The sequence below is a fragment of the Xenopus laevis genome, chromosome 4L (assembly GCF_017654675.1).
Source record: "Xenopus laevis strain J_2021 chromosome 4L, Xenopus_laevis_v10.1, whole genome shotgun sequence".
Classification (NCBI taxonomy): Eukaryota; Metazoa; Chordata; class Amphibia; order Anura; family Pipidae; genus Xenopus; species Xenopus laevis.
Window position 1 is genome coordinate 68,169,846 of NC_054377.1, and position 144,179 is coordinate 68,314,024.

Sequence of the window (144,179 nt, forward strand, 5' to 3'; positions counted from 1 at the left end):
TATTTATCAGAGGTCGGGTTTTTTATACCTCAAATGAACTCACAACTCGAATGGTTTCTAATTTAAGAAAAAACTTGAATGGAAAAAACTCGAATCAGCAAGTTCCAGGTTAACAACCTGAAAACTCGAACTGATCGAGTTTTTGGTGAAAAAAATGCATGAAACATCATGAATGCTATTAACATCTTCAGATGGTTCAAGGGACCTCTGCCATTGACTCCTACATGACCTCTACAGGTTTTAGCTTGAGTATTTTCAGATTCAAGCTATTTCCAGGGTTGGGGTGTAATAAATCTCAAAAAAAAAAAATAGATTTTTGACCAAAAAAAAAAAACCTCAAAAACTCAAATTTTCGTGAAAAACACAACACTTTCCTTAATAAATCTATGTATGAGAGAACACAATTCACTTTCTTTGGCTTCCTCACATTGCACAAAATTCCTTTTGGGTTTCTGAGGCTACAGCGGTTGAGTTGCAGGCCTTCCTGGTAGCTCTGAGGTTCATCTGCAGCATTATAACCTTTGACATCTGGAAGTAAAATGTTCGTTTAGCTATTTTTAGAGTGCCAGCTTGGATTGGGTGAAGATCTACACATTGTAAGTCCATAGTGATACAGTTCTTCGAAAGGAAGAAGAGAAAGAAGGAGAGGTCTTGTGTATGCTATCGGCACTTGATCACCTTGTCCTTATGCTCATCTTCTTCAATGATGGGAAGCAGCTTTGTAAGGTCACCTAGAGGGATACAGATTGCAACAGCTACAGAACAAATCTACAACGCAAATAGATAATATATGTATGCTCATGTTCCTGCACTAGTTATTCCAAAGAAGTAATTAATTACACATTCATTTTTCTTTTCTTCTGAATATTTTCAGTGAATTTGTAAATAGTATTACTATTGAAAGCAGTATATGGCCATTTCTATTCTCTGCAGGGCTTATCTTGACTGCTAAAACAATGTAGCAAAATCAGCTCTCCTCCAACCAAGTTATAATGCCTATATATATAAATATTGAGATTTTATGTACATACAGTACCTGTATGTGGAGGGGTTCACTTCTGCACTAAATGCACATGAGCAAGATAATGGACATAATCCTGAGGCAAAAGCAGGAAGAAGAAGAGGCAACTGTAAATATTTGGGGATAGACAAGGCCATGAGGAAATGGGTGGGTAAGGTAAGGAGGAGCTGGACAGGTAAGGCATACGGAATGCATTTTAAGACATTCTGCAGCGACATACATGTCCTTCATGCGATCTCCTATGCCTTCGGAATGGCGCATCGGTTGCTTTTACTCATCATCCAAATCTACAATCACAGCTCCGTCCTCCACCCTCCCTTCTGAGCCGTCAGTCATACGAACTCCGCCCTCAGCCTTCTACCCTCAGTCTTCCTCCCTCCATCCTCCACCCTCAGTCCTCTTCCTTTCATTCCTCTTCCTTCCGCCCTCTTCCCTCCACCCTTCCTGCTTAGCCACCAACCCTCTTTCTTCAGCACTCCCCCCTCAGATTTCTCTTTCAGCCGACAGTCTTGTCCCTAAGTTTCTAAAGTGGTGAGCGAGGGCGGAGGGGGGGGAACTGAAGGAAGAGGACTGAGGGCAGAAGGCAGAGGACTGAGGGCAGAGGATGGAGGGCTGAGGGAGGAGGATGGAGGACTGAGGGCAGAAGACTGAGGGCGGAAGGCTGAGGGCAGAAGGCTGAGGACAGAGTTTATATGACTGACAGTTGAGAAGGGAGGGTAGAGGACAGAGGTGTGACTGCAGATTTGGACGATGAGTGATGGTAAAAGCAAACGATGCGGTATTCCGAAGGCATAGGACATCACATGAAGGACAGGTATTTCGCTGCAGGATGGCGTAAAATGCATTCGGTAAAGGCAGGGAGGAGTTGGATGGATGGTCAGCCTATACACAGCAGACATATTCCTCACTTAACTCTACCCTGCACTGCAATGTAACCTTTTGGACTATAAACTGGGGACTACACTTGTGTCTGCCATGAAATGCTTGGGAGGGGCACACTGTGTTTGTCTAAAAATGCGGGGGGGGGGGGGGGTTCACAATGTGCATCATGAAAAGCTGGGCAAGGAAGGGGTTGCATACTGTGTCTGTTATGAAATGTTGTGGGAGGGGGGGTGCACAGTTCTTTTCATGAAAACATTACTAGCAACAGTAGTGCTAATTGGACAGTTATGTATGCAAAGGGACTATTATATACTATATATTTATGGTATATATATATATATATATATATATATATATATATATATATATATATATATAGATATATATATATATATATAATTTCATATATCAAAGCTATCAAACAAGCAGAATCCATGATTGCCCAACGGGCACTGTATTTGCTAGTGTTATATTAATTCAGAGGTGATCAGGTGTGTTCTCTGTATAATTAATTAGTAACCTGAAGCTGTTCCAGATTTTATGAACCATAAAACCCCACTTTTCATAAATCAAATCCTTTCACAAACCTCAGTGCATTTAAACCTGCTTTCTAATGATTTTCAAAGGGTATGTTGGCAAAGTTGTCACCTGTGCTAACTGCATAGTATCCTATCGAGGAGATCTCTCCCTATTGATATAATCTTCGCTATATACTTTATGCCTAATATAATCAAATCATTTCACAATTAACAGTGCAGTATTTTGTAATTAGGCCAACCCTAACCAAACCTTTCCAATAAACATAAAATATTTTTTACAATTCATATCTTGATTACTGCAATTAATCCCTCTCTAAATGACAACACTCTGACCTTAACAAAGCTCCACATTCACAACCAAATCCCATTCCTGTTGCACATTCATAATCAAGATTAAATTCCTGAGCATCACGTTCAAAAACTCTCACCAGTGTGTCTCCAGGATATCGAGATGACAGCTTCCCTTGTACCAATTTTCCAAGCACAATGAGTACATATCCTGTTGAGATTACAATCTAAGTTCAATGCCTGAGGCCAAGGGACATTTTTGGAAGAACAAAAACTTGTTATGTTATATTGTATGTTAGACTGTTATTAATATATTTTTTTAGTCTTAACATTTCACATTTCTGGTGGTAGGTGTGTTTCAGCACCAAATATCTTCTGCATTACGGATTTTTTATATACAATGTACGTTGGTATAATCTATTAATGGTGCAGTATTTTTCTCTGCTGACAGAAAAATAAAGTTAATAAATACTTTCCCAAAATGTTGCAATTTTTTTGTGTTCAAAACGTATACTAGATACTTATGCTTATACTAGATTCCACCATAAGTGTCTACAGCAAGGCATGAAGAATGACAGGAGTTCCCACAAGAACAGAAGCATGACTAAGGCCACGCAGTCACTCCCAACCTAGATTTTTTCTACATGTGTAAACAAAAGTGTTCGTTTATTGTGGGGGGACAGTGCTTGTAATCCCATGTTTTGTGCTTTGAGGTTTAAGTCTGTTCACTTCACTCGGCATGTAGAGCTGCCTGTGGTCAGAACAGAGGGAGCAACACATTGGCATCCCCTGAAACACTCCTATTTTTTGTGTCATTCACAGCATCCAAGCTGTGATGTGCCTAAAGAAACAAGAGAGAGACCTGTAAATCTGACCCACATCTCTATAACAGAAGCTCAGTCATACCCTAACTGGGTTAGCTTTATCTCTTAAAATATCTGTTCTGTACTTTGATTCTTACCACCAACACGTTCCTGTTTTTCTCAGCCTCTACTCTTCCCCTTATTTTCATCCCCCCATATCTTCCTTCCTTCCTTCCCTGCTTCATCAGTAATATCAGTGTCAAAGTAATATTTCCCCATGAGACCCAATAGACTTACTGAAGCATGCAGTGGTTAAATATATCAATATTTACTGGGGATGGAATATAATTAGCAAGGTATTTAAAGACATGACAGTGCTAAGACTAAGCATATTATGAATGTTGACTCATATTATAACTGCCATGTTCATACATACAATGTATGTCTTAGGGATTCATATGTCTGTAGCATCTTGTTATCTGTCTGCTGCCAACAGTAAAATGAGGAATAATGGGGAGTTCAAAGTTTATATTAGGTGCTCCTTATACAGGTATCAATTATCTGGAAACGTGTTATCCAGAAAGCTCTGAAATACAGAAAGGCCATCTTCCATAGACTCCATTATAATGAAATCATTCACATTTTTAAAACTGATTTCCTTTTTCACTGCAGGATAAGTAAATATGCAATTAGGCTACAAACTTTGTGTTCAAAAATTAATATAAAACATGATTCTGTTTAAGCTTAAATTTGGCTTGAACTCAGGTTATAAAATGTTATTTATAGCATATGTGACAAACTGAAGGTACACCAAAAGTCATTATAGTGGTATAATGTATGGCAACTTCTCCATTGCTCGATCGGGGGATGGGGGGTAGTTTGATTTCAACCTGGGCACTAGCCTCTTAAGTTTGTATTGGTTCTGCATGGATTTCCTCCTATGCTTCAAAATGGGCAAGTTAACTGCTTCGGATTAAATTGACATTAGCAATTATTCATGGTAGAATCCTTACCTCCATATGTAATAAAAAACACCTATTTTTTCCAAGGTGCAGTAACCCATAGCAACCAATACGCTTTTTATGCTTAAACAAGTAAATGCTACCTACTTATTGTTTGCTATGGGTTACTGGGCAAAAGGGTGTCTTTTATTAAATAACCAGATTAAAAGGTAAGCTTCGCAAGGACAGAGACCTGAATAAAGTTTTGATTAACATGTTGGCACTATCTATTATATTTTGTAATAAAAATCTTGTCCCACTCCAGTGCTGAATGCAGTGAATGTGTTTATTCTCTAATATCACATGTAACCACGGCAGACATGAGTTCAGCCACTAGCTTTACTTATTAGGAAATCTGGTTCGGTTGGGCACAGAAGAGAGGTTACTCTCCATTGTACCCTGACACCTTAAAAAATATGGAAAGCTGCATGATTGCTGGCATTCACCACTGCCATATTGGGTCCTCATGCTGTCTGTCTTTAGGTGAGTAGACAGCATAGGTAACCAGAAGCATGGTGAGACAAAAACTATGTAGAGAATAGATTTATTATGTGGTGTAAAAAAAGCAGGATAATATGCCACACATCACCAGGCTTCGCTGTTTAAAAAATGGCATTAGAAAACGGTGTAATAATGTGTGTTTCTTAGAGTGACTTACTCTAAACTTACTTACAAAAGTCTGAAGCAATATAAAACAAAGGTGGCAAATCTGGTGTTCGCATGGTGTAAAATAAAACACACCTTGATAAATTCCCCATTTATTTTACACAGTTTTTTAGAACATTTACACCATTTTTATGGCAAATGTAATTTTACACAGCATAATAAATATGCCCCTTGATGTACATGTACCATTAGGAGGACATGGCTGGTTCTTTGCATACAGGTATTATTCAGTAACAGAACTATCAAGCAGGCAGAGCAGCAGGTCCCCCAACCCCCCCCCCAGATGCGTGTGCAGCGGTGTTAGTGTCCTGGGGGCACGCACCCCTGTTAGTTCGCCCCTGGCATTGTTCTGATACTCACTTCTACTGATAAGTCCCTTGGCACACAGAGTAACCTGAAAAAAGATTAGAATATATTACAATCACATAATCAAAAGTTGACACACAAAATATAGAAAGGTTGGTCTTTATTTATCCCAATATTGCTAGTGTATAAACCCCATAATTCTTCCTGGCGCAACAGTATTCAAAGAATTAGAAAAGAGGGACATATCTCTTTCCACATAAGCGTAATATTGATCTGTAACTTGAAATGTCCGCTTACTTACTGGGGGAAGTGCTGAGTGAAAAGGTAAAGGCACTAAGAGAACCATTCCTTTCGCAGCAGGAGCCATCATGCCACACAGTGTGACAGTATTGTATACTGCTGAAATACAACATTTAGCTTATACACTGTGGAATTGAACCAGATATTCAAAAAAATACATTGCATGGCCTCAAATATATTGACAAGTACTGGGTTTCTGTAGACAGTACCATTACCATATTCAAAAAATACATTGCATGGCCTCAAATATATTGACAAGTACTGGGTTTCTGTAGACAGTACCATTAGATGTGTATTATAACTTCATGTCTTGGAGGGCAGTCCCCACACAGGGCCATACGTGTAGTGTACCTGCAGATGGAATCATGCTGGAAAAGTATTCTATTGCAAACAATGGGCAGCTAGCAAAAGCTTTTCCTGATACAAAAAAAATCTGTGACTGATAACATATTAAATATTAATAGATGACTTAATATTATCCCTTAGCCACAACGTATTCCATTATTGTCATTGCCATTTTTTGAACATATTCCATAGCGCTTTACAGATATAGATTGCTATGCGGAAGGAAAAATCAATAAAGGTCCCTACCATATTCACACAATAGGCTCAAAATTTGATTTGTTGGAGGAAACCCACAAAAACATGAAGAGAACATACAAACACTTTGTGCATAGTTCCCAGATGCCCATGGATTAAAATCAGTACTACAAGACACCATGCTGCCCAATGAACACATTTATGAATAATCTCCCAGTATATAATAAAGGAAATGCAAAAAGAAATCTCTAAAATGCATTAGAGGACACAATAATATCAATTGACCACTATGTGAGCAGATTTAACAAAGTTAGATTATGGCATACTAGTAGCTAGTCTGAAAAACTCTGAAAGCACCAAATGGAATTGTGTTTTGGGGTGAAAAAGCTCCACTGCTGTCTCTATCAAGAGAGTAGGCATTTTTCTGATGACTGCCAACAGCCTAAACTGAGGAATGGTTAACACCATAGCTATGTCTATTATTTGTTTGCTTCTAGTAAGCGTGCAAGCAGAATAAAATCAGAAAATACCTGCACATAACTAGTGCAGTAAGGCCTTATCAACAAGGTCATCGTGACAGCAAAGCAGAGTGGCAGATCCAAGGTTGGTAAATGACACAAATATTTATGAAAAGTCATGTAATTTTCCTGTTGCTAAAAGGCTAGATTTTTAACAGCATGTTGTTAAACGGAATCTCTTTGTATTCAGCTATGATTCATTTTATATCAAAATACAGATAACAATCATCATGCATGTAAAATCTGTATTTTATGATTAGACAAAGAAAGAGGTGAAGTAATTACTGGCTTCAGGCCTATAGCCAATAGGGAATTTTAACTGTCACGGTTCTCTGCAGCTAAAACTCCTAGTCAAGCTGGGTTATTTTAAATACTTTCATAGAATATGCTGAAACGCCTAATAAATCCCATTTACCTCCTGGTTGCCACTGCCATGGCCCTCCTTTCCTAAGCTTCCAAGGTGCACCACTCCAGAGCAGGTGTACATGTAAACCAAGTACCCAGGGCTCCCAGGAGTTGAGGGGTTACTTTGCAGTCATGCTTTTTTAAAATAATTTATACTGTCAGTATTAACAGTTATCAGAATATATATATATATATATATATATATATATATATATATATATATATATATATATATATATATATATATATATATATATATATATATATATATAATTAATGTATATAAATAGTAGAGACCTATAAAAAACAGTAAAAGTGAAGCTGTACAGTCAATCTTTTTTTTGTTTCTGGGGTCAAAGGTTATGGATAGCTATTATTAAACAGGTCAGGTTCATTATATAAAGCAGTGGTCCCCAACAGTAGCTTGTGAGCAACATGTTGCTCTCCAACCCATTGGGTGTTGCTACCAGTGGCCTCAAAGCAGGAGCTTATTTTTGAATTCCAGGCAAGTTTTGGTTGTATGAAAACCAGGTGCATTGCCAAACAGAGCCTCAATCTAGGTTGACTATTCACATAGGGGCTACCGAATGGGCAATCACAGCACTTATTTGGCACCACAAGAACATTTTTCATGCTAGTGTTGCTCCCCAACTCTTTTTACTTCTGAATGCTGCTCAGGGGTTCAAAAGGTTGGGGATCCCTGATATAAAGGATGTGGAAGTTGGTTTGCAGGTGCTACACAGGCTATGGGTGTTTGCATACCTCACTGGTTGTACAGGAATTACAATGACTTGAGTGATTAACTTGGAGCTTAAGCACCCAGCCCATATGGATACACAGTTGAGTTTGACTGTGTAAATAAGCCTATACTCAAAAGACTATTAAATCTGAAGCACAGTTTAGGGTATATTAACACCACGTCTCTAGTATTTATACAGCAAGTTTATATTTACCTTCATTTATGCTGAGCAGCATCATTGTTTTCTGGCACGGTCAGTTACTCTGACAACCAAATAGGCAGTCTATAAATAGTAGGAAGGATAATGCAAACTAAATAATGAAGATCATTGGACATGTTGCTTAGAATAGGTCCTTCCATAAGATAACATTTTATGGAAAGATGAATTTTCCCTTTAATTGACAGCTAAAACATACTATTATTAATATAATTGTATTATAAATCTGCTATACAATCCTGCAGGTAGATATACCCCAGGAAAAGTTATGCTGACTACCAGTTTTATATACAGGTATGGAATCCGTTATTCAGAAAGCTCCAAATTACAGGATGGTTGTCTCCCATAGCCTCCATTTTATCAAAATAATCCAAATTTTTAAAAATGATTTCCTTTTTTTCTGTAATAATAGAACAGTACCTTGTACTTGATCCAGACTAAGGCTATAATTAGTCCTTATTGGAAGTTAAACCAGCCTATTGGGTTTATTTAATGTTTAAATCATTTACATGTACTTGACTGAACCCATCACAAAAACACTGTCACTGAGCCCAAAAATATGGAGCTTTTACACTATCACTATTTACCACTAAATGTTTATTGCAAATTGGATGGTTTAGTATATTTTTTTTAGATTTTCTTAGCAGGAAAATGGTCTCAGAACCCCTACATGTTGGAGGTAACATCAGTCATCACTTCCTCGCAACTAAATGGAGAGTGCTGAGGTTTGTATGATTACTAGAAGCCAAAGACTGTTGCTTATAGTGCACTTGTATCTAGTTCCCTTGCTCCCTTCTGCAACAGAACTGTTTAAAGAGAAAAGAATGCAGTATAGACAGAAAGAAGATTGGCACTTAATTAGTCCTCACTGTATAAATCATGCACCCTTACTAAGAACTAGTATGTTACCCATTATTCATATTTCAAAATATGTCCAGTACAATTACTGTCCTATCCAATGTCTTCCGCAAGGTGTCCTTTCCTGCAACCAGTCCTTTCCTACAACTCCTGACAACTTTTGTATTTGTAAGTTATTTAGCCTCTATAGCAATCCTCCCTAAAGTCTGCCCATTGTCAGCAATGCCTCACAGAATGAGAACAACAAGGACACACTATATAAAAAAGTCTTTAAACATACAGACAGCACAAAATAAGGGTGGGGTGCCTTCATTATAAAGTGGAGCAGCACAAGTAGATGAATAAAAAATAAAAACAAGATACAGAAAGATGTCATCTGCAAATATGGAACTGTAATGGAAAATTATCTTAGAAAAGAAAATATTTCCAAGTAGAGGCAATTACAATACTACATTGGGTGTGTAAAGGGGAGGGATTGGTGTTAGTGAGTGCAAGTATGTTCGATGGGTTTCATTTGAAGGGGTTGAATTGATGGACTTTAGTCTTTTTTTCTACCCAACGTAACTATGTAACTATGTTATCAGAAGTGGCACGGCAGCACAAATATATAAGTAAGTAACAGCAGGAGGATGAATAGGGATGTGACCTGCCTAACCCAATAATTTCCTAGAGTTCCCCCAAACAACACAAACAACACTAGCACAAGAGTTGCTTGAAAGTGAAAGTTTTTTTTTAAATAATAATGAAAAATAATGTAATAACATAATAGGTTTTATTCCATATAATCATTACTGGAACAAACTACAATAAATAATTCCTGTTAGTGGATAAAGTGCTACAGGTTCATAAACAAATGATTAAACTTGCTCCAAGAAAAAATGATAATGCAGAGGAAAGCATTTGTGCATTCTGCATATTTTACATTTTTACATTTCACCCAATAGAATGTAATGTCTACTTCCAGAACTAAACATTGTCATTTTTATTGAATATATTTCTACAGAAAGAAAAACCTGAATGCATCTACCATACCACTATTTCCAGACAAAAACTTGCTTAATTTTGACAGAAGTAATGAGCCTATGAGAGAAAAACAAAGCTTAAGGAAAACAATCACACAGCCAGCCATCAGAAATCTCTGTAAGCTTTGATAGATGAGGAACACAGTGGGTCACGGGCCCCTTTGTTAAAGTTTGCAAGATTGAAAGAAAATGGAGCACGTTGATGATCTTTTCTACAGGAATAAACATTCAACATCAGACTTAATAATGTCTGAACCAGTATGAAAAGCTCAGCTCTCAAGATGCGGGTATGAGGCTAGGCTACAGATTTAACACTCTATATATGAATTAACTGCACCTTTTATAGAAAATAGATGATATAGGATATATGCATATAATATATTGTAAATATTTTGACCCTCTCTTTATTTCTTTTTCTATGTGTCTTAGTAAGGTTAAAATCTCCATAAGAACCAAATACAGAGCGCCACCCAAGAAATAACAGATAAGAACATGGAAGTCCTTTTCCCATGCACAGACTTTACCCCCACCCTCTAATCATCATCATCATCATTTATTTATATAGCGCTGTCAAGATACGCAGTGCTTTACTGCAGTTATAGCAAACAGGGAATAAATGGTGGATAACAAACAAGGATTACAGAGTACAATAGGGTTAGAAGGACCTAGAGATTAGCGTTTACAAACTAAAGGTTAGGGTACAATTGAGACATTAGAATTATAGAAACACTTTGTCATTTTTGATACAGCAATGATTAATTAAGGTACATCGAATAAGCCTCTTTAAACAGGAGTGAGTTAAATGTGGCAAACAGCTGCTGTGGTTTGGAGGACATAGTAGATATTAAAGAAGAGAAGTATTGTTCTTTAGCTAATGATAGAGCTCGGTTATAGCAGGAGAGCATGAATTCATATGAAACTAATTCATGCAATAGCTCTCGACTCCACTGATCCAACCAACATGTTCTCAAGAGACTGTACTATTTCATTTTTATGTTGTGCCTCAGGACTGGTTTGTGAGTCTCTGGACATCTATTTTATCTTGACCTACCTGGGAACTAGGAGCCCTGTTCATTGTGAGCCCTGAGGCCTCCTCTCAGCACGGAGCCACAGTCTTCTGCAGAGTAATGCAGCATGTGGTATTATTCCCAAATAATTACATCTTAGATCATATGTATTGTATGGTGCAGTAAGCTTTGTATATTTTCAATCAAAATGTAAATAAGCAGAAGTTGGTAAAATAGGGGAAATACTGTGCTATTGTATAGATACACATTCATGTATGCATTAAAATATACCCAGGGCTTCCATATTGCAGTGAAAAGCTGAAGAATGTACTGCATTTATTATTAGCTTGCCTTTCATTTTTATGCGTGGTATAATATGAGAAAAATGAGGAAACCAGAATGATGATGAACACGTTATAATTAAAAAAAATAGACTCTTACCGATTTCAGCTTATTTGTGAAAAAAATCAGAGATGAGGTGAAGGCAATCAATGCATGAATCAAATGTGAAATTATGTAACAATCCTTATGTCATTTTGAAATTTGGAATTTGTTCAATAGCTACAAAATTAGACCCTTACAGTTATTTACAACTCTACCTTTAAAAGGCTTTTCAGAGCTAAATTATCTATGGTTTAGTACACTGGTGTCAAGTGTTAGTAACAGAAACAAGAAAAGTTTAAGTTTTTTTTTAACCTGAAAATTCATGTTTTTATTGAAAATTACCCTCACGAACTTGAATTTTTCAGGGAAAAAACAACTCAGCCTTTGATATATAACCCCCTGTACTATTCTGGGTTCATTTAGCCATCTTTGCAAAATCCCAGGATCTATACTGTCTATGTTTCTTTTCTTTCTTTTTTTTTGTTACTTGTCAACATACACACTAAATTTTATAGATCCATCCAAAAATACATATACATCACGAGTCATTTGAGTTAAAGCCACATCTGCGTGAGAAAGGGACATTTCTGTCTTCCTCCTACATGACTCTAATTTGATTAATTAAATTATGGCTAACATAACTGTCCATAGCATGGATTTCAGTGCACTTACCTTTTGTATTAATCTGCTACTCTCCTTTTAATTTTCATCCATCTTGATGTCAGCAGAATAGGGGGATCTGTGTTTTCTGTTTCATTTTTCTGCCCTGTTGTGTATTCTGATTTTAGAAATCATGGCCCTCAGTTTCACATGGGATTTTCAGACTCAAGTGTATTGTTCTGCAGTAAATTACCTGTTTTTTTATTAGATATGATAATTACATATTTTCATATTATATGCAATACTAGTTAGCTTGACGTGCTTCCTGGCAGATAAACATTAGAAGGGGTTGTACAACTTGAGGCACAGGGATGAAAGACGTCATGAAGCTGCCATCAGATAAGAAGGTAGGATCAGGTTTTTGGCTATGCTTTTAGAAGGGAGAATAAAAGCTGATTTCGCTCATTATTGCTTCTAAGTATATTGACACCCAATACTTGTTTTGAGGCATTCCTGCCATAATCAAAATGTATTTTTCATCTCTTTAACAAAATACTACACCTTCCATTGTGCAGTAAAAGAGAATGAAGAGCCCACATTAAACAGAATTATAATACATACTTCACCCTGCAGTCACATTCTAGGGCCTTACACATACCAGCTGTTTATAAGGTGAATCACCTGCAAATTGCAGAAATAATACTGTACCTACATTTGTATGTGATTTGTTTGGCACAAGTCAACTGGGCTTGGTGTCACAACCTGTAGTGAGACACTGAAACCTAGACTAATGCTTTGGTGCTTCTCGCAAGTACTTGTAAGTGCACAGAGTATGTATAGGCACAAGCCTTATATGAATGTCCACTTTAGCACTTTATAAATAAGACTTTATGGGCGACTGAAATCTTATCAAGTATAAGCATTTCACTGTCAGTGGGACGCAAAGACCACAGTTGTTTTATGACTCACTACCTTCTGGCAATAAATTGCAGTTCCATAGATACTGCTAACAATACTAAACAGTCTGGCATGACTTGGTAAAGTGGAAAGATAAACAACTGAATACAAAAAGCTAGTGTTGCTAGTAAAAGGTGGGATGGGAAGGCTAAGTATAATGGAATGGGGAATAAAGAGACAGTAAAGAAAGGGTGTGGGTGAAGAATGGTTACAGCAGACTGCAGAAATTACAATGAAGTGAGAAAAGAGCAGAAGGGAAATGAAAATTAAACAGAGTGAGAAAAGGCAAAATCAAAGGATTCAGCTGTGATAGGAAAAAAGGGGAAAGATGAAGAAAATAAAGGAAAGTGGAGAAGAAAAAGTGACAGGATAATAGAATATGGAGGACATAAAAATAAAAGCTTATAGAGGGAAAAAACAAAGGGTAGAATAAACAGGGCCGTGGGGTATGTGGGTATGTGAAAGGATAGGGGGGACCAGAGAATGTCAGCGGGTACTTTTTGGGTACTTTGCAGGGTGGGTGGTATAATTTTGTCTGGCACCACACAAGGAAGCATATTCATTAAGATGTGTAAACTGAAATTTGCCAAGAAAATGGTGTAAAAAGCTGTGTAAAATAAATGGCAAATTTATCAAAGTGTGCTTTATTTTACGCCATGTAAACACCAGATTTGCTGCTGTTATTTTACATTGCTTCAAACTTCTGTAAATAAATTCCAGCCAAAGTCACTGTAAGAAAAAACTCGTAAAAAATTCAAGAGTTTTTTTTACACAGCTAAGCCTGGTGATGTGTGGTGAATTATCCCACCATTTTTTACACCACATAATAAAATTGCCCCAAGGTGTTATTTACATGGTTAAGCATTCTAATCCCATATAAGTGGGGACATGGATGTCATACTGTATGATACATATGTCATATATTTATGCCCCAGAGTACAAGAGTGATATGTTGCACCTTTTTTTTCATTGGAACTGTTCTGCCCTAAATTGTATGGTGGTTTGTGGAGACAGCATCTCATTTAATTACTTCACAATGCTTTGAGGAACAGTATTCCAGCATTCGTTGTCTCATTGATTCTGTCATGCCGTGCAACTGGCACACACAAAGACACATGAAGGCAAACACAAACATATATAAATATAAACATAAAAACACAAATACACATAAATATAGTATACACAATCACTGAAACACAAGTATGTCAGACCCTAGTAGATGACGCATAGAGTGGTGCTCACAAGCATCTCACATTAACACAATGTCTTGCAGACTGCAGTAGAGCGTTTACATTATTATGCCTCATTGACTTTAATGGTTTATACCAGGACTGAGGTGGTGTAAAATAATGGGGGAAAGTATATATCCTGATTGTCACGGACGGCACCCTAAATTCAGAACCAATGTTAAGCAATCTGTTCTCGGCTCTTGCTTCCACCTTTAACGGCCGCCTTTCACCTTGGGAGGAGCCCTCGGCTAATCGGATGCCACCAGGTCTTATTAATAGAGGTGCCAAGCGAAAGGTTCTGAACAAGCAAAGGGGCACAATGCTAACGCAAAGTCTTTTGGGCAGAGGTCACGGTACAAGGCGTAGGCAGAAAACGTAGTCAAATCAGGCCGGGTCAGGGCAGGCAGAGTACAAATGGAGTCAGGCAGGCAAGGGTCAAACTAGGAGATCATTCAGAAGGGATACAGAGTCGGTTACCAGGCAAGGGTCAGGATACAGAAGTCAGAATCATCCAAAAATAGGCTGCGGTCACAACAAGAATCAGATCACAGAAGCAATAAAGCACAGAGGCACCAGGAAACTCACGAGGAACAAATCCTATAATGAGCAAGGATTACACACACTGATTCCCCTTTTAAGGTGTTTGAATTTCGCGCCAATGTGTGCTGGTGTCATCCGCCAGCGCGACTGTGCCTTTAATTCTAGCAGAGGCGCGCCGCGCGCGCACTAGGGAACGGCGAATGAGAGGAGGAAGACCGGCATGGTGGGCGTCCCCGCCGGACCACTAGACCGCCAGGGTGAGTAGCCCTCAAAATATTTCAATTAGTTGTTTCTAATGGATCATCTCCAAGATAATGAAATACCAGTCCAATATGGTCACACCCAGTTTTATTTGAACCCTGATCTGCTACAAATCTCATTCACTTCCCAGTAGAACTAAGCTAGTACAGCTTGAGGGCTGAGATAGGTTGGATGGCAAAAACACACCTACTCACCTCTCATAGCCTTCCCTTTGTGTTGAGAATGAGGCATTGGGCAATATATATCACTTTATTTGCACACCAACAAAAATACAGCTTACTAAACCACACACATATACATGTAATTTATTACCAAGTAACTATCTTTAATGATTACTAAAATTTTCCATAGAATGATAATTTGGCGCTTACATTTTGTATTTTGGAACCAATGTAAATAGGCCTTATAATAAGGCTGCAGCAAGTAAATGGAACTGTGGAAATAAGTATTTACCTTGCCTTTATCTAAACATTGTAGGTTATTATGTGTAATTTAATTTTATATATATATATATATATATATATATATATAAATATAAATATATATATAAATATATAGATAGATAGATAGATAGATAGATAGATAGATAGATAGATAGATAGATAGATAGGTAGATAGATAGATAATACACAAAAGCCATGAATATCGTGTATATCCTTATAAACGGTGAGTTCCTATGTCATCAGTTATGAACGGTAAGTTCTTATGTCATCAGTTATAAACGGTGAGTTCTGATGTCATTTCTGTCACATGACTCACTGAAACTTGTGTATTATAATAAATAAAGGACCCCTAGTTGCAAAATATGAAGATATTAGAAGTTACCTCGGAGTTCCATGACCTTCGGCCTCAGGTTTTTATATGGTCATGAAGTAACTTATAATATCCTTATATTTTGCAAGAGGGGGTACTTTATTTACTATATATATATATATATATATATATATATATATATATATATATATATATATATATATATATATATATATATATATATATATATATATATATATATATATATATATATATGGAAAATACAAAGTTTATCTACCACCCTTGGTTTAATAATCCTAATGTTAATGTCACTTCTCCACAAATGTCATCTCTGCTAGAGTTGAGCTAATCAATTCATATGCACTTTGATTCATGCGATTTGTGATTCATGATCTCCCAATCAGTGTTGATAGGTTCTTTTCCACCACTTTACATTTAGTTTGTAACTGCTTTCATGCTTATTCTTTTCTTTTCAGCTAAATCATCTCCCGATCATGACCAAATCTAAGTAGATCTGAGCTAAATTACCCTAATTTTATAGGTGAAAATGTACAGATCTAATCAATTTAATCTCTGGCTGCAGTTATCTAATGCAGTGCTGTGCTCTCAGGTTGAAGTCTTTTATTGCTGACAAGGGATTAAAAACCTACAAATCTTGTCATGAGCCATGAGATATTTACGTGAGTGCAACAGCAGAGGATAAAACAGGTAGTGGGTTCTCGTGCTAAATACCATTGTATCACTCAGAATATTCAACTACCCCATTTGTAATCACAAAGTACTGGATTCTTAGAAAAGCTACAAGACTAGAATAATCACAATACAGCAATAGGATCCATTATCCAGAAACCTCTTATCCAGAACAATTCGAACTATGGAAAGACCGTCTCCCATAGACTCCATTTTAATCAAATAATTAAAATTTTTAGAATGATTTTGTTTTTCTCTGTGATAATTAAACAGAACCTTGGACATGATCCCAAATAAACTATAGTTAATCTTACTAAAGGCAAACCAATCTTATTGGGTTCATTTAATGTTGAAAATAATTTTTAGCAGCCTTAAGGCACAGTGATCCAAATTACGGAAATCCCTTATATCTTATCTGGAAAACACCAGCCTTCCCTCCCCCTCTTTCAAGCATTAGTGAGGATAAGCACTGATCACACCTGGGTCACAGTTAATATTTAAATGCAACTTACTGTTAAGTTGCATTAAAGTGAGGGCTCTGTGCTGGCCAGTCAGATTCTTCTACTCCCATCTTTGGGCAGATACAGGAAAGAGACTTCATGAAATGTTTGCCACAAAGTAGGAAGCACAGAATTTTAAGTGTATGATGTAGTAGAACAATGTCAGCTAAAAGTAACTTTGGTACTAAAATATTGGTTCAACCTGTTCCATTTCTGTCATGAGAGCTTCTTGTTATAAAATGCCATCCTTGGTAACTTTACCAATGATTATTCAGCTCTGGTCAGAATGGCACATGCCCATAGTGATGCACATGAGCACCCCAAGGAGACTTCCCAGCACACTGCTCTGAAGACAGATTGCAGTAGTTGGAGATGAAAATTTGGGTAACCAGTTAGTTCTAGTAAATGGTAATAAATAAGCACCATTTGAAAATCTGCTCTTGGCTGAGTTTTGGGTTGGACCTACATGTGATGTCTATGCAACAGGGCATTTTTAAGCTATTGCTGCTCCCACTTTATCATTGAAAATGATATGGCCTAGTTGTATTATTTCTGTGTTAGCCTATGCAGAAAGACTTCAAATCCCATGGGTCTGTTTTGCTGTTCACATTGCATCAATCCTAATCCTACAAATGTCATGAAGAATCGTTGGGTCTTCACTGAAAAGATGGAACAGGCAGACAAACATGGCATTTTAGCTCTTTCTTTCTGTCATCATGTCACTCAAAAAGCTTTAATCTCATATGGTTGTCTTCTAGTTCTGGTATCTTAGCAAAGATAATGCGCAGGATGCAAAAAAAAGGAATTCATTGAAAAAGCGGGCAGCAATAGCAGCCCTGGCCAGGGCTGGAACTAGGGGTAGGCAGAAGAGGAACGTGCCTAGGGCGCAAAGCTTGGGGGCGCCAGACACGTACCTCACATGCAGCCTACCCCTAGTCCGGGAATTTTTACCTCAGTGAAAAGTGGGTGCGATCTCTGAGGTCAAAGTACTTAGATTACAACCGCACTCGGCTGCGTGCGTTGTGCACTTGCGACACCTGTTGCGTGAGGTTGCGCAGTTACGCACGCGCATCCCCGGTTGCACAAGGGTTATGCACGCGCGTCCCCGGTTGCGCACAGTTACGCACGCGTGTACCTGTTTGCGCACTGCTGAGGTGGGGGCTGGAGTGGCCTGCCGAGTTACCTACAGCGCCCGCCTGGCCCCCTGGCATATGCTTGCATACACATAATGCACTGTATTATCTGCACCCCTATTAAAAGTAAATAGCTATCACTACTACTGCTTCTTGATGCTTAGCAAAATGTTCACAGATAGCACTGTCAGAAGATATACCGCAGAGGACAGGTAAGGTGTCATAATACTTTATGGTTGGCTGGAGGGTAAAGACAAGACAATTTGGTGCCATAAACTACAAAATGTCACGTGCACATCCTTGGTCTTTTGGTTAAAGTACACCTGGTGCTGGTAGATCTCAATCCCCCTAAACCCTAGCAACAAAGAAACTGAAAAAGATGACAAAATAATAATCATTTCGGGGTTTACCTAAGAGCCAGCTAGTTAGAGTAGGGTGTATCACATAAATGGATGACCTCTATAAATAGGAATCGCTAAAGATGGTGGATAAGTTTGGCCAGGGTTTTCATAGGATGGAGTTAATGAAAACCAATTTACCAAAAGGCCAAAGAAAACAATTCTCTAGTGAAAAAGCTGTGCGCTAGAAAAGTTTTGCGATGTTTCGACATGCGAATTTTCCCTCAGGTGAACGATCAATAATTTGCAAATTTATGCATTTTCTAATCAGTTACCCATTTCATCAAAGTCTATCTGGCGAATTGATAATATGATCCTCAACATTATTATGTCAGTGACATCATATGCTGTATTCCAAAAAAGTCATAAAAAAAGACAAAATGCTGGTGTTTTGTCATATTTTAACGTGGGATTACATTTAATAGTTGTAACTATTAAATATATATTATTAACACTTGTTTAAACCATTTGACGCTCATGCCACATTTGTTTTAGGGTGGGCTCATGTCTAGAACAATAAAGGATCTCTGTCTATATTTTGCTTCCTTGGACATTTTTAATAAGAGGAGGCCACTTCAAACAATTTCACCAACATCACTAATAATGACATAACCTGTATGTACCCGTCATATTTAAATTGACGTAAGCGTATCTATGTTAACAAAGTTTTGCTAGGAATAAAGAAACTTTCACCCTGGCGAATTTTTTCTGGCGAGAGTACGCCAGAGTTAGTTTGCCAAGACAAACTTTTGCAATTTAATAATTATGTATATTTGCTACAAAATAACGTCTAATGTAGTTGCACGTAGTTTCCGAAGTGAAAATTCGCACACAACTAAATTTGCCCCATTTCAGTGAACAGTTTGGGTGACATGATATAGTGAATAAAGTACCCCCTCTTGGAAATTATAAGGATATTATAAGTTACTGTGGAGTTTCATGACCATATAAAAACACGAGGCCGAAGGCCGAGTGTTTTTATAAAGGTCATGAAACTCCGAGGTAACTTCTAATATCCTCATATTTTGCAACTGGGGGTACTTTATTTATTATAATATATAAATTTCAGCGAGTCATGTGACAGAAATGACATTAGAACTCACCTTTTATAACTGATGACATCAGAACTCACCGTTTATAAGGATATAATTTACAAGATATTCATGGCTTTTGTGTATTATATAGATATACATACATTGTTCAAGTAAATCTTAACGCAGTCAGCAATGATATGAATTATAAAGAGTATGTGGATGAAGGTTTACTAACATATCAGGTCTTAATTAATGTTATGTACATTGTGTTAATGTTGCCACCAGGGTCACTCCTGCCAAAAGACAAGGTGAGAACATTGCCTCAGGTGGCATAGAGCCGCCAACTCTCTGCACTAGCAATGTGCAACCCCCTTGACCCACTCAGACACTAAAGCTTAAGCACATAGCAGGTGGGGGGTTGACATCGGAGCCGTTGCCTATACTTTGTCTACTAAAAAATAATTTAAAAATTAAATAAATCTAATAGGCTAGTTTTGCTTACAATAAGGATTCATTATTTTTTTTGTGGATCAAGTACAAGGTTCTGTTTTATTATTACAGAGAAAAGGGAAGTTATTTTTAAAAATACATTATCTTATTAAAATGGAGTTTATGGGAGATGGGTGGCCTTCCCTAAATTCAAAGTTTTAATAATGGTTTTCCAATTTCCAGATATGAGATGCCATACCTGTAGAGGTATATGCAAAGGTATACAACACACTGGGCTAGGAAGAAAAGAAATGTAGGCATAAAAGGTCTAGTTAGTAGAACACACTATGGCACGTGGGGTGGGGTTTAGGAAGGAACTGTAGTTTGGTGGTCTCTCCAATTGTCAATCTGCTTATCACTCCAGTTTCCCAAATTAGATCCACTGGCTGGCTGATTCAGCGGGGACTACAACCTCAAGTAACAGCATCCTTAGTGCACAAAACTGGTGAAAAATGAGGGAAGAAATAGTGGAAAAATAAAAAATATTTTATTTGGACACAGGAAACCATTTTTCTTGGCACGTTGAGGGACACAATGCTCAGTGTAAGCGGGAGTGGCATTGTGGTTGCTGGCACTAACAGCTGCAACCTCTGTATCACCCCTGACAATATAGAATACCAAGTAGGGGTGCCAACTGTTCTGAAAAAAATACCGGCATTTATATCTGTTTACCTTTATTCCCTATTATTATTAATAATAATAATTATAATGAGAGCAAGCTTAATATTTACCAACCAAGTGACAACCCTCATACCAAGATATGGCTGCTCAAGGGTCAGGTCCAGATTGTTTCTAAATAGACCAACCCCCCCCCCACCACACACACACACACAGGCCCAATAAATTCCAACTGTCTATGGCAATTACAGCAGCCCCACTGTCCTTTGCCAGAATCTACAGATTGCCAGTCTGGGAAAAGTGAACTGAATACACAGAGCATGTCATGATGAAAATAATTTTCAGAATTCCACACTTGGCATTATTGATTATCAAGTTGCTGGGAGTTGTAGTTCACAGCAAGACTAACAACGTTTAGAAACTGATACACATAAAAGGTTTACATGCATTTATATGCTGCATCCAAATGAAAAGGCCATACACAACTGCACATTTCATCTGTGAGTTCCTGTACATTGTTCTAGTTCCCAGTGCCAACACTTTTTAAGCATATAAACCAACTGTCACACTGAGGAAGATCAAAGGCATTTCAGCAAGAACATTCACAGAGGTTCCTGTCCTGGGCTTTACAATGTGTATTGAGAGACTAAACTCACTGGGGGGGGGCATCTAGTGGTGGCCTATTCACTGTAGCTTTTGTTAACTAAGTGAGTTATTGTGGGAGATCACAACTGTTTGCAACCAGGGACCTTATGGGATAGCCGGAGTTTCATCTTACTTTTGATATGAACAAAACACATGATTTCAATCATCATTTCAACACATGGTCCAAAGTCTGATCATTTATTTGTATTTCACATCCTGTAGCTTCATGTAGGAAGGTAAAGAGCATCAAAGTGCTTATTTAGGGGCACATTTACCTAGGGTCAAATATCGAGGGTAAATTAACCCTTGATATTCGACTGTCAAAGTAAAATCCTTCGACATCGAAGTCGAAGGATTTACCGCTATTCCTAAAATCGAAGGATCGAAGGAATAACGATTTTAATCCATCGATCGAAGGATATTCCTTCGATCAGAATATTGTTAGGAAGCCTATGGGGACCTTCCATAGCATTGGCCTCGGTAGGTTTTAGGTGGCGAACTAGGGGGTCGAAGAATTTTTTTAAAGAGACAGTACTTCGACTATCAAATGGTCGAATAGTCGAACGATTTTTAGTTCGAATCATTCGATTCGAAGTCGAAAGGTCGTAGTCGAAGGTCGAAGTAGCCCATTCGATGGTCGAAGTAGCCATATTCGACCATTCGAAATTTGAAACAATTTTTCCTCTATTCCTTCACTCGAGCTAAGTAAATGGGCCCCTAAATCTAAGCCTTGTCACACCTGTGGCCATTGTAGTGGTAAAGTTCCAGCTAATTGTGTGGTACACATCTGCATATCCTATTAGGGACCATCATATCTGTGACATAAAGTTAATGAAGCATTTAACATGTCATGTTTCTTACAAGGGTTATTTTATGTAAACTGTATATCACTTGTTACAATTGTTCTTCTTATTATGTATATATGTTGTTATATGTAACTTCCCTCATTCACAACGTACTTTTATTGATATTGTTTTCACTGATAAGCATTTGCATTTTTTTTGCCTGTGCTTGAGTTGGACATTCACTCTTTGGGGGGGAGGGTATTTACTAAAACTCGACCTTACTCCAATCCACAAATTTAACTCATTTATTAATAATTCTTCTCAAAAAAAGTCTAAGCAAAAAAACATTGCGACAAAGTGGAGCATCAATTCGAATCGTGCAACTTTTTAGAATTGACTCCCCGAAAACTTGACTTAATCGAATTGTCGCTACAACAACTCAAATTTATCGGATGAAAACCAGTGCAGATCCCGATGTCAGGAAACATCTTCAGGGACATCTGCCATTGACATCTACATGACCTGGACAGGTTTTAGATGGAGTATTTTTGGATTCTGGTTTTTAGTAGCTTTGGGGTATAATAAATCTCAAAAAAATTGAGCTTTTTTTCCTCTAAAAATGTGAGTTTTCCCCTTTGCAAACTCAACCAGAAAAATGTGATGTTTAATAAATAGGCCCCTTTGAGTTGTGGAGTTGTGTTTAGACCTGAAGGGGTTCAATTGTGTAATTGGTTTCAATAATTGATGAAATGGCATGCAGCATACTCAAGGTTTGCAGATTTTATCCTCAATTTTGCCCTGTATACCAGTTTCTTTGCTGCCATTTATATCATGCCATAAGGGAACAATTGCAGTCTTATACATTATATAAATGAATCAATATAAAATTGGTACCTGTACATCACCCATATTTATAGGCTGCTTCTCCTTTATTTCATTCATCTTTTGCAAGGTAAATCACCTACAGATTCCTAGATTATGAAAAAAATTATATTCATGAATGTTTGTTCACACTTCTCTGATGTAGCCCAGCAAACCCAAATTCTGTTGCTGAAAACAATCTGTAATTCTTCTCTTAAGTTCCTGCCTGACTGAGGAACAAACATCTGGATAGCCAGAGGCAAGATATACCTAATGTAGACACTGCATTTCCAATTGAGTGGGTTTTCTGCAATTGTCAGAACACCCTTTAAATGTGTTTTCCATCTGTAGTTCCCCTTGGTGGCATTTAGATTCATTTTGTCCCTCCCTCAGACAAAGCCATTATCACCTGCAAGCAGTGTGCCACAGTCTTTATATTGAATTCTCTTTACAAAGGGTCCCTACATGCTTGCATAGCCATGAGGCATTCCTGTGGTTTGGTACTGCGTTCAAGTTGCTGTAGAAATAAACTAGCTAGAAATCACAGGAACCAGCCTCATACCAATATGATCTTCAGCTCGTGAAAATGAAGAAAAAGAAAAACTGAGATGGACTCTTTCTCCACAATAGATTCTATTTAAGATGTGTTTGATAAGAGGGAGGCGTTATATATGCTGACAAGACCAGTCTTGCTTGCACAGATAAGAACATTTTGTATACCAGTTGTAATTCTTTCCTTTATATTCATCCCATTCTCTCTTTCTCCACTGTCTGCTCTATCTCTCTCTCTTTCATTCTGCCCTCCCCAATGTTGTGTGGGTCCCTCCTGACGCTGCCTGCTTTCAGGAGGGGGCAGACTTACTGGAAACTTAAAGGCAGCAGGTCCCCTCCCAGCGAGAGCCTGCTTGGATGTGCCCACTCGCAGAGCTGCTCCTTGGGAAGCAGAGCTGCATAACTCATAATGAAGCTCTGCAGTGCATGCACGGGCAATGGGACTCAACATAGTATCCATAAAAGGACAGTCATTTGAGATAGTGATGTGAAATTAGACATACTCTATTTCCCTGTACATATCAGTGCATGACATATCATAACTCAAGAGAATATAATGTGAAATCCAAAAATGAATAGATTAACACGTCGTACCCATACAGAGGAATAGCAAGCCTGTTCCATCTGGCTGCATCAGTAGGGGGGAGATACTGACTAATGTCCTGACTGGTAATATAACTTTGCAGAAGAGAAAAGGAAACCGTGTCTGGACAATGTATTCTCCTAGAATTTTAGAACACAGCAGCAGGTTTGTGAGCTATCTACACCTGATATAATGGTATTCCTTGCTACTCTCTTCCCCTGCATCTCTTGGATTTTCTCTGTCAGACACCAGTGCTGTGCTGCCTGTATTTTCTCTCACACTGCATGGCAGAACAGAGAGGTGAGCAATCTATGCTATCTGCTGCTGGAATATTTTGGGGGTATTGTCTCATTGTGTGATTGCTGGCATTATCACCATGATCCTGACCCATTTTTTTTTTTACCTGACTTTTAGTCATTTTTCACATCGCATCTTGCTAGATTGCTATTGCTTTATTATATTTGCTAATTACGTTGTATGCAAGAGATTCATTGCGATACACGAAGAAAGCTCATAGAAACTCAATATCTTGCTGTTGCAGGGCATGGACTTAGTCACTGTCTCTGTTAATCTTACAGGTAGGTTGAACTCTGTTTTCTATCCAGGGAAATTACAGCCTGTGGCTTGAATTTTTTATTTTTCTTATAACAGATTATAGGTAGTAAGGGAGCTGTTCAATAAGGATACTGCTGAACTGATGCATTGTAAAGTAATGTCAGATCCCAGCAGAGAGAAGCCCACTGAGAAGAGCAGATGTCTTTGCAATGGGAAGAAGTGGGATCAGGATTATTGTGAGCTGGCAACACAATATACAGTGGAATTAGGCAACCCAATAAGCTGCCCTATCCCTCTAGTGAATGGAGCTTTCCAAGAAGCACATTTAACTGTAACGACCATGCACAGTCCTGTGGCGTTACATTTGGAGAGCTGCTGCTGCCAGCCTGCAGTAAACAGTTAACTAGATGCAGTCTGGGAATGGAAAATACATAATTATTTTAATTACGTCTCATTTCCTAAAGTGCATCAACCCCTGAATAAAATGCATTCGGGTTGAGTTCATCAGCTGACTGGCATCCTGTATGGTTTTCTTTGTTTCTCCCTCACAGAGTAATTTTCTAGGTTCACTTGGCTTGAATAAGGCATTTTAATACCCCTATTGTTGCGACAAGTGCATTCTCCCCCTGCATTGATTTATCACCCCTTAAAGCCTTCCTCCTTCCTGTAAACACAACAGTCTATCCATTTTGCCTATGAAGCCACAGCAGAGAGCTTTGCTTTCAAGCCTGTCAACCCCTGGGGTGGGAGATGGAGGGTATTGTTGAACAGTGAGTGTCAATGAAGCATCTCCCTTTCGGTATGGCATGGGTTAAACCGACGTATCCTCTTACCTCCCCCCTCTGCTTTCAGTGGAGTGGAGAGAGAGAGCGAGGACATGAATTGCTGCATTGATGAGCATTTTTGGCTAAAGTGGTCGCTGTTTTAAACGTCATCTCTTATTAGATGGCACTAAAATGGTCTAAATGTTTCTAGCATCTACATGTTTTGGAAGCTGGTCACCAGATAACCGTGTGCATTGATAAGTGTCCATAATTAAGTTTGACAATGGGCTGTTGACATTTGTTCTTGCTGAATGATCGTTCGTATGGATTGTGAGGTAAAACGAAATGTCCTTGGTCTAGTTTCAGATCGGTCCTTCTTAGCGACACTACACACAGGAGAAGGGTTAGAAGGCAGAGCCGATTGAGTCAAACCACCTCCTGGTTAAACTCATATCCAATGTAAGAAGAAAAATCCAGGTCACAAACAGCAACAATCGATTGCTTCAGTGATCTGGAGTGACAGGAAGACTCCTCTTTGACTCAGTAAGTCTTCTGTACCACCAGGCTTATTCTTGGGATGGGGTTTGGAAGGAACACCTTGGTCTGCTTGCTTCTGGACAGCAAGAATTCCTACCCTACGAGAGGAAGTTGAATACTGTCGCTGTCTTGTCTGGAGACCACTGGGTGAAATTATATCCGATCCAGGAGCTGTCCAGCCTCTATGTGGATGTTATAAGTGCTTTCCGAAGGGGGTCATCTGGAGTGGTCTCTGTATTTTACGGGGAGATTATATATTTGACATTGGACTTTTTTTTTCTTTTTCCACTAAATTTCTGTATCATCTGCGGAAAAGTCATGGAATTGGAAATCTCTTAGTTTTGTGCCTGTAACCTAGTACTTTTTTAATATCCATATTTTCCCTTCGCCCAGATCATATTAATATGTATGAGATGGAAAAGCAAGGATTGTTTAGTGCCCTGTGTTACCTGATGCTGAACACTCCGCTGTTATTTAGTGTTAATGGTGAGTAACATTTTTTTATTTTTGGTTTGTGAAATATATAGGATGGGGCATTGTCTAGATAGCTAATATATTTAACTGAACAGACGGAGCTAAGGGCCCCCTGTGAATCACTGCTTAACAGTGACTTGGGTCTGGGAACTCATCCTTTCACCGTTTGATGGTCAAGGTTAGTGTGCAGGTGCAGGATAGTGGTCATTTGCATTTAAAACAATAGTTTGGAGCAATAATCCAACTGGCAACAATGCAATATCTGCAGAGTAGGTTTTAAATGATTACTAGGCATGCTGTAATCACAATAGGAAAGAGATGGGTCTTTTGGTCCGTGTGACTTGTAATATTGTGTGAAGTCTATAGCTATACAATGTATACGCAGCTACAGTCGTAAAGTCAGACATGTAACAGAGATGTTCTGTGAATGTTTTTAAAATGTATCGCTATACTGATGGCTCCCTTAGTCTGCTAGATAGCACTGCCATAATAGGTTAGCCCAGGTAGAAAATGCTTTCTATGGACAAAAGGAGGCAGTGGTGATGAAACACACTTTATTGCTTCACTTTCTAAACCACTGGAGTCTCATTTAACAAACTGCTCCAATGCCCATGAGTAAAACCGGATCAGATTACACTGGAGCAGTCTGCTCTTGTCTATTAATCTCTCCTGTTAACCACCCCCTGTAATTCTATCTTTGCTCTCAGCCACATTCACTGAAGTCCCCAAAGATGTGACTATAAGGGAGGGTGAGGATATTGAGATGCCTTGTGCTTTTCGGGCCAGAGGATCAACATCTTTCTCATTGGAAATCCAGTGGTGGTACCTTAAGGAGGCAACCAGGGAAATGGCCCAAGAAGTAGCCATCAGTGCCCCTGGGAACAGGAATAAGGTAATGTCTCTTTTCCACTCACTTGGCATGTACTGTGTGCAGCAAAAACAAAAATCTGATGGCTCCCGCACTAGCCCCCACCAGAGCACACACCTCCTCATATATTCTCCTCCCCACCATCACCCCCACCACCATCTCAACCCATTACAACAAATCAAATCTAGATGAACAGCAATATAGACTGGATCCCACAACACACTAAAATGAAAAATCCAGTGCTCAAGGGACACCCCGACACAAAACAAAATCTCTAAAAACACACCCCCTAAACACTATAACCCCTGCGGTGCTGTCATTTAGAAGAAATATATTGGCTGGTAGGCTACACTGCACTTGCCCAAAATTCTCTGCCCCCTCATCTCCATCTCTCTGTCTGCCAGCAGCATGTTAGGGATTGTGGCAGTGAATTGCCCCTTTGTAATAAGGAGGTTATACTTCGATATTTCAATAATTCCTGTTAGTACAATTCAGAAAACAAATTGAACAATATCATCTTTTTAGGCATATTGGCAACTTGCCACATAACCTCTAACTGGAATATAACTTCTATTTGTTAGAGCTCCATTAAACTAAAGGCATATACCTAAGGCTAATTTCATTTAATAAAGCTTCTCTCACATGTGCAAACTCTGTTCATCTCTCTCTTTCTTTGTTTCTTTGATTTCCCTCTTTAATACACACACTTCTCCTTACCCACTATCTCACTCTAACATCTATTGATCTCCCCCTCACACACTAGCCTTCCAATTATCGTCTCCCAAACGCAAGTCTCTTTCACACCTTTGTCTCCCCAAAACCCTGCTGTCTTTCACCCCTTGTCTTTCTATTTCTTTGATCACATTTACTTCTCTCTATCCCATTTCAAAAAAACAAAACGCACATTAACCCTGTCTGTCATTTACTTTCTTCCTTAACTCATCTCTCTGAGAGACATTTATCAAAATTCTCTCCCTTTCTGTTTTTTCTGCTCTTGTGTCTTTCGTCATCTCCCTTTCACACCATTTCTCCCTCTTTCTCTCTAGAATATATTCCTTCCACTTTGCTCTCATTGTTTACCTCTTTTTCTCAATCTACACTTCTCTCTCAGAGACACGCAGTACAATTCATTTTCTCCTGCTCTCTTCCCTATCCTTTTGTGTGTCTTTCCTTAAATCTCTAAGCTCACTGCCCCCCTCTTCTCCCAACCTCCATCCTCTCACCCCCTCCCCTGTCTTCTCTTTCCGTTTCTCTCTTATTGTCAAACAAATTCCTTTTAGTGGCTCCAACCTTTATATTTACACGATTTGCTACCCTTGGCACAGAGAAAACAGCACTAGTTGATATTATTAATGATGTGCTCTTGTAGTGGGGATCTGAAGATTATGCCAGAATGTAAAGAGAGGAGAAAACAAATTACATTGTGTGGGAGGAAAGACCATAAAATATACAGCATGGCCACAGAATGTAGGAAAGCTCTTGTCACACCGGCCCTGATATTCTAGCATTCTGGGACCCAGCACTATTTTCTTTAGTATTGTTGCAATTATAATAATGAATTATTAGTAGTTAGCCCCCTATTATTGTGTAAACCCCATTATTTCTCCAAAAAGCCTGATCACACCCCCCCTGATCCACTGAACATCAAATAAATATACTATATACCAACAAGCATTGGCAGTTATGTGTTTATTGACAGCTTCAAAACGTGACAGCTCTTGTGTGTTGCTTTACAGGTCACATCGAGTAAGGATGCCACTAAAATCAGTGTAAGTACTTCTGTTTAACAAAAATGTTCTTGTTGGGGGAGTGGGGCCTGAATGAGAGAATTGCATGTGTGTGTTAATACTGTTACCCAATAATACTAGATTATGGCTGTGTTAAACAAATCACCAGTATTTCTTTATTTATCCCTCTTGTAAACTTTTCACTTAACCAGCCATCATCGACAACTGGTGTCCCTCCTGTCATAGCCTCCTCTTGTTACGTTTTAACTACAACTCCCAACATCTCTGGATAACCAAACTACTGCAGTCCAAGAACAGCATTTGAACAGAAGGCCTGCAATACTTCATAATAGAAAGTCTCATACAATAATACATCACACAAATTGTTATTGGCATTATGTTAGTTATGGAAAATAATGTGCAAATTAAAAATAGAGCCATTTCCTGCTACAGGTTCATTTGCCTCATTAAATGCAATTCATTTTCCTAAATTTAGAATGTATTAAAATGTCACTGCAGCAGCCTATTGAAAATATATATATTAAGGTAAATAGGTTGCAGATATACAAAATTAGATGTGTATGATGGTAACTGGCCTTAAATATAGTAGTAGAGTGTGGATATGCAATAAAAATACATATATATATATATATATATATATATATATATATATATATATATATATATTAATATATATGCTGAGGTGGAGTGACTGAGCAATCACTTTACAAAAGAATGAGTGCATGTTTGTTTTTATATAGATTTATAATCTTTGGTACACGAGGTGACGATTTTGATTTACAGATGAATGCAAAATAAATATAGATGTCTTCTTAATGTGTCTAGATAAATTCACTCCAGTTTACAAAGTGTCAATCCCCACCCAACTATACAAATATATATCATTTATTTTTCCCAAACACAAAAACCAGTGGTGGGGTTTGGCAGATGATGTACAGTATGTCTCCTATTCTATTAAGTGCAAGTGATGAAGAATTAGGGGGAGAGAACTCTTTCTGGTACATACAGGATTATTCCCACATATATTGGTGCATTGTAGAGTACTGCTGGCAGCTGTAGGGAGGAAGACCTGGAGGATGGGGTGATAAAACATGAAGTTTTAACATCATTCTATCAGTGGATTTCCCTCATGTGTGAAATGAGAGATCCATACAGGCCTGCCAGAGATTTATGGCAATGAAAATCAGGCAAACGTTAGCGCAGCACATGTTGGATGAGGGGCGTGAGACAGGTCCTCATTAATAAGAAGGGGAGACAGGGAACAAGCCCTGTGATCTTTGCACCTTGTACAAATCTCATGATCGCTCCAGCGTCTCATCCTCAGATCGATGGGAAATAGATGGAGCATAGCAAAATCTATGGTTTATTAGAGTATTTGCTGGGCAGGCAAAATGAGCATTGGCTGTATGTGTATATTATAGGGGCTTATACACAATAAAACAAAAAAAGACACATTATGTTATATTGGAGGTGACCTGCAAATCCTACACATGCTGCTAGCTTGTGCCCACTTAGATGCCAGGTTGCCTTTGAGATCAGGCTTCTATTGGTGCCAATCTCAAAGATAGTTAGTTGGGTCTGAGTTGCTTGTTGATGTTGAAAATAGATCATAGAATAACCATGTCTCAGAAGGCACTGAACATACTGTACATACTAGTGCCAGGTTCACTCCTCTCATCACCAGCACTGCTAGTCACCAGCACACACGCATAGCTGCCAACATAAACCCCCATTGTGCTCTAGAGATAGTGGTTCCCAGGCTTGTGTGGCTACCCCCCCCCCCCAAGTCGGATGCATGGGGTCCTGCCTGAAGGCTAGTTAGGTTTACATTTAAGCATGATGGTGTATATCATATCTTCAGTACCCCTGGAATGAATTACAGGACAAGAGACTTCACCAGTATTTACTCTGATACCTGTAAACTTGTTAATAGCTAGGGGGTATTGAGATGTCTGACTGCAAAAACCCCAAAAAATCTGTTGTTTTTCCTACAGTTATGCCCACTGTATCACCCTCTAATTGTTGCCTCATGCACCCCACCAAGGGGTGGAACAAGTCCAGTCTATTGTGTGACAGCTCTGGTGGAGCTGGGCCACTGTACACATAAGGGAACCCCTGAATGAGAGTCCCAGCACTGGTGTATGTGAAGTGGATGTAATAAGTACATCAATGAAGGCTCAGCTATGCCCAGGGGATGTAATAACCATGACCCTTCAGCTGTGGTATAAAGCAGTTACCCAGGGATACCAGGAAAAGGGATGTACTTGGACAATAGCTGGACTATATTTACTAAATAGTAAATAAATTTCCCCTGATACATATCCTGATTATTAGGGACAATTCTCATTATCCAGTATCCCAGCAGCAGGGATCAGATTGCTGTAGAAAAGGAACAATAGAATCGGCAGCTCAAACTGATAGGAACTGGTCTTATAACCATATGAGGCATAACTGGAGCTACGTTCCTTACCCTGTATTTATGGCTTCGGAAAGGGTTACTGCTTATTCGATTTGCTGTGAATACTCATAACGATCAGGCCTTGAAAGATGACCTGTTTAATTACTTCAGTGGGGAACAATAAGGAATAGATTAAGGAATTTAATTATTATTATTATTAGGGCTAATCATCCCTATAATCAGCATACCGATCATCGTTGTGGTTTCTAAGTTATGAAAGCTCAATGTGTGTTCAATCAAATAAACAATAAAAAAACAGACAGCTTAAATTTTAGCCTGAAGGTCATGTTGAGAATCGAATGCACAATATAGTGAGTGTCCATCAGATCTCAGCGCAAGGATGGGACATGAGGGAGATCATGAAAAAATATTTTAAATACAGATCTATATATTCAGGAGGATTCAATCGATCAGGTTATAAAGCAGGGGGGTCCAAAAGGTAAATTGGGATCTACCAGTAGACCTTGACTAATTTAGCCTGTTTCAGATATTTATTCTTTTAAGGCTACATAAGAAATAGTTGTTTTTTAAATATTGTAATATAAATTCTCTTATAAATCAATATAATATTTAAGTAATATTTTCAATGGAACAGGGAACCAAACTGGTGTATGTGTGGGCCTCATGCTGAGAATAGAGTGCTGTGGGTGTTTCTGTTTGAGAGAGAGACACACACAGAAAGAGACAATGCTATCTGTCAGTTCTGCTGTGAAACTCCAAGTGACCGTTAGACAAGTGCCCTTATTGGTGGCCTCTCCAGCTGCCATGTATGTGACACCTCAAATCTAGAAAGACATCCCAACATCTAGCTGCAGCTGATTAAAAACTTCACTCCATAACAGCAGATTGTAAGAGCTCTCCTTTAATTTTATAACCCTTGGAGAAGCCTTTTGCAGGGCAGCGAGAGGAAGGAAAGTGGAGGGGTTTATTGAATTCTCTGTGTTATTTCAGACTGTACGAGTACAAGGCAATGACATTTCCCACCGACTGAGGCTGTCCAACGTCAAGAAGCTGGACGAGGGGGTGTACGAGTGCCGGGTGTCAGATTTTGGGGATGATGAGACTCAGGAATACAAAGCCCAGGCCATGCTCCGGGTCATTTCTCGCTTCTCACCGCCAGATATACAGGCCGCCGAGGCAGTATCGCATATTCAGAGCAGCGGGCCCCGTAGGAACAACCCCAGCAGCAGAGCCACCCCAGAACCCGGCAACAAACGCCCCGTGCCCCCGGGAGATCATTTGGCCCCATCTCCCTCCACTGCAGCAGCAGCAGCCTCCTCCTCAGCTTCCCCCGCTCCTGGAAAAGCAGCCATCCTGCGGCAGCAGCACGGGTCAGGTGAGTCATTTGCTGTTCTGCAGCGCCACCTAGTGGCCAATTCTGGGATTTACTGCCATTGCAAATTCTTCCAATGTATCCAGATCTTTGATATTGCTGTTTAAGGGGTGGTTCAGGCCTGGACTGGGAGTCAAAATAGGCCCTGCCATTCCAAGAACACAGAGGCCCAAACAGCCCTCTACCAGCCCACTATATGGTAACTTTCTATTGAACCATACAGCAGCCCCTCTGGCATTTGCCAGAACCCACAGATTGCCAGTCCGGGCCTGGGGTGGTTCACCTTTAAGGTAACTTTTAGTATGCTATAGAATGGCCAATTCTAAGCAACTTTGTAATTGGTCTTTATTATTTATTTATTTTCAGTTATTTGCCTTTTTCTTTGGATTCTTCTCAGCTTTCAAATGCGGGTCACTGACCCCACTCTGTAAGGCTACACATTTATTATTATTGCTACTTTTTATTACTCATCTTTCTATTCAGGCCCTCTCCTATTCATATTCCAGTCTCTTGTTCAAATCAGACTATGGTTGTTAGGCTAATTTGGACCCTAGCAACCCAATTGCTGAAACTGCAAACTAGAGAGTTCCTGAATAAAAAGCTAAACAACTCAAAAACCACAAATAATAAAAAATGAAAACCTATTGCAATTGTCTCAGAATCATGCTAAAAGTTAATTTGAAGGTGAACAACCCCTTTAATCATTAGCAGTTCTTTGTGACAATAATAACAATAATGTAATATTATTCCATAAGATCACATGACCTATACATCACATGACCTATTCTTGAACTGGAATTTAAATAGTGGCGTTCATTCCAATAGGACTCTGAGTTTGGTACAGTTAGTAACATTCTGCATAATATCCCATTTGAAAACTTCCTGCTCAGAATAATTCTTTCCTTAAAGGATAAGTAAACCTTAAAAATAAGCGAATGTAAAATTGACGAGGATGCTATTCCAAGCACTTTTGCTGTGTACATTCATTATTTATTTTCTTTTAATTCCAACATAATAGAGGATACATGTACTGTTAACATGAAGACATTTTTTTTACAACACACCACCTGCCGGTCATTTTCAGACCAATCTGACCACCAAGTAATCAAGGAAGTTGTCAGGAGAAAGAAAGAGGCTGATGTTCTTCTGCTAAGGAAAAAAAGTAGAAACCTTTCTAAAATCTTTTCTAAGAAGAACATCAGATCAGTATCTTTCTTTATCCTGACAACTTCCTTGACTACTTGGTGGTCAGACTGGTCGGAAAATGGTCAGCAGGTGGCGCTGTTGTAACAAAATTCATTCATGTTAACAGCACATGTATCCTTTAATATCTTGGAATTAAATTAAAAAAATGAATGGATATTGCTTAGAAAAGCACCCTCATTAATTTTACATTCACTCATTTTTAAGTTTTACTTACCCTTTAACAACATGGATTAAAATAATTGCAGTTTAGTTTGGGGCAGTTAGTACCAGGACTGCATGCATAATTTATAAGGACCAATATTTCTAAACAGTGGTGCAACAAGATTATACTGGGCCCCACTGCAAAATAATTTTAGGGCCCCCAAAATATCCAGAGGTTGTCCTGTTTTACCAGTATGTATTAAGATTACTCATAATGGGCCACCTATATCTCCTTGGCCCCCCTGCAGCCGCAGGGTCTGCCCTCTGTAGTTATGCCCATTGATGATTGTTTTGGAAGTGAGACATTGCCCTACAATTGTCAGCATTATTGTCACAAGGGATAAATGTTTAATATATGTAAGGTAGAAAGTGCAATGCAGGGCACCAGGTCCTAATAGGATATTATTGCAATCACACACTGAAACTCGTACAGGAGCAGGCAACCAAATTAATAACTGAAGACCTATTTTCATCTTAGGAAATGTAGAGTTCATCACCGTGTGAGCTGTAAAGGAATGGAATTTGAAATGGTAGATCATCTCATGTCTTTAAAAATGCTTACATTGCTTTATGGTTGAAGGAAGCAATAGAATCAATCATAATAACACCAAAGAGCTGCATGATGAGAGCTTGCCTTCGTTTTACTAGCAGAGTGCCTAAAGCATGCTACATCAATGTAACTTCATGGCACTGGGTGCATATTAGTTTATTTCAAACTATATAACATTTATGTGACAGTTAAAGGGATGTGATGAATGTCTAACGGATCTGTATGAATCACAGCTGTCATTTTGTTCTTTTAACCTTTGCCTAACCATTGTGTTTCAAAAGAGTGTAAATCATTTTCCCAGTGATAATATGATTCTAACTCCAGCTCCACTCTGGATGCAGTCAGAAACAGCTGGTGTGTGGTCAGCTGGTATCTTGGGGTGCAACTGTTAGCATGAGGGTGCAGTTGATAACATAGGGGTGCAGGATGGGACTTAAAGAAAGTTCTATTTAATGGGGTTGTTCACTTTTAGTAATGTAGAGAGGGATATTTGTATAAATTACAATTGGTTTCTATTTTTGTATTATTTGTGGTTTTTGAGTTATTTAGCTTTTTATTCAGCAGCTCTCCACCTTGCAATTTCAGCAATCTGGTTGCTAGGGTCCAAATTACCCTAGCAACCATGCATTGATTGAATAAGAGACTGAAATATGAATAGGAGAGGGCCTGAAAAGAAAGAGAAATAATAAAAAAGTAGCAATTACAATAAATTAGTAGCCTTACTGAGCATTTGTTTTTTAGATGGGGTCAGTGACCCCCATTTGAAAGCTGGAATGGGTCAGAAGAAGAAGGCAAATAATTAAAACAACTATAAAAACATACTAAAAGCTAACTGAAAGGCGAATCACCTCTATAATTGGGGATCAGTCAATTCACAGTCTTGGTGGTTTAATTTCATTATAGAATTGAAGCTTTTTCCACAGCAAATTATGTCAGAAATGCATATCCTCAAAACAGTAGAGCAGGATAAACAGAGAGCAGGGTAGGTGATAGTCACACAAAACTGCTTTTACAGCCTTAATAGAATCTGACAGCATTTTTCATAGAAGATCATTTATTTTGTGATCCGAAATCTGTTTGATAAATATTGATTGAATGTTTTGTTCTTAGGCCAAAACAGCAAGTGTAGCTTGCACAACACTGGTGTTAAATAGGCGGTTTACCTTTTATAGAATGGCCAACTTTTCAATTGGCCTTCATTATTTATTTTTTTTATTGATTTTTAATTGTTTGCCATCTTCTTTTTACTCTTTCCAGTTTCCAATTCTATTTCTATTTAGGTGCTCTCCTATTCATATCCCAGTCTCTTATTCAAATCAATGCATGGTTGCTAGGGTAATTTGGACCTTAGCAACCAGATTGCTGAAACTGCAAACCGGAGAGCTGCTGAATAAAAAGCTAAATAACTCAAAACCAGCAAATACTAAAAAATTAAATCCAATTGCAAATTGTCTCTGAATATCACTCTGTACATCATACTAAAAATTAACTTGAAGGTGCAAAACCTGTTTAAAAAGAATGTAACACGAGTCAGGCCTCTATGTAATTTAGTTACATTTTATCAGCTGGCTTGCAACATTGTTTCAGGAGTCAGAGACAGGAGTGCACAGAATTGTAACTGGACAAGCAAATACTGCTTCCAATAGTAAATTACTTCAGAACCATTAAAATTGTGGAACAAATATATAATGGAAGGGTGCTTAGAATTACAATTTCTTTCTAATGTGCAGAAATAGTTTTTGGGCGGATGTATGAATTTATTATGGCGATCATGCTTTATCTACATATTTCCATACTAGGAGAGGGTTGCATAGAAATATAAAATGTACAATATCATAATAACAATAACAATCTAGCCTTCACTATAGTCAGTTTCCTAGTTCTTATAAACCAATGTAATCAGGGAGCATTTTAGTCTATATAAAGAGGGCTTTTTACTAAAATCCGAATTGATCTCATTTTTAAAATAAAAAAAACCAAACTCCCATATCTGATTTTACCATATTTATTACAAAAAAAAAGCTTGATTTAATCGGTTCAGGTAAAAACTCAATAAAATTGAGCGAAAACCCAAATCATCACTTAATTTTTTCGGGCTTTTTCCCAAAATCCCAGATTTTGGGGATTTTTGCCTGAAAAGCCCAAAATGGTTGGATTTTCAAGCTAATTCCAGTGCAGACCACGGAAATGTCAAAATAGGATAGGGACCTCTGCCATTGAGTTATACACAACCTCGACAGGTCTCAGATGGCGGATTTTTGGATTCTGGCTTTTTGCTGCATCGGACATATATTTTAAACAAATTTGTTTTTTTTAAAAAAATTTTTGACCCAAAAAGCCTGACCAGAGTTTAGTAAATAACCCCCAGAGTGGGGGTTTCCTCTGTAGCTCTCTAGCTCAGTGACTGGGCTGTCAGAGTAAAGCCCAGCTAGGGGGGAAATGGGAGAGAGTGGGCATTTAGGGTGAAATTTGGGGAGGATATGTATCTGCTGTCTGAGCACTTGCATCCAAATATTCTCCATGCAGGAAAACATGGCGGTAATTCCAAGATTCCCACAACAGCTTCAGCATATAGACTTGCACCTAGGGTTGCCACCTTTTCTGTAAAAAAATACCGACCTTCCTATATATTTGTCTTTTTTCCCTATTAATAACATTGGGATTAGCCATCATTTGCACCCAAAGAATCACACACAAACACAACTATAATCCTAGTACCAAAAACAACACAACCCCACTTTTGACAATATTGATCTAAAAACATCTGACAACCACTGCTTGTTGTGTAGGAGTGTTTCATTCATCCTCTTTGCACACACACAGACATACAGCAATTTCCTACTATAAACTTTCCTGCATCCCCTGACTCCAGATACACAAAGAGCTTTAGTGGAAACTGAAGCCTCTGCAGTGAGCCAATCTTCTGTCTAAGATGAGTGCTTGAGACAAGGTCAAAAAAAGAGTCATTTTTAATCTCTATTTAAATTTTAAGTACACATTGATGTGATTGAAATTCTTGGCCCCCAGGGTTTCCCGCTAGAGAACAAAGTGCGGTCGGACAGTATTTAAAATTAAAAATTAATATTACAAACAGTAGAACTTGACTCACTGCTCTCCTTGGGAGTCCCACCAGCCAGGTGAGAAGAGAACGAGTCATTGACACAACAAACGCCTCAGTAAGATGAACCTGCTGGGTTTTTCCTGTCGCGCGTATGAGTTCTGTTTATTTATGTATGACTCCTTGCAGGGTTTGGGAAAACTGTGCCTCATGATATCCTATTTATAACGAGCATTTGGAATTTAAATATTTATTTTGGAAAGTCTTATTAGCAGAATATTCATCCCTGACTGAGAGATGAAAAACTGTGTTGATCACTTTAAGTGCCTTTAACATGATAATAGAGGATGTCAGAGGCTACACAATGTGGCATATATCAAGGGTCTCCAGAGATCCCACATTCGTAATCATTACAATAACATGTGCACATATGCCCTGTATTGACATTCAAGCAACACTAATAATTTAACCAGCCCTTGGGCATTGGAGAGGCCTGAAATTCAGCTTCATGTCACAAACATAATGTGGAGTCATTTATTAATATGACACAGCTCTGACATCAGTACAAATAGCATGAGTTTTACCATCAGTGACTTATTCCCAAGATTCAGTGCTGTTTGTATGCATGCACTTTTCTACGTACAGCCATGTCACAAGTATACTAGGATTTGTGTCAGAAATATGTTTAAATAATTCATTTCTTTAAAGGAGTGTTTCACCCTTAAGGTAATTTTTAGCATATTATAGAATGGCAAATTCTATGCGCCTTTGTAAAGGCCCTTGATTATTTATTTATTTTTTTACGTTTTTGAATTATTTGCCTTCTTCTTCTGACCCTTTCCAGCTTTCTAACCCCTTCTAAAAACAAATGCTCTGCAAGGCTATACATTTACTGTTATTGCTACTTTTTATTACTCATCATCCTATGCAGGCCTTTCCTATTCATATTCCCGTGTCTTATTCAAATCAATGTATGGTTGCTAGGGTAATTTGAACCCTAGCAATCAGATTGCTAAAATTACAAACTGGAGAGCTGCTGAATAAAAAGCTAAATAACTAAAAAAAACACAAGTAACCAATTGCAAATTGCCTGATAATATCACTCTCTACATCTCACTAAAACGTAACTTTAAGGTGAACAACCACTTTAAACATTAATTAAAAGGTGAACAACTAGAGACTAATGTCATTGCTGATATATTATGGCATACGTGTAATAGGGTCAAGAGCAAAAAGGAGCTGAAGAATTCAATGCTTTTGGCAATGATTTGTACAGAGTAGTGAGCAATGGCCATAATATAATGCAAACCAGCAAGGTGCAGCCCTTATGTAGGGCAAATCGGGAGCAGAGAAAGTCAAATAAATATATATGTTAATGCCTGTGTGACACATTGTCATGATTTGTAACAAATAAAAATAAAGATATAGATACATTAGTATCATATCTGTGTAAGAAATAGCCACGCTGGATCAATACTTCTGTCTTTCACCTAATCGGACTCTGTGTCACTCTACCATACACCAGAGACTAAATAATGTACCTTAACCCTTACAAGAGTAACATTCATTTAACACGGGACATTTAAAAGACAAATTCCCAATGGCACATTCAGAGCTTAGGTTAGTTAAAGGAGAATGAATGGTTAAAACTACCTAAATATACCAGTAAAACCTCAAAGTAATGCTGCACTGAGTCCCCTGTCAAAGGAAACACTGCATTTCTTTCCTTCTATTGTGTACTCATGGGCTTCTGTATCAGACTTCCTGTGTTCAGTTTAAACCTCCTTACCTCGTGCGTGAGCATGCTCAGTTTGCGCCTCTTCTCCCCTCCCTTCTCTTCTGTAATTTGAGCCCATAGCTATAAGTGAGCAGGGAGAGACTCCGGCAAGAAGTGATGTCACACCAAGCTAATACTGCAGCAGCTATCCTAAACAAACAGAGAGCTTCTATAGCATTTTACTCAGGTATGGTAAAACATTCTACAGAATAAATATCGCATTCTAGCTTGCACTATTGCAGCTAATCTATTGGCAATAAAATGCCTCAGTAGCTTTCCTTCTCCTTTAAGAGATATAATTCATTTTCAGATGGTTGGATTATGAGTTGAAAAACTGCTACAGCAGAAAAAGGTATATTTATGATACAGGTATGAGATCTATTATCAAGAATTCCCAGGATCTAGGATTTTACAGATAACAGATCTTTACTTAATTTAGATCTTCATACCTTAAGTCTACTAAAAAATCATGTAAATATTAAACAAACCCAATAGGCTGGATTTGCTTCCAGTAAGGATTAATTATATCTTAGTTTGCATTAAATATAAGGTACTGTTTTATTATTACAGAGAAAAAGAAAATAATTTAAACATTTGGATTATTTGGATAAAATGGAGTCTATGAGAGGTGACTTTTCTGTAATTTGGAGCTGTTTAGATAATGGGTTTTTACCATGGTGGCCCAATAGTTGTATTGGCTGTAATATGAGACCACTACTATCTGGATTAAGAGTGGTTTATTTTACATTATGTTATTAGTTACTGTATTTGTGACAGAATTATAGCAGGTCTGTTAGAGGTCCTGGCTGATGCACAGCTTTAGTATCTAAGGAATCCTTTTCTGTGAAATGTTGGGGTTAAAAAATGATGTTGCTTTGATCAATCTTAGGAATCCTCTTGAAGGTGGGATTCCTGTAGGAAGCCCAGAATCTTAAAAGTATTGGCGCAGAGCATTAGACACATATAGACATTTGGATTTCCCTCAGATGCAAAGTACTTTTGGAGAGGCAGATTTTCCAAACAGGTTGAAATTTGATTGATTGATTGATAAGAAGAAGAGAATCTGGACATTCCAAGAGCAGGGTCGGACTGGGCAGGGCCAGGAAAAAAATAGATGGGCCCCGGCCATCGTGGGCCCCACAGGCCCAGATCCGCTCCCTCCTGCCTGACCTACCTGGTGATTTCATCCCGACTAAAGAATGTATGCGGTGGTCTGGGTGGAGGCACGTTGTGGGCGGCTGCAGAGGGAGTACTGAAGTTGACGGAGGGGGCCCGGAGCAGGTGCATGCAGGCCCCTGATGGGCCCGGACCCCCAGTCCGACACTGACCAAAAAGCATTATAGGATATCATGGAGAAAAGTATAAGCACAGGGCCTAGGCAGTCCTAAAATATTTATTTAACAATACTTAGGAATACATATGACCTAACCTAAAGTTAGAGTTGGCACAGCATTTCTGAGACACAATCATGCTCCCAGAACAATATCTGTAAGATAAAATGGATGATGGTAATCTCTCAGTGAGAGATAACAGGAGGACATTCTGAGAAAGACCTGGCTGTCAGTTTTTTCAATGAAGAAACCTTTACATATCATAAAAAAAACCCTTTATTTGAACTACTTCAACTATATTTAACATCCTAATGGCATCCTAATTCATAACAGTGAACACTGAAAAAAAAAACCCAAAAAGGACAAGTTCATACATGGCTAAAGAGATACAGTCTAGTTAACAAGAATGACAAAGATTGTACAGATGACAAAAATAATATCAGCCACAAATTTGACATATTTATCCCCCACGGGTCTTCTGTGCACAGCTACCCTTGGGCAGTGCTGCAAGTCATTACTATTTGTAATCTTTTTCTCTCGAGAGACAATCTGTATACATCATTTTACATATTGTCAGCAAATACATGCACGCCATTCCGAACAAGGTGCGAATAAGCATAAATCTCATCATATTATATTACTGTTTTAATCCCATTTAGCTTTTATCAAGGGCTTAAATCATGTTTGGCAGCATTTGAGTAATTCCAGTTTGCATAAAAATATTCTTTAGAGGTAATGGAGCTTGCTTTGCATTTGTTGACCTTTCTTATCTTTTACAAGCTTAATTCTATTAAGGCTATAAGAAGTTACAGGATAAAAACTCGGTACTGTATCTGTAATATAAATCCATCATAATAATTTGTGGTGCCTCTGCAGTCTACATTGGTCTTAAAGATCTACAAAAATGAAACATAATCAGTTGTTTGTTTTTTTAAGTCAAATACTACAGCATGGATTTTGCTGCATGGGGAAGTTGCAGATATGCACTGATCTGCAGGGGCCTAACAATCAATACATTACAATAGATATTATTATAAACTAACCCATCATGAACAATCATTAAAATTCATTCAAATCATAAAATAATCTAGTACAATATCAAAACAATAAATTAAGCTTTTGACCAACTTCCCAGGATGCAACTGTATGAACTCAAAGTTTGAGAAAACACTGTATACACAACAGTCTAGCTGACCCGCTGTGCACCCATGTGTATGCATACATGTTATAACATCAGTGCACACAAACAATTGTGGAGTGCACAGAAAATGTTGTTTGCACACATATGCAATTCCTGTTTAGATCCACCTACTACCCTGCATATAAAGCTTTTAAAGGATAATCACAACTGCACATTTTGTTTACTGCGACCCAGAAAGTAGATGGAGCATTGGCTTCATGTATCGTTGTAGAGAACTGTATTTAATGATTTATAAATCACTTTATCTGTCATCAGACATACCTAAACGGTCATATGTATAGACAAAAGATGTAAATATACAGAATTCTGTTTTTCAGTTCTTTAGAAAAACTCATTTTAATTGAGCAAATTAGCACTTTGGAACACATTTGCTTCTACTAGGCACACAAGGGGACCTTGGACAACGAGCCCTTAAAGGGTTTCCCTTGCATTTTGATCCTAGACAGGCACCTGATTGCCTGTTCAATAATTCAGTGTAATGCACTGAATTATTATAATGACTCCATGAACACAGGTATGGAATCTGTTATCCAGAAACCCATTATCCAGAAAGATCAGAATTACAGGTATGCTGTCTCCCATAGACTCTGTTTAATCCAAATAATGCAATCTTAAAAATTATTTCCTTTTTTGTGTAATAATAAAACAATACCTTGTATTTGATCCAAACTAAAATAAAATTAATCCTTACTGGAAGCAAAAACAGCCTATTGGGTATATTAAATGTTTAATTGATTTTTTATTAGACTTAAGGTATGAAGATCAAAATTACCAAAAAGGTCCCTTATCCGGAAAACCCCAGGTCCCAAGCATTCTGGATTACAGGTCCCATACCTATACAGCCTTGCCAAATGTGAAAAGCAAATGTTTAAATTGGAGTGGAAGGACACGTGCCTTGGCGCAAAGTACTAAAAAGATGGTGGCTTGTGTGCTAAATTATGCTTACAAACTTGTTCTTGTCCAAGAGAAATATACAATGCAATATAAGTGTTTTAAAGATGCTGTTTTTTTTCGGCATATGTTCTCACCTTTCTTCTCATAGCATTCGTAAGGATGTAAAATTTGTAATTCTTAGGCTTTTAATGAACCACAAATTGTAGATGATGGTTGTCAGAGGAAACTAGGAACTACAATTAAGCAACAGAATGTACACTGCAGGATTAACACGTTTCTATATCTTGCATTTTATTTTAGCTGGGATTACTGCTTAAAGTACAAGAGATGTCCCAGTTGTATTATAACACTGTTATAATCATATTTCTCCGACACAGTTGACAGTAGCAAACTGTTTGTAAACATTTCTCAACAAAACAACCTCATTATTCACTTGCTCTGACATCACTAGTCATTTACAGCATCTCACTTCAAAGATACCGTTCCCTGACTGGCATAGTCGTGCTTGTTTAGTGAGGCAGGACTGTGGATGTCAAGGTCAGAATTTCACAGTTAAACCACTTAAAACAGGCATAGGACTCAAAGGATCACAGAAATGCTTCTTCCGAATTGTTTTCAATAAAAAAAAAAACACTTTGTGTTTTATTTATATGTTTTACTTTTAGCACAGAAAATTGAAAGAGATTTTCCAAACCAGTCTTGAATATGTGTATTATTTATTATAGCTTTATGATAAGAAACCTATCCCTTACTGGCCTCTGGCCTTTACTTTCTCAATATCTTAACTTAGGGGTTGGGAACCAAAATAGGATCCCTTGCTGGTTATGGTGGGTTTCAATTATACCTTTCATATACATGGATTGCTGCAATGGCAGTTACAATGAAAATAAGTTGCCTGGTGAATTGTAAACCAAGTCTGGCATTTTGAAGATGACTGCCAGACTAAGGCTGCATCCCAGAGGAAAAGGTTACGAAACCTTGCTTTAAACTGTGCAGCAATGAAAATGATTCAATGTAATTGTACAGCTGAACTAAAGAAAGGGACACCAAATTATCAATTATTATTGAAGAAAGAAAGACCATAAACAGAGAAGTGTGAACCATTGGTCTATTTTGCTAAAACATGTTTTATCCATTACAGATTTCATAGAAACATTAGTAGGTACATCATTAGTACAGTACAGTGCATCACCTCTTATTAACACAATGCATGTGGCCTACAACTTTTACCAGTGCTGAGAAAAGTTGATAGAAATTTGTAGTAGGTAAGCTGACTCTAGCAGTCCCAAAACTTCCCACTATCACATCAATATTCAAAAATCCCCCCCCCCCCATTTTTGTAATTTCTATCAGAGAACTCCTGGTTCATTTCCAAAAGTTGCAGACCAGAAATGTATTTAAAGGAGGATTTATGACTCATAGTATAGTATCTATATGCTCATGAGCCTAAGTTAACCTAAGAGTCCACATAAATGACCATTTTTGATATTGATCAGTCATTTTACATCCTAAATAGACATTTTTCACTTACACCAGTACTATAAGACCGTACCAAGTCCCAACACTGCTGTTTCAGCACTGACACCCCCTAAGAAAAACAGTTCCACTTCCAGATGCAGATCACATACTTCCTTAATATTGCCAATACTAGCCTCTTCTATACTAATCTAGAACTGCTCCTGTCCAATTAACTAACGTACAGTAAGTTACTTTTGTGCATGTATTTAAAATGATAAAGATCTGTTTGGTCCTCTCACAGAGCTATATCATACATCTATGAATCTGACATAGGGCCAGATTCAATTTAGTGAGAAAAAGTCATGTCATGGTTTATCATGTGAAAACTCATGGACAAGATCCAATTCGTGGAGAAAAATCTTTTCTCCTATTTGAGTTCCAGTTTTTTTCCCACAGAATTAAATAGAGTTTTTATGTGATAAACAGATAAGGTTTTCGAATCGAATTGAATCTCAAATTAAATTTCATCCATGAGTTTTCATGTGATAAAATTTTTCTCTCTGAATTGAATCTGGCCCATAATATGTAATATAAAGTAAATCTGTCTAGGCATTGTACAAAATCTATTATTTCTGTTATTTCTTGATATTTGACCACGGTATGAACCATTTTAACAAATATTTAACCAAACCAGCCTGTTTGGTTGAAACTGTCAGCACAGCCATATTTGTTGACCTCTTCACTGCTTCATTGACTTTTATATTTGGGGATGTTTTAAAACTGTTTAGTTGATAAGCACCTTACATTGCTTTAATCCTTAATCCACAAAGGCAGAAATATTACTAAACCCAGTTTAGTGGCAGTAAAATCCTTTGGATGTTTATTGGAAATTGATATTCTCAGTTTGAATGGTGAGTGGCAGCCAAAAAAGTTGTCTTAGCTGACATTTAGTTGATTAAGATTAATTTAGTATAGAATATCTTCCAGAGATATGATTTATGGAATTGCATTATGGTACTGAAATTATTGAAGGCTTGGAAAGAGTTTCAGAACAGGAAGTCGATAACTAAAAATATCCACTTCTCAAAGACTGCTTGTTTCTGGGAACAAAGTTTACATTAACCGAAAACATCACCAATTTCAGTATATAATAATATACAGTAACTATATAAGTGGGCATAGTATGTAAGCCTTGCTGATATTAAAAAGAAAATGATGAAGTCATGGGATTTATCTCGCTAATGATCTTGTCTATTAACAGACTGTTTGATTTTCTATAGCTCTGTCCCAGAGAATATTCAGCCTGAAACTTCTTTTCTATGAGACAGTCACTGTCTTACATTGCTTCATAAAGCACTTTTTATTGGCTGATTTGTATGATATCCCTTATCCAGAATCCCATTATCCAGAAAGTTCCAAATTATGGGAAGGCCATCTCCCATAAAGTTCAATTAAGCAAATAAATATACTTTTTAATATTAGTAAATGATGCCTGTCTCACCTTACTGTCTCTCATAAAAGGGTGTAAAAATCAATGATAGACTATATTAGCATTTCCAGATTTAAGAAAAAATTTATGTAAAAATCGACAGCATTTCTACTGCTTTTTACACAGCTCACCTTAGAAATTCTTCTTTACCGGACCATGTTCTATGTTGACTTCAGTGTGTTAGGCTAGGTCTGATGTATAATAACGACATAACTGTCAGCATTAGTAGTTAATGAATTTTATAGATAGATGTATAGTAAATTGCTTGGTGTAAATAACAGGTTTGAACAATTCATTTTCTTGACTCAGTTTTTCCCCTCAAAATAATTTGCTCATTAAAATGGTCATTGTTTATAATAATCAGATACGAATCAGTCACCATGGCACTATTTTGCAAAAAACATTCCCTTGACAATTAAAGAATCAAATGTAAACACAGCAAGAATAATAATATGAAATATTACACTATACAGCCCAAATGATGTAAACGCCTAACTGAAAAGGATTTAGTAGACTTGTAGAACTAAACTTTAATTTGATAAATTTAAAATGTTTCTTTTCAGGCTGAGGAATACCCTCGCCAATGATGTAGTTAAGGAACATACTATTAATGCCTTTAAGAGGGGCTTAAATTAATTTTTGAACAAGTATAATGCCCGTGGCTATAGTGATCAGTCAGTTTAGTATAGGCATGTATATTAGTGATGTGTCGGGTTCTTACCGACCCGCACCGATATCCGCCCCTCTTCCACCCGCACTCGCCTGAGCCCAACTTCTGGGTTTCTTTTATAGACTCTGCCCCGCCGATTTATATATATATAAAGCCATTGGTTGCCGGCAGTCACCTCCGTCATTCGATCATTTCGCCGGGTGCTAATCCAATTCAATATAAAGTCCAGAAATAAAGGGAAGCACTCACGGCATAAAGGTTGTTAGAAGTCCTTTACTGAATCATATAAACATCTACCCGCTTCAGTACCTCAAGGGACCAACATCCTGATGACGGTCCCTTGAGGTACCAAAATGCGTAGATGTTTATATGATGCAGCAAAGGACTTCTAACAACCTTTATGCCGTGAGTGCTTCCTTTTATTTCTGGACTTTATATATATATATATATATATATATATATATATATATATATATAAAAACTCGTAGGAATTCCGCACACCATTACTGGACACAATTGACCCGAGTGCTACTCACAAATTATAATTAGATACGAGTCTTGGATACGTGGGTGCACATCAGGAGCCTTTAGACAAAAAGAAATTGGATTAAAAATATAAACTTTTATTAGAACATTTTAAAAATTGGCCAACGTTTCGGTCTCCACCTAAGACCTTTGTCAAGACCATAGCAAATGTTAAAATGAACATAATTAAATAGAGAAAGTGTTATATATATATATATATATATATATATATATATATATATTTTATATCAATACACTCACATATATATTTATATATGTGAGTGTATTGATAGGTCTATATAAGTACATGTATATACTGGAGGTCATTTGGAGAGGTTGAACTTGATGGACTATTGTGCTTTTCTCAACCCAACCAGATGAACTATGTATGGAAAGGCTTTCTACTATAATTTGCTTCCATGCATACATAGGGCTTCCATTTATAGGTTGGGTACTGATGTTGACTAATCAGGCCTGGAGTTTCAGTTCATCACACAGGTGCTCAGTTAGGTTAAGTCAAAGTTTTGTGATGGCCAGTCAAGTTCTTTTACGCCTATCTTTGAAAAAAATTCTATGCTTACTTTACCTTCCACAAGGAGTTATTATCCTGCTGGCACGGAAAAAGGGCCTTTCTTAAACTGTTGCCCTAAAGTAGAAATAGAATTGTCAAGAATGCCATTGTATGATATACTGGCAAAAGTATGGTTAAAACAGCGAACCCAGTAATAAAAAGGTGTGTCCTTATAAATTTGGTCATAACATAATCTTGTGTTTCCCATAAACCCATTCCTTGCAGGCAGGATTCTTTTGCTGGTGTGTACACATATTTCTTGTGATACAGCACTCTGTTTAGCTTGTATAATAAATAAAACATTACTCTTAATAAGGTGAAATTATAAACATGCATTGTGTTCAGCCCCTCAGGAAGACAGACTAGCATAGGTCACTGTGATTTGTTTTCCTTTAAGTTTAGGAATGAAAATCATGGCTTGTGTTCAAGAGGTTCAGAAAAATATAATCATTGCCACATTCCCATTAAATGCTGGGGTGCATTGTTTATTGCACGTTGCTTCCAACATTACATATAAACTGATGAAAATGAAATGCACGGATTTACTCATATTATTTTATGTCGCTGAGAGACAAATCAGTTTCACTAAGCATATGTTCATAAACTTTGGATAAGTAGGATTTAAGATTTTCTTTTCTCTATAGAGTATCAAGGATGGCACCATTAGGGAATTCATTACTTCTGCTAAATAACTCATTTGCCCATTGTACTGATTCCTGTGGTAGCTATGCTCTATCTCTGAGTGCTATCATCACAAAACATATTTGCTCCATTATAACAGGACCTTTTATGATTTGTCACTGCTAATAGAATTACGGCAGAAGAAATGTTGGGCAGCAGAACCCATTAAACTGGTAATTTCTTTTCACAAGACTTATCAATTTGAAATACTAAACCACATAAAATGACTTTTTTAATTGCCCTCTATTTTTTATTATTTTTATGTTTAAAAATGAAATATTAGTGAGGCCACTAATGTAGCTGCAGCTAAGCTCTGGTGGCTACATGGTGCATTCATGATGCTGATGACAAATTTACAGCTATAAATACTTATAATTTTAACATTGGCTGCATCTGAAGTTGCTGGGAGTCACATAGGAGAATCCGTTATTATAAGAGTCAGGGTGAGGCTTGCTGAGCTGCTTCATCATTGCTAATCAATGGCAGAGGGATAGTTGTAGACAACAAATTCATTTTAAAATTTTAAATGTAAAATTTCTGAAAATAAAAAAATAGAAAGCAACTGAAATACAAATAGTGAACAATGCATTTTGTGAAGGTAAGCCCTTTTAAAAGAACCTAAAGTGGCAAGTGATTCAATTATAACTAGGAGTCAACATGTTATTTTTAGAACTAGCTCTATTGTGAAGGAGGCTGTCATTATTCTAGCTGAGCTGTCACTCACTTCCCTGCTGGTCTTTGCCCCAACAAGGCTATTAATGGCATATCACTGGGTTTCAACAGCCAAGTGGAAAATATATACAATCAATCTTGAACTATTTTCTGTAGAGATAAAATTATATTTAATTGTACCTGAGCAGAGCAAGCATTATGGCAATAAATACAAATTTGCAGATAAATAAAGGACTCGTTTTTGCAAAAGTATTTATAGTTCAGTTACGGAAGAGGAAAGCCTTATTGTATACATTTTTAAAGGGTGTAATTAGGCTTTAAAAAACAAGGGTACATACATTACATAACCGTCCTATTGCCTTAGATCCAGTGATGGGTGAATTTTTTTCTCTTCATCACAAAACTTGCGAATTTCGCGAAACTGTGAAAAATCTGAGAAACACATTGTAGTCAAAGCATTAAAGTCAATGGGCGTCTGAATAATTTTGATGTGCGACAATTTTTATGCGTGCGGCTGTCTTGATGCTCGCCAAAAAATTTTCGACGCAGCAGATTTTTTGGCAGGTGAATTTTTTCCCCATCGCTACTTAAATCTCATTAACCACATGAAACAGAGATTATTATTTTTAACTATTTTGTGACTGTTGAATACAGTATTGGCTTTTCAGCTGTTTGTCTTTATTTCCAGATTAGTCCCTATGCGGAAATTCATTAGAAATTCAATTTATGACCAGTATAGATTCCATTTTAGTTTCTTGAGCAAGTTAAAGTAATAAAAAGTATTAAAGTGCACATATTTCTGTTGTTAATTTGTCAATTAGCTATTTGCCAGCTATGAACCATATTCTCATAATATATATATATATATATATATATATATATATATATATATATATATATATATATATATATATATATATATACTGTAAGAATATGCTAATAATAATATATAAGTAATACATAGCTGATTACTAGATTTAATATGCATGCACTCTGCCTTTGATCTTAAAGTCTGCAATGGCCTTGGGTTGCAGCATTCCCAGCCAGACATTTTTTGCTTGCATTGCTCGATAGAACAGTATCGGTTGATCTTGTGAATAAATAAATAGGGATTTAATATAATGGATATTGCTTGGAAAATGATCAATACTTTTAGCCAAATGCCTTACTTAGCTATGAGCTACTGGAAACCTTTAATGCAGACAAATGTACTGTACTGAACTCTTGTCTAAGGTCAAAATAAGCATTTGGCATTTAAACAAATGTAGCCATGTACCCACTTTCTGAAAGCATTAGTAAAACTAGTGTTGCTGAAATCAAGCAAAGGCAAAAATAACAGAATGTTCCCATGAAACATTGATGGTATCACTTATGTGCTGCTCTGAACTGAATTGGAAGCAGAAAACTATTGAGCAGGTGCAGATTTCCTGTTAAATGTATTTGCTACCGTATATTTCCATTGGTTTTAAATACATCCTTTCTCCCTAATTATAATCACAGAAAACATTACAGTAGCGTTTATCTTATAACCTTGGGTGTGGAATTTCTGTGTATATTTTTGTGTATTCTTATGCTGAGTAGAAGTTTGCAACTTGGATTTTAATTTCAATGTTAATGCCAGCATACAGGTCAAGGCAAAACTGCAGCAAGTGCTTTCATTTGTCTCAAAGCTTGTGGGCCAATACAGATACATATCTCACTCTGTTGTTGGCTTCTAGTCCCCTGGACTAGTAGGATATATATCAAATATGTGAGATCCTGTAGTTACCAAGAAATAACTGCATTGTTTTAACCTGTCCCCTTCTGATCACGGAAATGGGTTCATAAAATCAAATGTAATTTATGTAATTTTAAGCAACTTTCTATAATCTATTTTAAATGTTTTTGCTATTTAAAAGGGATATCTGTCCTTTCTTTGCATTTTCTTCATGTACCATTGAAACTATATTGCAGAATGAAGGTCCCCTACAGCCAAAAGCTTCCATAATGTCTTACATGTACTATGTTTAACAGACCTGAAAGAAGGAGAATAATAGATGTTTGCAATTCATTGTAAATATCATGGCCAGAGGAGAACTGATGATTGCTACATTTTTTCAGTGGGTGTAATCGGGATTAGCAATATACAGAATACAAGGAAAAGAATTACATTTTATTAACATCATGCAAAATATTCAGAATTCCATGCCTCCAAATAAACCTTCTCTTTGGGCTGCTCACTCATTTGTACTCTATGGTCAAAAGAGGCCAAATGACCATCCTTACATGAAATGCTTTAAACAATTTTTATGTAGCTGATGAATGCTGCAATTTGGACACACAGCTATAATAGTTTTAATATAAAAAAAACTGTAGTTATAGTTTATGGGAATAGAAGTTTCAATCTGAATGCAGAAGTGGCTTCTTTAAGACTGATTATTCATTTCATTTACACTTATTATGTTGTTACAGATTTTCATTTATGTAAAAGAAATGTTGATGACTGCGAGTACCAGGCGGTGCCATTATGTGAACTTCTGTTTGATGCTTATTCTATTTTTGCAAAGGGGTGTTTAAACCTATGAGAGCAGACCTAAAGGTTTCTCTTTGCAGAACATTGATATTCTGTGCTTCGAAGTTTAAGAATTCTTCTTTCAGAATACAGATCAGCCTGTGATATGTTCTCTCAGCACTGTGTAATGTATCGGCTTCTTTCTGTAAAAAACATTTGATGCCATGGGAACAATAAATCAAGTCTGGGATGACAATGACATTTTAAAACTTAAACTAGGCAAATTATACAGATCACGTCCATGAGTAAAGTTGTTTTTATTTTTTTCTGCTTTACTTTCCCACACAATTAAAATGTTACATTTGCTGTGACCTTGAGCATGTAAGTTACATGAAGGTAATCACTTTTCGACTGCAGGAAAAAGTCACCTCTGAACTCAAACAATTGTGATCATGTGTATTTTCCACAATCACTAGCATATTTAAGTAAATTGAATGGATTAATTGCTTTATGGGAGGAAACACATCAAACACAAAAACAAATTGCAGCAACTATGAGGAAGTGCATGAAAAAAATATATAGTGTTGTATATTTGACTAATTGTATCACCACAAAGTGTAAAGGGCTGCAAATTTACACTGTATATGGAGCCATTCCAAATAAAGCAAACCATGTAAAAGAATATGTGAATCCTCCACCAATCATATGGTAAGCATGCCTACTGCCCTGACACACAGAGATAAATGACAAATATTGTCCAAAGAGGGAACACAGAGACTTCACGATGAACACCAAGGGGGTTATTTATTAAAGTCTAAATGCCAAAAACTCAAAAGAATTTAGTTGTTTTAGCTATTTTTAGTGGAAAAACAACTCCTTTTTTTAGATTTATTATACCCCAAGGATGGAAAAAAAATCTGAAAATCCGGCATCTCAGACCTACAGAGGTTGTATATAAGTCAGTGGGAGATGTTCCTATCCTATTTGGAAGTTTCTGTGGTCTGCGCTGGAATTAGCCCAAAAATCTGGCTATTTCAAAATTCTGGCTTTTTTGTGAAAAAGTCGAAAAAAATTGAGCGATTCAGAAAAAAAAAATTCTAGATTTTTTCATGTATGTGCCTGATCCGATTAAATCGTGATTTTAAATAATAAATAATGTCCAATCGTGGATTCTAGTTTGGCCTGACTTTTTTCATTAAAATAATCAGAAAAATTCAGACTTTGATAATTATGGCCCCAAATCTTCATTTGGTGTGGTACATAAATTAAAGAAGATTCACCAATAGCGTGATGAAGCTTTATTAAAATAAAATAAAAGCCCCTGCTGAATGTAGGCTACTTGGAAGCATCTAAAGTATCACAAAACATATAATAATTCTAGTAGGTAATTCAATCCAGATATGTAGCTCTATGCATTTTGCTACTTCGACCATCGAATGGGCTACTTCGACCTTCGACTCTACGACTTCGAATCGAAGGATTCGAACTAAAAATCGTTCGAATATTCGACCATTCGATAGTCGAAGTACTGCCTCTTTAAAAAAAACTTCGACCCCCTACTTCGGCAGCTAAAAGCTACCGAAGTCAATGTTAGCCTATGGGGAAGGTCCCCATAGGCTTGCCTAAGTTTTTTTGATCGAAGGATATTCCTTCGATCGTTGAATTAAAATCGTTCGATCCTTTTAATCGTTCGATCGAAGGAATAATCCTTCGATCGTTCGATCGCAGCATTTGCGCTAAATCCTTCGACTTCGATATTCGAAGTCGAAGGATTTTAGTTCCTAGTCGAATATCGAGGGTTAATTAACCCTCGATATTGGACCCTTAATACATCTGCCCCTAAATGTGGGTGGTTCAGGCAAAGGTTGGAGCTCAATTTTCCAGGGTTGTTTTCCTTGCTGTCCATCTTCCACTGCTATGATTACACATTGACTGACACTTTGCATTTGATGGTCCTAATAATATGCAAAACAAAATAATAAATACAGTAAAATAAATATCCAAAGTAGAAAAAAATGTTCTAACAAAGTTTAAGTAGAAAGTTAGATTGTGATTAAAAAAAAATTTCCAAGCATTGTCTTGGAACACAGGGCAGGCAAAAACCTTTAATTTATTCTTCTTTGAGTTACAGGTTTGCTTTTAAGTACAGAGTTAATGAATATTCTAGATGAACGTAGGCACGGTTTTAATGTTTTTGATAGGCATTAACAATTTATACTGTCTGCCCTCTAATTACCTGTTGTCTGTCACCTCTGTTCTTTTCTGAGCTCTGATCTGAAAGTGCTGCCTGGCATCTGTGACCTTGCAGAAGGGTCTAATTTACTTATAGTTAAACACCTTGGATGCTGACAGATGGGAATGTGTAGAGGCAGCCAAGAGAACATGTAAAAAGTGTTTATCAGATGTGTTTGTTCAGGCAGGATTCCCGTTTGTAACAGTATTCACATTGCTATTTGCCCTGCATGACCAGTCTATGCAAATATATTCTGATTCTGGATTTTCTTTTGGAAACAAAAATCGGAACATTGTGGTATAAAAGACATTGAAACAAAAGATCCTAAAGGAAATCATATTTTTTTAAGTATAAGTATTTTGTGATAAGATTTGTTTGTTTAGACATTGCAAAGTCAGATGTTTTGTTTTATGAAATAGTGCATTTTTTAGCTTACAAATCTAGCCTTTCCTTTTTTATGCCCATAAAAATGATCTGGTAAAATTATGCAGATATAATGCTGGTTGATTTCATCGGCCACCACCCTGTGGCACAAAATGTCACTGTTGGCATATGTTCTTAGGGTCCTCTTCCATTTTAATGGGCCATTGAGAGCCTGGGAAGCCAAAATAACTGGCAGGCTATACTTACTTGTTGTCCTAAAGGGGGTATTTATCAAAATGTTTCTGATTTTTTAAAAATAAAAGTCAGACCAATCTAGAATCCAAGATTTGACCTTATTTGTTATGAAAAAAGCTTGATTTTATCACTTTGGGTAAAAACTCGATAAAATTTGAATTGCTCAAAAATCTAAAAAATTCGGGCATTTCAGGAAAAAGCACAAATTTTTTTGGATTTTTGCCTGAAATTCCTGAAAAGGTCAGATTTTCAGGCTAATTCCACGGCAGACCACAGACACTTCAAAACAGGATAGGGACCTCTGGCATTGATATACACAGCCTCGGCAGGTCTGAGATGGCAGATTTTCAGATTCTTTTTTTAACAAAAAAAATGTAGTTTTGTCCCAAAAAGCCTGACCGTAGTTTAGTAAATAACCCCCTTAAAGTCAACAACATGATTTGAAAAAATTATATATTTTTTAATATGAATACATTTGAGGAAAATATGTACATATTATCCTATTGATAATTACTCTCCCTGGTATTTAAAGTAACTGTCTGCTTAAGAATTGGTAATCATCTTATACCGAATATAATGAAAAACATTTTCTACCCCCCCCCCCCCAAACCTATGCAACTTTCTTTGAATCAGATGACCAGTGAATATTTCCCACTGGTTTGTTATTCTGGATTACTACATATAGAGCACCTTTCAATGAATAACCCTAACCCAGTCTTTAAGCATTGACTCACCCCTCACATTCACAGTATGATTACTTGAACGTTTTGCCATTTTCTTACAACATTAAAAAAAAACCCTGCCGATGCAAAACCAAAATCCTTATTTAAGTCTTATCTTCTCGACTGCACTACAGCAATTTCATAGATTTTCATCTTTATCCACCACTGAGGGGCATATATTTTCATGTGAAAGTCGCTTAAAAAAGATTAGAAGTGGCTGCAAAGCTGCAAATAAAAACTTTTAGAAATGATACACCAAGAGCTATTACATACTGATTTTTTTTGTCCATGGAGAAGTTCAGCGTGGGTTTACACACCACAGATTTATACTAAACTCTTTGTTAGCATACAATAATTATACAAATAAATATGCACCTGCATCTCCTTCTATTCTACACTGTTCTAGCCAGCTCTCCTCTTCCCTTTACTACTTATGCCTTTTAATATTACCCACATTTCAAAACTTTACATTGCTCTGATCTCCTTATTCATCCCCTTCTCTCATTATCTCAGGATAATCAATCACCCACACTTTAGATAATTCACTAATTAAAATGATTGAAAAAACCTTTGCTTAATCAAACATTGCATACATTTTGGTGGTCTGCAAATTCTTTTATCTGACCTATTCAAGTAGTAAATACAATAAACTGGTACTTTTTCCTTTGTGTATTAATTCTGGTATCGCAACACCTTGCTTCCATCCAAAGCCAATACTTGGTTCCAAAGTGTAGGTGTGGATACAAAGGGGCACATTTACTATTGGTCCAATATCAAGGGTTAATTAACCATCGATATTCGACCCTCGAAGTAAAATCCTTCGACTTCGACCACTTCTGTATGACCTGACTGTAGTCCAGTAACACTAGGGTTGCATTCTTAAAGCAACAATATGCAATAAAAATTGACTCCAGGGTGAGTGTCCCCATGAATTCAAGAGAATTTCCCAGTTAACACTCTTACTTGATCACTGTAAATCTGGCTCCATGTTTTTTTGTTTCTGTAATTGAAACTGGAAGCATTACATTCATATTTTGTAGCTCAGATTGCAGCAGTGTGTCCACCTTTTTGATGTTTGAATGTAGTGTAATATTGGAAAGCTAACATTGTATAGTTATCTGTATATATTAGATAACATGACTAACATAGTGCTGTTATGCAGGATTTTCATTGGTGAATCATAAGCATTTGTCATTACGCTGCATATTTGAGAGGGCTGGGGGTACAGTACAAAAGCAAAATTAGATCATGATTCAAAGGAACCATTTTCTCAATGTAATATATATTCTAGGAGATCTTAGTAATGCACAACACTCTCTAGTTTTATATGCTTCGTGTTCCTTCTTTTCTGTACACACATCTCTTCACCCTCATATATACTTTGGGAAAATGCCGTGCATTTTCAGCACTTATCTATTTATCTGTATTAAACAGTATTTCCAAAATCTACTGATGTGTTTTATGCTGTGATGAAGTGTCGAATACCCTTGTAGCACTATAAAAATGAACTCATACATGCATAAAAAATATCTGTTGGCTTCTATCAAAGACAGGGTTTAGATCCTGCCATGCATGCTGATTACACTTACTTCTAGATTCTTTCAATCAGAAATCATATCCTAGCATATAATGAAAGAATGACCTAGCATAATCAGAATGGGGATTTAATGTTTACTGAATATGGGGGTAACTGATTATATTTCTTGCTTTTATGTTACTGATTTTCATGCATAACTGTTTAAAGTGTTTAGCATGCAGACACAGAACATGTATGGAATGCAAATGACTTGAATGCACTTCTTTGCTGGAAACTGCTTCCCATTTCCATAAGAAACACTCTGTATATAAAACAGTAGAGTGTCAATGAGCAAGTGATTTCTTAAAAGGGATCTCAACATTGTTGTTCAACCATACTTGATGGTGGACTACAAGAAGCAGCATATATATCAAGGGTTAAACCATTCTGAGAGCTGTATTCCATTGACATATAGCATTATTGCTCAATCAAAATTTTCACCAGCTTACAAGGCCAGCTGCTCCATTAATATGCAAAAATATCCTGTAATGAGAATCCCTCCCACCTGATCTGTGTCAATCTGATTCCATGTTGTTGGGGTCCAAGGTTAGCAATTGTATGCATTAGGGGTACATAACAAATTGTTACCCCCCTATTCAATAGCACATTCTTCCAGTCAGGAATCGGCTTCAACTGTGCATGTGCCCGCAGGCTTAGTTTCAGAAGAGAAGATCGGAAGACAATGCGAACAGGCAGAAGAAGGTGCCTGAGGAACTTTGCTGAGCTGCATTTTAGGGTCAGAATTTTTGACTAATTCATAGTGCTGGTAAGAAGATGGGAAGGGGACAATGACAAGAATTTTAAGGGGGGTTTAGTTCTCCTTTAACTAACTTTTGGTGACTGGAAAATACAATAGATAGTATTCAGAAGGACATGGTACTTTGGAGATGAAAACAGACTTTTCTTTGAAAGTGCCTCACATCCTATATCATGAAACATAGTTGCACCCTGATGGGAAATATACCATATTTGTATATACCAGTTATCTCATTCCAACCACATGTATTAAATTATTGGTATTGTACTTTTTACCTCAGCATTGAGGAAGGCATTTTGACACTGATAATTTCAGTCTCCAGGGTCCAAAATCAATAGCATTGCTTGTTCCTCCTTTTTTTTACTGTTGGAGTAATTGAAAAGTGAGATCTACAAAAGGTTCCAAATCTTTTATCAAAGTCCAAATTTATCTCAATATTTTCTGCTACAACTCCGATCAAATCTGCTGGGTTTTTTACGCTTATTTATTATTACATTTTCCCAAAATTTGCTTTGCGGGGGAAAAAAAAATCAAATTTTCACAATTATCACAATTATATCGAATGTTTCACCTGAAAACTTCGATTTCTTATGCTGTTTGTCTGAAAACTTCAGTGTATTGCATGAAACCCAGTGCACATCAAAAAATCATTGGGACTTCACCCATTGACTTATATGCAACCTTGACAGGTCTGAGATGCCAGATTTTCAGATTCTGACTTTTCTATGCTCAGGGTTTAATAAATTCCGAAAAATGTTCGTGATTTTTGCATTCGGAGTTTAGTAAATAACCCCCTAAGTCTTATTTTTACAAAAACAAAACAAATTACATTTCCTGTTATATTCCTCATCTCCTGCCATGTTTGTGGTACATGTGGAATTTCATGGACAAGTTGTTTTCTTGGCAACATCTGCAAGTGCCAGTTAGGTTTCCATATAGTAAATGGCTGTGATCAAGCTTTTTTTCACCAGTGGAAAAAAGATATACAAGCTAAGATCCTGTAATAACAATACCAAAAGTTCTAACCAGGATTAAAATAAAAATAAATAATAACATTAACATATTCCACATAACAGTTATACAAGGAGGCTGCAACTGCAAGCCTCCATAGGGCTTCTTAATAGTTGAAATATGTGAGTCTACTCTGCCAAGTCTACTGTCAAGACTACGAGCTGAAATATATTTGCACTTCTTTTCTTTTCATTTATGTTTTTCCCCAAAATATGCATGGCTTAAACTCATTTGAAATATGTGGTTTCTTAATGACAGTTGTCTCACTGGCATGCAGAGTTACATTTCCCCAACAGAGTTTTAACTCTTGAGACAACAAGAGTCAATAATAATATTATCAGTTTAAGTTTAGAATGCCCTTAGTCTCGCTTATTTTATTTTCATATTTTGCAGCAATAAAAAACAGATGTTGCAACATAATTCAGATAACAAAATGTATACCAATCAGTCAAAACATAAAGATGACTTGTTTGGTTTGCACCATTAAACACTTTGATTATGGCGGCAGCTGTAGCCACATGCAGCATATTAAATCAGTTCTCTGTGCTTCTCTGCAGGTAATTCGAGTGTAAGAAGCTTAGTTGGATTGTGGTGATTTGAGTGAATTAGCAGTGTGCTATGGCAGTTTCCCAAATGATTACTTAATTCCAGGAAATTAAAATATTTGGGGATTTAGCTGTTTTTGTTAAAAACATCAAATACCTTTACAATCCGAACATAGCGCAGTGCATAAATTATATTTAGTTTATTTAAACTGTGAAATGGCAGAATGCAATCACAGATCTTCACATGATATTTGAAGAGGGCAATCCATTGACACAGGTGAATAGAAATGTTCTTATTTTTTAGAAGAGTTCAGAGAATGCTCTCATGCTCCAATCCTGTAACATCCTAAGTAATTTTAATGCTTACAGAATCAAAACAGAAATCCCTCCACTATCACTCAATGCCACTGTTCCGAGAAATATTCATGAAAAGAATTTGCCACAATATGGCTTTTTCTCTAGGCTGGTTACAAGAAGAATTTTAAAGCCATTTAAAGACAAGCACTGCTGGAAGTATATCAAAATATCTGATGGTTTGTGCTTAAAATAGCTGTTGTAACATGAGATGTAAAAATGATATGCAGTATGTTGTGGCTGAATCAAGGAGATGCAAATCAGCTAAGGTCTTCAGAAAATGTGAAAGTAGAACTGATTAGCAGGCTATATGCAGATTGCAACATAAGGAAATAAGCGGTGACTTCAGAATACTTTCAATAGGACCAATAGGATCCATACCATAGAATCAATATGATCTATGCCATCAGTACAAATAAAATAATACTGCATACAGTATGGATGCCAAGAATTGTTTTATAAAATGTATACAAAAAATTATTTCAAAACTATAGCAAACAGGTAAACCGGGTTGTTGAAAGGGGTACTGGCTTCACATATTTAGTCTTTATATTATAATATAATTTAATATATAACAGAAGCTTTGAAGGTTTACATTTTTAAATATTTATTTCATTTATAGGTTCAGTACATCTGCTTAGTTTGCCTTAGTTAGACCTTCGTATCTCTTTCACTTTATGGCCATTTGAACACTAGGCATTTTCTCTGCCTGAATAGAAATGCAGGCAGAGTAGCGGCCAATGACTTGTGCTTCATGTACTCAATGAATCCGCCTATCAGAGCACATACAGATGGATTTCGGGGGAAAAAATTCATACTTTCTTACTTTATCCTGCACCTTTATAAAAGGCAGTGGGGCTAATTTATAAACACTTAGGGGCACATTTACAAAGCTCGAGTGAAGGATTCGAATTAAAAAAACTTCGAATTTCGAAGTGTTTTTTTGGCTACTTCGACCATCGAATGGGCTACTTCGACCTTCGACTACGACTTCGACTACGAATCGAACTAAAAATCGTTCGACTATTCGACCATTCGATAATCGAAGTACTGTCTCTTTAAGAAAAACTTCGACCCCCTAGTTCGGCAGCTAAAAGCTACCGAACTCAATGTTAGCCTATGGGGAAGGTCCCCATAGGCTTGCCTGCGTTTTTTTGATCGAAGGATATTCCTTCGATCGTTGGATTAAAATCCTTCGAATCGTTCGATTTAATAATCCTTCGATTTGCGCTAAATCGTTCGACTTCGATATTCGAAGTCGAACGATTTTAGTTCCTGGTCGAATATCGAGGGTTAATTAACCCTCGATATTCGACCCTTAGTAAATCTGCCCCTTAGTAAAACTGCACATGGGCATGGGCATGCCAATCAATCAAATGTTTGCTGTCATTGTTTAACCTGAAGCTGCCTGTAAAAAGCCAATCAAAATGAGCCATTCTGGTTTCATATAGGATCATCCAATGACACATCTATTAGATTTTATTTCTATTTATATGAAAGAGTATTAAAAAAAAAGGCAGTTCTGTGTGACACATTTTTAGAGTCAAGCAATGTTCAGAGTTATATGTTGCAATTTTCCTTTTTACTCTAAAGCAGAATTCTTAAAGCATTGATATAACTGAGAATGCAAGTGGTACAAGACAGCTGGCCTGAAATTGAATAACTTAGTCTGCTTTCCACATTAGTTCATTATGCTACAATTGAAGTTGACTTAATTGCATAGTCCATTAGTGCCCCTTTTTGCCATTAACCTCTTCAAAAGAAAGGCTGTGCCTGTGGATCAATTCTGCTTCATATACTCGTGCTGAGATTCTGAACTACAGAGAACAGATGACACTCAATTTCCGAGTTACGATTATTTATTGCCAGTTGATGTTGGCACAGTACATCACCAGTTTCCATTTTATTCAAATTACATTTAAAACATTTGCTGAAAGCGTTCTCTCCTTCATAACTAAAATATCTGTCTGAATAACCATAAAATAGTTGAAAATCAAGTCCATCCCTTCAGTGGCAGTTCCTACTTGATTTAACATAAATTGGGCCACTTTTATGAGTTTAGGTATTGATTTCACCACTTGGTCTATCCACAGATTAAGAAGCATCATGACTGATATCTCTATCTCTATCGCACGTTATCAGTACAGGTTAATAATAATAATGGAAAAGGGCAATTTCTCCTGAATTCAGTTGGCCTTATGAAGAAAAGTTGCATAAACACTAACTTAACTTCCAAAAATAAATATAATAAATAAATATAAATGTAGCTTTTTTTACCTTGTTGCATTGTAAAGAAATGGAGTCTATGATTCTGCTTTCCATAGCGAGTGGTGCACAGATTCTCTTGAAAGCAGAAATCTGAGAATCTATCACTTCACAAGAGTTTCCTTGTCTCCTCTCGGTGGAATCAGGTATATCTGTTAAAAAAATGGCATTAGTTTTTATATATGGAAGTTCAGAAAGGGGCAGATTTATTAAAGGTCAAATTGAAAATTCAAGTTAAAATTTTTTAATTTTATTTATGTCAAATTCGACTAGGGAATTATGCAAACTTGATTAATTTTTTAAAAAAAATTTGAATTTGATTTTCGAGATTCATCAAAATCTGGCCCTTTAAGAATTTGAATTTAACTATTCACCCCCTAAAACCTGTGATGTTTGTCGCCTTCCGGACATTCAAGTTTTTTTCTAAGAAAAAACTTGAATCGAGTTTGGTCGAAATCGAATATAATTCAATTTGAGTTTTCAAGTTTGTCAAATTCGAGTTTTAGATATTTGATCTTTTTCTTAAATAACCCCCCAGTCTAATTTCGAGTATATCGAGTATATTCAAATTTAAGTGAGTTCAAAAAAACTCACATGAATTCGAAATTCGACCTTTGATAGATGTGCCTCATAGTGTTTATAGACGTTATCTACATAAGCTCAACTGAATGAGCTCATGTCAAAAAGGGGGGTATATCTTCTCTTTAAAGTTGAGTATAATACCAGTTATATAGTATTATAAATATGTTCTCTGAAGGCTAAAGGGCAAATTTATCAAAATGTGAATTTAGAGCTTAATAAATAAAAATGTGCCCACTTTCTATTCATTCCTATGGGATTTTTAGAATTGTATTTTTCAATGGGTGAAAGTTATAATTCACAATTTGATAAATATGGTCCTAAAAACCCCATAGGAATAAACTCACATTTTGATCTAAACTCACATTTTGATGTATCTGCCCCATAATGTGTATAAAAGGTATTTTACTAGGGTGTATCCTATGATTCCTAAGGTAGTAGCCATGCTAATCATAGCAATATTAATTTAATACTATTTTGGATATAATAGATATAATTTTTGGTAATAATACTATTACCACTTTCTGTAATAAAAGGGACGAATATTTCCCAGGAGGGAGCAGTAACAGGTATCTGCTGATTGGATGCCATAGAAGTACAAAACTTTGCACATTTTATCAAATAATCCTATATTGATCCATAATATGCCAGATATTAAAGGACAGGGAAATGGGAATTTACTGGGGGTGTTAGGCACCCCACAGTAAATATCATTGCTTACCTTAAGCTGGCTATGTACTTATAAGATCTGCTTGTTTGTCAAGGTCTCCAAACGAGCAGATCTTTACCCAATATGCCCACCAAAGGCAGGGTGATATCTGGTTAATCCGATCGTCCCCAGGGCCCAATGAATGGATTACAAAATTGAGAATATGTGCCGACAGGAGGACCACATCAACTAACTGACGCAGTCCTCGATCGCAAAGAAAAATTAATCCTGCCCGATTGATATCTTGGTCAGATATCGCTCAGGGAGACCCAGCGCAACGCCCCCCTGCATGGCCAGATAAACTGCCGAATCAATCAATAGGACCGATATCAGCAGCCTGGGGATGAACATTGGGTCCCTGTCTCCTGGTGCACAAGCTAGATTCTGAGATGATACAAGGCTTTCCTTAATAACAGTGTCCACAAAATGGCTCCTTCCTGGTTACTATAATTATGAGTTCCCAGACTGATGGAAACAATATTCAGATAATTTATACAGTCCAATTAAAGTTCATTTTGCTTGACTAACATGGTAAAATAGGATTTGGAATAAGTTTGTTTGAGTGACGGGTCCCCTTTAATCTGCCTGTGTATGGCCAACCTTAGACCCTGGTCTGACATTCCTGTGTACTGAAAGTTCACCATCACAGGCTCCTCTTCCAGTCACACATCTTTTGCAATGCTACAATGATCCACTACTTCTTCCCAATGGTGCTTATGTGCAGTAGATTTGAATTTGCAACTTTAAAGTTAAACTTCTGATCTTTACTCTACTGTGCATGTGTGTGTCTAGGACACCCAAAAGAGAATCGTTGGGGTAATAACATTAGTGTGTGGCTGGAAAAGCACCCTGGCTGAGGTAAGTGGTATATTCACTAGAGAGTTTCTAATACATTTTTAATAACATGAAAATCAGAAAAATACTTGTATGAGCAATTTTCTGATGTAGCTTCTTGTAAATCATGTTTAATGGCCCTTTGTTTTAAGTGAAATGTGAAAATCACAAAGCGTTTTCCTTGGTGTAATGCATTTCCTTTGTTCTCCACAAGATCACAAGAGGCCAAGTGCTTTTGTAATATTTTATTAATTTAGCCATCAAGTAAACAAAAGAACAGTTTATGCTGATTTTCTAGGACAAAATATCCAGCTCCTTCAATTTATTTATTTATTTATTTTGCTTACAGCATCTACACAATTTTACAGTCTTATGCTAATTTCAACAATTGTTGCTGTATTTCTGCTTTATCATTAGGGAACAAAGCAGTTTATACTGATTGGCTGCATAAGAACAGGCCATTCAAATAACATTCACCAAGATTTAGTTTCTGGTGAATACTACTTTAATGCTTTCAAGCATAAACAATACATTTCTGCTAGTATTATTTCTTATTTTCCTTTCGTTGTGGGGGGTAATTGAGAATGCAGTACTGGGAGAAGCTAAGTTGACAGTTCACAATCAGGTTAAGTTTTAGTATGTTATAGAATGGCCAATTATTATTTTTTTAATTGGTCTTTATTTTTTATTGTTATAGTCTTTTCCTTCTTCTTCTGAGTCTTTCCACCTTTCAAATAGGGGTCACTGACCCCAGCAGCCCATAACCTATTGTTACAGTTTTATTGGTATTATTGCTATTGTTTCTTTTAGTTACTTGTTTTTCTATTCAGGCCTCTTCTATTTATATTCCAGTCTCTCTCTTCAAAACACTAATTGGTTACTAGGGTAATTTGGACCCTAGTAACCAGATAGCTGCTGAGATTCAAGACTGGAGAGATGAAATGAAAAGTAAGACCAATTGCAGATTGTCTCAGACTATAACTCTCTACATCATACTAAAGTTTAATTTAAATGTATACAACTGTCACATCCTGCCGGGATTTGAACTGGAGATTTGCTGTATTCTGTGCAGCCTACTTGTCCCTGCTCTATCTGAGCAGACAGGAGTGTGTGTCATTTATGCTTTGGTCACCTTTAATTTCCAGGCAGGCATAGGGAATTTATAGGTGCTCAGAATTTGCCATCAGCGTGGCTATAAAAACCCCTATTCGGACTTAGACATGCCCAGTTGTAATGTCACATTTGGCAAACACCACGGAAAGTCACTGGATTCTGGTCTAGGTATGATCTTCTGCCTATAACAGCCACCTCTGCCCTCAAGCCTATCCCTCAGCTAGTTGGGTGCCACCAGGTCTTACCTCATGAGAATCCATCTCCCACAGGGGCAAGCAAGAGAGCCAAACGTACAGCAGGGAAGGTGCCAGTAGAGACTGAATAATCGTATTATGGCAGGCGGGTCAGTACCAGAAAAACAACCACTGAGACATGAGAAAAATTCTAGGTCAAGAAAAGGCCAGTGTCAGAACCAGAAAATCACATGGAGCAGAATTCAGAAGAAAAAATCAGCAACAGGAAATCAGCAGCAGGAAATCATGACATGACATGAAAATGTACTGTATTTGTTGATTTATAACTTATTCTTCAAACAGTATATGTACAATGAAAAATAAAGGGCCAAGCACAGGGAGCCTTATGTATACTATTTGCATGACAAAATCATCAAATAAAAAGTATGGTATTCTTGTTCTCAGTTTGAAATGGGACAAGCGATAAATACATTCATTAAAGGGTGATTAGGGATTTCAATACTAGTGTCAAACAATATTTTTTTAGGTCTTTCAGGTAAAAATAAAAGCTCAGTAATGAGAAATTTCTTCCCTGCCACCATTATGACTGTGTTTGATGGCACATTTGTTTGCCTTTTAACTTAAAGGCAGTCTGTCACAGGGAAGTCATCTCCTATTTAAAGGACTACAAAGGGTTTTCTTGTGTCATTTCCCCCCTGAGCACCACAATGACCAAAATTCCCAATTCCCAGTTGGGATGCATTATAGCTAAAAATGGAAAGTTGTGTAGTGATTTTCAGTGTGTATGTTATTTAATTTGTTTGACCTTGGAATAATTTGAACATGCAAACAAATGTCTGTATATGCCAAAGTAATGGAAAAGAGCCATTACAAACTGAAACAAATTCATTTATTTATATTAATTCAGAATTTGTACAGATCCATTCGATTTGGGAGATTTGAATTGATCCACCATTTTGCATTGATTTGCACAATTAGGGGCCGATTCATCAAGAGTCGAATATTGAGGGTTAATTAACCCTCGATATTCGACTAGGAACTAAAATCCTTCGACTTCGAATATCGAAGTCGAAGGATTTAGCGCAGATAGTACGATCGAACGATCGAAGGATTATTCCTTTGATCGAACAATTAAATCCTTCGAATCGAACGATTCAAAGGATTTTAATCCAACGATCGAAGGAATATCCTTCGATCAAAAAAACTTAGGAAAGCCTATGGGGACCTTCCCCATAGGCTAACATTGACTTCGGTAGCTTTTAGCTGCCGAACTAGGGGGTCGAAGTTTTTTTTAAAGAGACAGTACTTCGACTATCGAATGGTCGAACAGTCGAACGATTTTTACTTCGAATCCTTCGATAGTCGTAGTCGAAGGTCGAAGTAGCCCATTCGATGGTCGAAGTAGCCCAAAAAAACTTCGAAATTCGAAGCTTTTTACCTTCGAATCCTTCACTCGAAGTTAATGAATCGGCTCCTAAATTTGTATTGAATGAACATGCGCCTCATTTATTATCGTAAACTCCAAATCAAAAAAGCATAAGACAATTAAACAGTTTACACAAACCTGAATATACAAACAAAACAAAAGAAACCCCTCAAATTACTACAATGTCTGAGGGTTATGTGTTCATCAGACCTGTATAGAAGGAAAATTGACTAGAGAACTTTAATATTGTTTCAATGTTATATGTAATCAGAACCAGCAGTGCAATGAACAGCAAAGGACAAACAGTTAATTCTATTGCAGCAATTACATTTACAAATTTACAATTATTGAACATTCATAATTTAATTATATTGAAATATTTTTTTTTTTTGCTCTCATTATGCAAAATGGTACCGTATAAGCCGACCCGAGTATAAGTCGAGGTACCTAATTTTACCTACGAAAACTGGGAAAACTTATTGACTCTAGTATAAGCCTAGACACAACTACAGCCCTGTCTCCCAGCAGCGCACATTCTGCCAAAGCAACCCCCCAGCAATCAACCGGACTTCTTTGCAAAGTTGATGGTGACAGAGAATTGCCAAACGGATTACTGTGTGCATTGTCCCACTGTCCCACTACCATGTGCAGAGGGTGCTGTTTGATATTGCCATCACTGTTAATCTTTTGTATAACCAACAGAGGGCGCTGTGTGATATTGCAGTCACTGTTAATCTTTCGTATAACCAACAGAGGGCGCTGTGTGATATTGCAGTCACTGTTAATCTTTCGTATAACCAACAGAGGGCGCTGTGTGATATTGCAGTCACTGTTAATCTTTCGTATAACCAACAGAGGGCGCTGTGTGATATTGCAGTCACTGTTATTCTTCCATATAACCAACAGATGGCACTGTGTGATATTGCAGTCACTGTTATTCTTTCATATAACCAACAGAGGGTGCTGTGTGATATTGCAGTCACTGTAATTCTTTCATATAACCAACAGAGGGCGCACTGTTATTCTTTCATATAACCAACAGAGGGTGCTGTGTGATATTGGAGTCACTGTTATTCTTTAATATAACCAGCAGAGGGTGCTGTGTGATATTGCAGTCACTGTTAATCTTTCATATAACCAACAGAGGGCGCACTGTTATTCTTTCATACAACCAATAGATGGCGCTGTGTGATTTTGCAGTCACTGTTATTCTTTCATATAACCAACAGAGGGCGCACTGTTATTCTTTCATATAACCAACAGAGGGCATTGTGGGATATTGCAGTCTCTCCCCAAGTGAACTGTTGGTATAGGAATGATTAAAAGTGACTGCAATCTCAGCTACTCGGGTCGGGTACCGCTGACCCGAGTATAAGCCAAGGTAGACTTTTTCAGCACATTTTGGATGCTGAAAAACTCAGCTTATACTCGGGTATATACGGTATATGTATTACCTTTTTACAGCTCATTTGTCATCAGAAGGTTCGGTGCTAAGTAAGAAAATGGATGCAGAATTTTGGCAATTACACCACATACACTGAGCATGTGCTTGCACTCATCTTTTCCGAACAGATGCAATTCTAAGGAACAATGTTGTATTGTGGGTAGAAAAAAAATATATAATCTCTTCTTCTAGCTAACATCAGACAGGCTGTCCATGGTGTAGATAAGGGGTCCCCAAACTTTTGTAGCTGTGAGCCACATTCAAATGTAAAGAAATTGTGCTATTAGTCACAACAAAAATTCACAACCAAGCATTCTGTCATGCCATGTTATCAACTGGGAGTGAGATTCCACTGAATTGGCTGGTAATTGTATCAGCTTGGAACAGTGCTCACATTGCTCCAAGTAAAGCCTGCCATGCTTCCTGTGCACAGGACAACTGTGTATCTGCTAAAGGGTAGTAATTCACAATGCAGAAAACATGTACCTATTAGCTATTCCCTACTGCCGACAGGATTGCCTTAGTATTTCAGAAAGGGACAGAAGCACAAAATGCACAAAAGGCAGTTTCTTCACCTTACTTTCAAGGGAAACCAAAATAAATTAGAATGAACTTCACAACACAATACATTGGGTTATATTACCTTTAGTGGTTATTTTCTATTGTAGGAGAAAATTTTACTAAATCCAGGGGCCTCTGTAGACCCACCTTAAACATTACGGAGTTCCATTTTTGAGACCCATTTCTCCCTTGAGGTTAAGAATCCCCTCGATAAAGCTTTATGTTGGTTTCTGACATATTCTATCAAGCAGTTAATCAATAGGGGAAGAAAATGAGAAACCTGGCTAAATACTCAAATCAGTAAATGCCATTGTTAAATACAATGCTCTTCTGCCATGTGCTGTAAGAGGGGGGGTAAATAAAGGAGATAAGGAAGGGAGAAAAAGTAGAAAATATTAGATTAGAAAGAGAAGGACAAAAGGAAAAAAGGAAGAAATTAAAAAAAAAGAAAATTAATAAAGAAGGAACATTTTAAAATCACACAAAATGAGAAAATAAGCTGTACTGCTTTAATATGTGTGCCCCAGGGACAAACATTTATATGTTTTGCCGGAAGTGAGATTTAATATACCTGTACTGAGTATATTTTGTCCTTTACAAGGAATCAATTATGAACATGGTCCAATAGACAGTGACTGATATAGAATTTGTCATTTATGTTATGTACCCTATACCATCTCATATGGTACATTGTTTATTAGAGGCCCTTACTTGTATTTTTTTAGATCAGAGGTCTCTAGCTAGATGCCAGCTGAAGGGTTATTGCACTCTAAGACAATTGATGAACCCCAGTCTGTTGAAGGGATATATAGAAATATTTTGTGCCACACTAATTTTAAAACAATGTAAGCCATTTCCATTGGTATATCAGAGCCGAAAGGAGACAATTTATTACTCAACTATCTGGGTATAATATGCTCAAGCAATCAGCAGGTATTGATATATCAGTATGCATCAACAGTGATTCATTTTGGGTATATAGATAGTCTGCACAGAAGTCTTAAAATTAGGGAGGTCTGCAACTACCATTTCTTGGTGCATACCAGGTTGTTACCTCTTCAACATCTAAACATTTAAGTGTTAAGTATTATGTTTACAGAATATAGCATTCCTGAGATTTAATCAGTAATGCTTAAGGCTGTATATATTAAATATGTGTTTCTTAAGATAACACACAATAAACTCATGGTACCTCCATGTTAACCTATCTAATAAGTGGAGATCTATATAAAGGTGTTACACAGACAAATAACTTACCCTCTGTTCCTACTGTTTCAAGCAGTATTTGTATGTAATGTGTATGTTTGACCTATACAGTGCTTAAGTATTTTAGAATATGTGTTATTAATAATAATAATAATAATACCAATAATAATGTCATAAATTAGAGAACAGACTGGAACGTAGTGTAAAAGCTATGCTTAGGAGGTATGACGACAGTTTCTTTAAAATGGAAGCGATGATGATACACTTGATCTAGCAATGTTATTAGACAATAAGGAAAAAACATAATTTGGGAAGGAGTCTTGGAGGAAAAGAGTATATTTGTTATATCTGCTGTAGTGTAAAATGACATATATTCTGTACTTTTGTACTGAACGAGGAAAATTGTACAGCAAGGAAGCAATGTGTTACAAACACTCACATCTTATATACATAGTGGCCTCTGTATTTAAAGTAGCAAGGTGTGAGTAAAATGAATGGCAACAGTTTACTAATAGCACCAAAATGAGTGAGATGTAAGAGCAAAGACTAAACAAAGACTAAATCAAAGACTAAACAAGTGGAGAAAGGGAAATGGCAGTGTATGGGTTGAAGCAGACAGACAGAAGATGTTTAGAAAGTAAATACAATGAAATAGAAGCTCAACACAGAAAGGTAACTATTTAACGTGGCAGACAATTGTATTAGCTACAATGTAATAATGAATAGTGATAGGCGAATTTGCGAAAAATTCGCAAAACTGCACCGGTGTCTCGTTTTTGATGCCGGCGCCCGTTTTTGACGCCGGCGCCTGTTTTTTCCGACACCGGCGAAAAAATTTTCTTATGCCGTGAATTTTTTCGGGCGAATTTTCTCAGCCGTTTTGCGAATTTATTCGTTGGCGGCGAATAAATTCGCCCATCACTAATAATCACTATTTACAGGATATGTCATAATTTAAAATATTCTTATAAATGGTGTCAATGGTATTGTGTCCTTTGACTCATATAATGGGCCAAATTAAATTCTAGTTTTTTCCTCCGTAGAGTTTTCACGTGTTAAACCACAGGATACTTTTTTTTCTGAATTGAATTGCATCTCAAATTAAATCCTGTCCATTCATTTTCATGTGATAAAACCTTTTTCTCACTTAATTGAATCTGGCCCATTAGTCCTTATTTCATCCTACTTACAGGCAGCAGTTACATAAAGGCTTTGATAATATTCACTTATCTTAAATCTGTGACTTAAATCCCAGCCATAAAGCAAAGCTAGACTCTTTTTGCCAGGAAAGTCAGTCACCTGTGTACCACAAATTTCACTTTGTCATATGTCATATAAGCAGAAAAATCTATCTAAACATCTGAAAAAAAAGTTTACACAATTTCACATATTGTTTTAATTTGTAAACATGTTTACTTTTGAGGGCAGTATTCCTTATAGTATATTTTATAATTAGTTATCTTCAATGTAAATGCTAGTGCTTTCCCTTGCGTTGATATTCAAACGTGCTGCAGGGGATTCTTCTAGAATGACAAGAGCAAGGACCAGACCCAGGGGGATATTATGAACATTCTAAAACACAGAGTTTTTAAATTTCTTATAATATCAGCTATATAGTGTAAAGAATATTTGCCTCATAGTGAGTCTGATTCCTGGAATTATGACTGTCTTTGGTATCTTTTATGAAATAGTGAAAGCTGGAAGCCAGCAGGGAACACGGCTTAACAGCCGAAGGTGGCAAAATGAAAAAGACAAAAAAAAGCAAGAATAGGAAAACATGCCATCAAAATGTGTACCTATCCTGTATAGAGACATAAAACCATGTTTGGCACAGTTAAAGGAAAGGCTAAAATTAATTAAGCTTTATCAGAAAGGTCTATATAAATACACCAGTGAACACTCAAAGTAATGCTGCTCTGAGTCCTCTGTCAAAAGAAACACCAAATTTCTTTCCTTCTATTGTGTACACATGGGCTTCTGTATCAGACTTCCTGTTTTCAGCTGAAACCTCCAGGGCAGGGCTTGAGCATGCTCAGTTTGCTCCTCTCCCCCTCCCTCCTCCCATCCCTGCTGTAATCTGAGCTCAGAGCTGTAAGTGAGCAGGGAGAGACTCAGGCAGGAAGTGATGTCACACCAAGGTTATATGGCAGCTTCTATCCTAAACAAACAGAGACAGTGTCTAGAGCTGTTTACTCACGTATGGTAAAGCATTCTGCAGAATAAATATAGCACTCTAGCTTGCACTATTGTGGCTAATATGTTGGCAATAAACTGTCTTGGAGCTTTCCTTCTCCTTTAAGCAATAGTTAATACACAGCCAAAACTCAAACAGTATCCTATGGGCCATATGTTTTTATGGCCACCTTTCTATTGGTTTTATATAGGGGTCGACCTCTCCACCAATCGGAATAAAAGGAAGTGAAGAGGAGCCTCAGAAATACAGTTGCTCTTCACTTCCTTTTTCCAAATCAATGGAAATATTAAGTTGAGGATGATAATACTGATATCCACCATGATCACAACATTATCAGTCTCAGGGCAGAGTGAATGTATAGCCATACATTCCCAGATGGTTGGGCTGCTTGGTTGAAATAGTCTAAACTGTGTAACTGTCAAGGATTAGGTAGGGGGTGCTGCAGAGACTGAAGGGAGTCCTTTAGGCTGGGACTGGCTGTGTCCACAGAACACAAAAGGAAAGGCAGGAACAGGGAAACAAGGGCATAGTCGAACTGGAACAGGTGCAGAGTGAAGCAAGATGGAGCGGGTGAAAGTCAGGACCAGACTGGACAGGACGATGAGGGTGTAGATCGTAGGCAGACTAAGAGGATGAGACTGGACAGTGTGGACATAGATTTGGGGGACAGGAGAGTGGGAGGAGAGGATACAGAAGGACACTGGAGCAGAAGGAGACTGGATAGCAAGATAGCAGTGGAGGACTGAGTAGCAGGAGAGTAGAAAGAGACTGGATTGCAAGAGAGGACTGGATAGCAGGAGATAAGAAGAGGACTGGATAGCAGGAGAGGACTGGATAGCAGGAGAAGACTGGATAGCAGGAGAGCGAGGGAGACTGGAGCAGAATAGCAAAAGGAGCAAATAGCACTGGAGAGTGAGAGAGAGAGAGACATGGGAAGCTATAAGACACAGTTCAAGGCAGGACAGGAAGCAGGAACTGGCAAGGCAAGGTCAGTACAAGGTGAAGTCAGGGAAAGGTACAAGGTGGAATAGGAAATGAGCACAGGCATGGGTCAGATCAAGGTAAAGGCTGGGAAGGAACAAGATAGGGTAAAGCAAGATAAGACTAGATAGACAAGGACAGGCAGACCAAGACAAGGCGGAATAACAAGGGAAAACAACCTAGTTAGGGGCACTGCCGCAGTACTAGGGTGACAATGTAAAGCTCCAGCAAGGAGTGTTCTAAGGGCTGGCCTTAAATAGGGCAGAGTCAGTCCTGATTGGCAGATTGCAACTACTCAGGCAGCAGCTGAGAAAGGAGATTTTTTGAACAGGCTGATGACCATAAAAATTACTTGGAGGGCTGTATATGGTCAAAAGGCCTCTAGCTGGACAGGTTATATGTCTGGATAAAAGCATGCCACTATCCACTTACAGAGATAACCGATGGATTTAAAATAAAACATTTCATGCATATTATCTCTGTGTATTTCTTTTCCCCAAACCAAAACAGATTAAATTTTTGAATTTAAGGAAAGCTGACTGAAGGTCATTTTAATGTTTTCATATGCTAGGACACTTGCTGTACAATGTCCTTTATGGTGATGTGGAGAAAATTCTTGCCTCTGAGGAATACATTTGCCAATAGATTTTCGAGTTCTAATCGCCCAAAGATGTCTTCATTATTTAGAAGACGTGCAGTAGCATTAACTTTGGCTGACAGTAACACTTTGTCGCTTTCACCATTGGGCTTTCTGCCACTAATGCTGCATTTGATTAGATTTTGCTTTCCTCAGCTCTGATTACCATCACTTCTGCAGCTGGACGGTTTGTATGAAAGATGTTATTTGATTGTGCCGAGGCCACCAAACATTATAATTTCCATCTTCTATGCATTCACACTGTAACCCTGATTGCATAAAAATATATATCGTGAGCTTTGTGAATGTAGCAGACTAAGGCCAATCAACAAATCAAAATATCACTGATTGGATATTATTACTGGAATAAATTTCTTTTCAGAATGAACGAAAGCTGTCAAATGTATCTACATCTTGAATGAGATTTTTTAGCATAATGTAAGACACAGTGCTGTTATTCTGTAGAGCTTTTCTTTAAAATATAGACAAGATTCACCAAATTCAAGATGAGCCCAGGGAAAAAAATATTGGATTTTAAAGAACTGTTTTAAATTCTCAGTTCTGGTCATCTGAGTTCCTGACAGATATTTGACAATCTTGGTAAAAAAAGAAAAAACCCACTAATCAACTGTTGCTGCCAGATAAAGGATGAAAGAGTCCCCAAAAAAAGGTTTTTATTCATCAGTGTCAAGATTGCCCTTATACTGAAGTGTCCTGGCTGATCCTAATACATTGGCTTTGCGTTTGAAGGAGAGAGATGATATTTGCAGCAAAACAATGGAGCAAGGAGTTTCACATGTGACAGCCAGAATGAATTCTAGGAAGAACTGATAAGAAATACATTGTTAAAGGCTATGCTTTAAGTACCAATGCAGTTGAGAAATCCCTTTTTCTTTTTTATAAAAAGAGATGAAAAAAACAATACACAGAGAAAAAGAGTAAGGAACTGTCTGATAGATACATAAATGGATAGATAGATAAATAGACAGAGACTTAGGTTAAGTACATTACTTTACCAATAATTTGGAAAATAAAATGTACATTCATTGTTAAACAGAAGGTGTAAAATCTAGTTTAATTTAGTCTCTTTGACTAATGTAAAGGGGTATACAGTAAATAGTCTTCCCTGTGAACATTTAAACATTGATAATCTTGAAGGAGTTTAAAGAAGACAACTAAATTAATTAAGGCATTTGTGAATGAAATAACTCCTGCCAAATTAGGTTTGTTTTCATTAGAAAAAAGGCACCTTCAAGTGGATATGATTATTTCTAAGCAATTCATCAGTAAGGAGAATTCTCAAGGGAGTATTTTATAAAGTAGGAGACACAAGACTTAAAAGGGGAGATCTAAAAGGGAAGAAGCACCAAAGATCTGTAGATAGAACATAACTTCAGGGAGGTATACACCATTTATACACAACATTTCACTTTGTAGATAACATGGTATGATACTATAAACCTATTTATCAATTGCAATTTCATTTTAATGAATAATGTTTCATCACAATAGCAGATCTTTTGTTTCAAAAGAGATTATTAGCAAAAACAATCGGATTGCCTTTAAGATGAATAGTTGGGGTAAGGTTATTAAGAACCTGGCTTTTACCTTTCACATGTCTGGTTGACAAGATGCTGTAGCTGTGATTGATATAAGCACACTTTGCTGTGATTCAGTGAGAATGTCAGGGCCTTTGAGAAGAAATCATTTACAAAGAACATAATAATGAAATAACCATCTTGGAAAATTTGTCGGTTCAAGTGAGCGGTGAGAAATACCCTGTCATTTTACACCCTTAGAGGTAAAATACCAACATCCAATGATAATGGTTTGATTGAGCTTAATCAGGTAGGTGCTAGTTGAAAATTACAGAGGTTTATACCATTCAACAACTGTGACTGGATCACACTTGCACTACCTGAATAAGTTCAATGGAACCTTTGTGATTTAACATTGCTGACTGTATTACCTACAATTAATTTGAACTAAAGTTCAGGGGGCAAATTCACTAACCTCCGAAAATTTGCCAGCGACAGCTTCGCTCACATTGCAACACTTGCCAGGCGTAGATTCGCCAGGAAAACTGATTCACTAAAATCCGCTGCGCCAAACAAAGTGAAGTTGCACTAGCATTGGCAAATTTGCATACGGCAGGAAGTTAAAGTACAATGGACGTATATGTTGCAGCAAATACATTACACGACACAAGGCCGGGAAACCTTTATAAAATAAAATAAAGTTGTTATATTGCCCTACACATGAGCCCAGTGTATAGTTTATGTGCCATATGTTAGGAAATGTAGGGGGAAGCCGGTTACCCCAAAAAAATTTACGCTATTTTTCAGCCTATAACACTGAAAAAGGAAAAGACGCTAGCGTTTTTTCGGGCTTAGAAACATTTTCAACTATTTTTTGAGGAACTCCTATTTACTCTATTGCACTTTGCCTGGTCTCAGGTGGCGAAGGCAAGTCTGGTGCAAGAGGTAACGTTCAGTAAAATCTTCATCTTGGTGAATCTGCGTAGTTACGTCCATTTGCCAGAGCACGAATTCACCAGACGTTATGGAGTGAAGTACGGCTAGATTCTATCTCCTTCGCTAACAAAATTACGCCAGCGACCGTTAGTAAAAAATCGAAATATTAGGATTACACACTCATTTATATAAAAGTCAAATTTTATTGTATCAAAAAACACTTACATCTTAGTGATTTGGCCCAAAAATTGGCCCTACGCGTTTCGACCACTGCAGTGGTCTTCATCAGGGGCAGAAACCCTATATTACAAACAATAGTTAAAAGGCAGAACGAGTGTTTGCAGTCTGAGAGTTTAAGGGGCAAATTCACTAAGCGCCGAAGCGCCGAACGCTAGCGTTAATTCGCTAGCGTTTGGCATTTTCGTTACTGTGCAAATTCACTAACGAATGCTGGCGTAGTTTCGCTAGTGTTACTTCGCACCCTTACGCCTGGCGAATTTTCGCTAGCGACGTAACTACGCAAATTCACTAATGCGCGCAGTGTACTGAACGCTACCTTTTACGCTAGACTTCCTTCGCCACCTCAGACCTGGCGAAGGGCAATAGAGTAGATAGGGATTGTATCAAAAAAAGTCAAAAATTTTTCTAAGTCCCAAAAAACGCTGGCGTGTTTTCTAAATTATGGGTGATAGGCTGAAAAAGATCGAAAAATTTTTTGGGGCTCCCCTCCTTCCCCCCTACATTTCCTGACTCATGGCAACTTACCTAGACAGTGGGCACATGTGTAGGGCAGAATAAAATTTTTATTTGATGAATTGAAGGTTTTCTAGGCATTTGTAGTGCTGATACATATTCCTCCATTGAAATTTGAGTTTGGCGCCCTATGCAAATTAGCCTTCGCTAGCGTAACTTCACTTTACTTAGCGAATCAACGCTAGCGCAACTTCGCAACCTTACGCTACCCCTGTGCGCAACTTTGGATTTTAGTGAATTTGCGTGTGGCGAAGTGTGACGAAGTTGCGCCTGGCGAAACTACGAATGTTAGTGAATTTGCCCCTAAATATCTTTAGAAAGCCTTAAACATTTCCCTCGCATGGGTTATGTCGTCTGACGTCACCTCCGCCCATCTCTCTGTCAAAGGAGGAAGCAGAAGTGCATGTCTCTTGGCTGGAATGCAAATGTGTTTCAAACACGCACTTCCTCTCTACATAGTGTACAGGCACCATAGTCCAGAATGCGCAAAACTTCTCTCTTCTATGGCTGGAGCGCAAATGCATTCCACTTTCTATGTATAGCATTTATTCGTATAGACTATTTCAAGGCTAGATTTCTTCCTAGAAAAACTGAAAAAATAATAAAATAAAATGAAAAAAAGAAGAAAAAAAACAGAAGAAAAAAATAAAAAAAGAGAAAGAAAAACAATTAGGGGAAAATAATCAAAGGAACAAAGGAAAAGTTTTAAAACATCAAATTTATGTCGTAATGCATCTTGTGTTATATACACTGGCCACTTTAATCAGCCATCTTCTTGTGATTGTTGTAGGGTAGTATGCCTAAAAAAGATTATACACATTAGGATACATTGAATTTTTAAAGTCAATATATCTGATTACTGTTAAGAGACAGTCATACATACCCAGGATCCTCTGTATCAAAAAGTGTTTTTTTACATTTGACTTTTATATATTGACTTTTATATAATATGAGTGTGCAATCCTTATATTTTGATTTTTGATAATTGTACTAGGAGGTTTAATGGGATTAGCACCTCAGTATTAATAATATATATAATTTTTTTTGGGTGTGTGCCTTCCAAATTATAGTTTTATGTAGCGACCGTTAGTAAATCAGCAGTTGCAAACTGATGTCACCCTGGCGAATTCTCGCCAGAGTTAGTCACTTCGCCCTTTAGTAAATTTGCCCCCAGGTGAGCAGTGAAACAATACTAGATGGAGTGATTTTCTGGTAGGGAGCATACAGAAACACAAACAAATGAATAAATTGCATATGTAATAAATACAGCAAAACAAAAATATCGATAACATCTAAAACCAGGGTACTCTATTGGCGGGTAAATCACAATGAAGTTCCATACCTCAGTTTATCCTACAAGTGGTTATTTTGTTTGTTTCATCCTAATAAATATTAATGGAGATGGTGTAAACCAAAATCTGATACATGTAGGTGTAGGTGTATACAGGAGCCTCCCATAAGTGTAAACATATAAGAAATGTGGGTGGAGTCTGCACAAAGCACTGGATGTAATTTGCAAGACTTTGTTACTAACTTTTTAGCTGTTTATTTTTAGCATGATATATTTTACTATTGCTATTTCAGTAAATCATGTTGAACTAATTTGTTTCATATGTACCAAATAATGCAAATTATTTAAACATAATATATTTGTTTAAATAGGAAGTTCAATTTTTGTTGCTGTAGACAGAGAGTTTGCTGTCGGCATTAACTGGCATGAACTCTCCGTACTGTTCTGCCTCTCTACAAACTGTACTGTAAAATACTCTCCAGTCGAACCAAGCAAATAGAAAGCCGATCAATGCTGAGGCTAAGTTGCTAGGATTTTGCTGAGCTGACAAGACATTAAAGGGTTGCATACTTTTTTAATTTAGGTTCTCTAAGTTATATTGTTTCTTTGACATATTTTAGGGGAAAAAAACGAATTCAAAGAAGGAAGGTTTACCTAGGCAGTAACTTAAGACTGCGAAAATAGCATTTAGGTCTCTCTTCTGCTATGGGTTTATTTCTGGTCACACTGTGGCCTAGTGAAGTCTATGGAGACAATATGCTGTAAGAATTCCTTACCTATAAAGATATGATAAGCATGCTGAGAGGTCTGGTTTTATTACTGTCAAGAACTATTGCAGCAATTACATTTCACCAAGAATATTGGCTGCAGTATAATTATTTAAAAATGAATCAAAGTAATGCTAAATCTATATTATAAATAATAAAATTATAAAAATAAACAGTGGAAAAAATAAAAGTGAAGGCGTTTTTTTAAGAAAAACTAGAGATCCTCAGGATAAAAAGTGAAATGCAAAAACTCACTTTCATCATAATACACACAGCAACTTTTAAAGGAAGAATCAAAACCACAAGATAAAGAAAAAAAGGAATATCATACATTATTCTTAAAGTTAACTTTAGGAAGAACTTACTTGTAATGACTTGATTGATGTTATCATTGTAATGTAATTACAAGCATTCGTAAAACTGCCAACCTTGTTGTAATTATTTCCCAGGCATGGAGGCCTATTTATTAAAGGTTTTTGAAACCACTTGTAAACTCACTTTCTCTAAAACCACAAATGCCATGAAATTTATTAAAAGATCTGAATAAAAATTTACGAATGGAAAATCATACTGAATGATCTGAAAAATATACAAATACCTCTAAAACCTCAAAAATTGTTTGTTTGCTTTTCAGGCAGTAACTAGCGAAAAAAAATCCAAACTACTGAAAGACCGAATTCATAAAAAAGGGTCCAATAGGATCAATTCAGTGTATTTTTCAGTCAAAACTCAAATTTTCGGGTAAAAAACCCCCCAGATTTTTTAAAGAAAAACTCAAATTATATTATGTATGTATATTTATTATACCCTGAAGCTAGAGAGAGAGGGGTCCCTTTAACCAATAGAGATGTTTGTAGCCTTCATAATGTTCAGGCTTTTTTCAGTGGGTTTCGCTTGAAAACTTGTTCAAGCGTTTTGATTTTTTTTTTTGGTAAAAACTCGATTAATTCTTTTATTAATTACTTTTACTCTTATTAAAGCTCCTATATTACAGCATCAGCTGTCATCTTGGTAGCGACTGTATTTTCATAAGTACGTAGATAGTGTTTTAAGTTATATCAATGTAAACTGCATGTAAGGTTTACAGGTAACAAGGTTCAGGTCGGCAGGTCAGGAACAAACAGAATACATTCAATAAAGGTTTATAAAGGGAAGGTGATGGGGAATGGGACACACATGAGGGAAACAAGGTGGGTGGAGGTGGGTGGAGAACAGGGAGGAGACATACAGGAAACAGACAGATTCGAGAACAATAATAACAAGGTCAGGACCAGCCCCAACAGCCTCCAGTGGCACACTTTAAGATAACATATATTCTTTATTTTTTTAATAAAAAGTAGTATAGGTATGGATCCTGTAATTTGGATCTTCATGCCTTAAGTCTACTAGAAAATCATGTAAATGTTAAATAAACCAAAGGTTCTGCCTCCAAAAAGGATTAATTATATCTTAGGTTGGATCATGTATAAGGTACTGTTTTATTATTACAGAGAAAAAGGATGATTATTTGGATAAAATGGAGTCTATGTGAGATGGCCTTTCAGTAATTCAGAGCTTTCAGGATAATGGGTTTGCAAATAACGGATGCCATACATGTAATGAATAAATGATTTGTTTTCACTCTTACTACAACCCCTATGTCCCTTCCTTCCCCAAGGGGCACATTTATGTAGGGTCAAATAGTAAATTCGAATTTGAATTTTTTATTTTTTTGGTGTCAAAATTTACACATTTAAACTTTAATCCCCCTATTTGAATGTGAGATTAATCACACCTCGACCATGGAAACAGTCCTAATTCAAATATTCGCCACCAAAACCTGCCCATTTCATGTACAAGTCAATGGCATTGATATATATATTATTTATATGATATGCATTTAACACAAGCATTACTTATTGGTCTCGTGTATATTGACATAGTAAGTAAAATGTATGGTTTTATTTGCATTCATTATTATCACTTTGCAACCTTACTGGTGGTAAAAAAAAGCAATAAAATATGTAGTAAAATTTAGCATTTTAATTTTCCGAACATTATTTTTCCTTTCAAAAGCTTTATACCTACAATAAAAATTAATGAGCGCCCACAATGCAGCCCCCTCCAGGTGAGCATCAAGGTCTGCTCCAGAAAAAGAATAGCTTGTTTATCATTAGAGGTGCTCCTTAAAATATTCTATTGGCATCACACTAACTAGATTGCTCTTTGAATTACAGCTGATGTAAGCTCTTTGTTCAGAGACTGTTAGTTAATTGCTAATATTACTTTCATGAGTATGCTTTATTATATGCCATTTTCAAAAGGAAAAAGTCTTTGATTTTTTGTTCCTTTTTGTTCAGTCTTTTTTTCATTTGAGCTGTTTGCTATTGACTGCAAAGAAGTGGCAGTGAAATGGTATTGTGATGTTGTATTATAGGTAAATTAAAGCATAATGGACTGTGTATGTAAATTTTATCATATCAAGAACTAAGAGAAATAACGGATCTTGTTTTATTTGGATACTGTCTTTCAGTCTGTTATAATAAACTTAAGGCAAGGCTGCACAGATGGCTAATAGAGATGGGTGAAACTGGCACTTTTCACTTCAAAGAAAATGTTGCGAAACATTTCATTAATGAGAAGTCAGAATTACATTGCTGTTAAGGCATTTTTAAGTCTCCAATAGCATATACATTTCCTACATTGTTAAAGAAGCTTGTTTCCTCTATGCTACGTCTGTTCTTCTAGAAAATAAGGCTTTCAATGTGCCAATTTCTTCCAACCATGATTACCATTGATCAATGTGGAAGGCAAGGAGTGAATAATAATGATTTCTGTGTTTTTTTCTGGCACATCAGACCTTTTTTCAGTAAACAGAAAACATTGCAAAATTCTAAGTAGACCTTAACTATATGGAGCTGTATAAATAAGCTTTGCCAAGATTTAACATTAAGGGAGAAACATAAAAATATTGGAGGAATGCTGTGTGGCGCGGAGTGCTAACACAGGCCCCACCTAATATTATAAGTCACATACACTGTTATAATAGGCCTTACTAAAAAACACTTTCTGGTTTCCCATACTTTAAAGCAAAGCCATTTTGCACCTTCTTCATCTATATAACATTTCTCCAGCTCTTCTCTACTTCTATCCCAACAATCTTTTTTCTCCTTGTATCTTCCATATGGTCTTTTACCTTGTGCATTTTAACCTCTACAGTTTATTAGCATGCAGAAGTAGGGAGGAGCAAAATAAAGCTGCGGTATTACAATAAAAACAGGTCTGGGATTTAAACCGCTTGCATTCCCTGAGGGGATATTATTTCACAGAAATAAAGAAGTGGAGAGAGGGAATCTCTCTGCTCATCCCTCCATAATTCCAGCACTTTTGTGAATATGGCTAGTTGACTGTGTCTGTACAACTGGCCAGGCCCGGACTGGCAATCTGTGGGTTCTGGCAAATGCCAGAGGGGCTGCTATAAGGTGCCATAGAAAGTCAGTATTTGGTGGGCTGGTGGGAGCTGTTTGGGCCTCTATGTGGGCTGATTGGGCCTCTGTGTACCTGAAATGCCAGGGCCTATTTTAATTCTCAGTCCGGACCTGCAACTGGCATAACTATAGAGTAAGCAGAGCCCAGAACTGGGGGGCTCAAGAGCCCGCTTTACAAAGCTGTATTATGTAGCGAAACATTAAGGCTTCCTTTGGTGGTGCTGTTTGGAGGTGGGGACCCGCTCTGTTTCAGTTATGACTGGTGTTCGATATTGCATAAGTGAGTGGATGGTATTCTGCATAATGCGACTGCTGTATCTTTTCCTTTGAAGTACCAGGATTGTTTCATACCTGCTACCCATAACCAACTCCCACAAGAGCTCATCAGTAGAATGTGTTACACCACAGCTGAGCTGCAGTGTTTCTGATTTTCATTGTAGTGCACACTTTACTCATGTCGCGCCAATGAGCAGAGAATTTCTCGCTATTGTCATTGATTTAGCACTGATAAAGATATTTATTGTAATCCCCTCAAACCAGAGAACATTTAGCAGACCAGTGGCAAACCTTTAGGGCAAGAACCACCTGATACCATTTTGATAGCGTACAGCCATATCTGTCTCCAGAACGCCATAGCACAGCACATTGAATATCACAAACAGGCTCTTATATGTGGGGGCATGGATGTATTGTTATTATAACCTATATAACCTATATTTGAAATATTGATGTAATATTTGAAATATTTGCATTTTAATTGGATGCAATATTTGACTCCATGTATTTCCACAAATAGTCTTTATGTGATTCACCATTTTTGAACAACTTCACAAGAATTTCTAAATCATAGAAAACAGCACTCAGTTATGCAGACAAGAAGAATCATACCAGAATCACTATGCTGGCATCAGATGTCTCTAGATCTTTTGTATACCACTATGTTATCAGTTTTCTTTTAATTACTAGAAGCAAGTGGAGCATATTTAGCAAAATGTAAAATGGAGCTCACCACAGGGAGATTCCATTACTCTGTATTCATTTGCATTAGGGTTTTGATGGCATGTTTATCAAAGAGCAAACTCCCATTTTCTCCCTTTGTATAAATGTCCCTAAAAATTCCATACTAATGAATAGAGATCAGCAGAATTTCTCTGTAAGCTCTGTTTTACCTTTTGATAAACATGCTGCCATGTCTCTTCCTTCTTCTTCATGTCTCTTTATATACCTTTAAACATACAAGAAGTTCTGCTATACTATGCCTAGGTACCTGTCTGGTTTTCTAATTGCAAGATCCTAGTCTTATTTCAAACAGCTGTATCATATTCATTTTATGTCAAAAAGAAGGGATAAGGGAAAACTCAGAATAAATAACCTTTCTCAGGTCAGAATTGTAAAACTATTTACTTACTGGTTTACAGTTGCAAATGGTGAAGAACTGCCTAAGTGTGTCTTTTGCCTTTTATGTTTGCTTATGGTTATACACTGATTTTAAAGGAACTCAATTTTGCAGACACTGACATTTCAGGGATTCGTTTATATTTATCTGTGCAGTGAATAGCATTGGTGGATAAGGATAACACACACAGCTTTGCATACTAAGGAACCATACAGTATTTTACTAGAAAACCTCTATCATAATAAACATTCTAGAACCTTAACCCTGTTACTTTTCACCTTTCTATTTTTAAAATGTCACTGCATTTTACCAGTTACACTCGCTACCCTCCATTGGTACCCTTATTTCTGTCCTTGATTTATATGCACAGCAAACCTACACCCCATGATACTTCTTCCTGCTGCCCCAATCTGTCTCTCATTGCCCCCTGTTGCCCTTTCTCAGCTGCCCATGTTTGCTGACCTTGCCATAATAACATAAGTGTACTATATATTAATGCTGTACACAACATATATCAGAATAGCCAAACAAATGTAAAAAACTAAGTAACAACCAAACTGGTATGCAAAATTTGATGTGTTATAATCTGTTAAAAGTTGTTAAAATACAATTAGAGAATGCAATGCTCCTTGGACTAATGGATTGATTTGAAAGGAACGTATACTAAAATGTCTGATGTTATATATGCTCTTTACTCCACTGGAGTAACTGTCAGTCATAGAATGGAGTATAATGTGATTAGGTATGCATTCAGGGTGATATATGGCATTTATAAGAACAAAAAGAAGAATTAAAACAAGCTATGCGCTCCTCACAGAACATAAACATTGCCTAAGCTGTGCAAACAAAATAAATTTCATCTACAGAGTATGATAGAAGCATTTTGCGGAGCCTTGTTGGTTAGATTTATGGCTATAAATCAACACTGCCATAAATATGATAGGAATGTGTCTGTGCTTTGTTGGTTTGTGTATTATGTCCCTGATAACTGGCCTTGGAAGTAAGTATCTGGCAAATGGTTAACATATTGACTAATAAAGGGGTGCATAATGATGCATACTGATTTCAAGTGTCAGTGTTACTTTTAAGCTAAATGCCTTACCCCAGTTTAAGACTGGCTCCATCATTTGGCCTAAAACAGTCCTTGACAATGTGGCAGATGCTGTAAAACCCTTAGTTATGCTAAGCAATTTTTAAGAGAACAGCAACTAATTAAACAATCCAAAAAATTTTATTGTGGAAATCCTAATATCACTGTTTGCTATGCTTGTTATCATTTGAAATGTTTTAGGAAGCTGGATGCATAGCACACTTAAGACATTTATAGGTAGACCCTAATTTCACACGTTCACTATCATTTGATTTGCTCTTCATAATGAGTAAGAGGGAAGACATAGCAATATATGGTTTATTCTATAGTTCAGCAACAGTAGTAGCACTTGAATACTGGTGTAAGAAAAGCATGTGACTATACTCAAGATTAATGAAAAACAGAATACACTTGCTCAAAATCATAACTAATAAATTGTATTTTTGTATTTTTCAGGAACAGGTCCCATTTTTGCCAATGACCCAGCCCTTTACATGTTCTTGTTGATATTTCATCAGCTTGTATATTTACTATTGAACCACTGATGGACCACTTGTTGAGTCATTCCTGAATCAACCAAACAACTGTAGGATCCTATAAAAACCCCTTAATGACAGCTGCAAATATAAAGACGGACTGGAAAAGACTGAAAGAAGCATGGCAAACACTTCATGGTGAAGAATTACAAAAAAAAATATTTTTGGAGAACTTACACAAAAATGAAACAACCCAAAATAAATGCATCTAGTTTCCAAAAAGTCTGGTTAAAGCCTTGCTATGTGCATGGCATTTATGATCTCTAAAATGTAATTTATCAGGCATTTCTTTCCTTTCAAATTTCCTTGTTATTCTTTTTGCACGAACTGTTGAGCAGTTATTTTTACGAAAATATGTAAATTTTTTGCGTTTAAAGACCTTCTAAGGAAGGTAATATTTTTAAGTAGAATGTGTTTAAATGTTTTGGGTTACTTCTTCCTGTTATTTTTTTATTAAATTATTTCTTTCCAGTTTTTGTTTTTTTTTTTTAATTCCAAGGCACACGTTACCATCAGTGTTAATCACATCAATAATATTTATTTTTCAATAAAGATTGGAAACAAGGTAAGACAATTTGTTTATAAAACTGTATTGTATAATGCTGAAAAACAGTTGAATAAAATGAATTTTGAAATAAGACTTCATTACCTGTTTTTTAATAGCAAATTATGGGCAGAAATAAGTCACGCTGGTGACTCTTCATGTTTTTTTTTTCTTTGCACTTCTACTGCAATCATTACTGGGTTGTTTATTATACCCAAGAAGGGATTATCATGTAAGAAATGTTTATGGCAGACATACAATTATATCTTAGTTCGTCAGACCCTGCACAATCCTCTTCACTCAGGTCCGGATTTGTGGAAAGGCCAGCAAGGCCCGGGCCTAGGGTGGCAGGACTTTAGGAGGCGGCATGCTGCCCAACCAAACTCACACTGGGGATGGCCAGGATATACAATAGTTTTTTACATTTCCTTCGTGCCAATCCCCATTGCTCCAGTCCCTATGATGAAAATTTGCGAGAGTAAAAGGAAGGGGATGGGGCGACAAATGTCAGCGGTCCTAGGGGTGCTAGCTACGTAAATCCGTCCCTGTCTTCACGTATATTGTAAACAAAGTATACCCTGAATTCCATGTGCACAGACATACTTAAACATCTCTCATTTACATTGCAAGTTCTCTTTATTTCAATTGTGGATGGTCTATTAGAAGGTAAAACGAACATGCTGAGCATATGCTATCATACCTCAAAAAGGCTAAAAGTTGTTTTTTACATCTTCTTTGTCCTGATTCGTATGCTTTTTACATTTTCAGATTTTTACACTGGGAACTGGGCAGGTTTATGAATGCTGCAAACATATTTTCAATATAACACTGAGGTATACAAGTGCCAATGGGTTTGTGCTATAAAGGAAAAATTGTAAGTGTGAATGCCTGCATTATAGGCTGTAAAATCATATGTGCAATGCAGAACAGTGTTTAATAGAGATCACTAGTGCTAGTGCTAGCTTATCAGCACCCGGAGAAATACTTAAATGGGATGAAATTGGCAGGGTGTTTCTATATTTCAACAAACTATACCACAAAGCTATTCATTTTTAAAGGTGAACTATCAAGAAAATACAATTTTAATATGTTTCATCATACTAAAATAAGACATTTTCTAAATATAATCACTTAAAGATTCTGACCCTTTTCGGAAATAATGTTACTGTTCACTGCTACCTTCTCCGTCTTCATGCAGGAGTTAGGAGTCTGATTTTGACTGACATATCTAATACAGTCTTTTGGGGTGGCTCCATTTGCCTAGTTTTAGTGCTCAATCTTTTAAAATCAACAGAAGGTGAAGGATTTGCGCCAAAGTCACTTTATTTGTTAGAGACCATATGATCTAACTAACAATTGAAAACAGACTTCCGAATCCTGCATAAAGAATGCAGAGAGACAGATGCTGAGAGAAAGATAGGGAAGAGTAACTTTATTTCAGAAATGGGTCAAAATTGTAAATTATTATGTTTAAGAAGTTTCTTATTTCAGTATAATGAAGCTTATATTATATTTTCATTTTTGCAATAGTTCCTCTATAAAAGAAATTACATGGTTTTTGTAATAGGTTTATTGATGGCAATTTGTGCAAAAAAAATGCCTTTTTCAGTAAAATCCTTTCTGCTTTTTTTCCTCCAAAAGTGAAAAGTTATTATTTATTTTAATATCACCCATTCTCACAAAGCTGTGTGGTAGGTGAAATGAGGCAGAAAATATGTTTTATGCCTGTGTCATAAATATACGAGGGATACTGTCCTCACAAATGTATCCCATTCAAACATATTTTTTTTTTACACTAGCTTTTATAGTATTGCCTTATTTTCTGTTATATTAAGGCTAAAGTCAAATGAGGTATTCTAAATGACACTGCCATCAGGTGGAAAACGGCACCAGCCAAAATTCTCCACCTGACACTGACTTAAAGAAAAGAAAATTCTGTGCCTATAGTACACGGGTGGTGAATATCAGTACAGGTGCTTTACCTATTGTACGCTACAAAATAGTTCCATAGTTTGCCAGAAATCATAGGAGTATCAGGAAATAGATTCTCCATTGAAGCACAAAAAGTGACAATACATTTTTCAGTAGTAAAATTTATTTTTTTTCTCTAAATTGCTCTACACAATATTATATATTTTTTTAAGGCAAATCAAAAAATTTGTTTCCTGACAACAGTATCTCTTTAAATGTGATTATCTAAAATTAGCTGTTTTTCAGGATACCTTCATTATATACGAATTCATTAAAATTCCCATCATTACTAGGTATAAATAAAGTAATTTATGTATGTTATTGTTGTAATTAGCAGTACAATAATTGTACATATGTAGTATGCTTCAAAAACCAGTAAGGATTTTGGTTTAGGAACTTCAATGCCATTTCTAAATTAGCTAGTATTTTTTAGGACGAAACACCAACTCAGAATATATGCTGCAATTAGTGCTGAAATTAGTAATGAACTTTTTAGACTCATTTGTCTCTCAACAAATAAAATTGATGCCATTAGCGTGACTTTGTCTGTTATCTTAATAATCAGTTGAAAATGAGTGGGTTTTCATTTTCTTCTTTTAACGATATATGTATCAAATCAGTGAAGCGAGATGATTCATGGGAAGTCTGTGTGAAGTGCAATTAGTACACACTGGGGCTCATTTATAAACAGTGGGCAAATTTGCACCTGGGCAGAACCCATAGCAACCAGAAAAGTTCTTTCAGTGCTCAACCTGCAGCTGGCTGAAAAAAAGCTAATCACTGATTGGTTGCTATGGGTTACTGCCCAGAAGTTAATTTGCCCCCTGTTTATAAATAACCCCCATTGTCACATGGGACCCTTTATTGCAGTGGGGTATAGAGCCTTATTCAAGTGACAAGCTATTGGTTACTGTTTTTTCTTTAAGATTAAGTAGGTTCATTTTAGCAGCCTAAACCAGATAGCAATCTATACAAATAGTACTAATTCCAACATCAAATTGCAGATGCCAATGTAACAAGAAAAATGTTATTGCAAAGACTACAGCAACATTTTCATTACTGTGAAATTCAGGGGTGTTTCAAGCCCCTGTGCCACCCTAAGGCAACTTTTCGTGAAACTTGGGGCGAAATTCAAATGTTTAAAGGGACATTCAGTTTTAGAATTTTTGCCTGTTATAAGAGTTTGTTCCTGGTGCTTTTGAGCTTTAAGCTAAATCTGTTTTGAACCTGTTATTCATTCCTGTTGTGACCCCTGCCTGGCTTTGACGATTCTACTCTCTGTATCCTGACCCTTGCCTGTTTACCGACTCCGATTCTGTTTAACCCTCTGATTGACTTCCTGGTTTGACCCTTACCTGCCTGACTACGCATAATCTCTGCCTGCCTCGACCCAGCCTGATCTGACTACTCTATTTCCTAACGCCTTGTACTACGACTTTCTGCCCAAAGACTCTCGCTAACAGTCGTGCCCCTCTGCCTATCCAGAACCCAGTAACGGAACTAGGTGGGGGCGGGCCCTGGTGCGGGCCATGCAGCCGGGCCCGCCCCCACCCTCATCCGTGTGATTTTTCTCTGCGCCTGCAGCCGACTCCAGCGTGCGCGATCTGCCGGGGGGCCCTGCGGGGCTGCGGGCCCTGGCCCAGTTGCACCCCCTGCTCCCCCGGTAGTTACGCCCCTGCCAGAACCTCTTGTCTTGCACCTCTTGTTTAAGTCCTGGTGGCATCCAAGTAGCTGAGGGCTCCTCCCGAGGCCAAAGGCGGTCACACTACAGGTGAAGCACGAGCCGAGATCAGGGTGCTTGGCATTTGTTCTGGTGTTGGGTGCCGATCGTGACAGCTAATGAACAGGTTTAATAACTGGAAGTGTAGCTCCTAAACTTACCAGTGGTGGCTTTTGTCCATAAATAAAAAAAAAAATTGGTACAGTAGTAACACATAGTAACAAAGCAGTTATTAGCAGGAAGAACATTTAAAACAATAGATTGATTGCTTGTCATGCAAAATGGCAAGTTAGTAGAGCTTTAGGGGCAAATTCACTAAGATTCGTAGTTGCGCCAGGCGTAACTTCGCCACACTTTGCAAGGCGTAGTTTCACCAGTGCTCCGCAAATTCACTAAAATCCGAAGTTGAGCTCAGGGGTAGCGTAAGGTTGCGAAGTTGCGCTAGTGTTGATTTGCGAAGCGAAGTTACTCTAGCGATGGTTAATTAGCATACGGCGCCAAATTCAAATTTCAATGGAGGAATATGTAGCAGCACTACAAATGCCTGGGAAACCTTCAAAAGATCAAATAAAATTTTTATTTTGCCCTACACATGTGCCCACTGTATAGTTAAGTTGCCATGAGTTAGGAAATGTAGGGGGGAAGGAGGGGAGCCCCAAAAAATTTTTCGATCTTTTTCAGCCTATCACCCATAATATAGAAAAAACGCCAGCGTTTTTTGGGACTTTTTTGGAAGAAATCCCTATCTACTCTATTGCGCTTCACCTGGTCTGAGGTGGCGAAGGAAGTCTAGCGTAAAAGGTAGCGTTCAGAACAATGCGCGCGTTAGTGAATTTGCGTAGTTACGTCCGTTGCGCAAATTCGCCAGGCGTAAGGGTGCGAAGTTACGCTATCGTCCGTTAGTGAATTTGCGAAGTAACGAAAATGCCCAACACTAGCAAATTGACGCTAGCGTTAGGCGCTTCGGCGCTTAGTGAATTTGCCCCTTAGCCTGTAGAGTATTCCATAGGCAATACTGTTTTCCTTAATAAGATTCCCTCTGCTTTACGGAAAAAAAAAGAAAGAGGGCATCCTTGCACAAAATGCTTTTACTTTGGATCCACTGCCCAGGCTCTACAAATGCTGATCAGAAAACTTTTACATTTTATTTAAAATTTTTTAAAATCTTAAAGCAATATCGGTTTTAAATCACAGGATTCCTTTAACATACAGAGGAGGAGAGGGTCTAGTCACACAAAATGCTTTTGTGCCCAAGCAAGGCACAAAACTACAGTAATAGTCGAATGAAACCTAACATACACATATAATGCATAACACACACAAAATATCAACTATTATGTGTATTTTTTTCCATTTTATTACATTCCCCCAATTTACATGTTTAACATTGAAGACAGCAATGAATAGAAGGGATGGTTATGGTGATGTTAGCACAGAAGGTCATGATATAATATGATAAGTATTTGCATGGCACACTCCAGGGTTTAAAATTGACCATGAGTTTTTGACACTTTTGGAAACAAAAGCTTATGTGAATGATGTGCCTAAGATTTTTGTACCAACTATTTAACCTCCATAGCAACTACATATGGTAACACTGATTGGTAATATTTCAGTTCAGTTAAAATCACCAATGTTTTTAAATTTAGGAAATCTTTTTCGGTATCCAAATCATTAATCCACACTTCATTGAGGAGGGTGCTGAGCACCAATAGCACATAAAAGCATTAGGGAGGTCTCATGCCAAATAGGCCAATTTATTAAAAAACATTCTTCACTGTCAGGAATGTCTTAATCAATTTGCTAAATGTAAACTGCTAGGAATGCTTTAGGATTCCCCTTTTTTTTTTGTCACGCAACCCCTGGATTTTCTATTACCACAATCATGTAAGACAGATCTTTCAGCATGTTTGAGAAGTGGAATTTCACACATAAATAATTTAAAAGATAACGCATGGTTCAAATTATGATAATCTTTACCAGGCATATGTTATTTCCCTCATAGCATTAGTAGTAGCAGCTGAGAATATTTGCAAGAAAATATACTTTTTTTCTACTTTTTTTATTTGATTCACAAGTACAATCTAAATTTAAAATACATTTTTTTTTATATAAATAGCTTCTGGAATCCATGTACTAATGGTGTTCACATTGCATTCAGTTCTATATTTGCCATTGCTGATGAAGCATTATTTACTTGTGAGAACTATCACCCATGCCTTCTTTTGTGTTTTTATATTGAATGAATTCTTTGGAAAATTGCAGGCAAAACATAGAATAGGTCATGAGTGTCAGTTTCTGGAAATTGAATAAATATTACTTTGTGCATGCTCCAATATGCTTCAATTTGTTTGCTGGTTATGAAGAAAAGGCTCAAGTAGTAGCAAATAGCAGAATATCACATTTTCCAGTAAATTATTGTTACTCAAGACTAAAATAATGTTAATCTTAGAAAATTAAAAAGGATGCATACTATGCATTATTCCATGCGCAACACCTTATATATTGCTTATCAAAAGAACAAAGTCCAATTTTCCCAAAAGTTGGGACTTTTTTCTTTGTACATTATAGATCATTGTGCAATTCACTTTACTTGATTATTTCAAATCATTTGTGGGAAACCATTGAACCAAAAGTATCTGGCATTGAATTCTTTTTCCTTTTCCTTTACTCTATAAATCTAACACAGGACATCCTGAAGAATGACAGAATACTTTAATTTTCATGAGCATATGATGCATGACCATATTCTACAATCAGTAACAGACAAGCATGAACAGATTGGAGGGTTTTATAACATTCATGGTAATCATGGCTGCAAAATGTACTCACTAACAACATAATTATTTGAATCCACTTTGTCTGTCTATTTGTCTAAAAATAAAACCCCCTTATCTTATTAGAACAGCAAACCAACATGACTGATGTGTTAAGGCAAATTAGCATCTTAAAAGCTTTTTGACAACATGGCAATTTACTTTCCATTGAAATGACACCAACTAATATGTTATAAACATTGCAGAGGAACAAAAGGTTTAGCGATGTAGAAGATAGAATAAAGGAATTTATTCAAGAACCTTCACATGCACATCTTTTCATATAAGTATGTTAATATCATTCTAGTAAGGTTATAACCCGAGTAATCATTTTTGGAATTAGATACCTTTTAATTAAACAATAAGAGATACTTTCAAACTAGTTAAAACTGGCAATCAAATGAAAAGTCAGAGGTGTTTACCTTGGATGAATAGAAAAATACATTGAAACGGGGGGGTACAAAGTGCAACAAATGTGTGAATTCTACCATGTTTTCTGCAACTTGTATCCCCCCACCAATTTTAATTATTCGCACACTGCCTCAAGCACTTGTATAACCAAGTCAGAACCAGTTTATGGGTGGTCTGAATCTGCTAATTCATAACTTTGGAAAGATGCTCTATTTATTAGATCTTGTAATTTCTAACACTGCTGAATTTATATCCCAATGTTGTATTTGTAAGAATTTGAGAAATAGTGATCATAACATGGTTTTCCTTGAAATTATGTTGCAGGGACAACTGTATGATACAGAAATATCATAACTTGTAAACATGCAAACTAGCATGGATTTGTATTTGGCATGAGAGCTTCCCGGGGGTCCAGGGGTTACTGTAGCAACTGGGTGACTAGAAAGGGTGCTCAAAAGTGAGTGCGAATGGTGAACGCAATCACTATCATAAACGTAATTGTACAGGGCAGAATTAGCCCAGTGGCAAGAAACTAATTGCAGATGGAAATTGTGAGGCAAAGGGCAGATTTATCAAGGGCCAAATTAAAAATTCAAATTTTCTAATTTTTTTATGGTCAAAACTGTCAAATTCGACTAGGGGAAAATTAGATTTTCGACATTTATCATACTCTGGTCCTTTAAGAATTCGAATTTGGCTATTCGCCACCAAAAACCTGCCGAATTGCTTGGGAAAGGTCCAGGGACCAATTTGAAGACATTTGCAGTCTTCCTGACATTTGAGTTTGAATTGATAAATGTACCTCTAAGGGGGTTATTTACTAAACAATTTTTTCAGATTTTTTTCTGTGAACAAAATTTTCGGGAAAGTGTATTAATAAATAAGACGAAAAAACCCGTGCAGATTTAGTCTGAGTTTTTTTCACAAAATATTGAGATAAATTCGGACTTTGATAAATAACAATGTTAAAAATGGAAGTGCCATTACTGAGAGCTGAGAATCAAAGTATTGGTAAAGCTGCAGTGTGCTTTGAGGAAGCAGAACCAAGGCAGCCAGGAGAGCAGATCAGTGGCAGTGTAGAAAGCCTTCAGTCCCCAGTGATGGGCACTATATGAGACCAACTGATGATACATCTAGGTAGGCCTGATCTTTGAGAAGCTCACTGGTGAAGGGCAGAGTTTGTTGGTGCCTGTTGTTTCTTTCCACAGCAAACCATTACACCAGAGTGAGGACAAATGGCCACTCAGAAATGGATATTCATTCATCATGATGGTGAATGCATGCTGAAAATGTCATGTGTAATCGGTATAGACTGATAGACAAGGACCTGTCTGATTTTCAAAGGTGAGGACTGTAGAGAGGTAAAATAACAAATGTAGATAGTTAGGCAATATCTAGTTCAGATTGCAGTAATAGACAGCACCAATCATCGATTTGTTATCTTTAAAAAGCCTTTATTGGGACATCGGCTCTGACCCCAAACACCCGGCAACGTTTCAGACCTTCCACGGTCTTTTCTCAAGCCACTCAGACAGCACCTGTGCTCTGTTTTTTATACAATGTATCACAGTGACCCCTAGTGACATTTTCCATAATTACAATGTTTCACATTTTAAATCGCCATAATTGTGTCAAGTTATATAAATCACAAAACATGTATCTCTGTACCTCTATGTAAAAAGTCCAGTGTTCCTTAAAGTGTCCAGTATTTTAGATGTGCAAAAGTTATGCTGTAAAAAACGGGAACATAAAAAATTACCCCTTCAATAAAATACATATTAAAAGACATTTTTTTCATTATTATTAAAAACAATTCAGCGATATATTTTACTCAAATCATATTCCCTATTTAGGCCATGGGGAGCCATCGTTTCCAATTGTCTGATCCATCTTGCTTCCTTCTTTAATAGCATCTTTATTCTATCTCCTCCCCTTCGCATTTTCGGTACACTATCTACTATTTGATACTTTAATTGTTGTACCCCATGGCCTGCAGTTAGGAAATGATTTGCGACTGCTTGGTCACTTTTTTTAGTATTTATTGCGGACTTGTGCTCTCTAATGCGTTCCTTTGCACTTCTGGTAGTCTGTCCAACGTAGGATAACCCACAGGGGCACTTGATCACATATATTACATGAGTGCTCTCACAGGTATAAAAGCCATTAATTTTGATTGCTGTACCTTTCCTTGGATGGTACAGTATATCACCTTTCAGGCAATTTGAGCAGCAGTTGCAGTTAAGACATGGGTATGTCCCATTCTTTCTCGGCCGCAACAATCGCTCCTGGGTACCACTCCCCCCTATATCTGCTCTAACTGCCATTGATCCGATTGTTTTTGATTTTTTATATGATATAAGTGGAACATTTTTAAAAAAATCAATTTCAGATAAGCCCTCTTTGAGTAGTGGCCAATGTTTCCTAATTGCTTTCTCTACGTAGGTGCTCACAGTACTGTATCTTGATACAAAAGGGATTCTCTTAGTGTTACTTTTTTTGCTTTTCTTTATGTTTTGCTGAACCTCATCGCGTTGTTGCTCCAATAATCCCTTGGGGTATCCCCGTTGTATAAATTTGGTTTGCATTTCACTCAGCCGAGTTTCTAATGCACCGTCATCGGATACTATTCTTTTAACTCTCGTAAATTGTGATTTTGGTACTGATTTTTTAATTTGCATCGGATGAAATGATTTATAATGCAATAGAGTATTTTTATCTGTTGGCTTTATATACAGATCCGATGACAGTGCATTATCCTTTCGACTGATCAACGTATCCAGAAAGGAGACCTGGTGCCCATCAGTGTGTACTGTAAATCTTAGGTTTGTGCTGGTACAGTTAATTTGCTCGTGGAATTTTGAGAGGGTCCCTGGTGGCCCTGTCCATATTATAAAAATATCGTCGATAAATCTGTACCAGCACAAACAATGCGCTATGTATAGATCATTTGTATATACAAAGGTCTCCTCAAATGCGTTCATGTAAATGTTAGCATATGAAGGGGCCACATTGGACCCCATCGCGGTTCCCCGTATCTGCAAGTAGAATTGATCTTTGAATAAGAAAAAGTTATTATATAAGACCAGTTTTAAACATGTCAAGACAAAGTTTTTTTGTGACCCATCGAGGGACTCATCTCGGCCCAGCTCGACGCAGACCGCCTCCACACCCCCATCATGTGGGATGGAGGTGTACAGGCTCTCCACGTCAAGCGTGGCCAGGACGATGTCTCCAGGTAAATTTTGTATCTGATTTATTTTATGCAAAAAATCTCCAGTGTCTTTCACATATGAAAGATGTCTTGATACATAGGGGTTGATTATTTTATCTACAAAGACAGAGAGTGGGGACAAAATAGACTCCATGCATGAGACGATAGGACGCCCTGGGGGGTTCTCTAAATTCTTATGTATCTTAGGTAAAACATAAAATACAGGTATTATTGGGTTCTCTGTTTGCAAGAATTCCCCCAGGGGCCCATCGATTATATTCGCTTCACGGGCATTTTTTATAAGACCTAATATCTGTGCCTTGATACTCGGGAGAGGACTGGTGGTTAATCTTTTATACGTGGACTCGTCAGATAATTGTCGTTCAATTTCACTAATATATTTATCTTTATCCATAACCACCAGAGCTCCCCCTTTATCAGCAGGCTTGATCATAAGTTTATCATTTTTTATCAAGATTTGTAATGCTTTATATTCTGCCTCAGATAGATTTTTTGGGGCAGTGTGTAAGGTTCCTTTTCTATAATCCTCTTCTATGCCCTTTATTTCCCTAGTTACATTTTTGATAAAGGTTTCTACAAAGACATTTTCACCTCGTGGTATATATGCACTTGGTTTCTTAAGTAATAGATTATTTGCTTTAAAAATACAGAAGCCATCCTCCCCACCCTTGTTACTGCTATTTTGAAGTTCCACCTTCAGTTTGATGTTACGAAAAAATCTGTATAGATCACAATCTAATTCAAAAAAATCGGGGCCAGACACTATACCAAACGAAAGCCCTTTTGAAAGTACCTGAGTCTGTTCTTTAGACAGGGTAGTGCCTGAAATGTTCACCACCGTTTGTGGCGATACTTCGTGGGTGCCTTTTTTCTCTTCGTGTCCGTGTCGATGTTTCCTCCCTCCTCGATGTTTTCTTTTCCTGGGGTGTCGGTCGCCGCCTGCGAGCCACCTAAAAAAAGAGACTGGGATGACATTGAGGACGCTGAGGATGAGGCGGAATGCGAGCGGTCACGGGTATTCCCTTCTCGGCTTCGCAGAGTATATCCGCGTCTGTGATGATCTCCAGGCGGTCTCCTTTGTGAGTTTGCGGCGTCATCTTCTCTCCAGGCCCAGCTATAGTTCTAGTTCAGAAACAGCACCTTAAGGTTGGCCTGAAAGGAGAATTTCCCTATAGAAGCCTATATACGAAAGTGCAGGAACCAGGGACCATTTGGATTGAAACATCAAAGGCAAGACAGACGGTAGATGCCAAACCAGTTTGGGGGCTGCACCCTGCTAGAACTAGGCGAGTTAAAGAGGTCAGTACTTGGCACAATATTTTCATTAGGCTAAACATAGAAGTTAAATGCAACACCTTCCAAATGCCATTATATAAATATGTATTCATAGTATGTATCCTTTAGAAACAAAGAAAGAAAAATCTCCATGGCTTGAATGAAAGGTAGAAAATTAAAAGAGGACTTCTGAGAGGAAGCATAAAAAAATCCAATTATTCTTTCAACATATTAATAGAAGTATGGGATCATCCTGTTACCTAGAATGATCCAAAATTTGGCAGGAGTATGTGTGTAAGCTAATTTGAATGATGGGACCAGAAAAAAGTTAGTATTTTAAACCCCTCTTTTCTTTTATAAACACCAGTGAGGGACCATTTAATGAAGTCTTCCTTTTTAATAGGCTGAATATATACAGTACAATAAACAGATATATTTAATAGCCTCCTATGCGAAGGTGAGCAGAAAGCTGGACTCGTGTTGCAATACCTGTTTAAATTAGGAGTACTGTCCTCAAACATACTATTTGTACTTGGATATAAGGATAATATAATATAAACCATTGTTGGATGGATGGAGTTTCTAGTATAGTAGTACAGATATTAGATCCCTTCACCATTATTCAGAAAGCTTTAAATTACAGGAAGGCCATTTCCCATAGACTCGATTTTAATCAAATAATTCTAATTTTTAAAAATGATTTCCTATTTCTTTGTAATAATAAAACAGTACTTTGTACTTGTTCCTAACAAAGCTGCGTGAAATGGGTAGCAAAACAATCCTGCAGGGTTGTTTAATGTTTTTGATGATTTTTAGCAGACGTTTGGTATGGTTATCTAGTTTGTGGAAAAATCCCTTATCTGGAAAACCCCAGGTCCCAAGCATTCCAAATAAAGTATCTTATACCTGTATAATTTTGCACCTGTTTTGAATGGCAATCTGTAGGAAAAAAATTAAATGACTGGAAAAAGTGCACAGACATCCTAATAAACTGCTATATCAATAACAAATAATAAAGTGTTTCAGAATATAAATGCAATTAGAGGGCCCTTCTTGAACAGGCAAAATATCCAGGACAACAGCTAATTTTATGTATATTTTTGTGTGTTTGTTTGTATTTGTGTGCATTTGTGTTTGTACACAGTATACTGTATGTATGTATTCAAAAAAGGAGCAGCAAATTAAGCAACATCCGCTTTTGTTGCCTAATGCAGGGCAGTAATGCACGTAAGGTTTTAACTTGATGGACAGTTGGACTTTTTTCGACTCACGTTATTTATGCAACTATGCTACAAATGAAAAATGACAAAATAAGAAATTGCCAAGCAACACTGGACCATCGAGAGAGACTTAAAAGCCTAATTTGTCTACTATTTGCATTCCAAAGGGTAACACTATTAAAAAGGTAAGTAAAATTTCAGCAAAAGTTGCAAAATTGCTTGCTAATTCTAACGAGTAAGAAATACCTGCTGTTATGGTGCCCAGCAGTTGAAGTATATTGTAAGGGTAGGTGCCAAGGGACTTAACAGAGCAGATCTCAGCAGGCTAGACTAGCAGATATTTTTAGACAACTTTACCTGTGAACCTAAAAACAAAGATTCTTCATTCAATAGAAGTGAATTTCAATGTGCTTACTGAGAAGCACAGCAGGAGATTAAATTAGAGGAAAGGAAGATGGCAAAAATATGCAGATGTAAATTGAAAGACATTAGAAGGTTTCACTACAAGAATAAAAGAGTCAAGGAGACTGTTGCTTGGTTGAAATGAATGGGGAGGCTACAGAGGTAACAGTTTGCTGTTTTCTTACTGAGTTAAAAGGCAATAAAACAATACACAGAGGCTACAAAAGAATAAGTGGAATCAAATGGACAAATTATGTCCTGAGAATGCAGAGGCACAGAAAGGGGATACAAACACCAAAGAACAGGTTATCACAAGGTAGGAACAAGGAGTCACATTTAACGTCAATGTTATATTTTTAGCAGTGCCTTTTCCTACTTGACTTAATGCATATTTATGATTTTGTTTCACATGCAAAACCAGCTATCATTTCCATTATTCACATGGGATAAGCAGAAAGCAAAAATGCAAAATGACAGGCAGCATTTCTCAGCTTTTTAACATTCGGCTTAAAAGAAATTTTGGTAATTATAATATATAAATATTATCTATGTTATATTTTAATAGTAAAGTACAACAAGATCTTCTGCTTCTTCAAAATAATATAGTATCAAGGTTATAGTACTGCTCTAGTGAATATTAACTTAAAAGGGGAACTATCATGAAAATGAAGAATTAATCTAAAGTTTTACTGTACAATACCATATCAGGTAGTTAAAAACATTTGTCTTTCTGTCATAATAACACAATTATTATGTATTTATTTGATTTGTTTTCAAATAAATGCACATAAGTTTGCACGATCTGATAGATGGAAACTGCCACATGTTTTAAAAAATATCTTTAAAGGAGAACAAAAGCTAAAATCATAAAATTATTATAATTACTTACCTGATAACCTAGGCCGGTGCTCCTGTTAGATAATTTTATTCTGAGAGAATTTGATATTGGTGTTAGTTTTTTTTTTATTACTTGTAGTTTATTTAATTTTTTTGTAGTTGCTCTCCAGTTTGACATTTTAGCAGCTATCTGGTTGCTAGTGTTGAGAGACTGGAATGTGAATAGGAGAGGGCCTGAAAAGAAAGAAGTAATTTGAAACATGAAAAGAGGCAGAAGAAGAAAGCAAATACGAAGAAGGCAAATCATTCAAAAACTATAAAAAAAGAAAAAAATCAAGACCAATTGAAAATTTTCTTAGAATTAGCCATTCTATAACATACTAAAGGTTAACTTAAAGGTGAACAAAGGTAAAGGTAAACACTGCTTGGCCAGGGCATTTTTGTAAAAGCTTTTGGTCACCACCTTCTTTTGACTTCTGCCTTCTCTACATTCCGGTCTGGGCAGGTACATGTACAGTAGAGTGAAAATCCAACTTAGATGCAAAAAGTTGGAATTTTCACTCTACTGCGCGTGTGCCTGCCTAAGCCCAGAGGAAAGAAGACAGAAGAGGAAGAAAATTATGTTAAACGAGTTTCTATAGAAACTCTGACACAGGGGTATCAGGTAAACAACTAATAGAGTTCTTAAGATTAAATAACAGCTGTTGCACCCTTTCAGGTTGACTAAAATATCTCAAGGAAAAAAGGTGCCGTTGTTGATGAAAATTTACCTGAAAGTAGTGTGTCCAATTATAATGCTTAAAGGAAACATACGTATTGCGTAAAAATAAAAATCTGCCAGTGCATTATACTCCTATAACTATAGATGGACTGTGTTTAAAAATATGTATTTGGGCTGATTTATTGACAACTTCCGCCAATACTAGTTATGCCCATCTGTTCCACTTCCTGCCCGATGAATTCTCTGGCTCTGCAGGGAGCCAGTGGTACTCAGCACACTCTGTAGGATAGGAACTAATCAGCAGCTGGGCTGGTCTGATAATAAACTGAAGCCTGTCTTTGCTTGTGTGGCTGCAGGGGGGTGATTGGCTGTCCAATTCTTAATGTGCTTCTGGCAGGGACCATTAGCACATGCCCACCCCTCATTTGAAACACAGACAAGGAGCATTACAGATCTAGGGGAAGCTACATTTTTAAGGAGAATAACCCCAAGAAAAACTAACACTGTCTATTATTCATTATTACCTACAAAATTTGTTTTTTTTTTAATATCTTGTATGTCTATTTAAAGCAAGATTCAAAAGCATTACAGGGATGGGAATCTATTATCCAGAAAGCTACAAATTGGCACAAAGTAATCATTTTGACTGAATCACTTTTCTCGATTATTATAAGACAGTATCTTGTCCTTGATGTGAGCCAAGCTAGCATAAATTCATGTGTGTGGCAACATCATTTTTTTTAGAAGTCTCAAGTATTATCCAAAGCATTTGGATAGTAGATGCCATACATGTATTAATGACCTGGAGGTGGGCATTGAAAGTATTGTTTCTATTTTTGCAGATGATAATAAATTGTGCAGAACTATAGGTTCCATGCAGGATGCTGCCACTTTGCAGAGTGATTTGTCTAAGTTGGAAAACTGGGCAGCAAACTGGAAAATGAGGTTCAATGTTGATGAATGCAAGGTTATGCACTTTGGTAAAAATAATATAAATGCAAGTTATACACTAGGGGGCCGATTCACTAACTTCGAGTGAAGGATTCGAAGGTAAAAAACTTCGAATTTTGAAGTTTTTTTTGGGCTACTTCGACCATCGAATGGGCTACTTCGACCTTCGACTACGACTTCGAATCGAAGGATTCGTAGTAAAAATCGTTCGACTATTCGACCATTCGACCATTCGATAGTCGAAGTACTGTCTCTTTAAAAAAAACTTCTACCCCCTAGTTTGCCATCTAAAAGCTACCGAAGTCAATGTTAGCCTATGGGGAAGGTCCCCATATGCTTGGCTAACTTTTTTTGATCGAAGGATATTCCTTCGATCGTTGGATTAAAATCCTTCGAATCTATCTGCGCTAAATCCTTCGACTTCGATATTCGAAGTCGAAGGATTTTAATTCCTAGTCGAATATCGAGGGTTAATTAACCCTTGATATTCGACCCTTAGTGAATCGGCCCCTAAATGTCAGTGTGTTGGGAGTTTCCTTAAATGAGAATGATCTAGGGGTCTTTGTAGATAACAAGTTGTCTAATTCTGGGCAGTGTCATTCTGTGGCTACTATAGCAAATAATGTTCTGTCTTACATAAAAAAGGGCATTAAATCAAGGGATGAAAACATAATTATGCCTCTTTTTAGGTCCCTGGTAAGGCCTCATCTGGAGTATGCAGTGCAGTTTTGCACTCCAGTCCTTAAGAGGGATATAAATGAGCTGGAGAGAGTACAGAGACGTGCAACTAAATTGGTTAGAGGGATGGAAGACTTAAATTATGAGGGTAGACTGTCAAGGTTGGGGTTGTTTTCTCTGGAAAAAAGGCGCTTGCGAGGGGACATGATTACATTAGAGGACATTATAGACAAATAGCAGGGGACCTTTTTACCCATAAAGTGGATCACCGTACCAGAGGCCACCCCTTTAGACTAGAAGAAAAGAACTTTAATTTGAAGTAACGTAGGGGGTTCTTCACAGTCAGGACAGTGAGGTTGTGGAATGCACTGCCGGGTGATGTTGTGATGGCTGATTCAGTTAATGCCTTTAAGATTGGCTTGGATAATTTTTTGGACAGACATAATATCAAAGGCTATTGTAATACTAAGCTCTATAGTTAGTATAGGTATGGGTATACAGAATTTAATTAAAAGTAGGGAGGGGTGTGTGTATGGATGCTGGGTTTTCATTTGGAGGGGTTGAACTTGATGGACTTTGTCTTTTTTCAACCCAATTTAAATATGTAACTATGTAACTATGTATACTATATGAACAAGAGGAAAATTACACCAAACAAAGGAAGTTTTTGAAATAAATATTTATTTGAACCTAGCATGCATGCAAAAACATACTTGGTCAAATGACATTTTTGGTGTTAAATAGGCAACAGATATCAATCTCAAAAAAAGGAACGGGGGACATATAGCAAGGCAGACGTGGTATTTAAGAGAATGTAATAAAGATCAAGGACACATTTATATTGCTGCTGAAGGCTCAGTTGAAGAAAAGAACACATTTCTGGAAAACAAATTGGAAAACAAGCTGCCACCTACCTTTCAGAAGTCATTGCTTTTCAAACCCTTTCTTGGTCTTTGGCTGTTATATAACTACTCCTAATTTGCTAAATGCATCATTAGCTAAAACATTTACTTTTATTGCATAGCATTAAGTGACATTCATTTATCTATTTGGCCTTGAGCAGCTTAGCCTCCCATAGTGCAACAGAACTTTCACTTTTGGCCATAGATATCATAGATACTTTCTTAGAAGAACCTCAGTCAGAGAAGTAAATACTGAGTAATTACAGATTCATTTTTTTTCACTGTCCAGTTCCCTGAACCCGGCACAGGAAAAATGGCCACCAATTAAGGTATTTTTGAAAATGAATTACAAGTTAAAAAAAAACCTATGGTGGGCAGCAAATAAATAATCGTATGGCAGGGAAAAAAGTTTGCATACAACATTTTAATCTCTTTCATAATATGGACTTTTGTTGATACAGTACTATTCCAAAACCATTACATAAAAAACACACTATTTTTTTAAAGTTGCAGCTTTCATTATTAGTGTGGATAAAAAAGAGTGCATCTTTCTGGGGTTATTGTAAGAGGTCGTGGATAACTCTTTTTCACTGAATTCACTGTATGCAATGGGATTATGATTTTGATACAGTGGAGTGCCCTAAAACTAAATGAATAGTTCAAATTCCTATCTTCTATTGGCTGTGTTTTAGCTATAGACTACATAGCAGTAAGTTCTTACTTGTATGTATTTCAAGCTGTTTTTGCATTACAATGCTTACTATGCTTCAATAAATATATAAATGGAGATTAGAAGTCAGCACTCACCCATAGGGTATATTGGATGCAGGTGCAGGTCTGAGGTGGCCACTTCCCCCCGTTCTGTAAACAAATTCGATGAACAGACAGCACCACACTTGAGATAAATTCTTAAAAGGCCTTTTTTCCAAAAGGGCTTATTTCAGGACAAACAAACAGCAGCTGTTTGTTTGTCCTGAAATAAGCCCTTTTGGAATAAAGGCCTTTTAAGAATTTATCTCAAGTGTGGTGCTGTCTGTTCATCGAATTTGTTTTCAATAAATATATAAACATGAAGAATGCTGTTGGGACACTTAAAAAGATATCACGAAGTTCCTAGAAAGTCTTTACTAGTAACCCCTTAAACCTTTTCTGATGGGGGAGACAAAGTCCTCAGCAGAACTGAACCTCTGAATTGACCCTGGGAATTGAGAGGGAAATTATTGGTCTTGCCATGGTTTATTCAAGTGTAAATGGTACATTTGAATTGTTCTCATTTAACCATGAAATATATTAATAATTAATTAATATATTAATATATTATGCGTGCGTGATGTCACTTCCGATTTGCAATGATTTGTAGACACAGTAATTATCCCTAATGCCTTCTTCTAACCACTTTGGCATGGAGCTATGAGTATTGTTAGTGAAATCATACTGTTCATTAGGCATTTAGAAGTTTTAAACAACCATATGGATATTTTAGTGATTTTTGGATTCTGTTCATCACCCTCTTTAGATGGACACTTTAATTTTTTTACACTAACTTTCAATTTAAAAAAAAAAGAAGAAGAGCTACAAAAATTAAACCCTCTGGTCTGTGTGCTCTTATAGCATTGGACTGTACCACCTGGTGGCATCCCTTTCATATCACATTATAAGTAAGGATATTTCAAGGCAAGTCAATGAGAGGAATCAGGTTCTATAAAGTGGATACAGAATAATGTACCAACTATTTTGATACTGAAAAAAGTCACCAGTAATTTCCATGACAATTTAATATAGGTCATAGGTCTCCTTGGTGACTTCTAACATCCTCATATTTGATGTTGGTGGTAGAATATTTTATCATAGAATACGTTTTCATGCTTCATGTGGTACTCGTGACACTGTGGGGGACATTTACTTAGCTCGAGTGAAGGATTAGAATAAAAAATACTTCGAATTTCGAAGTATTTTTTTGGCTACTTCGACCATCGAATACTTTGACCTTCAACTTTGAATCGAAATATATTGGTTAGATAGCCATAGGCTTTCTAACCAATTTCTGATCAAAGGAAAATTGTTTGATCGATGGATTAAAATAAAATCCTTCGAATCGTTCGTTTCGAAGGATTTAATTATTATTCCTTCGATCTAACAAATTGCGCTAAAACCTTCGACTTTGATATTCGAAGTCGAAAGATTTAACTTCGAGTGTAGAATATCGAGGGTTAATTAACCCTCAATATTCGACCAATAGTAAATGTGCCCCTGTGTGTGGAGTTTAAAGGGATTCTGTCATGATTTTTATGGTGGTTTTTATTTCTAAACTACACTGTTTACATACAAATTCACTCTAGAGTACACTGTTTACATTAATAATTCAATCATATAAAGTTTTACTCCTGAACTAACAATTGTATTTTTTTAGCTGTAATATTGGTGTGTAGGCAACCGTCACAGGACATTGTGCCTGATCTTGTGCTTTCAGAAGAGCCAGTACTTCACAATTGAACTACTTTCAGATAAGCTACTGTTTCTCCTACTAATTGTTCTGGTTAGGTTGCTAGAGGGAAAAGAAGGGCTTATATTATTGTAACTTGCAGTGCAGCAGTAACGATTGACTTAAGTTTATCAGAACACAAGTCACATGGCTGAGGGCACCTGGGAAATGGCTGTCTATCTAGCCTGAAAAATGCAGATGCTGAAAGCATTAAGAAATTGTGTTTCTATGTTATTGGTTCATTCATGATTCTTTACTGGAATCTTGTATAGTGAATAAAGTAAATCCCTCTAGAATGTAGTACTCAGACAGGCAGGAGTTTGTTTTATTACATCACAGAGAAATGTTTGTTACACTTACACAGGTTTGCCGGCAACTATTGCTTGCTGAAAGCCACCTGTCATTCACTTCCAGTGCCCTCATCCCCCACTGCTACATGCAGAAATGGCTCAGCACAGAAGAAGCCCCCAGAATCACAACCCCCCATCTTCCCCCCAAGTTATACTCTAGGCACCTGCCTATCCTATCTAGTTCTGAGTTTAGAACTAAATACATAAAAACTAAGGGGTATTTTTCGGATTGTATTTATAAATAAGTGAAACTCACAATTTGATAAATACGCTTTTAAAATCCCATAGGAATGAATAGAACTTGGGTGAGTTTTTTTATGTATTAAGTTCTAAACTCACATTTTGATAAATCTGCCCCTAAGGTTACAGTTAATGGACATTTTTTTTACATTAACAATGTGTTGCTAGGCCAATGGTGCTATATACAATATATATATATGAATATTTGGATATTGAAAAAGGTAGAATCACAACTCTTTAATTCCAAATTGGAAAGCAGCCCAGCTATTCCTTTAATTCATTTTGACTAGCAAAAATAAAATTACTTTCAAAGGATACAGGAGGATGGTAATGATTTAAATTAAAATGGAACAAGCAGAAGCATGCACTGGCTGTGCCGAGAATGTAAGATTTCATGTGCCTTTCGGAGAAGCTCGCTGACTCAATCTATTGTGAAAAATTGCTCATTCCTGACAACATAATTATATTACATTCAAAGAAGTGGATAATAAGAGATCTCACAGGGCAACTGTGCTTTCAAAACTTGGGCCTTTTTCTCAGGAATAATTAAAGTCCCGTGCATGTTTACACAAGGTAGAAAAATATAATGCTATGAGTAGATAAAAACAAATGAAGAAAGTAGTTCACTGTAATAATTGCATATTGTATAATATTCAGCACTTTTCTGTGGACTTCAGCTGATCATACAGCAGTGCAGTGCACTTATGCTGACAAATATCTCTCTCAAAAGAAGGGAATGTTAGCAATTACTGTGGTGGGGTTAAATCTCTCTTCTATTCCACTCTGACAATATGCTTTTGGAGCCACTTGTAATGTACATAATCACTCTTTAAATGATGAAACATGTAACATAGAAATGTAGACTGTACACTACCTCCAGGTAAGTACATAATGCTATGGAATGGGATTAGACTTATACAAAGAATAATATCACTCTCTCCCTTATACACCATTAATAAGGTTTTTAAATGCTTTCTTCAACATACTAATCTTCCCTAGAGCATGGCTGATACTAGCGTGTCTATGCAGATGTTATTCCCTTGAATGCCTCTATTTAATGTGGTGAGTGGAATTAAAGCATGTTAATATGTTAGAAGATCAGCACCTATGGGTCTCACAGTACAAAGGCAATGTTCTAGGTACTGATGCAGGAGCAAATTTGTGTCCATATAAATACAGAAAGCATTTGTGTAATGCCAGTGTAGCATATAGCGTCAATAACACATACCATGCCTATGCCTTGGTGCCATTTAGATGTGACTAAAGCGCAAGGAGCAATTTCTATGTACTCATTCAATAAAGACAGCTTTTGCCCAACATGTTGATGGGAAACAGCCCATTGCAGCATAGAGTTTTCTTCATAAATACTTCTGCACTCAGGCAATATATGTCAAACATTACTCGCATTGTAAGTGATGCTGATGCAAAGCAATCTGAGAAGACTGGGGTTAATTAATATTATGCCTTGAGGAAAACCCCATGGACACACAGGCTGTTTTCAGCCTCCGTATTTGGGCTGACCTCAGCCTGTGTGTGACTGCACACAGGCTGATCAGATTAAAATCTATGGAGCAGGGGCACTGAGCAGATCTGCTTCAAATTTACTAAGGCTGAAAAAAGCCTGTGTGTCCATAGCCTTAGGATTCTCCTCTGACCCACTCCCTTAAAGGCATTAACTGAATCAGCCATCACAACATCACCCGGCAGTGCATTCCACAACCTCACTGTCCTGACTGTTAAGAACCCCCTACGTTGCTTCAAATGAAAGTTCTTTCCTAGTCTAAAGGGGTGGCCTCTGGTACGGTGATCCACTTTATGGGTAAAAAGGTTCCCTGCTATTTGTCTATAATGTCCTCTAATGTACTTGTAAAGTGTAATCGTGTCCCCTCGCAAGCGCCTTTTTTCCAGAGAAAACAACCCCAACCTTGACAGTCTACCCTCATAATTTAAGTCTTCCATCCCTCTAACCAATTTAGTTGCACGTCTCTGCACTCTCTCCAGCTCATTTATATCCCTCTTAAGGACTGGAGTCCAAAACTGCACTGCATACTCCAGATGAGGCCTTACCAGGGACCTATACAGAGGCATAATTATGTTTTCATCCCTTGAGTTAATGCCCTTTTTTATGCAAGACAGAACTTTATTTGCTTTAGTAGCCACAGAATGACACTGCCCAGAATTAGACAACTTGTTATCTACAAAGACCCCTAGATCCTTCTCATTTAAGGAAACTCCCAACACACTGCCATTTAGTGTATAACTTGCATTTATATTATTTTTGCCAAAGTGCATAACCTTGCATTCATCAACATTGAACCTCATTTTCCAGTTTGCTGCCCAGTTTTCCAACTTAGACAAATCACTCTGCAAAGTGGCAGCATCCTGCATGGAACCTATAGTTCTGCACAATTTAGTATCATCTGCAAAAATAGAAACAGTACTTTCAATTCCCACCTCCACGTCATTAATAAACAAGTTGAAAAGCAAGGGACCTAGTACAGAGCCCTGCGGTACTCCACTAACAACACTGGTCCAATTAGAAAATGTTCTATTTACCACCACTCTTTGTAGTCTATCTTTTAGCCAGTTCTCTATCCAGGTACAAATACTATGTTCCAGGCCAACATTTCTTAATTTAACCAGTAACCTTTTGTGTGGCACTGTATCAAATGCTCTACTCATAAAAAGAAATTAACTTAGTCTGGCAAGATCTATTACGCATAAAACAATGCTGGCACACACTCATAGTATTATGATTTGCTATGAAGTCCAGTATCTTATCCTTTATTAACCCTTCGAAAAGCTTTCCTACCACTGACGTCAGACTAACTGGCCTATAGTTTTGAGGCTGAGAACGGGATCCTTTTTTGAATAGAGGCACCACATTAGCAATTCGCCAGTCTCTCGGCACTATGCGAGATCTCAATGAATCCTGAAAATTAAGTAAAGATGTTTGGCAATCACAGAGCTAAGCTCTGTGATTTAAGCTCTTTGTTAATCTTAACATGTTCTAGTCTCTTTTGAATTTCCTCATGTGTGAACCATGCATCATTAGTTGTATTACTAGAACTGGGACTATTAAGAAGGAAACCTTCACTTACTGGTTCCTCATTTGTGTAGACAGATGAAAAATATGAGTTCAGAATCTGCGCTTTTATTTTGTTTTCATCAACCAGCTGACCCCACTCTGATAGTAAGGGTCCCACCGCTTCCTGCTTCATTTTTTTACTATTAACATATTTAAAAAATAATTTTGGATTTTTTTTACTGCTTGCTGCAATATCCTTTTCTATATCAATTTTATCTTGCCTTATAGCTTCTTTGCATGATTTATTGGCCTCCTTGTACCTTATAAATGATTAAGCTGTCCCAGCTAACTTGAAAGCCTTAAGAGCATGTCTTTTCTTATCCACCTCAACAACAACGCTTCTATTGAACCAAAAAGGTTTCGCTTTGCAACGACGTTCCTTGCTTACAAGTGGAATATACTGACAAATATATTTATTAAGCAGCATTTTAAAGACTTCCCATTTTTGTTCTGTGTTTAACCCTGTGAAAAGCATTTCCCACTTAATATGTTGCAGAGATGCCCTTATACTGTCAAAGTTTGCACGTCTGAAATTTAGTGGTTTAGTTACTCTCTTATAGAATTGCTTCTGCAACAGAATCTCAAAGGAGACCATGTTATGATCACTATTCCCTAAATGCTCACCCACACAAATGTTAGAGATGAGTTCAGCATTATTAGTTATTACAAGGTCCAAAAGAGAGTTATTCCTAGTAGGTTCTTGAATAAGCTGGAATAAAAAGTTGTCATTCAGCATATTTACAAACCTACTAGCTTTTTCTGTCTTAGCAACCCCATTACCCCAGTCAATGTCTGGATAATTGAAGTCACCCATAGCAACAACTTGACCCAGCTGTGAAGCCGCTTGTATCTGCAAGAGTAGCTGGGCTTCATACTCGACACTTATAGGAGGTGGTTTATAGCATACACCAATGATAATTCTTTTTGTAACCTTTTGCCCAGTCAAAATCTCTACCCAGAGGGATTCTACACCCTCACCAGTGCCAGCTATTGTTATTTCTTTAGTGCATGGCTTTAATTCAGGCTTTACATACAAATACACTCCTCCACCCTTTTTAATCCCTCTGTCCCTCCTAAAAAGGGTGTAACCATTTAAATTCACAATCCAGTCACATGTTTCATCCCAAAGTAACATCAAAAAATGAAAGTGTTTTAAAGCAATTAAAATATCATGTAGTGTTGCCCTGCACTTGTAAAACTGATCTGTTAGCTTTAGAAATACTACTATAGTTCATATAAACAAGCTGCTGTGTAGCAATGGCAGAACTTTAAAAAAGGCGATATGGCACAGGTTAAATACTGGATAACAGATAACATTATGTTCTACAGATCTTATCTGCTATCTGCTGTGTAACCCAAGCCTTTTCTCCTTTGAATATCTGCCCCCATGGCTACTCAGTATCTTATTTATATAAACAATAGTCGTGTTTCTGAAGCAAACACAGCAGTTTTACCAGTTCAGGGCAACACTAAATTATCTTTGTATTACTTTAAAACACTTTAATTTTTTGATGTCACTGTTCCGTTAAGCCTGCATGTTTGATTGCATGAACTTTACAGTGCGTATGTGCGGTTTGCAGATGTCAATGTCACTAATGATGTGCCAGAGGGAAAATGGCCACAGGGTGAAAGCTACTGTTTGTTTTAGGGAAATGTGATGGCGCTGACAAACAGAGGGGATAAGTGCAATGAAAATGATGTGGAGAATGTGCCCAACTTATATAAATGATACGAAAATGTAGGCTTTACATGTCCATTAGAAGCCTGATACCACACTGGTGTAGTCATTATTAATGGGCCATTTTTAACCAGAAGCAGATTAACCTGCCTGTATGTTTTTGGAGTATTGGTGGAAACTAGAGAAAAAAACTACACAGAATATACAATGTCAAGACAGATGCAGCTTTTAAACAGGTGACAAGTAAATGCTACCTACTTATTGATTGATATGAGTTTCTGCAACTGGAAAAATATAGTTGCAGCCATTTACACCTGCAAGCAAAGCTGCTGTCACTAAAAATGAGTGCATTTGATTGAAAAAATGATAGTTATTAAATATACATATGTCTAAAGTTGCTCCTTGCACATCTGCATGGTTTTGCTGAGTGCCTGTTTGTTCTGAATAGTGTGGGTAAGTGCATCTATTGACACCAAAGTTCACAGTAGCTCCAGGGTTCCCACAGTGGCCTGCAACTTAAAGGGGTTGTTCACCTTTGAGATAACTTTTAATATGATGTAAAGAGTGATATTTTAAGACAATTTTTCTATTGGTTTTCATTTTTTATTTTTTGTGGTTTTTGAGATATTTAGCTTTTTATTCAGCAGCTCTACAGTCTGCAGTTTCAGCAAGCTGTTTGCTAGAGTCCTAATTAACCTAGCAACCATGCATTGATTTGAATAAGAAATTGGAACATGGAACTGGAATATGAATATGAGGCCCTAAATAGAAAGATGAGAAATAAAAAGTAGCAATAACAATACATTTGTAGCCTTATAGCGCATTTGTTTTTAAATGGGGCCAGTGATCCCCTATTTGAATGATGGGAAGAATCAGAAGAAGGCAAATAAACAAAAAACTATAAAAAAATAAATAATGATGACCAAATGAAAAGTGGCTTGGAATTGGCCATTCTAGAACATACTAAAAGTTAACGTAAAGGTGAACCACACCTTTAAGAATAGCGCACAAATGTAATTTTGATGATGAGCAGTGGAAATGAAGTAATCCTAACAATCAAATATTTCTTCACAATTATATTTATGAGCAAGTGCAAGTGTACTTATTATAACACATATCTGCTACAACTGCCTCGGGTCCATGTCCCCTGCACGACTGCAAATTATGGGGAAAATGATGCACAGAGGGTAAAAAGCATAGTGATTGTGTCCAAACATGCACTTTACACACTATATATGTAGGTGGTAAATTACCCCTAGTCTCTTTTATTTATCTTAAAGGTATACTGTCATGGGAAAAAATTAATTTTTCAAAATGAATCAGTTAATAGTGCTGCTCCAGCAGAATTCTGCGCTGTAATCCATTTCTCAAAAGAGCAAACAGATTTTTTTATATTCAATTTTGAAATCTGACATGGGGCTAGACATATTGTCAATTTCCCAGCTGCAACAAGTCATGTGACTTGTGCTACGATAAACTTCAATCACTCTTTACTGCAAGTTGGAGTGATATCACCCCCCTCCCTTTACCCCCCCCCAGCAGCCAAACAAAAGAACAATGGAAAGGTAACCAGATAACAGCTCCCTAACACAAGATAACAGCTGTCTGGTAGATCTAAGAACAACACTCAATAGTAAAAACCCATGTCTCACTGAGACACATTCATTTACATTGAGAAGGAAAAACAGCAGCCTGCCAGAAAGCATTTCTCTCCTAAAGTGCAGGCACGAGTCACATGACCAGGGGCAGCTAGGAAATTGACAATATGTCTAGCCCCATGTCAGATTTCAAAATTGAATATAAAAAAAATCTGTTTGCTCTTTTGAGAAATGGATTTCAGTGCAGAATTCTGCTGGAGTAGCACTATTAACTGATGCGTTTTGAAAAAAACATGTTTTCCGATGACAGGATCCCTTTAAGCTATTGTAAACTGATAGTGTGCTTTTTAAGAAGAGAAAAGTCTTTTGTTATATCTTTAATCTATTGTAAACAAACTCATTTTATGTCAGCTTAAAAGAAAAGAGATCACAGTACAAATGTAAAACCTGTAATAAATGTACTAGTTTGCTTATTTATTTTCACTGTAACATTATAATAATACCAAATTGTAAGCTATTATGAATCAGTTTTATACATTTCTTTAAATATTTAATGACTTTTACTTATCTTTTTGTCCCAGACAATGTGCACCATTGTGAAACTCAAATATTTTGCAGAAACTAATATTTGTGGTAATAATTAAGGATGATTATAATAATGAATACATTTACATGCATTAAGATAGGTTACACGATTAATTACAGCAATAAAGAGCAAAATGATGGTGTTATCAATTGCTCAGAGCTTGGATTGAGCTCCAGGACAGTAGTCAGGGTAACTCATCATTAACTTTTAGATGGGTTGATAGTATTCCTTTCAGTGCATTAAATATTGCCCTCAGATGCACACAGAAAAGTAGGTCTCCGGATAACCCTCGTTTACTAATTGAACAAATGTAAGTGCAGGAGCACTAACGGATGCAAAACTGTATGTGTGTAAGAATTGGAAGGCCCATGCACTTAATATTATTCAGTAGCCACTGGCCTAGCCTCTAGCATTGCTATTAGATGTCCATCTTTCTTTGGCATATCTGCAACAATTATTGACAAACCTGTAAAGAAACAACAGAGGTTAATCTCACCAAACTGCCTATACATCAGTCACATTTTAGCAAATGGAGACACATGGGGCAGATTTATCAACGGTCGAATTGTTAAGAGTTTTTTTTAATTTGTACGACCTTGAAATTTGAATAGTATCTTATTTAAGAAAAAACTTGAATATCTACAACTCAAACAGATATTACCCACCTGAAAACTCGAATCGAATTAGACTAAACTCGAATCAAGTTTTTTCTCTGAAAAAACCTCAAATGTCAGGAAGGCTATTAACATCACAAATGGGTCACTGGACCTTTGCCATTGACTTCTACATGAACTCGGCAGGTTTTAGGTGGCGAATAGTCGAATTCAAATTGTTCCCTGGGTACAGGTATGATAAATCTCGAATTCAAATTCGAGTTTGAATTATTCCCAACTCAAATTTGAGTGTTTTGACCAAACATCCAACTCAAAAATTCAAATTCAAATTTACGAATAAATGCGATCATGTTTTGTCCTGAAAAAAAACACATCGTTCTATTCAATTTTAGCATTGACTCCTAAAGAAACTCATCTATTTTATCACTTTCTTTTTTCTTTTATTCTTTAATAAATTGTGTGTAATAAATTCATTTGGATTTCAATTAGATGGCAGTGAATAATTCTGATTACATAGTTCCATACCGTATGTACATTGGGTTGACAAAAGACAAAGGGGCAGATTTACTGAAGGGCGAAGTGACTAACGATAGCGATGATTTGCCAGCATTACCACTTTTAGACACTTCGCCGATTTACTAACGGGCACAGGCTTAACGTCGCTAGCGAAAGAGACAGACGCTACAGCTCATTCGCACTCTATTACCAGGCAAATTTTTGCTCTGGTGAATGGATGTTACTCCACTAATATGTGGATTTTACTGACCGTTACCTCTTTCTCCAGACTTGCCTTCGCCAGCTCAGACCAGGCGAAGTGCATTAGAGTGTATAGATCCTCAATCTTCTATTACTTACATCATAATTTTAGTGGCAAAAGTTCCCAAAAAATGCTGGCGTCTTTTTGTTTTTTCAGAGTGATAGCCAGCAAAAGTCCTTTTTTTTTTTGGGTAACTGGGTTCCCCCATACATTTTCTAACATATGGAACATTAAGGAGCAGATTTACTAAATTCGAGTAAATAATTCGAATAAAAGAATATTCGAATTTCGAAGTATTTTTTTGGGTACTTCGACCATCGAATTGGTCAAATTCGATCGAATCGAACGATTCAAAGTAAAAATCGTTTGACCATTCGATAATCAAAGTACTGTCTCTTTAAAAAAACTTCGACTTCATACTTCGCCACTTTAAACCTACCGAAGTCCAATGTTAGCCTATGGGGACCTTCCCCAGCACTTTTCTAAAAAATTTTGGGTTGAATAAAAATCCTTCGATCGATCGCTTAAAATCGTTCCATTCTAAGGATTTTGTTGTTCAATCGAACGATTTTTATTCAATCATTTGATCAAATATTTTGCGCTAAAATCCTTCGAATTCAAAGTATTTTACTTAGAGGGTTTTTTAACCCTCAAAATTTGACTCTTGATAAATCTCCCCCTAACTATACAGTGGGCTCATGTGTAGGGCATTATAACAACACTATTGTCTTTATTAAGCTTCCCTGGACTTGTGTAATGTAACGTATTTGCTGCAAATTTATAATTTCCCACCGTTTGCAAATTATCCTGAGCGAAGACCTCGAACGAAGTTGCGCTGGGCATAATTGAACCCTAGCGCATCTTCGCTTTGATTGCCAAAGTAAAGCTACTGAAAATTCGCCAGCGTACGGCGCCCTGGACGCAACTTTGCATTTTAGTAAATTAGCGTTGTCTGAGTGAATTTTAACCTGGCGAAGTTTATCGATGGCTGCAAAGCCGTCGCTATTGAATTTTAGTTAGAAGGTTAGTAAATTTCCCCTATAGTCTATTAAAGGAGAAACAAACCCTTTACAAAAAAAACCATACCCCCACCTCATGTAGACCCTCCCTCCCTCCTCCCCCCAGCCTAGCTCCCCCTTCCCCGGGAAAATGCCCCTAACTTTTTACTCACCCCTCGGTGCAGAGTCACAGCACTGGAGTTCACCGCAGCCATCTTGTGGCGATTCGGCAATTTCCATTCATTTCGGTGCATGCGCAGTTGTCGCAAACCGGGAAATTGGTCCAACTGTGCATGCGCCGCTTCGCCGGTCTCCGTCTCTGCTTACCGAAGCTGTGGTGAAGTGTGATTCTGCAAGAGGAGTAAGTTAAAAGTTAGGGGCACACAACTCTCCATACCCTCAGATAAATTATATATACCCATATCTATACTAACTGTTGAGTTTAGTATCACAATAGCCTTTGATACTGTGTCTGTCCAAGAAATCATCCAATCCACTGTTAAAAGCATTAACAGAATCAGCCATCACAACATCACCCTGCAGTGCATTCCACAACCTCACTGTGAAGAACCACCTACGTTGCTTCAAATGAAAGTTCTTTTCTTCTAGTCTAAAGGGGTGGCCTCTGGTACGGTGATCCTCTTTATGGGTAAATAGATCCCCTGCTATTTGTCTATAATGTCCTCTAATGTACTTGTAAAGTGTAATCATGTCCCCTCGTAAGTGCCTTTTTTCCAGAGAAAACAACCCTAACCTTGACAGTCTACCCTCATAATTTAACCCTTTCCCTGCCAGCCGTTTTGTCCTAGATGCGAACATCTACTGCCAAGCAGTTTTTAGATATTTTGCTTTTTTTTCACTTTAAGGGCCTTTCCTGGGGCGGTCTTTTAGTTTACCCAGGAAAACAATATATTGTTTTTTTTCAGGACAACCTTAACTTTCAAAATATGCAAGAATTTTGGTGTAATTCTACTTCTGTAAAAAAATATAGGATTAAGTGTGTAATAAAATTAAAAAAATCATGTTTCACAAAGAACAATCACATATATCAGAAAGATCATTTATTTTATATACAAGCACACAGCTGATTTGGAAAGGTCTATGTCTCCTGAACGCGGCAATACCAAATATATAGAGTTTTATGGAGATTTCTCACTTGTATAGCTCAAAATCTACAAGCAGTACACTACCAAATTTCCAAAGCACTGCTCCCCAAACGGCATACTTCTGATTTCAAGGCCAAACATTCCACTAACAGTAGGTTTACCCTAGAAAACTACCCATTATTAGAAAGAACAGATTCTGGTGAATAAAATAGGTAAATATATCTTTGTACTCCAAACTACCAAGTTGCAATTGTTTCCTAAAGTTATAGGGGCAAATTCACTAAGATGCGTAGTTGCGCCAGGCGCAACTTCGCCGCGCTTCGCTGCACTTCGCCAGGCGTAGTTTCGCCAGCGCTCCGCAAATTCACTAAAATCCGAAGTTGCGCTCAGGGGTAGCGTAAGGTTGCGAAGTTGCGCTAGCGTTGATTCGCTATGTAAAGCGAAGTTACGCTAGCGAAGGCTAATTTGCATACGGCGCGAAATTCAAATTTCAATGGAGGAATACGTATCAGCACTACAAATGCCTAGAAAAACCTTCAAATCAGCAAATAAAAATTTAATTTTGCCCTACACATGTGCCCACTGTCAGGTAAGTTGCCATGAGTCAGGAAATGTAGGGGGGAAGGAGGGGAGCCCCAAAAAAATTTTCGATCTTTTTCAGCCTATCATCCATCATGTAGAAAACACGCCAGCGTTTTTTGGGACTTAGAAAAAAAATTGACTTTTTGTGAAACAATCCCTATCTACTCTATAGCGCTTCGCCAGGTCTGAGGTAGCGAAGGAAGTCTAGCGTAAAAGGTAGCGTTCAGTACACTGCGCAAGTTAGTGAATTTGCGTAGTTACGTCGCTAGCGAAAATTCGCCTGGCGTAAGGGTGCAAAGTAACACTAGCGAAACTACGCCAGCGTTCGTTAGTGAATTTGCGAAAATGACAAACGCTAGCGAATTAACGCTAGCATTCGGCGCTTCAGCATTTAGTGAATTTGCCGCTATAATGTTTTATAGAAATTGGTGAATTTTTTTAAAAATGACCTCAAAGCTTCCACTCTACAGCATCATATCTCCCACAAATCATTAGGTATCAATGTAAAACACCCCAAATATAACACCCTGAATAACAGTTCTGTAATTCCAGATACTGCAAAATCAGCACATTTACATTGTTTGGGGGGGGCAAAGTTAGAAAAAAGTACATTCACCCCAGAAAACCATATATTTTCGGAAAGTACGCATTCCCCCGAATCCAAATTGGGTATGCATGTCTTTCTACACCAAAGCACCAAGTCGCAAACCCTTCCTACATTTGTCAATTTTGGTGCCATTTTCTAAAATCACCTCAAAACTTCCAACCTGCAACATTGTATTTCCAACATACTATTATATATCAATATAAATAACCCCAAATATGAAAGCCTGGGGTCCCCTGAACAGTTTGATGCCCAATATGTATAGGTGTACCCAAGCACGTGGCATATAGGGGTCCCAGAAGGAAGAACCCTATATGGTCTGTCATTTTAGTTACTGCATAATCAACACATTTACATAGTTTTGGGGGGGGCAAAGGTAGAAAAAAGTAAGTTCGCCCCAGAAAACCATATATTTTCAGAAAGTACACATTCCCGCAAACCCAAATTGGGTATGCATGTCCTTGTACTCCAAAGTACCAAGTCGCAAGTCTTTACTAAATTTGGCGATAAAAGCAACGTTTTTTATATTTTTGAAAATCGCCTAAAAATATTGCATTTGGCCTCATTTATCTCATCCAATTTCTTGCATACAATTGTAAAATAACATAAATATTGATGCCAAGGGACTACTAAACAGTTTGATGCCCGATATGCATAGATATACCAAGGCAGCTGGCATGTGCGGACCCCAAATAAAAATAGTGCATATGAGTTTTCTCCGCTGCCGATTCGCCTTCTGTGAACATAGACCATTGACTTCATATTATGTGCCTCAAGACCCCCCTAACAGCAAAGACCCCCCAAAACCATATGTTTTTGGAAAGTACACATTCTGACGAATCCAACAAAGATAAAGATGTCTTTCTACACCAAACTGCAAAGCTTTTCTAAACTTAGCGGTTTTTACAACATTTCTGAAAATGGCCTAAAAATGTTGCAGTTTGCCGCAATTTTCGCACACAATGTTTTACGTACAAAGGAAAATAACCCTAAATATGGACGTCAGAAGTCTAATGAATAGCTTGATGCCCAATATGCATAGATTTACCAAAGTATGTGGTGTGTACGGACCCCAAATGAAAACCATGCATATGAATTTTCACACTAGCCAACTAAGCTGCTGTAAACAGTACCCCGACTTTGCGTTATGTGTTGTAAGACCCCCAAACTGTAAAAAGCCCCCAGAACACCATATATTTTTGGAAAGTACATATTCTGTCGGATCAAAAAAAGTAAAATATATCTTTCTATACCAAAGCACCAAACAGCAAAACTAAATACATATATGTGATACATAAGGAAAAATAATGCAGGGATAAAATTGCAATAAAACCACAAAAATTGTGTAAATCAATGAAATAATAAAATGACTGACCTAACAGCATAATCAGTGGCCAAAATCGATTACCCAATAGTCATGCTGCCAAAACAAATGGTTTTTAGGGGTAAAAAAAACACAAATTAGTAAAATGAAAAAGTAAAAAAAATAAAAAAGCCCTCTTTGTGAGTTTTTTGTGTATACATTCTAAAAGTGTACAAGTGTGAAATAAGTGCAAATAAGTGTACATAACTTTACAAAAAAATCTTTACTAAAATGAGTGTGTAACTGTGTATAGATCTACTGTATATGCCAGTGTAGTGTAGTGTGTGTGTAGTGTGTAAAATAAAGGCCACTTACCGTTGCTGGAGCAGGAGGGACAGTCAGATTGCTCTTGAACAGCATGTATGCGGAGTTACTGCAGCCAGGAAGTGCGTGGGCGTCGCCAGTGAAGCAGAAAGAAGAAGGAAGACGGAGGAGCTGGTAAGTTGCTTCTTCTTGCGATTTTAGGTCGGCCCTGCAACAATCCTGTTGCAGGACCGACATGACAGCCCCCCAGCCTTGTTGCCCAGGGGGCTGTCAGCACTGCTTAGACTCTGCAGAGGCGGCTTAAGCCGCTGATGCAGAGATCAGCACTGATTTCTGCCAGAACGTACTAGGTACGTTCTTGGCAGTTAAAGCCCTTGCCTGCCAGAACGTACAGCGTATGTGCTTGGCAGGCAAAGGGTTAAGTCTTCCATCCCTCTAACCAGTCTAGTTGCACATCATCTGCACTCTCTCCAGCTCATTTATATCCCTCTTAAGTATTGGAGCTCAATACTGCACTGCAAACTCCAAGTGAAGCCTTACCAGGGACCGATGACCTATAAAGAGGTATAATTATGTTTTTATCCCTTGAGTTTATATACTTTTTTATGCAAGTCAGAACTTTATTTGCTTTATTGGCCACAGAATGACACTGCCCAGAATTAGAAAACTTGTAATCCACAAAAAAACCCTAGATCTTTCTCAGTTAAGGAAACTCCCAACACACTGCCATTTAGTGTATAACATGCATTTATATTATTTTTGTGAAAGTGCATAACCTTGCATTTATCAAAATTGAACCTCATTTTACAGTTTGCTGCCCAGTTTCCTAACTTAGTCAAATCACTCATGGAACATGGAATCTATAGTCCTGCACAATTTAATATCATCTGCAAAAATAGAAACAGTACTTTCAATGCCCACCTCCAGGTCATTAATAAACAAGTTGAAAAGCAAATTACCTAGTAGAGAGCCCTGTGGTACTCTACTAACAACACTGGTCCAATTAGAAAATGTTACATTCACCACCACTCTTTGTAGTCTATCTTCTAGCCAGTTCTCTATCCAGGTATGAATACTATGTTCCAGGCCAACATTCCTTAATTTAAAGAGCAACCTTCTGTGTGGCACTGTATCAGCCTACTAGCATTACATACTAAGACAAATGTAACTGCTAATGTTTTCATGACAAGTTTTAAGCTTAGCCCAGATGACTCTCCTTTAGTTAGTTCTCCTTTAAATAATTTACAAAGCAAATTATTTAGCATTTTTAGATCATAAGTTAAAATCTTAGTGAGTCTTGTGCATTGTGGTGATGTAGAGACAAAGCAGAATGAATGCAGCGATGATCACAACAGGAAATAAAGAGCTACCTATACAGCCATGGTAATACAAACCCAAACCCAGTAATTACATGAAAAGAATCTGCAGAAACACAAAAAAGTTAATATATATGTAAAATAATAATAACCGAGTATTCCAACTTTTCTGTTTTTTGTTTTTTTTTCTTTCTTTTGATACCGGCTTAGTTAACTTTTAGTTAGTTATTTTTATGTAGTTTTTCCATTTAATGTTTCTGATTTTTTTTTCTTTAAAATAGCATACTATTGTGTCAATTTTAACACGTTTTCTGAGTCTGCGTGGTATTAGATGTCATGTTGATTTTTCCTGTTTATGGAAAATAAAATATTTTAAAAATAAAAAAAAGTTAATATGCTTTTCTAACCGCCAAAATATCATTTCAGTTAAACCAAAATAGTAAGAAGACAACTCTAGCTGCTTTCAAGGTTGTGTTGCTACTCCCTAGAGATGCCCAATCTGTAGCTCCCCAGCAGGCTGTCAATATATTTTAGGAGTTGTCATTTGACAAGAAGAGATTAGACGTTTATGAATCGCTGCAAATGATAGTTTATCTTGCTTATAAAGGAGAAAATGCAGTGACCAAACAAGTGTAATCCTTTAATTTGTTTTACTTCATTTTAGATTGCAAGACAATAATAGTTATGGTATATGTATGGGATCCAGTATCTGGAAAATCATTATCCAGAATTACGGAAAGGCTGTTTTCCCATAGACTCCATTATAATGAAATAATCCAGATTTTTAAAATAGATTTCCTTTTTCTATGTAATAATAAAACAGTACCTTGTATTTGATCCAATCTACATTATAATTCATCCGTATTTGATACAGAACCAGCCTATTGGGTTTATTTAACGTTTACATGATTTTCTAGTTGACAAAGTATAAAGATCCTAATTATGTAAAGGCCCATTATCCGGACAACCCCAGGTCCCGAGCATTCTGGATAACAGGTCCCATACCTGTAATGCATAAAGGTCTGTGTTGCTAAAGGAAATTGCAATTTAAAGAGAGTTGCTGTATGTCCAAACTGGTAATTGTGGTTATCACAGGCCAAACCCCTTTGTATGCAGTCATAGATTTAGGATATCTGTCATTATAGGTTATGAGAAAACATAGAAAATTGTTCCCAGAATGAAAAGTGCCATTTACTACCTTCTCCAACTGACAATTCCCCCAACTACTGTATGTTAGTCATGCATTGACTGCCTACCTCCTTCTCCCAATCACGCTTGTGCAGGGTCAGACTGGCCCACTGGGACAACGGGAAAAATCTTGGTGGCCCATTCAACTTACATGGCAGTCTCCCTCTTTGCTTGGCCCTCCAACCTCACACAACCCATCTTTATTCTTCTAGTCCTCCTATCTGTCACCCTTTGCGACCTCCTTGCCTGCTCCATCAACCTTCAGAGCCCCCCATGATCTGTCCTTCACCACCCCGCTGGCCTCCACACCACCCTCCCTGCCAACCTGCTGGGCCACCATACACATTCTCTGCCAACTAGCTGGGCCCCCTGCCGCTGTCCTAGCCAGGCTGCCACCCGTCACACACTCAGGCTGACAGGCACCCCATCACCCCCCGTCAGGCTGCAGGGCCCCCTGTCATCCTCCCTGTCAGGCTACACGACTGTTCGCCACCGCAGCCTGTTCCCAGCCAGGCTCCTGGGCCCTCCTCCACCCATCCCGTCAGGCTGCTGGGCCCTCTGCCGACTGTTCTGTGGCTGTGTGTCTCACCATGGAATGCATGACCATCATATATATATTTTTTTGCATGCGATAGAGCAGAGCATTGGAGGCTCCTTAAGAAAAGGATGGTGCTGGAATTCTACAGTGATCTTACTGGAATGTCTAGGGTTAATTTGTATAATGTCCATTTTCTGCAGTGATCTTATTGAAATGTCTGGGGTTAATTTCTTTATTGTCCATTTTCTACAGTGATTTTACTGGTATGTTTGGGGTTAATTGTGGTGTGTACATTTTCTGCAGTGATCTTACTGGTATTTTGGGGGTGAATTTGTTTATTGTTAATTTTCTGCAGTGAACTTGCTGGCAAGTCTGTGGTTAATATGCTTGTTACTGAAATGTCTAGGGTAAATATTCTCATTGTCCACTACTCTCATTGTCTTACCATGTTGCAGTCAGTGCTTCTTGTCCATTTCTGCAGTGATCTTACTTCCATGTCTGAGTAATTATGACAAGATGATGTGGCAAAGAGTTTAAAAATGTTGGCACCACTGTAAGTGTAAGAGCATATATTTTGTTGAGACAGTCCTGCTTGTGCAAGCTAGGGGTGGCAAAGCTAAGGAGGGTGATGGCGGTGGTTGAAGTGGCAGGTGCGCTTATTTGTTTGGTGGGCCCCTGGGGTGAGATTTTCTGGTGTTCCCCAGGTACCCTAGTCCGACACTGTGCGGGTAGTCTGAGGGGGTAGGATGTATAATTTTTGTGAAAGTTCTGCAATTTGCTTCTAGGGTCACTTCTAGGATCACCTGGAGCTCGGCAGGGGCAGATTGGAAAGTTTCTTTTTTATATTCGGATTGCCTTGCCAAGATGATGATGTTTGGGCCAGTGGGTTTGGGTCAGAGACGGGTCTACTCTATTGTATGTCATGCCATATATAATGCATTTAGCTCTTAATATTTCCATTTTGCAAATTATGGAAGTGATAAACAAAGGTTTTGTGGTTCTTTAAAATCACTTCTCCCTCACTTTAAATCGAAAAAAAAAATGTTTTTGCTCTCTATGGCACCATTTGTGTGCTGCAAATCTTATTTGCCGGGTGCAGCCGCATTGCCTAGGTGAGTCACACTGCACTTATTTAAATATACAAATCAGTATAAAATTGTACTGTGTGGGAGTAATGCAGCAATATGTTTTCAGGGAGCCAAGCGACAACACTAGCAGTTTCAACCAGAGAGCACTTTGTTTTGTCTCAACTCTGTAAGTGCATAATAACATAATATCAGATTTACTTTGATCAATAGTTAATGAACGGAGAACAGTGAGATGTTAGTAGAAGGACTTGGCAAAAGGTTAATCCTGACCTCAGGCAAAGCAGCCAGTATCACTTAGATGTGCTTTTAATCTCTCCTCATCAATTAAGAATGTTGCCTCCAAGGCCAAGGTTAAGGAATTCTAAAATGTACAGGTGTTTTCTACTATTAAATTTTTAAGTTTTTATTTTTAAATTAAGTTTTCAGTTACAAGTAGCAGTGCAACATGTAAAATAAAAAAGGTATACACTGACAGTTCAACTCAATATAAGTTTGAAACCTTCAAGGGACAATATATCCTCATTTTCAGCATTGGCTCAATGAATAGGGCTTGTGATGAAGTTTTTTGCCTATTGTTTTAATTAGGAAATATGGTGTTGGTTATTTCGTGCACTAAAGAGGGCAAAATTTTAAAGTAGTTACAATGAGCAAAGTCAGAAAAATCAGCAGTCCATTGAAAAACCTGTGTATACAACAAAGGGGCTGTTCACCTTTAAATTATATTTTAGGGGCATATATATTAAGGGTCGAATAATAAATTTGAGTTCAAATTTTTGAATAGTTTTTTTGGTCAAAACTCACAAATTCAAATTGGGAATAATCCAAACTTGGTTCGAATTTGAAATTTGAGATTGATCAAACCTTTACCCTGGGAATAATTTGATTTCAACTATTTGCCATCTAAAACCCGCTAAATTAATCTATAAGTCAATGAGAGAGGTTCAGTGACCGATTTGAAGATGTTAAAGGAAAACTAAACCCCCCAAAATGAATACTTCAGCAACGGATGGTTAATATCATATTAAAAAAAACTATACCCCCAAACAATGTAGGTCTCTATAAAAAGATATTGCATAAAAAACTCATATAAAAACTCCCTGCTTCATGTAAATAAACCATTTTCATAATAATATACTTTTCTAGTAGTATGTGCTATTGGGTAATCATAAATAGAACATTGCCATTTTAAAAAATAAGGGCCGTCCCCTGGGATCATATGATTCACTGTGCACAGAAACATACAAAACAAACTATACTTGTTCGGTCACATGAGCCAATTAATAGACAGAGTCCTGTCTTTTGCTTCAACACTTCTTCCTGTTACAGTTAGGGGCCGATTCATCAAGCTCGAGTGAAGGATTCGAAGTCAAAAAACTTCGAATTTCGAAGTGTTTTTTGGGCTACTTCGACCTTCGACTACGACTACGACTTCGAATCGAAGGATTCAAACTAAAAATCGTTCGACTATTCGACCATTCGATAGTCGAAGTACTGCCTCTTTAAAAAAAACTTCGACCCCCTACTTCGGCAGCTAAAAGCTACCGAAGTCAATGTTAGCCTATGGGGAAGGTCCCCATAGGCTTGCCTAAGTTTTTTTGATCGAAGGATATTCCTTCGATCGTTGTATTTAAATCCTTCGAATCGTTCGATTCGAAGGATTTAATTGTTCGATCGAAGGAATAATCCTTCGATCGTTCGATCGTAGCATTTGCGCTAAATCCTTCGACTTCGATATTCGAAGTCGAAGGATTTTAGTTCCTAGTCGAATATCGAGGGTTAATTAACCCTCGATATTCGACCCTTGATGAATCGGCCCCTTAGAATTGTAGTATTTTGGGTCAGGTGATCGCTGAGGCAGCACAGAGACCATCACGAAATGGTGGCTCAAGGCAAGAGATAGAAAAGGACAATATTTACTTAAGTATATATACCAGTTTGGTAAGATTTTTTAATATGCCACTTAATATGATGAACTATCTGTTACTTAAGTATTCATTTTGGGGGTATAGTTTTCCTTTTAAGTGGCATATTAAAGAATCTTACTAAACTGGAATATATATTTATGTAAATCTTGCCCTTTTACATCGCTTGCCTTGAACCACCATTTCATGATGGTCTGTGTGCTGCCTCAGAGATTACCTGACCAGAAATACTGTAACTCTAACTGTAACAGGCTCATGGGACCTAACATGAATGGTTTCTTTGGTTTGTTTCTGTGCACTGTAAATCCTAGGATCCCAGGGGACGCCTTATATTTTTAAAATGGCAATTTTCTATTTATTATTACCCAATGGCACATACATATAAAAAAGTGTATTATTATGACAGTGGTTTATTTACATGAAGCAGGGCTTTACATATAAGCTGTTTTATGCAATATATTTTTTATAGAGACCTACATTATTCGGGGGGAGTTTTCTTTTAATAGCCTTCCTCACTTTCGAGGTTTTTTTGGAATATGAATAGAATATGAATGGGATATTAATAGGAGATGACAGCAACAACAATAGCAAGTAGCAATAACAATACATTTGTAGCTTTAGAGAGTATTTGTTTTTTAGATGGGTTCAGTGAACCCATTTGCAAGCTGGTGTAACGCTCTGACACTGCAGAGAGGTACTCAGGAGGTAATAGAAAAGGCGGGAAGCCTGGGGTATACCTGTAGATTGCAGGACAAAGTCTAAAAGCCATAATAAAGATTAAACTTACAGAAGCAGTTGCACAAGAATACATGTAGTGATGAGAAAAAAAGCAAGCAAGAATTGTAGTCAGAAGAGGCCAAGGTCAATACCAGGAAATCCACGAAGGTAGGGATCAGGAACACTAGAATCAAGAACAAGGAACTTGGTACACAGGAGCTTAGAATACAGGAACTTGGAACAAGGACGGCAAGTCTTGCAATGACTAAGCACTGGGCAAGGGTCAGGGCTAGGCATATAAAGGGGACATAAATGGAAATGAGAAACACATGAGATGGGAGAAGACCAGGGAGGAGACATACTGGGAACAGGCAGAGTCAGGAACATTGATGAAGAGTTCACAACCAGCCCAAGAGCCTTCAGTGGCTCACAAAGTAAATGTAAGTGTCCCAGAACTGTAAACACAAGAGTTCGAGTCTTGGCTGGTCGTAACAGCTGGATAGAGTCAGAAGAAAAAGACAAATAATTTTAAAAAAAGTCAGTTGGAAAGTTGCTTAGAATTAGACATTCTATAACATACTAAAAGTTAACTTAAAGGTGAACTACTCCTTTAAAAAGATAACAGGTTTTAGCTGGCGGAAGGGAGGGGTTTATATATATAAATGGTTGTATGGTGGGAAATGGAACGAGGCTTTAGTTTCATTTTCAAATTTTGCAGGTTTAGTGCAAGAAATAACACATTTCTTTGTTTTTTTGTTTTGTTTCTTTATTTCCAATTAAACCAATGGGCAAAAAGTATGTTCAGCACAATTCCTATTCATTAATCAATTAATGTTGAAAAGGGGGGCAAACTGTCCCTTTAACATGATAGTTGAAAGGAATGAAATACATTTTAATTTGTTATATATTCTTTTTTATAAATCGAACATTTACAAAATTTTGTCTACTGATATAGCATTTCAGCTCTTTTGAACTACAAGTTTCAGTGTCCCCTACATTCATCATGGTGTTCTGGGTAGTTGGAAGATTTCATGATCAATGGAAGCATATGTGCAAAAAGCTTAAGCACATAATGATCTATCACGGTTACAAAAACATTAAAAATATTTGAATTTTTGATCCTTTCAAGGTAGTGTTTTCACTATTTTCTTTAGTTTCTAACAAATGCAGCTAATCAGCTGGTACATTTTTCGTGTAAAAAAAAACCCCTCAAATTATTCGAGATTTATTATACCCTGAACCTGTCGAGGTCATGTATAAGTCAATGGCAGATGTCCTTACCCCAATTTGAAGATATGGTGGTTTGATAATGCAAAACATTCTGGGTTTTCGGCCAATAACCTGAAAAAAAATGCATCATTTCCAAAAGTCCAAAAGAAATCATAGGATTTGGGTTTTCTATCGATTTTAATGAGTTTTACCACTATCCGATTTATTTAAGTTATTTTAATGATAAATAAGGCAAAATCATGTATCAGTTTGGTCTAGCTTTGTTTAATAAAAAAATCAGATAAATTCAGATTTTAGTAAATAACTCCGTAAATGTTATTATGAAAAATGCATTCATATTTACCTTTCTTCATTCATTATTAACCCTTGATGTCACATGCCAGTATAATTAATAAAAAAATGTATGTTAACCCTAGCTTTGTCAGCATTAATCCCAGACAAGCCAGCAAAACCACGGAAAATGTCCAATAAGTACTCTATTAACTCCACACATGCCAATAAGATCACTGAAAACTGTCAGATGAGAACTCCGTTAACTCCACACATGCCAGTAAGATAACTGCAAAATGGACAATGAGAACTCCATGAACTCCATACATGCCAGTAAGATCAGTAGATTAAAAGCATTACCTACACTTGCACAAGCAGAATACCAAACGTTTTCTTTGTGCTCACACAATGCTTGGCTTTCTCTGTCTTTCTGTACCTGGTTTAAATGCCGGTGAAACATTCCAAAACAGCCCTGACCAAATATGACAAAAAATCTCAATAGTAATATTCAATGGAATGCCTACAGTATCGGTTTAACAAAGATTGTACACAGGGCCGGCCATCAGGGGGGGACTGGGGGGAGAGTTGTAGGGGGCTCGGAGGGTAAGGGGGGCCCGTCCACGCAGCACTTACTTGATTAGCTGGGCCCCCTGCTTTCTGAGAGCTCATGACTTTGGGAAGGCAATGTGGGAGCACAGGGGGAGGTATCTTCTGACCATTCCTTTCCCTTATTGGTCATAGAGTTTAAGTCCCGGTTAAGCTGCTCAGGGATTGGATAGCTGAGGTTTGAACTTCCCCTCCAGCTCATCCAATCACCATGCAGCTTTACTGGGACTTGAAATTTTGTGACCAATAAGGGAAGAAAATGCTGTCACTAGAAGAAGATGCAGCCAACTGCTCCCCTCCTCCCTTCTGTAGTTGGCAGCTCACTGACAGCAGGTGGGCCAAGCTAATGAAGTAAGTGCAACATGGCAAGGCACCCCTAAAGGTAACCCTTTGTGGTCGCTGTTGTGTGGTGGGGACCTGGGCACCAAATTTTTTTAAACTTCTGGGGGGGCAAGTTTTTTTACATGGACGCTTAAAGGGGGCCCTGGCCATCAATGTTTTTATAGTGTGGGGGGGGGCTGGCCACCAATTTATTTATTTTTTACCATGTGGGGTCCTAGCCACCATTATTTTTTAATTGGGGGCCCTGACCACAAATGTTTTTTAATGGGGGGGCCCTGACCACAAATGTTTTTTAATGGGGGGGCCCTGACCACAAATATTTTTTCATGGGGGCCCTGACCACAAATGTTTTTTTAGGGGGGCCCTGACCACAAATATTTTTTTATTAACATGTGGGAACCCTAGCCACCAATGTTTTTTTTTTACTGTGTGGTGGGGGGTGGACCTGTGGGATGGGAGGGCGGACCTGTAGGTGGGGCTTGCGGTGGTCGCAGTCCAGGGGGCCTAGGAAATTTTGTCCTATAGGGTCCTGCGATTTCTGATGGCGGCCCTGAATTTGTACAACATAGAGATATATGGTAGGTGTAATATCTATGTCTAGAAACTAGCCTATGAGTATATGAGCGAGTACACCCTCCTGCTTATAAGTATAATACAAGCACTGCGTATCTTGACAGCGCTATATAAATAAATGATGATGATACAAGAGTTGTGCGAAAAAGTGAGGGGCAATAAAACCAAAATGTTGATCAATAAGGTGTATCAGGTTCATCCAACAGAGTTAGGAGCCGCCAAAACTTCCTTGTCTTCACAAATCAGGATAAATCACTCTGGAGAACCATAGCCGTTAAACAAGTGATTTTTTATTCAGTTGCACTACATGTTTCGGATCTAACTGATCCCTCCTCAAGTGAACACTGGCACCTGACGAAGGATCAGTTAGATCCGAAACATATAGGGCAACTAAATAAAAAATCACTTGTTTAACGGCTATGGTTCTCAAGAGTGATTTATCCTGATTTGTGAAAACCAAAATGTTGTATCACCTTTAATATGGCCTGTTACAGCAGATATTTGTAGTTCAATCAAAAGCCCCAGAAACTGGAATCATATAAGAATATAAGAATAATCCCCATTTCTGTAAAATTCCATGAAGTCATTTTTTTGTGTCATAAAACACAAACTCAAAAACAAAAGGACCGCTCAAAGTTTACCTTCCCTGTTGCTGTTCCATATGTCTCCTATCGTGTGCTCTGTCCGCAGTGTCCCCACTGCTAAGATCCACGTCAACCCCAAAGAAATGGACGGCACTCCGATCAAAAAGGAATACAGGTTTATTGCATATTCCTGCAGGGATCCTACGTCCTACGCGTTTCGGGAATCAATCCCTTAATCATAGGCATGTCTTATGCCTATGATTAAGGGATTGATTCCCGAAACGCGTAGGGCGTAGGATCCCTGCAGGAGTATACAATAAACCTGTATTCCTTTTTGATCGGAGTGCCGTCCATTTCTTTGGTGTTGAAGTAATAAAACACAAATACATAGATCAGTTTTCCACTTCAGAAACACTAATTATCCAGCTGTCCCATTTTGCTGAGGGCTCCCTTAATGATTGATGAGGCTCTGTTCAAGAAATATCACAGCCTTGAAACTCTTAGAAAACCATTCACTTATACAGCAGAAGAATTGCTGCTCTGATCAGGAAAACTGTTTTGTTCCCTTCCTCTGTTGGCATTTCCAGACAGGACCACAAGGGTCTGTGAGTATCTCCTTGCCTTCCAAATGTTGTATGTAAATATATTCTGTTGCTAGGAAACAGAACACTAGTTGGTACAGGCTCGTCCACAATAAAAAAGAATTAAAATATTTATTCAGTGTTATCCCTGCATTTCATACAGGCCCTAGAATGTATAGTCAATATGCCAGCATGATAGAGCATAATCTTTCTACTGCTAGAGGGGACAGGTTGCACATTTTGTAATGTGTGGTATTCCTGCCTGGCTACAGAGAGGTTAATATCCATCTTTTCACCTTCAGGAAATTCTCTCCAGGGAGATTTAATGATGGATCAGCAAAGCACAAATTGTATCGTTGCAATGAAAATATTGGCAGTACTTCCTTGTGGCTCAATATTTACCTCTCGGGACAATAAATCTTGCTGTCCTATTTCACTGTTACGAATAAGCGAAACCAAGCTAAATAAAGAACGCATTCTCCATTCCAGAAATCAATGTGAAAAATAAAGAATAATCGTTATTAACAAGTGTAGCACGCAATGAGGATTTACACTTGTAACCTCTGTATTTTCTCAAAGATAAAGTATTTAAAGTATTGCTAAAAAACATATATATATATATATATATATATATATATATATATATATATATATATATATATATATATATATATATATTACATCTGTCACATTCACACCTCTCTCTCAAAATGTATTTTTGTTGAGATAATGTTTAATATTGCCAAGCTTTAGGTTAGCTGGCTTATCAGGCGAAAGTCCATATGAAAAATAGGGGAAAAGTTGGGCTTTTGTTTCCATACAGCATCTGTTTCTGTTGTAAAACACAGCAACAAATCTGTTTTCTCACAGACTTTATTATAAACGTGCCCTGAACGGCTGCACAGTGAGGCAAATAAAATACCTTCCTGATATAGTCGGATAACCATCTGTGAACTCTGCACTTTTAGTTATTGGTGGGAACCACATACAAGTATAACATTTTCTAATATACAGTAGCACGGAATTTCAGATAAGGAGTATGGGTGCTGGGAATTATTCTTCTTATTGTAGTAGTGCAGAGTGAAAAGTAATTATTTTTTTTAGTATTACAGGTATATTGCCCAGGAAATACATGCCCTGCTTTCTAACTTTGATCCCTATATGCATAGTACATATCACGTTGGACAGGAAGACCCTATTATTGGAGTGCAAAATACCTTACTGTGGCCATACACACATACTTTGAAAAGAATATAAATTAGCAATAGGCAAGGTAGCAGGGTTCAATGCCAGGCAGCTACTGCAAAAGTTAAATCTCATCTTGCATAGAGGGATATAAATGTAAGTGACTGTAGCCTAATCTTGCCTTCAATTCTGATTGACCTCACCTTAAACATGTTTCCATGTTTTGGGAATTGGTATACAATAACTACACCGTTATCTAGTGGTTAGAGAACTTAAATAATGCATAAATAGGGTTTGTTGACTAGCTTCTCCAGAGATAATCTTGACACAATGTGACAGAGCTTTTGATTTCCAATACTCGTAGCAAAGGTCAAAACACTCAGTACTAACCACAGAAAATTTCCCACTGTTATTAATTAAAGGGGTAGTAAACTTTTCGTTTGTTATAGAATGGCCAATTTTTTAATTATTGTTTTCTTCTTCTGACTCTTTCCAGATTTCAAATGGGGGTCACTGACCCCATCTAAAAAACAAATCCTCTGTAAGGCTAAAAATGTATTATTATTATTGCTACTTTTAATTAATCATCTTTCTATTCAGACCCTCTCCTATTCATATTTTAGTCACTTATTAAAATCGATGCATGAAATTGCGAACTGAAAAAGATGCAGAATAAAAAGCTAAATAACTGAAAAGCCACAAATAATAATACATGAAAATCATTTGTAATGTGTCTATAAACAATTATCTCCCCACCACTACAAGCAAATAAATCCTGGCCCAGCACATTTCTCAGTCATTTTGGCCTAGGAAGCTTTTAAAAAGTATCCTTAAAAGATACAGGGATTAAGGATTCATATGACATTAGCAGAGATATAGATACTCATCTATTTTTCTTTTTTAAGGCACAAAGGATGACTGCTGCAGGATTAATACGATTGCAGGTACAGTTGAAGGAATAAAGCTTCTAGTCTCAATACAGTTGAAAAAATCCCACAGGCTACTCTCAGACATACTGTAATGCACTAATGCTCCTGTTATTGAGCCATACAAGCTTGGAAATGCCATTATGTCTTAGCAAACAATGGCTGAGATGAGATTATAGAACTGGACATTTTAATATTGCTTAGTAACTTTATTGGATATGGTCCCCTAACTGAAAAGAGGGAAAAAGGTTAAGCAAATGCTAAAAACTTCTATCCAAACTTCTATATTTTAGATGAATATATAAGGCCAGATCAATTTCTTGGAAGGCATATCGTGTTCATAAAAATAAGCGACTTTAGTGTTGGCCATAGAGCTGAATTATTATTTATAGGAACTGTTCTAATAGGTGCTGTAAAACAATGTGATATTATGCCATCTCACTATATCATGATAAATAGGAAACACTGTTGAATATATTGTTTCAATGTCACAGTGCCATACAACAAATTGACAGTGACATAGCGCAAAGGTGCTTTTCACATTTCAGTGAGTGCTTGAGCATAGACATAAAACACCATTTTACTTACTTCCCCTACTTGACTTTAAGAGGTATCCTGTACAGCAATTGTGTTTGGATTATACATATCTGAAGTGTTGAATGTAATCTAAATTCAAATGTTAAATTTCAGGTATTTGAAAATAGCCATTTTATCATAAATATCAACTGTGCGGACAGGATCCAGTTCTATTAAACAAAATCCATCACTACTGAGGACGTGTTCCCATTGAGTTATGACATTTAAGGCTCAGAAAAACATTTGTTTGTTTAGTTAATTAGGGATATGCAAAAAAAAAAAACTGAAACAATAGTGCTTTCATTACTTTTTTTTCTTTGTGATACACAATTTAATAATTTATTTCATAAGAGGTATATTATAATAATTTAGCTTGTGCGAGCCATTGGGGCAAATGCTCCAATGTCAATAATGTCGTTGAGTGATCAATTGTGATCATTCAATAATGATCAGTGGTACTTAAAGGACATGTAAAGCATACATTTTCCTGCCAGTGCCATGTATATAAGTTGGGCATATCTTCCCCACCCAAGCCACATCATTTCTACTGCATATACCAGCTCCATTTGCCAGCACCATCACATTTTCCTAAAACATATAGCAGCCTTCACCTGGCGGCCATTCCCTCTGACACATCATCAGTAACATTCACATCTGTAAACAGGACATGTTGTAAAGTTCATGCAATGCAGAATGCAGGCTTACACAGGTACAACATACTTTGATAAAAAAACTGTTCTGCTGGGATTGAGCACTGTAATGGTTAAGCTGAGCTCAGGAGAGGTGATTAGGAGATAAAAATCAGATCACACGGCTAGAATTTCTATGGAAACCAGCAATGCTATCTCTTCATTGGCTGTTAGACTTGACGGTGTGTTTAGTAACCTGAGCTAAGAAGAACTGAGCATGCTCATGAGCCAACAGCCAAAGTAAATTTCTGAGGGAGGGCGCAGAGTGGGTTAGAGGAGTAGAAGGAATTATAAGTGATTAATGGGATGCTGCAGCTTTACTGTTAACCTTTTAACAAAGGTGGCAGTTATCTAAAGATTTCAAAGAGGCTGTTCACTGATTAAATTTTTGTGGGGAGGGTTTACATGTCCTTTAATAAAGCAAGGCAGGCCCACTGCCGTTCATCAACCGTGTCCCCTCCCCTTTATTTGTGCAAATTTTCATCATCTGGACTGGAGCAATGGGGATTGTCGCACGGGAAATTTATAAAATTATTGTATCTCCAGTGCATCCCCAGTGTTTATGAACCAATGTGGATGTGGGTGGGCAGCATGTCGCCCCCCTAAAATCCTGCCACCCCAGGCCCGGGCCTAGGTGGCCTTTCCACAAATCCAAGCCTGAAAGCAAGTGTCCATCCCTAGATAATTTAAAAATGAATTTGAAATTCATAAATATTAGAGCTGTTTTATGTCTATCTTCTCACAACTGACAAGTTGTAATACCCTAAGATAACATTACAAAAGGCATGTACATCTCTTAAAGGAAAATAAAGCAAATTTGTGAGATATCCTGCTCAATCTGGAACAAGCAATAAAACACAACTGAACTAGGTCTCTTGAAATATAAAACTGAGAGAATGTAAAGGCTTTTGCAGGTAGGTCACTATGAAAAGTAAGAAATGTAGAGAAAGATCTTTAAATAGCACAGTTAAGACATGGGCCGGGGGCAAGATAAGTATTCAAAAGAAAAGAATGTTTGAGACTCTGAATAGTAATGAGGTCAGCAGTTAAAAAAACAAATGCTGTTAGCAATACATACTTGCAAGTTGTGGTTAATTTGTTGTTTTGATGTCTGATGCCGTTTTAATAAAAAGTTAATAGTGATTGACACTTCGACAAGAATAAAATACAGTTCCTTTTTCTAACCATAGCGGTGTTTAAATCTTCAGTACTGATGTTAGAGTGCCCTCTAGTGAATACTTATAGGCTGGCATGGTTAAAGGATATATTAATAAAAATGGTTACAATTAATGGCTAATGATTAAAAATAATCGGTAAAGAACTAAAAAAACTATATAATGAAGATGATAATAATATTAAGGGGGTTATTTATCAAAGGTCAAGTTGTGTTTTCCACTAACAAAATTTAGTTTATCTAGGTGATTTATTTGGTCAAAAATCTTTTTTTTTGGTTACATTTTTTTTTTAGAGATTTTTTATGCCCCGACCCTGGAAACCTGTTGAGGTCATGTAGGAGTCAATGGTAGAGGTCCCTTGAATCATGTGAAGATGTTATCAGCTTTCATGATGTTCAAGTTTTTTTCGGTAGGATTCGCTCGAACTAATCAAGTTTTTTCCCACCGAAAACAATTAATTGTTACCCAAACTCGCTGATTTGTTGTGAGTTCTTTCAAGGTTTAAAAAAAGCTTACATGGCTCTAAAATTTCGACCTTTGATAAATAACCCCCTAATGCTGGCCATAGACGCAAAGATCCGATCGTACGAATTCCGATTTTCGGACCGTGTGTAGAGAGTCCAGACTTTTTTCATCCGGCGGAGTTCGGTCATTTGGTCGATCGGACAGGTTAAAAATTTCTGTTGATTGCAGATAATATCTCTGCATATACTGTATTGCTGATCATACAATTTTCAGTGGGAGACTGTCACTAGCTTTGTCAGACATAACTATCGTACGATTGCTGTCAGGGGCAGAACAGCGGCTGATCTGTTCTTTTTCTACTTTATTTGATCTGAATGGTTAGTGGCAGGTCGGGAGATGGGGAAGTCCAATCGTTCGAGGAGTAGTGGCAGACAGGGTGGTTTTGCGTAATTTGTCACCAAAATGTTTTGGAAAGGGACAAAATGTACCCCAATCAAGAGGATGACAATTGCCTGCAGGTGTCTTCTCTTGCTAAATGACAGGTGCACATCTTTTGAAAATGCATCACTGCACTGCATCTGTAACGTGACATAACCAAATACTAATGTGTAAAAATTTTAAAAAAAATCGAGAGAGTCGTGAATTGTGCGTTATGTAAAAACTGAAAAATTACCTTGTCTTGGCTCTCCCAAGTCAAGAAAATCTGCTCTAGGAGCATGAAATTACCAAGACACTTTCTTTATACTTTATATAGATCAAAATATGGAGCAACGCCAAAGCTGATGACATACTATATACACACTTATCAGATACTTTGATAACTACACTACATCTAATAGGATCTTAGTCAGCCTTATGATGCTGGCCTTTTACCATAAGCATTTCAGATACACGTAGTGTCCTCATAACACAATCTCTTAATGAAATGAAAAGTCTCGTTTGACCTTTTGCAATGTCCACAAATTGGGTTTTCATTGAAATGCTTTTTATGTAGCTTCCATGATAAACGATGAGTATCCTTAATTGTTCGGCAAAATACAAATAACTGAATTAATTCTGTAGCAATTCAATCAGCACATTATTTACAGCAAAATGCAAAAATATCTCACATTTATCATCCTTACCTTCTTCTGTCACTCTCTTTTCTTATGTATTGACATTCACACCAGTTCTACTAATCTTTCTGGTGTCAGAAAGGAAAAAGAAAATGTAATTATTCCATTTGCATTAATGCCACAACCAAATATAAATATATTCAATTTTCCTCATTCATCTTTTACATGTCTACTACCTATATGTATAAACAGACTAGATAACGGCAGTACTTAGCACTTTACTGCATGGTTACATACTGTGCAGACATAATTATAGGAAAAGTTTCAGAGCTTTGTTGTTAAATGTCAAAAAATAGAGATGCTCACTGATGGTGGCATATTGGCATTCTGGTCAGTCAGGGTCATGCCATGTGAATGTGAACCCATAACCTATTGTTTAAATATCAGGCAACCTGTTTACAGAATTTTCACATAGAATTATAAGAAATATAGTTTTCATATAAATAGCTCAGGGTTGTAATGGATGTTACATGTATAATACCGTATCAGAACCTTGTGGTGCATCTGAACATTTCTCCATTTCTTATACTATAAAAAGGTGGATGTTATGCCTCAGGTTCTTAATACACTGTACCTTTATTTCTAGAGCTTCAGTTCTGTATGTGCAGAATCCATAATGACTACTGATTGTCCTCATGGTATTTCATTTAACTGCAAAGAGAGTGTCATATTTCTCCATCATATAGTGCCATCTGTAAGACGCGCTGGAAGATCCCGGCGAGCCTCTCGTCATCTGATGGTGCACATGCGCGCACTTCCAGATTCGTCCACAAGTGCCGCTGGCATTCGGCACACAACGTCTTGACGTCATCAGGATGCGTCAAATTCGAATGTTTGGTGCAAAGACTGCCTTAAAGGCCAGTCCACTATTTTGCTGATGTCCAAACTAGTTCCAGTTTATTCTGTTCCTGCCTAAACATATTATTCTGACTTTTGACTACTGCCTGACCCCCGACTATGATTCCTGCCGCCTGCCTTGAACTCTTCATCTGACTCCGACTACGCCTACTCTTAATCCTTACCGGTACCTCGCTTACAGACTTTTTACTCACTGCCAGTTTGGTTTCCGCAGCAGAAAGCGTCAGGGCCCCAAAAGGGCGTCTGTGAACACCGGAACCCACAGGTTTCCCCTTTGCGTCCACAAGGTACCATCACCAATCAAGGTTCCAGAACATGGTCATTACACAATCTTTCTGTTTGTGCAAAATATACAGGATTGGGTGAAATGGTAACATAAAAGAGATGATAAACTACCAAAAAAATTTTAACTGTGGGGTTCAGCCCAAGCAAAACAGCTTAAAGGAAAACATTACCCCCAAAATGAACACTTCATGTGACCTAACAAGTATGGTTTGTTGGTATGTGCACAGTGAATCATATGATCCCAGGGGGCGGCCCTTATTTTTTAAAATGGCAATTTTCTATTTATGATTACCCAATGGCACAAACTACTAGTAAAGTATATTACTATGAAAATGGTTTATTTAAGTGAAGCAGGGTTTTACAGGGTTTTATGCAATATCATCACATCATTTCATCATCATTTATTTATATAGCGCTGTCAAGATACGCAGTGCTTTAATATCTTTTTATAGAGACCTACATTGTTTGGGGGGTATAGTTTTGCTTTAAGGAGTACAGAATAATTTCTGGCAGCACAGTTAAATGTTGTTGGCTTATACCAATAGTTCACAGCTTGCATATTAAAGGGATACTGTCATGGGAAAACATGTTTTTTACAAAGTTCATCAGGTAATAGTGCTGCTCCAGCAGATGTCTGCACTAAAATTAATTTTTCAAAAGAGCAAACTGATTTTTGTAGCATTTCGTTTTGAAATCTGACATGGGACTAGATATATTGTCAGTTTCCCAGGTGCCCCCAGTCATGTGACTTGTGCTCTGATAAAATGTAGTCACTCTTTACTGCCGTACTGCAAGGTGGAGTGATATCAATCCCATCTCTTTCCCCCAGCAGCCCATCAGCAGAACAATGGGAACCAGATAACAGCTGCCTGGTAGATATAAGAACAGCCCTCAATAGTAAAAATCCAGGTCCCGCTGCAACTCCTTCAGTTACATTGAGTAGGAGAAACAACAGCCTGTCAGAAAGCATTTCATAATGCAGCACTGGCTCTTTCTGAAAGCACAGGAATAAGCAAAATGACCTGAGATGGCTGCCTACACACCAATATTACAACTAAAAAAAATACACTTATTGGTTCAGGAATTAAATTTTACATGGTAGAGTGAATTAATTGCAGTGTAAACAGTGTAATTTAAAAATAAAAACTACACCATAAAATTCATGACAGAATCCCTTTAAGTGCTGCAGCTTCCTTTCATGTACAGGTATGCGACTGTACAATAACAATACTCCACTGTAGTACAAAACTTTTCTCCTGCACTGCTCTGTGCTGCTTAGTGGTGCTTTTAACACATTCCCTATTACTTTTTATGTGTAGCCCTTGCCTACCTGCCTACCTACCTTTCCTGCACATATAATGATCTGTTCTATGACTGCTTGCAAGATTAACCTTTCAGTCCCCAGAGCTGGAGAAGATTGTTAGTGCATGTATAAATAATTAAGTAAGAGGGAATGAGTTAACAGTACCATTTAAACACAAAAAAGAGCAGCAGAGCGCCGTGCAGGAGAGGAGTTTTTCAAAAAAAGGCATTTTTTTGCAGGAATGGGCATGAGATAGAGGTTGAAAGCAGTATTACTCGCCCCCTACAAGAAGTACTTTCCTTCTCCATATGAGGAAGTATGGAGTGTTTTTACGGTAAAATTTTAAACTAATTTGGTGGGTTTACATCAATAATTTTGGGATTAATAGTTACCAGTTTGAGGAAAGCTCTTCCTTGTTTGAGGCCCCAAGAACAAATAGAGGGGTCCAAAGAGAATGGGTTTGATGGCATTGGAGTAGCCTAAATTGACTGGCCTGCACAGAGCTCTTACCTAAGCTGAACCCCTGTCGATGTACTCAAATCCAAAAATTGCACCAAGCCAGATACCCAACATCAGTGCCCAACCTCACTAATGCTCTTGTGTCTACAATGAAACAAATAAAAAAAAACAATGTTACAGAAATAAGCGAAAAGCCTTCCAAGTAAAGAAGAATCGGTTAAAGCAGAAAGGTAGGCCATCTTAAAATAAATAATAAATAATGCCACTTGTGTATGGCCATATAGTGCATGTTGCTGTAGTAAGTTTTAACATCAAAACCCACTGCTGTACTTAGGGTTGCTACCTTTTTTGGGAAAAAAAATACCGGCCTACCTGTATATTTACAATGTTTCCCTATTAATAACATTGGGGGCCAGGCTGGTAAAATACTGGCCAGGTGGCAACCCTAGCTGTACTGTACTGTGCTGGAATCTGGATGTCTACATTCATTATCAGCAAAGTAGGTAGTGGACACATTATGCTCTGGGGGAGTGGGGTTGTTTTTTGGGTCTCGTCACTTTATAAAATTAAAAAGAAAAATAAATAAACCAAATCCAGGGGCTCGTTTGTCCACATGTGAAATTCTGCACTGAAGGTGAAGTCTCTGATTCTGCCAGTTGATGCCTTGACTAAATATAAAAGGAAAATGTTGAAATGTCATGCTCCAAATCAAGCAGTGGATTTATCCATTGAACAACTTGGTTGAAATATATTCAGTAAAGGTGTGCTGAAAGCCAAGAATGGTAAGCAAAGAAGCACAAACAGGATGGTTGTCATATAAAGGGAACATTTCTAAATGGTATTTGTTGTTAGCAGGACCTGGGAGTAGCTGCCTGTCTACCAATGGAGGTTTCCAGGGTAAAAGTTTAAAGAACGTTGTTTAACAATTACAATGTACTGCCTCATAGTTTTGGTAAGTGTCATATTCATAGACTTTCCAGTCAATTTTTCACAAAAATAAAGCCTCTTACTTTTATTCCAGTGTGGAAGCGTGACAGATATTACGTGGTTTCAGCTTTCAGGCATTGCCTCTTTTTGTTCTCCTTAGAGTGACAAGAATTAGTAGAAATCAAACTAGTTCTAAACTTAGAACCAGAATAAATGCATTGCACCCACCACCAAGATACATTTTCTAGTGTAGGAGTGAATGATGGAAGGTTTATCTTGGAATGCTGTGCAACTTCTAATTATTCCTTCTGTCAAAAGTAAGTGCTCAGTGTTGGAAAATACATTCCCAGTAATATAAGAAATAGACATATATCAATGCATGGATAAAATATTTTATATTAATTATACATGTAACTGTGAATATTAATTAAAACAATTAGAAACCAAGAAAATATAAAGTAAGAAGCCTACCAGAACTCATGGGGGTCCAGAGTGCCCCTGTTGCATTTTCCCCTCAAGCGGGGCAAGAACAAATGACCCTGACCCCAACAATGGTGTTTAAAGGATAAGTAAGACTTTTATTTTATAATCCCCTAAAATTAAACTAAACAGTCTAGAATAACTCAAATTTATGAATTTACTAGTTCAAAAAACTTTATAATTATAAAAAAAATGGCTTGAATTTTGCCACAAGGACAACTCTCATTGACTTTTGCAGGAACTCACAAGCTTTTAGATGCCGAAGTTTTTTATTTATGTTTTTCAAGTTTTTGTGCTTAAAGGGATACTGTCATGGGAAAAAAAAAATTCAAAATGAATCAGTTAATAGTGCTGCTCCGGCAGAATTCTGCACTGAAATCCATTTCTCAAAAGAGCAAACAGATTTTTTTAAATTCAATTTTGAAATCTGACATGGGGATAGACATATTGTCAATTTCCCAGCTACCCCAAGTCATGTGCTCTGATAAACTTCAATCACTCTTTACTGCTGTACTGCAAGTTGGAGTGATATCACCTCCCTCCCTTCCTCCCCCCAGCAGTCAAACAAAAGAACAATGGGAAGGTAACCAGATAACAGGTCCCTAACACAAGATAACAGTTGCCTGGTAGATCTAAGAACAACACTCAATAGTAAAATCCCATGTCTCACTACAACACATTCAGTTACATTGAGAAGGAAAAACAGCAGCCTGCCAGAAAGCATTTCTCTCCAAATTGTAGGCACAAGTCACATGACCAGGGGCAGCTGGGAAATTGACAAAATGTCTAGCCCCATGTCAGATTTCAAAATTGAATATAAAAAAAATCTGTTTGCTCTTTTGAGAAATGGATTTCAGTGCAGAATTCTGCTGAAGTAGCACTTTTAACTGATGCGTTTTGGGAAAAAAAACATGTTTTCCGATGACAGGATCCCTTTAATAAATATCAAACATTTGAGTTTTTGAAAATATTCAAAGTTGAGTTTTTATGCAAACAAATTTGAATTGCAGCAAAAATTTGAATTCAAATGTTGATAAATCACCCACTAAATTTGCATGTTTCTATGAGTGATTGTGTGTGAGATAGACTCCATTCAAGTACTCACCACTAGGTGTCGCCATGGGATCAGCAATCTTTCTTGATTAGAGTCCAAGACAGATGCACCCATGGCAACCCCTAGTGGTGAAAATGTAGATTTAGATTGAGCACATTTTTCAATGTAATACAATAGAGAAATGCAGTGGATAATTATAATCAACTCAATTGGTTAATTGATTTATAGAAATCATTATGTCACTTTGATGCTTTTTTGTATCTCGGTATTTAAGTTTGCACTTTTCAATTGTTCAAAATACTTGATAAAGGTCCCAACTGGAGCGGAAACATTGGAACACGCAGTGAATGGAAATAAATGAACACTATAGATACAAGTCGGTGTGCTAATCCTTCTTACAGATGTATGTCTCTTTGATCAAGCCCCCACTGCAAATATTGCATTAGAGTGAGGACACACAACTATGGTACTATGTCATCCTCTCTCTCTCTCTGTCTGTGTGCCACACAAACAATATATATATATATACACACACACACAAAAATTTAATTGGTTCATCAAACCAATTCATAAACACCTTAGAAGCCAGTTAGCTAATTTCAGGTTTGGATAATGTGTACAGGTATGGGACCTGTTATCCAGAATGCTTAGGACCTGGGGTTTTCTAGATAACTGATCTTTCTGTAATTTGAATCTTAATACCTTAAAGGGATACTGTCATGGGAAAACATGTTTTGTTTTTCAAAACACATAAGTTAATCGTGCTGCTCCAGCAGAATTCTGCACAGAAATCCATTTTTTAAAAAGAGGAAACTGTTTTTTTATATATTTAATTTGGAAAATCTGACATGGAGCAAGACATATAGTCGGTTGCCTAGCTGCCCCAGTCATGTGACGTGTACTTTGATAAACTTCAGTGACTCTTTACTGCTGCACTGAAAATTTAAGTGATATCACCCCCCTCCCTTTACTCCCAGCAGCCTAACAACAGAACAATGGGAAGGTAACCAGATAGTAACTACCTAACACAATATAACAGCTCCTGGTAGATCTAAAAACAGCAGTCAATAGTAAAAATCCAAGTCCCACTGTGACTCCTTCAGTTACACTGAGTAGAAGAAACAATAGAGCATCTGAAAGCAGTTCCATTGTGAAATAAAATGTAGTCACTCTTTACTACTGTACTGCAAGGTGGAGTGATATCAATCCCATCTCTTTCCCACAGCAGCCCATCAGCAGAACAATGGGAACCAGATAACAGCTGCCGGGTAGATATAAGAATAGCACTCAATAGGAATCCAGGTCCCACTGCGACTCCTTCAGTTACATTGAGTAGGAGAAACAACAGCCTGTCAGAAAGCAGTTCCATAGTGCAGCACTGGCTCTTTCTGAAAGCACATGACCAGGCAAAATGACCTGAGATGGCCAGCCAATATAACAACTAAAAGAATACACTTGATTCAGGAATTCAATTTTATATGGTAGAGTGAATAAACAGTTTAATTTAGAAATAAAAACTACACCATATAAATCATGACAAGTCTACTAGAAAATCATGTAAACATTAAATAAACCCAAAAGGCTGGTTTTGCTTCAAATATCTTAGTTTGGATCAAGTACAAGATACTGTTTTAATATTACAGAGAAAAGGGAATAATTTTTTTTAAAAAAAATTTATTATTTGGATAAAATGGAGTCTATAGGAGACGGTCGTTTTGTAATTCAAAGCTTTCTGGATAACGGGTTTCTGGATAATGGATCCCAAACCTGTACTATATTTCAGCTGATTTGAGCACATTTTAATTGCCTTTAACAATTGTAGCATCAACACATGGTTCCATGAGTTTGATTAATTGCCCCTTGACAGGAGAAGAAATTCAGTACTGCTTCTCAGTGGAGCATTGCAAGGAATTGCTAAATACAAGTCCTCTCCACTGCCTATTTTAATCAAGCTGTCCATATAGAAATTGTCATATCGAAATAAGATGAACATTCTCTTTATAAAAGCCTCCCTTCTTTTCTGCATGCTAAAGATATAGTGTATTGCATCTGATGCCTGCTGACTGATGCCCCCTGGCCGGAAAAAATGATATTCAATGGCAATATTATTAATAGGGAGAAAAACAAGATATAGGAAGGCCGGTGCTTTTTTCCCAGAAAAAGTGACAACCATACTGACAGGTATTATGACATTTACAAATATAAATGACTTCATACATTTTATATATGAGCAAAGATACATACTGAAAGAATTTCGTGTCAGTAGAAAAAAATTAATTTCTTAAAATAACTTATTTCAACACATTTCCTGGAAATATATCTGGTTTCAAAGAATTAGAAGGAGAAC

General features: G+C 37.3%; 1 protein-coding gene across 4 annotated transcripts; it reads left to right on the forward strand.

The window, feature by feature from the left end:
- Nucleotides 1-24,017: 24,017 nt before the first annotated feature.
- On the forward strand, nucleotides 24,018-86,030 carry vstm2b.L (V-set and transmembrane domain containing 2B L homeolog). Of its 4 annotated transcripts, none has more exons than XM_041590240.1 (6): nucleotides 24,018-24,445; nucleotides 25,825-26,487; nucleotides 27,183-27,367; nucleotides 29,080-29,112; nucleotides 32,501-32,885; nucleotides 51,618-52,550. In XM_041590240.1, the coding sequence occupies exons 2-6, from the start codon at nucleotides 26,406-26,408 to the stop codon at nucleotides 51,728-51,730; spliced, it is 798 nt and encodes a 265-aa protein (XP_041446174.1). In that variant the 5' UTR covers nucleotides 24,018-24,445; nucleotides 25,825-26,405; the 3' UTR covers nucleotides 51,731-52,550. The 4 variants fall into 4 exon arrangements, with proteins under 4 accessions (XP_041446174.1, XP_041446175.1, XP_041446173.1 ...); XM_041590241.1 differs by lacking the exon at nucleotides 24,018-24,445 and adding an exon at nucleotides 24,587-24,723; XM_041590239.1 differs by lacking the exon at nucleotides 24,018-24,445 and having other exon boundaries at nucleotides 25,390-26,487.
- Nucleotides 86,031-144,179: the final 58,149 nt, after the last annotated feature.

Excerpts from the sequence above, each read along its gene's own strand:
- vstm2b.L (XM_041590240.1), top strand. The coding sequence starts at position 26,406 with ATGTATGAGATGGAAAAGCAAGGATTGTTTAGTGCCCTGTGTTACCTG. Across the intron at positions 26,488-27,182 it reads GCTGTTATTTAGTGTTAATG|CCACATTCACTGAAGTCCCC; the intron begins GTGAGTAACATT and ends CTTTGCTCTCAG. Across the intron at positions 29,113-32,500 it reads AGGATGCCACTAAAATCAGT|ACTGTACGAGTACAAGGCAA; the intron begins GTAAGTACTTCT and ends GTGTTATTTCAG.